The sequence below is a fragment of the Tetrao urogallus genome (assembly GCF_951394365.1).
Source record: "Tetrao urogallus genome assembly, chromosome: 7".
Lineage (NCBI taxonomy): Eukaryota > Metazoa > Chordata > Aves > Galliformes > Phasianidae > Tetrao > Tetrao urogallus.
Genome location: NC_136820.1, coordinates 27,113,808 through 27,257,986, shown reverse-complemented (window position 1 = coordinate 27,257,986; position 144,179 = coordinate 27,113,808). Strand labels below are relative to the sequence as shown.

General features: G+C 39.9%; 4 protein-coding genes across 4 annotated transcripts; 2 read left to right on the top strand and 2 right to left on the bottom strand.

Annotated features, from left to right (window-relative positions):
• Nucleotides 1-23,194: 23,194 nt before the first annotated feature.
• TAC1 (tachykinin precursor 1) lies at nucleotides 23,195-28,177 on the top strand (the record flags this gene model as incomplete). Its single annotated transcript, XM_079538113.1, is given in 7 exon segments — nucleotides 23,195-23,272; nucleotides 23,274-23,291; nucleotides 23,796-23,930; nucleotides 24,008-24,104; nucleotides 24,516-24,539; nucleotides 25,994-26,047; nucleotides 28,128-28,177. Coding segments are annotated over 7 exon segments (456 nt in total).
• A 13,638-nt stretch (nucleotides 28,178-41,815) lies between these two features.
• On the bottom strand, nucleotides 41,816-53,215 carry ASNS (asparagine synthetase (glutamine-hydrolyzing); the record flags this gene model as incomplete). Its single annotated transcript, XM_079538536.1, has 11 exons — nucleotides 41,816-42,025; nucleotides 43,482-43,637; nucleotides 43,881-43,962; nucleotides 44,992-45,092; nucleotides 45,612-45,718; nucleotides 47,324-47,450; nucleotides 48,197-48,324; nucleotides 50,261-50,362; nucleotides 50,475-50,660; nucleotides 51,320-51,557; nucleotides 52,967-53,215. The coding sequence occupies 11 exons, from the start codon at nucleotides 53,213-53,215 to the stop codon at nucleotides 41,816-41,818; spliced, it is 1,686 nt and encodes a 561-aa protein (XP_079394662.1).
• A 16,845-nt stretch (nucleotides 53,216-70,060) lies between these two features.
• Nucleotides 70,061-74,077, top strand: C1GALT1 (core 1 synthase, glycoprotein-N-acetylgalactosamine 3-beta-galactosyltransferase 1; the record flags this gene model as incomplete). Its single annotated transcript, XM_079538724.1, has 3 exons — nucleotides 70,061-70,289; nucleotides 71,754-72,421; nucleotides 73,868-74,077. Exons 1-3 carry the CDS (start codon nucleotides 70,067-70,069, stop codon nucleotides 74,075-74,077), a joined length of 1,101 nt encoding a protein of 366 aa, XP_079394850.1. The 5' UTR covers nucleotides 70,061-70,066.
• Nucleotides 74,078-84,685: 10,608 nt separating this feature from the next.
• COL28A1 (collagen type XXVIII alpha 1 chain) lies at nucleotides 84,686-140,404 on the bottom strand (the record flags this gene model as incomplete). The annotated part of the gene is made up of 33 exons (XM_079538299.1): nucleotides 84,686-84,858; nucleotides 85,297-85,510; nucleotides 87,766-87,953; nucleotides 89,208-89,762; nucleotides 89,936-89,972; nucleotides 90,157-90,192; nucleotides 90,282-90,362; nucleotides 91,905-91,973; nucleotides 96,529-96,597; nucleotides 98,284-98,352; nucleotides 104,391-104,459; nucleotides 105,493-105,561; nucleotides 107,761-107,829; nucleotides 110,332-110,400; nucleotides 111,028-111,099; nucleotides 113,170-113,241; nucleotides 114,338-114,406; nucleotides 115,615-115,683; nucleotides 116,253-116,321; nucleotides 117,427-117,495; nucleotides 118,364-118,432; nucleotides 120,018-120,086; nucleotides 120,698-120,766; nucleotides 131,152-131,205; nucleotides 131,796-131,840; nucleotides 133,667-133,711; nucleotides 134,670-134,696; nucleotides 135,413-135,454; nucleotides 135,960-136,013; nucleotides 137,710-137,766; nucleotides 138,361-138,381; nucleotides 139,185-139,744; nucleotides 140,284-140,404. 33 exons carry the CDS (start codon nucleotides 140,402-140,404, stop codon nucleotides 84,686-84,688), a joined length of 3,420 nt encoding a protein of 1,139 aa, XP_079394425.1.
• Between the last annotated feature and the right edge of the window lie 3,775 nt (nucleotides 140,405-144,179).

Below are 144,179 nucleotides of genomic sequence, written 5' to 3'. Positions count from 1 at the left end.
ACCCAAGGGGACATCTGCAGAAAAGATATTGAAAAAGCTGCAGTTCTGCAGAAAACTATAGTTTAAATCCCACTAATTATTATTGCAAGTATTGATTTATTCTGCAGAAAAACACTGTTAGCAGAAGACAACTCATCTTATCATACCTTTGTTGCCAAAAGTGACGGGAGGAGAAGAGGTATTCAAGCACAGAAAATCAATTTATTTACCAAAAGATTTCCTTCATTAGAAGAGAGGAAATACAGCGAAGAGTCAAATTAATTTTGTCTGGGACAGATGTATTTCACTTTTTTGCTCCTGAAACACAATAGTAAGGGGCCAGGGTTTTCAAGGCAATGAATTTTAAGAAGTCAAAAAGCGCCAGCTCATTAATTAAATAGTAAACAAGGAAAATTAAATGATGTGTTGAAAATAAAGGCAAAAGTAAAAAGATCTTTAATTGTGGGATAAGTTGAAGAACAGCAATTAAGATACTATTTGGAAGAAAACAGGAGAGGTGGCAGAGAACAAATCATTCACCAGGAAAACCTCCCTTATTCATTAAATATTTCATAATTCTTCATTATGAGCAGTTCTTCTTCCTCTTCCCATTTTCTTCTCTATGTGCTCACGGCACTTCGAGACTCCAAGCTTTGGAGTATGGCATTCCCTTTCAGAGCCTCACCTATTAGCTGCAGCATAATGGCTGTACATTCACTCTTTGTACTGTTTGAGTCAGATCCAGCTGGAACAGTGCATGGAGGAGACTGCAACATGGCACTGAGCCATGGTGAGAAGTGGGACCCAAGTGCACAGGACTGCAGGGTCAGCCTGGTGCCTCATTTAATGGATGCACTTAGAAGAGTCAGAATTAATCATTAAATCCAGGAGCCTTTCTCTGGCAATATCAAGGGATGCACTTTGTAGAAGGCACCTTGTTTGCTACTAGATTAAAGAATAATTCTTTTCATTTGCCTCTAATGTTATCTGCTGCCTATGTGCACAGCAATTTTCCAGATGTTCCAAAAATGTTTATTGTTATCCACTACTCACCCCACTACGTTTATATATAATAATTTCACTGACACTTGTAGCTGATGGTACCTGCCTTGGAATAGCCTTCAAAAAATCCTTTGAATGAAAAATAATTTTTGTCCCCACTTCTACTCACCCTGTAGAAAATGTTCCATCGCTCTCCAAGGTTCATCTTTCCCTACGTAAGAAGCAGAGAAGGGGGACATGGTTTAGTGGGGAAATATTGGTGGTAAGTGGAAAGTTGGACTGGATGATCTTGGAGGTCTTTTCCAGCCTTGGTGATTCTACGATTCTATGAAAAGTAACAGCATGAAACAAATCAAACAGAATTTAGGCAGACCCTCAGGTCAAGCAGTAGCTAAAAGAGAGAGAAATATTAATTTGTGGTACAGGGCCACATAGTTCCAAACTTTTGCTTGGGGTTTACATATGTGTTATTAGCATCTACACTTCTAAAGAGTAGGGCAGGGATGTACTACTGGATGCTGTAGCATTGCACCTCACTGAGCCTAGGTCTGAAAAAGCCCATTTGTTCTTCACATTTAAAACTATATGCTTATATTTCTGCTTTCCCTATCTCAATCTTTCTCTTTCTAAGTATTAGGCACTTAGAAAAATATTCATTTTAGTATAATGTTAGTTAGTGTCCCAAAACTGCCTTTATTAAAAAGGAATCTGCTTTCTAAGCCCAAGGAGAAGGATGGGTGGGAGAGTGGATTCTGTTTCATTATCAGTTTGAAAGCAGAAGAATATAAAAAGATGAACATTAGTAGATTCTGCATAATCATCTAATTTTGTGCATATTAATATATAAGCACCAGAAAGTGTTTGGTAGCTTAAACATCATTAAGTTACTGCAGGATATTACAATTTGTGTTACATACCAAAGGGGGCTTCTCTGCAGATTTGAGAGTGTGTGTGGCTGGGAGCTGAACATTGAGCTAAGCTGAAAGACAATGTGCCCTGCAAATTTTTGCATCTCTGTAAGGAGAGGAGCACTGGGTCAGTTGGCTGCTTTTTTCCTCACTGACAACTTCCTCAGCCTCTGCTGAGTTCATGCCAGCACACTTCAGGTCTAATTTGGAAAAGGAATCCTGCCATCCACAGCACCCTTAAAAGACTGCAGATCTCAGTGCTGGGATATGAGAATTCAGCCATTTGAAAAGCAGCAGCTGCATTACTGGGGAGAAACCAGTATAATGGTAACAGTTTTGTGCATGCAATTGATAGCCAAAACTTAACTCCTAGTTGTTCGTTCATCTCAAGGAAAGAAGCAGGAAATTACTCAAGTCACCCAGCAGTAACAGTGCTACAATTGCACTAACTTGACAGTGTTTTCTGAACAGTATAAAGAGAAGATATCTCTTCAAACTCCTGAAAGATAAAAACTTTAGAAGGGTGATATTACGATACAAGACTAAAATCTGCTGCTTAGAGCAACAGAGGTTGCACCAGAGTGATGTTTTTCTGTTTGACTCCTTTTCTGTTCCATGGCTTGTTTTAAAGTATCTTGAATCTAGACAGTATTTTTCCAGGTTTCCATCTATCTTTTAAAAGGCTACAGGTGGGAAATAACAATCCTTTAAATCTAAGTACAGGTTTACAGAATCTGAAAATTACTTTGAAATTTCTGAAATTGTCCGGGATCGTGAACAAATTCCACTTGTGTGCAGCACAGAGAGCCCAGCCTGCAGCTTTGGGTGGAATATAGAGGCTGTAAATACACTCACTTGGTTGGTCTGAAACAGTTAAGGTTTATTATCATGTTGGCCTGCATGTAAGACAGTTCTGAACCACTTTTAGGAGACCAGAAATACATACTGGCAGATATATAGTTGATAATGAAACCTACTGTATCAAAAAGAGTGGGATGCACTGGAACACGGAGGTGGTAGAATGGAAACACCACTGCTTCAGTTTTACTTTGCAAAGAGTCCTTATGCTGCAGCTGAAAACCTTTATTCAATATAAGCTGATTTACAAAGCTAAAAGCAAAGAGAATAGAAGCTATTACCTATGATAACATTAATTCATATCCAATCTTTTATTTTAAGATACTACTTAACCTGAATGGCCACACTGTAACCTAACCTCCCTATCATGATTTAGCACTATGAACTTCTGTTAAGTTAAATAAATCACCTGCAGAGCTGTTTAAATATTAATGAAGTATTGGGAAGAGGCACGGGCTCTGAGCTGTGTTACTTGGCTTGCTGCTATCAATATTAATGAGGTCTTGTGAGCGGTTCCTTTGGTGACAAGTCATGTTACCAGGTGTAAACCTATAAATATTAATGATGCAGACAAGGCAATCTATATGCTTGTGAACTATGCTCTCCTCTAAGCAAGCAGATATATTTCATCCCTCACTGTTTTCATGTGGGCTTATGCAACAGCCTCAGCCTCCACTGTTGCTCCACTGACAGCAGCATGGTGTTTTGACAAACACATCCACCCAATGTGCACAAGGTGGTTCAATTTTGGAGATCTGTACAGAGCCCTCTTTGCCAAGGCCTGTCTCCATCCCACTATCTGTGTTGCATTCCAGGGCCTTCAGATGAGGATGGATCTGACAAAGCTGTGGCAGACCCAGGCACATTTTGTATAAGCAATGCAGATGGTCGCACTTATGTTTAACTTTTCTTGTTCCTCCTCATTGTAAAACTTTGTGTTCAGTTATTCTCAGTTTTCCCAAAGTTTTCTGATATCTCGGTTCCCAGCCCAAAATGTGCCTGGAAAGATATGGCATCACTCCACCAGATCTGTCCTTGTGACACACTGTGCCCTTTGTCCCATAAGGCAGGAGAGGTTTCTCAGAGTTTTCCTTTCCCCACTCAGGCCTATCTTTGCTTGTGCTCAAGGTAAACTGTGGTTTTCCATCTATTATCACAGGATTTGGGGGTGGGAAGGTTGCAAATATTAAGAATACTGCTGTCATGAGCTGGTAATATAAGCACTAATACTCCAAGGTAACTGTGTTGGGAATTTCCTTCAGCTTCTATATTTCTATGACCAGACAAAGCTGAGGGGCTTTCAAAATGCCTGGAAATGGACATCAGTTTCACACTTAATACAGGGTTGAGTTCTTTGTTGTTGTTAGTGCTTTTGTTTTGAGAGGAACAAGTTTCTAAGAAAGAAGTTTGTCCAAGAGAAGTCAGTTTGAGGAAGAGAACTTAATTATGGGAAGGATGATAGTGGGACAGGAATACTGGGGTACTGGATAGTGGGAATAAAAGGAATACTGGGGTGGAAAAAGCACCAAGGTATTGCTGCCTTTGTCAGAAATCAGAAATCAGTTCTTTGAGATTTCAGTTCCCTCGCAAAGCTTCATTCAGGAATCCAGGTTATTTCTACATCTTCAGTAGGGAGCACTAGTTGCAGCTGGATATTTTTATAATTGTCCATGACTTCCTGATATCACTCATATCTTTATTTCAGCCCCATGAAAGCCTACACTTTTTGCAACAAGCAATCACAAAACTACTCTGTTGGTTCTGAAAGTGTCTTTTTCCACGTCTTTCCTCCCCTTTTTAGCTTATGATCATTTTTCAGCATTTCTATTCAAAAGAAGAGGCTTGGGAGAATGACTGTCACTGTTTGTAACTGATAGTACCAATAACATTCTTTCCTCAAATAGAGAAAATGGTGTGAAAAAGAAGCCCAGTAAGACAGTCCTTACTGGGCTTCCTTCTTTCTTCCAGAGTTACAAAGCACAGTGGTAATGGACTCATCAATTTTCCAGAACCTGTTAACAAAATCTATGTTTTTGAGGACTTCTTTTTGATATGTAAGTACAAAACCATCAAGAGTCTCCTGTTTCAAGACACTGCAGAAACTAGCTTGTAACAGTACCTTGATGGTGCTTGAGAAATGTCAGTTCAGCCAGATTTAACTTTCTGAAAAAGACTTTGGATCATAGATGGAAAGTTCTTAGGTTGCATAATATTCTGTAAACTGGGGTTTTAAACCAAGCAAAGTTTATTGGTTTTAAAAGAAGTTCTGTTTCTATGAGGGTAAAACATGGAGTAATCTTGCTCAAAAATTAAGGACTAAAAATGCATTAGTGTTCTGGCTCTCCACGCCTGCTCAAAATAGGCACTGGAGCAGGTTGCCCAGAGAAACTGGGTATCCTGTAAGCTATTCTATCATTCTATAATTCCTAAAACTTAACTAACAAATCTTTTAATTCTCATTTGCTTTTCCATCAAGGCTTAGTTTCTATTGGAATTTCCAGATTATGAGGTTTTCCCATTCCAAATATTACTAGTCTTGTTCTCCTTGTCCTTTTGCTCAGTGGTAGTCACCTCCACATAAATAAATTCATCCTCATAGTGAGGCCTCACAGACATATCTGCTTGCTTCATTCCCTATATTTCAACTCTTCCTTTCAGAGAAACATCTCACCAAGCGTACTTCATCGCTTTAGAACTACACTGCACTGAACAAAGCTATGTTCAGTGGGTATTAAAATACATCGCACAAATTAACTTTCAAGAGTTGAAAAAATTCTTCTAGATTTTATCTAACCTTTATGTTATGCCTAATGTGATTATGGCTAATACAGCTCTCCACATATTATAACCATTAATCATTATTTGCACACTGCTCATTTCTGTGGAGATACAATCTTCTATAAAAGAGAAATAGAAGATAAAAGTGTTTGCATTTTTTAGCATCTATTTACCAATAAAAGAGAGGATTTTTCTCTACCTGACTAGGCAAATTACCCACCAGGCAAGTATGCATATGAACTTCCTACTGCTAAAGTAATTAGTCTAATTCAATTAGGTTGAAACCTGACCTAGGGATGTTCTTATCATTTTATCTGGATGACTAAAACTATTTAGGGAAAATATGAATGACAAATTACTAATATTTTCATTCTTACTAAAATATAAGTCTTTCAGACTTATAAGTTTGTATGTACTTATAAATGCATGCTTACAAGTGTGAGTCCTTCAGGCTAGCTGTAGAAGACCCTTCCCCAGTAATTCTCTTGGATCAAAAGCCTGCTTGCAGAAAGGAAAGTGAAGATGCATAAATGCAGTTAAATGAAAAATAGCACACTATTCTGTGTAGGGCTTCCAGCTGTTCTCATATGCACTATTGATGGTGGCTTATCTTACAAGAGGTATAGACGCGACATGTTCCCAGGATGGTACTTGGACCACAAGCATCCTTCTGAGAAGGCTGATCACCTACTACACTGATCACCTCTCCCAAAGAGTGTAATGGACAATGTGTCACTTAGAAAAGTGGGATTGTATGGGAACTGCTGAGTCACGGCCTGAATCTCTGATTGATCACCTGAAGCAAGCAATGAGTCAGCCAGAGGAGCACAGGTGAAGGCAATTCACCTGTGCTGCTGGAAGGGGTGAAGCCTGGCTCCATCCCTCCTAGACCGATTTAAGCACTAGCTACCAGGAGGGAAGGGTCTCTTCTGAAGATCTGTTCTACTGGAGTTTTTAAGTGAGCCCAGGATAGAGGTAAGCTTTCTATCTATTCTCTTTCTGTTATCATAATCTGCTTTGCCTAAATCTCTTCTTTATTTTGTAATTATGACATCTTAATATTCATTGATTATACAGGGATAAAGCATTTGAGTAGTGAGATGCAAAAATGGATGTCTTCCCTCTAGCGTGTAAGGAAGAGCAGTTACTATCTCTGACTGATGCCTTCTGCAAAATCTTTTTTTTTTTTTCAGTGTGAATAAGTTAGTTTGAAGAAGCTTGTCTTTCGTAAACATCATAAAATATCAATAAACATATGCTACTGTAACAAATGCAATACAAATAGTAAGTAAAATAAATGGAAGGCGTTTTGTGGAAAAAATAACTCCATACCTAAAGCATTGCAGTGGATAGTAGAGAGATCGCAGTCGCCTACAACAGTACTCCAATGGAGAGAAATGGTAGCAACAACACTTATGAACCTTTCCCCTCCCACTAAACTCGCATCTCTGAGATTTTCTGAGCCAAGGGGGTGTCCTTGCAATTTATAGCCTTCACTATATTGGGATTTTTCTCCCAATTGAATGCAATGAGCATGGCTTGTTGTGAACCAAAGAAATGCATTCAGCATCCTGGGAAAGGAGTTCCACAACTCCGGTGTTGTGTGCCTTTTGGAAAACCTTCCTCCTATTATGGCGTCTCATAATGCCCCAGCTTCTTGGACTTGAAAAACTGGTGAATGAACAGGCCATATCCATCTCTGCACAGCATGTCATGACCATCTCCCCTTCAGTCAGCTCACGCAGCCCAAAGGATGATCTGAGCCTCTCCTGCCAACTGTGTGGTGCAGCAAACGTTCTGTGCATGTTTGTTGGGCACCACAGTGCAAAAGGGACATAAAACTATCAGCGAGAGTCAAAAGGAAGGGTACAAAGATGGAGAAGGGTCTGGGGGGAAGATGTATGAGGAGCAGCTGAGGTCCCTGGGTTTGCTCAGAGCAGAGGAGATGTGGGGAAGCCTCATGGCAGCTGCAGCTCCTCACAGCGCTGAGCTCTGCTCTTTGGTGACGGGGCCTGAGGGAACGGCATGGAGCTGTGCCAGGGGAGGGACAGCTGGGGCTTAGGGAAAGGGTCTTCTGCACCAGAGGGTGGTGGAGATGGAATGGGCTGCACAGGGCACTGGTCATGGCACTGAGCTCGCCAGAGTTCTAGAAGCGTGTCTGGAAATGCTCTCTGTTATATGGTCTGATTTTTGGGGTGGTCCTGCATAGAGCCAGGAGCTGGGCTGGGTGGTCCTTGTATGTCCCTTCCAACTCAGGATGTTCTATGATGCTATGAGCAGGTTAAAAGTAGAATTTTGTTCCCTTAAGATCTATATAGTTTTCCATACCCCTACTCTGTGTTTTTTCTCCAATGGTGAGCGGCAGTTTCAGTCTTTTTGTTTTAAAAAGCCAAGTGTTTTTCTGAAGTTTGAGGAAAACCTTTTAGAGGTCAATACATTTGTCATACTTGGTTGGAACTGCAACTACCATACTGAAAAACGCGTGCAGTGAGCTTAAGGACTGACAGACAGCGTGGTGGTAGAAGCCTTGTTTTCTAGGAAGCTAAGCTAAAACCTTCATTGAATTCATCAGTTATTACTCATTCCAAATCACATTTTTCATGTGATCTCTTCTTCTATGAGCAGAAAGGAGTATTAGGGGTGCAAATCCTTTATTCGCTGACAAGATAACAGGCCTGCTAACATAAAAGCATTTTTATTTTACATATGAAAAGTAAGCCTTTTAACCGATTTAATAAGAAAGCATTTATCTTCTTTTTCTTCTATTGTTTTAGTGTTTCAAAAGCTGAGAAATCATGAATTAATTAGAGAATATGTTGGTTAGTAAATTAATTTCCCTGCATATAATTGTATCTCAAAATATCGGTGCTGATCCAAAGAAAATTTGAAATTCTACAGATAAAACATTAATATGGATGGGATAATTAAGTCAAATGAAAAGACTGATTATTTGGCAGTAGCAGAGGCAGAGGAAGGGGAAAAAAGACCTGCCTGACCCCAAACTTAAATCCTCTTGGTGAAACTGGGCCCATCTTTGACCAAAAAAAAAAAAAAAAAAACCTTATGCAGCTTACTATCACATTGTAGGCTATCCTAATAGTGTAACACCATTCTGCATTCATCTTTCCAAACACAATTTGATGGCTTGAACCCAAAAAAGTTTTCTTAATGCCTGTGTGTGCTTCTTCGTTATACTAATACTCCATATCCTTCCTGTTACTCCAGTCAAAGCAAAACAACTCAGTTGCTGTTGGACTGTGTGGAAGCAATTGGTTTTTCTTGTCCTATGGCACAATTCCTGTCAATCAACTCCTGTTTTTGGTTGTGACAGTGTTTAAAAACTTATTTCAGGGAGTGTTTTTCCTTCTCTGCAGTGACTGCAGTTATTGGAGACACGGTGATGATACTGACACCTTTGAAACTGTGTGGCTCAGTATTGCAGAGAAGACATGTTTTAGGAACAGTAAATGCAGCTTTGGACATCAGTTAACTTTCTTCACCAAGTCAGATTATTTAAGATTAAAAAAAAAAAAAAAAAAAAAAAAAAAAAAAAAAAAAAACCCACAAACACAACCTTTAACATATTTTCTGTTTCTACAGTATTGTTCTATAATGTCCTACTGCAGCAAATAAAACAAGGTGCACTTAGCTAACATGGCACGCTGCTTAAAATTTCAAGTATCTTTATTTTTTTAAGTCTTTTACTTACTCTCTACTCAAACAAAACCTTCCTAAAGAGAATATCCACCAGATTCTGTTTGTATGAATGATGGATGGCCCGTGCCACTGCTTTGAAGAAATATAAAAACATCTCTCACGAGACTGCCACAGATAAGGTGTGCTTCTCTTAGATTAAAGGCAGGGTTTCTAACATAATGATGTAAAATATGAATGTATGGAGAAGCATTAGTTTTCTACCAAAAACAAATGGGATATCAGAACTTACTGTTTACTCTGCTATAAATACAATTCGGAGCTTGTTTCTCCTTCCAGAAACTTTGTCGTTCTATTTTGCAAATCTAAGGGTAAATTGGCCAGGCATCAGAGCACTCAGTAAAAGTGGGAATTTGTAATTTTCCTCTTTCAAAAACTGAAGTTGCATTCAGTCTCTGGTGTTTGAATGCCATAGGTAACATTAAGATTCTTAGAGTATGTCCGGAGTGTTTTTCACTAGAAAGCCCTACATATAACTGATCCTGCAATGCAAAAATTTATTATTTTGTTATATCAAAAGATACTGAAATCAGCCCAGCTAAGAAAGTAAAAAGTGTAAATTATCCCTTGGGATTGGATTACAGCTGTGTCATGATTTGTATAGCATTTAATTACAGTAAATGCCTTCACCTAGACAATATCTTTATTATTGGACAGATTTTGGACAGATTCCATATAATTTAGCAAAACCTAGGTCCCATCACGCAAGAGGAATTACAGGGTGATGCAAACAAGTGTATGTTGAGGGTTGTTGGTGGCAGACCTGTGGCATGTCACAGTGTGCATCAGAAGGTGACCCGAAACATAGACCCTGCATTTCTGCAATAGGCATCTCATCCCTCCTGCCTGCATAGGGCCATTCCCACCCTGGAGTGCTGCTGTGCAAAATTAGTTCTAAATGCTCAGTTCTGTGATATTGCCACTGAAAATAAGAGGATGAGAACCGTGCAGGAAATGTGTAGAATGGATCTTGAAGAAAGCAGAGAAGTAATACTGCTCTATGTAATTATAAATATAGTAACTCATTTTTGGAAAGGGAGGGGAAAAAATTATGTATCTGTTATTTTTATATTACCCTACTGCTATATTATATTATTTTCAGACCATCTACAACTCGAATGGAATTACTATGTGATGAATTATACAAATCATGTTTTCTGCTTATGAGCAGAAAAAAAAGTCACTGCAACTGGTTCCCTTCCTAGTTGTACTAGTAGCCTTGGACAAGCCAAGTACATGTCCTTGGACATGAACAAATACAGAACGGCTCTGATCACCAAAGGTACATTTACGTTGCCTAAGCCAACAGCCCAGTGTGCTCCACCTCCTCCTCTGCTTAGGATGCACAGCACTCTGTTTTGAACTGTTTCATGTCCACCATCAATAACCATCTTTCACATAAAAGTAGTTTCATTTAAGAAGAGTTTATTGTATCCAGGAACACTGGAAACTCAGGCTCTGCTTATCTTGTAGAGTCCAGCTACAGATGTTTCTCACCTTGGATCACGGCATCATTTTTGCCCAGCCTTGCATCAGACAGCTCTTCGACCAGACAGTGGCACTGATGACAGGAAAGCATTCACTCTGCTGTCACTATGCTAACAGGAACACGTGGGGCTATAGTTGCAGCTGAGTTAGCAAGAAAAGAGGGAATTAGAGACATATTTCCCAAACTTAATGACCACTGATCTCGTCCTATTCTACCACAGAAGAATTACAAGAGGTTATCCTGTCCAGCCCCTGCTCAGCACTGTAGTTTCTGATCATGGAACCAGTCAAAACTGAAGAAACTCAAAACTTTTCTCCAGGTCCAAAACTCTACTACTTCCTTCACACAATTATTACCTCTCACATGTAAGTCTGAACTGTAGTTCTGCTTTCAGCTTGTAGCCAGTTGTGCTTTACTTGCTTCCTCCTTTTCCTCTATGCCTTGAATATTCTCAAAGGATAGGTCTCCCTTTTGTATTATGGGACTAGTTCAAGTCCTGGTCCTCAGGACTTGCCAGTGATTGAGGACAAGTTTAAGACATGGTTTTATCCATGGGTGGTGTGTGTTTTTTTTTTTTTTTTTTTTTTTTTTTTTTAAACACTTACCAGCACTGTCCTCAAGAAGGCATAAAAGTTTCTTTCAGTCTTCTTCCAGGAAACACTAGGCTTTCTGTATACACAGCTGCATTCGGCTACTTCATGAAGATCTTCATGCTTTATTTCTGTTGCCACCTCCTGGACATCAGTTACAGATCTTTTTCCACAGGTCTCAGTAGTACATGGGTAATATGGCATTTGCTGAAGTCCTTGGAACACAGAAGAACCAGAATTGCTCACACTATCACAGACTCTGTTCTCCACACACAGCTGCAGCATAAAATTACAGGCTCGTCTCTGTTTGAGAGGCGGTAACAGATAATTTTAGGAATTTGACATCAAGGGAACTGAAGTGATGCTTATGCCTTCTCTGGACTGGTAATGTTCTCCCAATCACTGATCCTACAGAAAGGCATGACAAAACTTATACAACTCACTTATTCTGTAAAGCAGGCATAAGAGGTAAAATGCCCTTACAGTCGAAGTAGTGATATCCATGGCAAAATCACTCTATCCCTTAGCTAAATGTGTTTACTGACATTTTTTAGAGAAAAGGTTTTTGCTTACCTGATGCCTTTTATGATGTACACTTAACTATCTGTGTAGAGCTTGGCTGTTCATTAATGAAAGAACTGCAATCTAGTTGCCAAGTCTTTGTTTTCAAAAGTTTGCATAAAAAGTAAGGTACACAGTTTGACTCAGGAAGCAAATGCTGTCACGTTCTCTCTTTCTCAAGCAAAATATCCAGGGGAAAGTATAAAAATGTGGGGAAAATACTAATGTTTAATGAAATGCTTGAAAACGTATGAAAAACAGAATGCATAATGTGTCCTGAGGTAATAGACCTCAGATCTATGAGTAATGTTTTTATCTTTGATGTGTCCAAATATATTTCATATGTTTTTCTTCATTTGAAGCACGAAACTTGGAGTAAGCTGATCAAACTTAGGATAATTGTAACTGGTATTTTTCTGAATTATACATCTGCACATTAATGTGGAAGAATGTGAGTATTTAATGAGTATAAACTATTTTCATTCTAAGATGGGAGTAACCACTCTAGGTTCCCCCCGATGAGGGAATCTGTCTATCGCCTATCTGAGGAAATGTTTAAATCCCTACAATGTCCAAATATCCACAGTCAACACTCTCAAAATGCAAAAACGTCCTCTTCTGGAGATGTCACTTGAATCCTGGCCATGCTCAGAAGCTAGCTGCCTAGGAATTGAAAGAGGTTTGGGCCATACAAATCTCTGCAATTTCATTCCGAATGGGTCCCCAAGGAAGAGTATTAACCTTCACTTAGATGTTGACATATTGCTTATAAACTAAAAATTGGACCCAGAACCAATGTAAAAGGAAAGTTACAGGCTATGGATCAGAAATAGTTCAGAAGAGGTATGGATCCATTTGTGAAGCTTGTGAGTCCTGCAAAGCATAAGATTGCCTTTCTATCTAGTTTTATTGACCTGAGTTTTACCTGAAAATTGCTGCCTTCATCCTTTTATCAACTTAAAAAAATTACTCAGCAATATGCATTGCCTTTTATGTACTGCCCAGTGAATGCACACCAGTTATGGTAGATTCACATGTAAACTACATCTCAGATTACATAAAATGAGCTGTATTTTTCCAGTCATTTTAAATGACTGCAAAAACTCCCCTCAGTCCTGTAGCAGAGTGGTTGTAGATCTTTAGTTTTACAGAAGAGCAAATTACTGATGATATGCCCAACCTTAGGCAGGTTAGCAGAGATCCATGATTTCTTCTGGGGAGAAAGGGACAGGAAGGTGATTGTCCCTCTCTACTCTGTCCTTGTGAGGCCCCATCTGGAGTACTGCATCTTGTACTGAAGTCCCCAGTACAAGAAAGACGGAGAGCTGTTGGAGAGGGTCCAGAGGAGAGACACAGAGATGATCAGAGGGCTGGAGCACCTCCCCTATGAAAATAAGCTGAGGGAGGCTGGAGAAAAGAAGGCTGCAGAGTAACCTAGTTGCAGCCTTTCAGTATCTAAAGGGAGCCTATAAGCAGAAGGGGAGTCATTTTTTTTGAAAGGGTAGATAACAGCAGGACAAAGAGAAATGGTTTTAAGTTTAAGTTCTTTACTGTGAGAGTGGTGAGGTGCTGGAACAGCTGCCCAGAGAGATCGTAGATGCCCTGTCCCTGGAAGTGTTCAAGGCCAGTTTGGATGGGGCCCTGGGCAGCCTGGTCTAGTATTAAATAGGGAGGTTGGTGGCCCTGCATGTGGAAGGGGAGTTGGAGATTCATGATCCTTGAGGTCCCTTCCAACATGAGCCATTCTGTGATTCTATGACACTCACCAATCCTGGGTGGTCTTTTTGATTGTGAGTTGGATGTTTGAATTCCGTTTTCAAGCATTTAGTTCTTCTTGGCTTTAGAGAAGGAGGAACCTGAATTGCATTTCTTCAGGTGCTCAGATAAGCAGCTAATATTAAGTATTGCACTTCTTAGTTTTTAATATACTTAAATTCTAAAAAAAAATTAGTAATTTTGTATGAAAGTGTGAATATTTCTCTAATTGGGAATACATGTGATGCACATGACGTGGTTCTGTTCTTTGGAAGCAAACAGCATGCCACCTGAGCTACATTTTAATAAATAGCCATTCTTTCTTCACATTCTTGGCTGCGAAGGAGCGATACTGCTTGCAGCATGCAGAGCCCATACACCCAGCTACATGTGCAGCTGTGGGAGCAGAAAGCCAGGCAGAATTGCAAGTTGCAGAATGGCAGGTTACATGGGAGCTAGTACAGCTGCAAACTTCTTTATCACTTCTGTTTGATTTCATTATTCTGAATGTCCTGGGAAAATCAGCTTTCTGGGAAACCATTCAGGGAGTTCTTTAATGATTAATATAAACTTCCAGAAAATATTTGCATGCACATTCTACAATGCATCCATGAGAATACAGGCACTGAGACAGAGAACAGACAGTAAGGGCCAGCCCTTAATGAGATAAGTCCTGATGCATTTTCTGGTTAGCTAAAATACAGTAATTTTGCCTTATCTGGATAATGCTATGAGGACAGATAAAAGCCACTTCTTATTGCTGCATGTCACGGAGTTGATCAGATCAATCTATGTCCGTGACAGGGGCGACAGGCCTCTGCCCTCCCCCCTCCATCCCAGTCCCACAAAAAATGGGAAGGAAGGAAGGGAGGAAAAGAGCAGCGCCAACAATCTATGGAGGAAAACTTAGTTTACTATAATATCGGAATACAAGATAACACAATATATACAATTTAATTGAAATTGAGATTAATAAATCAGACAAGATGAGAGAGAGAGAGTTCCTGGGACCGATTCAAACCTGAAAAGCTTGGAACGGCTAGGAAAGCACCTCCAGCACCCACTGCAAGGCAGCAAGAGAGCGCCCCTCCACCCGGAAGGGCCAGATCCCGTGACTGCTGTAATGTACAGGGATAGGTACTTGGAATTGGGGCAGTGACACTTTAATGCCCCGTACACTACATGATGTTTTGATGTGGAGTACTGAAACCCAAAAATAAAAAACAAAAACAGAAAAACATAGAACCATGACATTCCACCCCTTATTCTACATCATTACATCATGCTTAAAATATATACACATATATATACAAACAAACAAAAAATGATTAAAATGCATTACTCACACAGGGCTATATACATATATACATAGAATTAGTAACTGCACTCCCCCGGCATCAAGTTTCCTTGTGGTACACATTGGACATCCCCATTCTTCTGCATTACCCACCAAGTGGATCCTGGGCCCTGGGCCCCGTACACTACATGATGTTTTGATGTGGAATACTGAAACCCAAAAATAAAAAACAAAAGCAGAAAAACATAGAACCATGACACTGCAATCAAGTGAAAGGGAAAAAATTCAGCAGAAAGGGAGATGCCTGCTCATACGCATGCACTGTTTATGGGTAAGGCTTGGTTGAGAGCAGGGGGTCGTAGACCTGGTAGTTGCATTCCTCTACTGTGTGAAACCTGAAAGGATGAAAACTTCAGCTTCTAGCCAAGTGATGACCTGGTTGCATTTGCACTTATGAATACCTAGGAGCTTGATTTTGTCAACTTCTTAGTTTAATAATTCCTTATTTTGCACCTCAAACTTAGTAAAGTCATTTAGTTGAATTGGACTGGAACTGGCAAGACTATGAGTCTGGTGCAGGGATCTCATTTCAGATGAATAAAAGTCTGGGAGCTGTGGACTTTGCCAAACACATGAGTTCTTCCAGATTAATACTGCATTTACTCTTGTCCATTGGTCTCTGGAGGGGGAATGTGAGAGCCAAGTCACTATAGCAAGTGCAATGTGCATACCTGGACAGGAATGGTGAGGAAAATAGCTTATGGAGGGCTTAGGACAACAGCCCAATTCCAGTTTTAAGCCAGAAAGGACTGTTCAGTGGTGTTTTCTGACCTCCAGGATAATGTGTGGTTCCACTGTTTTGAGCCTCATACCTTGGGTTTGCCTGATGTGTATCAGACTTGGATCAGGAGGGGCAACAGCTTGGAAACATGCTTCCAGCAATGTGACAGAAGAGCAGAACAATTCCCAGCTGGTGCCTCAAATACAACTGGGGAAAGTTCTGAATTGAAACCACCTTTTGTGAATATATCAAGTTTTGCAGCCGTTGATACTTGGTCATATTTGAGAAGAAGCCAGTGCCCCGTCAGCTATAAGATGATCATCTGCTCCAAAGTGAAACAGCCCTGAGGGTGAACAATCCCCCTGGGACACACCTTGGGGCTGGGCTCAGCTTCCTTTTCCCTCCCCTCTCTCAGTGCCAACTGTGCTGTAGGAGACCAGCATCCAGTGCCAGGAGGGCCCAGCCACGGGCCGAAAGGCAGAACATGGCATCCCCCTCCTCAGGCCCAGCCATAGATGTATGATCCTCGTGCCCCATCCTCCAGCTCTTTGTGCATACTCTCAGGTCTTTCATCATCAAAAAGAACTCTAAAAGAAAGAGATGCAAATTACCTAAGCGGAAAGCTCATTGTGGCAGTGTCTTGGCATCAGTGGGGTCTGCAGGGAGGGAGAAAACTTCTTTGATTTCCTTGGGCATGGTGGACATCTCCAAGGCTTATTGAAGGGTGGCCTCCCTCCTCCTCTTTCTGCCAATGGAAGCTGAGCTCCCAATTTGTTAAAGTGCTTTCATTACATGTGGCAAGGCTTTAAATTTGCTGAGAAATCAGCATGGCATGAGCGCAAAAGAGCCACAGTGAAGCAATGAAACCAAATAGATGAAATGAACTCACATGCAACATGATGAAAAATTCTCAGGTTTCCATAGCATCCAACAGCAACATGGTCACCTTCCTCCTTAGGAGACACTTGAATTGTAGCACCAATAACCCTTCTTTGGTTAGGCAGCAACTTTTTTAAAACTTCTGCATAATAGACGATGCCCATTTCACACTTTATTTTTCCAGCTGAATGATTTGGTAGGAAGTGGCCTACTTAAAAAGGATGTTGTCGCTAACATGAGCTTAGAACTTCAGAATTTATGAAAAATAAATGTAATGTAAAGTTGAAAACTGGAAGAGAATATGGCCAAGCCATAGAAATACATTTTATTTCCAGTGATTATCAAAGCAGCAAGAAAGAATGTCCTTGCTATTTTCTCTGTTTCTCTACCTTTCTTTTCTCTCTTTCTTTGAGTATCTGAATTTCTTAGATCTCCCACAAATTTCCTCCTTGCGCAATTTCTTTTTCCTTATTTCACTTCTATCTCACCATACACAATGCCACCTTCAAAACCAAGTTCACAGATGTTTGTTCCAGGAATGCCAGATTAATTTTACGAGTTCATAGAACACAGAATCATAAAATCACCCAGTGGATGATCAAGTCCAACTGTCCACTTAGCACCATTAGTTCCCACTAAACCGTGTTCCTCAATACAACATCTAAATGTTTCTTGAACACATCCACCACCTCCCTGGGCAGCCTATTCTAGAACCTGACCATTTTTTCAGAGAATAATTTTTTCCTAACATCCAACCTCAGTCTCTCCTGGCACAACTTGAGGCCATTCCCTCTAGTCCTGTCACTAGTTACAATGGGAGAAGAGGCCAACCCCCACCTCATCACAGCCTCCCTTCAGGTAGTTGTGGAGAGCAATAAGGTTGCTGCATAGACTTTGATACGTGGGTTAAGAATTTAGAAGGAAGTCTTATAAAAATTGTAAAGTAAACAAAAAGCAGGAAAGTCATAAATAAAACCATGGAGGACTTCAAAGGTTTGTGAAGATGTGGTGAAATGTGCTGGCATACCAGGAAGGAAAGAGTGAGACGCACCAAATGCAAACAAGGAAGAAAACAGTGTTATAAATTTGTGAAAGCTGTTTGACATAGCTATTACAAAACTATTAGTTGTAGGAAGATCAGATCGTTTAAATTTTAGCCTTTCATCCTCGTAAATCTTTTTAAAATATGCTGTGTTTCTGAGAAAAAATATTAATATTCACTGGCCATGCAACTACATAAATTATCTTGTTTCTAACAGGAGGCATAGAAGGGACAGACTCATGAGTATTTGATCCCAAGTTGAACAACTATTTCAATGAACCAAAGATTGTACCAGGGATGAGCAGCATTCATTCTCTTCTGCTGTTGCAATGAACACTGGAAGCTGTGGGGATCAGCAGGACTCAATTCCAAATAAGCCAGGTACTCAGCGTGATGATGACAGGTTCTGCTGGCAAAATCAGGTAGTCACTTGGGTGTTGGAAAAGGATTGGTTTTGATGACCCATCTGCAAAATTGCTTCAGACCAAGACCAGTTTTGCAGAGCTCTCTGAGAGAAGATTGTTCTTCCTGCAGAAAAGCTTTACTGAAGGTGTGCCGGGGCTAGATTAAAAACTGACTTTTTATTTTCAACTGCTGAAGAAGTAGGCTTAAACCTTCCCTTTCTCCTCACAGGTCACTGTGAAGCAGTTTTCATGTAAGCTTGGACAATCAAAGCAAAAAGCCTTAGAGTGAGAGCTCCAGACTCAGAAGGTTTCATTTGTATCAAATAAACTGATTTATAAATATACTTGTAATCTAATAAGCATTCAGGAGACAAACAGAGTCTCTGTTTGCTACAGAACAAAGCGATGTCAGCAGTTTTCTACCGAGAGTGATGAACTTGGTTAATTTAAGCATCTGCTCCTTGGCTGCTCTATGTCCTTTGCATTGTGATGGGAATTCACACTTCAGCTTCTCTGGTTGTGTTCAGACCTCTGATGCTTATAATATGCCTGAGCATCCAGAAGTAGTTTGTGCCACATCTCGTGTTATGGTAAATGTGGAAAAAAAGCACACTTAGATTCATGGTTTATAGAGAAAGATGTTGTCTTTGTGAAATGAATGCCATTCTGTACTTGCTTGTTAAAATGTGTTGTTAGAATGGCATTTACTTGTTGGCTTAATGAACAAAAACCAGCAAACATCATGTCTTCCATGCTCCTAATCAAAACTGTTGGGAGAATGATGGTAAGGCATGTCAGAGGAGCTGCAAGTCCAGATCTTATTTTTTTCCTTCAGACTGAATGAAAACAGATGTAGGAATGCTTCCATTCTGGCAGTTGCTCAGCCCTGTCATCAATAGAGGAGCAGGCATCCATGGGCAGTTGGACAGCCACCTTCCTATTCCCTCTCACCAGCTGCCCCACAGCTCCTGCTGTGCTCCATGCAGAGGTGGCTTTGCTGCTCTCCCTCTGATCTCCAGATGGCTGAGAAATGTTTTTTCTCTTCCAAGAACACACACACTCTCTCTCATAAGGAGCTCAGCAGAACTGCATTTATTCCTTTCTCAGTTGATCATCTATTGAGCTACTAGGTTAGGAGACAGCTTTGAAATCATGTACATGGTGTATTTACAGTCAGTATCTTAACACCCTGCCATTTACTTATTTCAGCTGGTCCAATCCGTTTACCTGACATAGCATGGACAATGTGGGCCTTGGATCGGAGTTAATGAAGCTCTCTAGGTAAGAAGCAATTGACACTGATGGCTTGGTAGGGCAGAGAGCAGAGATAGGAGTGCGAAAGACCACAGGGACCAGGAGAGTGGGAACACTATTGCCTTTTCTTTTCAGAATTAGAACAAAAGACCAATATTGGCATTTTCAGCTCTTGCCAGGTGATTACATATAAGATCAGCTTTTCTTCCTTCTGTGCCTGCCCAGAAAAAGGCATTCTGTGGCACAGAGATCTCACAGCTCCACTTTACCTGTCTGTGAACACAGTGTAATTGGCCCTGTATTGTTTGATTTCACAAGCAGTAGAATTTCTCACTCTCTTCATGGATGAAGAGAGACAGAGATGCATAATTACCACATATGCTTTGCATGCATTAGTACATTCAGGCATATGCTGTGGAAATGTAAGCCTTCATTAAAAGAAAACAAGCCAACAAAATTGTCATGTGAAATTTAAGTACAGGCAAAAGTAATTCACTGAGCTGGCTATAGATGCTTAGAAAATCAGACTGTTGTGAGCTCTGCTGATTTTTCCAATGCCACTTTGATGCTTTGCCAATAAATAATCTTGTAGTGTCAAAATCCATCACTACGTTACAAAGACACTGCATCCCGTGATCAAAATCATTCTGTTTCCCCTGGAGACTTACATCTATGAAAAATTTAAGAGGTCATCAGTCACGGTCTCTTTCCAATATGTAGAAAGTTACAGCTCTGGGTAAGAATGTTTCTGTTCTTGTCACAACAGAAATCAGTCTGATCTATTCAGAAATCTGCATCACTACGCTTAGGTAGAATGCATCTCATCCCTTGTTTTTGAAGTTGTATAAAATAGCTGTTCTATGGCTCACTCTGTTACTTTCAGACGTCTCATAAAGGGATGAAAAGAGATGTCAATACAAACGAGACTTACGCTCCAGGTTTAAGTATCTAGCACATTATTATATTGCATAAAAACTTGGGAGAACAATGTCAGATGCATTCATTTTGGCTCAAGTGCTCTGAAATTTTATGTCCTTGAACAATTCAGATTTGCATTATGCTCAAAATCTTTCATGGCTACATTTAATTCGCTATTTTCCCAGTGCACATTAGCTGTTTGTTAATGGAAAAGAATCACTTGATAATAGAGCAGCAGCTATTGTGTCTTATCATTAACTATGGGACTTTTTACTGGAAACCAAATCATCATCATAAAATTCAAATAAACATTTCACAAAGATCATCGTGGAGGATGTATTATATTAAACCCATCTGAAAAGAAATTCTCTGAGGTGTGTTTCATAGGCACTTGCTTCCCAATTTTTTCCATTAGTGTCGAGATTCAAGCCACAGCAAGAGCCTTTAAGCTGGTTCCTCAGCTCAATTAGGGAAATGTCTGGATAATAACTCCAATGGTGCCTTTCTCTGTGACTTCCATGGGAAATTTTGACCACTCTTTGGCTTATCACAAGTCTAATGATCTCCTGATTAATGAACAGAAGTCTTTGTGTTGGCTGATAGATATCTCACAGTCTAAGTGCACCAGAGGATGGGATCTGTGCAGTGAGGATGGAGTGGACATTCAATGCAGATGCCTTGTGCCCGTGCACAATCTCACATACTTATTTGCAATATAAAATATAAATATTAACTCACTAATATTGTGAGAAGACATTTGCTTTTGTTTCTGTTGCAGAAGCAGGGTTTTTTTTTTGCAGACTTGAGGACATTTTACTATGTTCTGAGGCACACATATAGGGCAGGGAGCAGGTAGCAGCTCCAGCTGCTCCGAAGTTGAGATGTGGCCCTTCCTGCCCTACCTCCTACTGCCCCTTCATGAGTAAAATCAACTCAGAAACTCTCTCTAGGAATCAGTTTTCCTCATTAGACATGAAATATGCTCACTTTCTGAAAAGCCCATAGTGTAGTGTCCAGGTACTGCAGGTCAAAGAAAGATTAAGCAGTCAATCTGTTTTAGAAACAGAAAGAGAAAAGTGAGCTTGCCCTATTAGTCATTTCTCCACCCCCACCCAAACTATCAGATAAGTCTGATATAAAGTGCTTGAATTCATTACCATTTCCGAAGAATAGAGGATACTGAAACACATTCCTTTCAATTTTCCATCTCTTGCTGTCTCTGACGAAGGAAAATCCTTGTAATTTCATAGGTGAAGCTATAGTTACATCCATTCTGATGAACCATTGGATTACAGAACAGACAGAACTTGCCAGTTCAAACATATTATACTGATCATACATAGCTCAGACTCCTGGCTGATAGAACTTTAGATGAAGCCGGGAGCTCTGCTACTTCTGTAAAACATGAAGTTTTCAAAAAGACTGTAGATGTGGCACTGAGGGACATGGGTCAGTGGACATGGTGGATGGTTGGACACAATGATCTTGGTGGGCTTTTACAACTTCAGTGATTCTGTGACACTCGCAGGATCGCCAGGCCTAGTGTGATATACCTGGCCTCTTGGTCTGTGGTCATTACGTTAAACAGAAACAGCATAAGGAAAGAACAAAACAAAACAATTTTCCATCAATGCTTTTCAAAGTTCACCTAATAAAGAGAACACTGCAAAGCTGCAACAAGAGAACCTGATAGTTTGGGTTCCTCAGAGTTGCTGAAGTGTCATTTTAGTCACTTGATAATGAGCAGAAGGATGAGCACTCACATTGCCCATGCTGGGTGTGCCATCAGAGGTGCCCAGTAGGGGCCTGGGGTGCATATGGTCCCTGGTCTGCTCCAGGCCTCCCAGTTCAGACAGAATATTGGGAAAAATTTCTTCTGAGAAAGAGTATAGAGGCAGTGGAACAAGATGCCCAGGGAGGTGGTGGAGTCATCATCCCCAGGGATGTTTAACAACCACACAGATGTGGCACTGAGGGACATGATTAGTGGGCATGGTGGAGATGGGCTGGAGTTGGACAGGATGATGTTTGTGGTCTTTTCCAACCTTAATGATTCTATGACTATATGTTCCTCAGCCACTGCATTGGGCAGCCCCTGTTGGCTATGGAGGAGCTGCATCCTTCCTCCCTGATGTGCTGAATCCTGGGGGCACCCCCAGTGTTGGGAAGAGGCTAATGCCAGGCTGCGTTTGGGGAAATACTTCAGGAACTGGGGAGTGTTTCTGTCGAACAAGGAGGCCTGGAGTTAGTCACACCTTTATTTAACAGATGAAGTGCTGGGTCCCCAGTTGGCCCCACAGTTACCTCCCAATTAATTGTCCTTGAAGAGGAGGTTTAGCACCTCAGCGGAGCACCTTGCAGCAAGCAGAGGGACAGTACCAGGGAGCTGATTTCAGCACCCGAGAAACGTTTTCTTGCTCAGAAGCGCTGTAAGCTCCAAACAGCACAGAGCGCCCGATGCTGTGCTATGGGATGGCCGCAGGCAGGGAGCCCGTCCTGGGGAGGCAGGGAAAGCGTTTGTCCCATCGGAGCAGCCAGAACCTGCGCAACTGCTCCGTTGCCCGCATCCCCGCCGCGCCGGTGGCAGCCCGGACCTGCACTGGGGTGGCCGCGGAGATCCGCGCGTCCCATCACTGCCCGCCCTCCTTCAGCGGAGGTGAGGAGCTGTTCTCCCGTCGGAACGGGCTGAGGGGGAAGAGAAAAGCGGTGGTGCCCTCTCCCTACACCCTCCCCCTACACCCGCTCCCTGTGCCCGCAGTCTGTGTCCGCTCCCTATATCCCCTGCTCCGACCGGTCGGGGGGAGCGGCCCCGGGCAGCCCCGGGAGGCGCGGCGGGAGCTGGGGGCGGGGGCTGCCGGCCGGGGCGGGGGCTGGCGCGGGGCTGGGATGATAAAAGCGGGGGTAATTGCATTTAGGCAAATGAGGCAGTCTCGGCCCTCCCCGTCGCCAGGTCTATAAAGTGCGGAGCGCTTCCGCGGGCGGCCAATGCGCGGCGAGCAGCGCTCGGCTCCCGCTGCGAACGGTGCGTGTCCGTCTGTCCGTCCGTCCGTTCGTCTGTCAGTGTGTGCCTGAAGGCGTAAGAGTGCGTGTCTGTGTGCTTGTGGGGGTACGTGCTTGTGGACTTCTGTGGGTGTATGTCTGTATGATGTGTCGGGCTGTATAGGAGAAAGAGTGCCTGCGTGTCTTGTGCGTTCACACCTGTGTGCTGCATGCGCAAGCCTGGCTAAGGGTGTATTTGGTGGTGTGTGTGAGCATCCCTGGACAGAGTGCGTGTGGAGAGCTGTGTGTGTGCAGCTTGTGTGTCACGGGTGAGCTTATAACTAGACCTACATGTACATGGCTATGTGTGCATAAATGTGAGGGTGTATTCAGATGCACAAACATCTGTATGTGAAGGTGTGTGCCCATGTAGCTCTGTGCTTTGGTCTGAGGATGGGTGCACCTTGGTGTGTGTCTGCATGCTGTGGTGCCCAGCTGCAGGGTTTATGCACACCCAGGGCAGCAGGCGTGTGTCTGTGTGTGTGATCTGTCCCTGAATGTGTAGGTGTGCAGGTTACCCTGCAGGCACTTACCCTGCACCCCACAGGACATCAAGGCGGCCATGAGGCTCCCGCTGGCTTTCACCGTGCTGCTGCTGGCCTCTGCACAGGCACTGGCTGATGAGATGGCAGCTCCCGATGACCTCAGCTACTGGGCAGACTGGGCCGATGGTGAGCAGAAGGTGAGTGCTGAGGCTGAGGGCTGGGTGAGTGCTGGGGGTGCTGGGACTGTGCTGAGTGCCGTGCTGTCACCCCACAGGAGGAGCTGCCGCTTCCTCTGGAGCACTTTCTGCAGAGGATGGCAAGGAGACCCCGGCCCCAGCAGTTCTTCGGCCTCATGGGCAAGCGGGATGCGGGTGAGCCAGACAAGGGCACCCCTGCATGCTGTGCCAGCATCCATCCGCACCCCAAAGAGGTCCCCTTCCCTTCTCACTTTGTTTTTCTCCAGAGTTTTTTTGTTGCTTGTTCAAGCTTAGTATAAGATAAACCCCCAGTCAGAAAGGAACGGGTTTCAGGCTAAACTGCTGAGTACACACAGTAAGGAGTATGTTGGCATCAGATTTTGTTGTCTCTTCAAAGAGAAATGCAATTGTAAACATCACCTTAATTTTCCTTATGTCTCTGGAGCGTGCTTGGTGTCATTTCTGTATTTGGTGCTTTAAAATAATGCAGTAACATCGTATATGTTTGCCTGTTTGTGGTCTTTTTTTTTTTTTTTTTTTAAATTACTCTTCCCTTTTTTTTCCTTTCCTTTCTCCTCCAACCAGGATATGGCCAGATCTCCCACAAAAGTAAGTTAAAAAATGTAAATATTTTAAATACTCATGTGAAGATGCTCTGATGGAGAACTGCATGTTTCAAGTTGCAGGTGTGGCTGAGTTTAGCTGAGGAATGGCAGCACCAGAGGTGGATCACTGCTCCACCCCACGGTCATGTCTCAAACCTGTACTCAATATGAGTCGCCACTCGCTGGGAGATCTCAATCCACATTAAAGTGAGGATGCTGCAGCTCTTAATTTCTCAGGGGGCTCTGTAAACCTTTCTTAGAAGCGAGGCAGGCTTGCTGCCAGGTTCAGAGAGCAACAATTAAGACAGCAAACTCTGGAAGATTAGAATTGTGAATTCCCAAATCCCTGAGCATGATTCCAGGGATAAGTGAGATGCCGTGAGGTGCTCCCTGTGCTGTCTGGGTTTCAGTCAGCCCTACTGACAGCAGGACTGGCTGCTGATCTGCCCTACAAACAGGAGCAGCCAACAGAAGCAGTGTGCATTCCTTGCTTTGTGCCTGTGCCACACTGAGTGGGAGGTGGTGTCAGCAGTGTGCTGTATCCTGCTTGTGCACAAGGACAGGTGTATTCTCTATCTAAAGATGCTTAAATAGGATCTGAAGACCTAATCAGCTTAAAAATTATTTTCTTACTTTGTGAGACCTCCTCTGCCCACACAGAGGTCAATAAGTTCTCTGTTCATCACTGGATTTTGTCACTGGAAGACCAATTACAGAGTCAAACATCCTGCTGGCTAAAGTAAAAAAAAACCTGCAGCCTTCTGAAGCTGCTTCAGCACCTGCGAGGTCTGAAATTGTTCCTCTGGGCCTGTAGATGAAGTAGCCAGGCAAAATTCTTCCCAAAGAGAAATCTCTGTTTGCCTCAGAAGTCAGCTTAGAGAAAGAAGAATGGCTCCTTTTCCATCCTTACCTGAACTACAGCTGTTGCCACATCTGATACGTGCCAGAGGCCAAAAGCTGGAGTAATTTATCCTCTACAAATCCAGTGGCTTGAGGAGTGCTCAGTGGAACAGGAAGGTAATAAATATTCCACAAATAGAGCCTGGCTGTCTGACTTAGACACGGCCAGACAGCATCGCACTGGTTCCATCTCTAGTAAGGCTCTGCCTGGTTGGTGAGGAGGGTTTAACACCTACAGGTAGAGTAGGTGTATCATACAGATGAAAGCTCTGCCAGGACGCTGCCTTTGACAAGACCGACAAAACTGTATCGGGAAATGAGTAAGAATCAGTTACTGGTTGTTGCTTTTCTGTCATATTTAAACAAAGAAAAGAAGTAACGCATCTCAATCTGAGTCAGTAACCAATATTTGTTCTCCGTGCTCTGAGAGTGGCATGAAAAATGAGTATGTGAGATGAATGATTTTGAAGTCTGTGTCTTCTTTCCTTGTAGAATGCATTGTCTTAAGAACCCTCCTATTTAAAATGTATTAAAACACCCCCAAATATATTTTTTCAGGGCATAAAACAGACTCCTTTGTTGGACTTATGGGCAAAAGATCTTTAAGTTCTGGTACGTATGTGACTGAATCAGTAATACACAGCTGCTTAACTCTGTTGCCCCTGTTCTCACCCATGGGCTGGTAGAAGAGAGCTCTCTGAGAAGGGACTGGGGCTTTCTGAATCCGCATGTGTCAGGGTGCCCCTGGCCCTGCTTTCTGGTGTGGCTGGACCTGCTGCTGGCTGCCACCAAGCTGGTGAATTAAGGTGATGGTCCCCAGGGCGCTTCCCTCACTCCCCTGTCCTTTCCAGTGTGTGTTCTTGTCTTCAAGGTGCTATGACAAGGAAGCGACATTTCACTGATGCATCAGGGAAAAAAAAATCAGAGGCTGAAAACATGAACCTATTTCAACTTGCACTTCAATTCCAGGTCTCCCAGATAAAGGGATATTCTCTTTGTCTCTGCAGATTACTCTTGCTCAGATTTGGAGCAGGAGGTGAAAGAGCAGAGCTTTGCAATTGGCAGCATCTAACTCTGCAGGTGTAGCTGTTAAACATTCTGGGTTTTAATTTTACCCACAAAATGGAAAAAGCTACAAACAAACACTTAAATCCCTGAATAAATGCTGTGAATTTCTACTATTTTCCCATAGCCTTCCTCCCTTACATGCATGAGCCTGTAGGTGATTCTGGGCTGCCAGAAGCTCCAGCTCTGCTGTGGGGCTGCGATGAAAAAATCATAAAGCCACAAATGCTTTAAATAAAGCCATCATGAGCCATAAAGCATCAGTTAATTCCCTAGTATAGGAATTTTTAAAAAAAAAGAATGAAAAAAAACCCCAAGCCCTAATGCCCATTTCATGTCTCTGAAATAGTTTCCTCTGTTTTGTTAAATGGATGATAAAAGTTAAATTACTAGCTGACACCTTTATATTATGTGGATACATGCTGTGATCTATATTCTGCAATTATGATTGTCAGGAACTTTTATTTTCAATTAATCCCCGTTCAGACTAGTAATATTGCTCTCTGCATCATCTTGCAAATTGCTATGTATCATGAATAATTTCGTACAATTTTATCTGCGGTGGCAATAGCTATTAAATACATAATACCTGTAAATATCTCTGCTATCATAAAAGTAAATAGCCTGGAAGTAACAAATGGGGTTTTGTAATCCCAATGGAATCATTTGTGTGAGTATAAGGATGCAGTATACAGCAAATGTTTGAAAACGGCAAAGATTTGATTGCTTTGATTTCAAAATTTCTGGCATAGTTGGAGTACTGTGCTGTGGTATTTAAGTATTTATCTGTAACAAAGGGAAATAATGAGGTTTTACCCTGCTGAGCTGTGGCTGACGTGAAAAACCACACCTCACTGTGATGGTGACACTCAGAAGTGGCAGCTCCTGCAGCACATCGTGCTGAATGCCCCCAGGCTTGCAGGGTGCTCATGCACGCCAGGCTTGCGCTCTGCAGTGCTTCCTTGGGGTCACAGCAGAGGTGACCAGCTCTGCCTGCTGAGGTCAGGCCCTGCCCAGAAGTGCTCTGCAGAGCTCCCTCATGTTAGAGCAGCAAGGAGGAAAGCTCTCCCACCACTGCTGAGTGCTGTTTTTGACTGGACTGCTATAGGTGGCAGTTGCCCATGGGGTGCTCTGGGTTTAGCCTAGCTTCTGCTGCAGCCTTCGGTACAAGTTATGGCTGTGCGTACGGGCTGGAGGCAAGGAAGGTTTATGCTGGGAACAGGAGGTGGGAATGTCAGTGCAGAAAGTCTTAGATTCAGGCATTGATTTCAGTGCTCAAGTCCCCTCTTCATAATGAAATACTCGAAGATGAAAAGGTTCTGAGCTAAGAGTACTTCAGGCAGCTCATAGATGAGAAGCAAAAGGCACAGACCCTCAGCATCCTGAAGGATTACATGTTCTGAGGGGCAGAACCAAATTAAGCAGCTGGGGGCTGTGCCAGGACCCCACATCTCTGTTAGCAGCAGCCTCTGAGCAGCTCTGTGGGGCAGGAGCATCACTGGGAGGTGGGGAACCTTGGAGTTCTCATGGAGCTGCAGCCTCCCTGCTCCCTGCCTGCAGGTGCCATGTGGGCTGTGGGATTATGTGTGGCTGTTCAATGTGTCTCATGCTTTTCTGCTTCTTGCAGGGTCCTCTGAAAGGAGCATAGCACAGAATTACGAGCGAAGGCGTAAATGATACATTCCCGCGCGTTATTTATTAAACTTTATTTGTTCCAATGGCCAATGCGGTGTAATATAAACCGACCACTGTATGGAATAATTATTTATTTAACAATACTAAATGGTTTTGCGTTGTTTGGTTTTTGTTTTTGTTTTTTTGAGTTAGACATTCAATAAGATGATTATTTTTCATGTAGTGGCAGCGACACATGTTGCATAGGAGCATTGGGTCCTGGAAGGACATCTCCTTCAGGACCAGTGACCTTGGTGACGTCTCACAACAAAGCACATTGTTCAATATGACCTGTAGAGTTATGTTCACCAATCAGAGGTTCTTTTATTCATCAAAAGTGAGTCTGTATCAGCTTCACAACCATGCAGAACAGAGCTGATGTACAGTCTAGTGCCTCGATTTGTTTTCATGGTTTATAATGTACTGTAATTTCTGTATCAAAATATATTTGTATCATTGCAGCATGTTTTACGTTTTCTGACTACATATCTATATATTTTAAAAAGGTGGGAGGGGTAAGGTTTGAATGTGAATCCGAAGTCTTCATTTCGTAGCCTGGAATTTTATGATAGTAACATTTTAAATAAACTCTGCTCTGGGGATTTTGCAACATACTTCCTTTGGTGATAGTGATGGCGTTATTTCCAGAATGAGACACAGATCCAAGAAACTGATCTCAGACTAGAATGCACTGCAGCATAATGACTTCCTTTTGCAGGAAGGCTGTGGGCCTCCTCCTGTAGGGCTGGTGAAAGCTTTGGGGGATTTGCTACTGGAGGCAGCAGCTCTGGGTCACTCAAGGTGCCACCCCTATGGAATCCAAAGTCTGCGCTGGCTGAGTGAGAAGGGCCCACTGTGTCCTCCAGTTCATTTGCTGGATTTCATCCACTATTGTCTGTTATTTGAAAGCCAAGCTTTTAATAAATTGTAGCCCTCTGATTCACAATAAAAACACCTGTTGACTTGGACCAATGCAATGTAAGAGAAAAACATGTGGGTATAATTACCTTTTTAATTAAAATGTCTGGTTACTATATTTCCAGACAGTCCCAAAATGCTACATTCACCTCACCAGCTGCCAAAGCATCTGGAGATCTATTTTTTTTCCATCTGCTAAAAGCTATCATTCTCTGTTGCCTTCATTCAAGCCTTCATTGTAGACCAACCAGCAGTAAAAACATAGTCTATACAAGCTGAATTTCAAAATAAGCAGTACAAAAGGATTAACTAGTTGTTGTTTTCCATTTTTGAAGTGAACTCAGCAAAATCAATTTTCAAGTTTATCTGAGACATTCCCACAGCTGTACCTATTAACAGCGCTGATGGACATAGGCCCTTCCTTCTGCTGTATATTGATGAGATTCCCCCAGAGCCTCCTCTTCCCCAGACTGAACAGTCCCTGCTCTCTCAGCCTCTCCTCACAGCACAGATGTTCCAGTCGCTCCATCATGTTGGTGAGCCATCCTCAGACTCTGCAGTGCCCAGGTCTCTCCTGCACTGAGGAGCCCAGAACTGGACCCAGCATTGCAGGTGTGGTCTCACTGACACTCAGTGAGGGGCTGTGTTGGCTCCCGCTGAGCTCAGTGAGCAGGGGAAGCTGTGCTGAGCTGCAAGCACTGCTGAGGGAGCACAGCCATATGCACGTGTGCGCTGAGTAATGCTCAGTGAAGGAGGAAGAACAAATAGCCCCAGACAGCAGGGAGGGTGAGTCTCATACATGTGGAGGGCAGCACAGGTGTTAGTTAACAGCATCCAGCAGAGGTAAGGCCTGAATCTTCTGGTGGAACCATTTTCCCTGGAAGGAAAAGCTGACCCTTCAGCTTCACAAACCCTCCTGTTATATGGATCCCTGCAGAATGCTTATCGACATTTGAAACAGCTTGTCTTCATTTCTGATAGCATAATAAAGCAAGGTTTGAGCTAATTCTCGTTTTGAACAAGAAAACTGGCATTGATGTCTATGCTTGCACAGAAACACATTCCCAGGTACAAATAAAACAACCACACAACATAAGACAGGGACAGAAACACTCCACCTAACTCCGCCAGCAGCAAAAAAATGGGTAGCATTTCAGGGCAGTTTCCCCAGATTGAGAAGGAGCATTTGGGAGCATGTTTGGAGCAGCAGCCCATCCCTGCAGTGTGCAGGGAGGACATGCTTCACTTCAGTGATGCTCTGGAGGATGAGAAAGAGGAGGAGGGGAAGATTCCTGTTTCCCTCCGGTGTTCTGCCCGTGCTCATCTCACTCCCATCAGGGTCCTCCTGATGCTACAAGGCAAAAGTGCAAATTCACAGCCTAATTCTTATGCCTTTATTCCTGCTTTTATTAGAAACAATATAGTTTATGCGTTATTGAGAGCTAAAACTTCAGACGTACTTTTTAATCACTTGTCTTAATCTCCCTTGTGAGGCAGTTCTCTCCCTTAGCTTTTAAATACTTTTACGTGACAGACAGCATTGTAGCCCCAGGCCACCTGCGTGTTCAGCCCCACAACTCAACTGCAAGTTCTGGGAGGGTTTCACTGAGCCCCCACTGCTCTGTCACTTCCAGCCACATCCATGACACAGGCAGAGCCGTTCCTGTTTGTAACAGCCTGACATCATCGGTGAAGCTACAGTATGGCATCAATCAGTGAAATGGGAGCAAGCTTTTAGAAAAAAAATATTGAAAATCTGTCTAGGAAGTCAGCACAGAAAGCAATCCCAGAGTGATGCTGGTAATTGTCCCACAGGGGAGGTGCTGCAGGCAGTTTGACATTGCAGGCACCTTCAAAGCACTCTGCCTCCTTTTTGCTTCTATTTTCCCCCAGAAATACATCGTACACATGCTTTATGGCTGGTGGCTGCTCACTTGCTGCCCACCAGCGCAACTTTGTGTCCCGTATCCCAGTTCCTTCTGGCTCCCCCATATTTGCTGGTTCTGAACCGGGAAGCAGCTCCTCACTTCCATCATCACAGTTATTTAAGGCATAGAGTAAAACCTAAATGATTAATGTTGCAACAAGTTAACACTTGGCTGAAGTAAGACCCTATCGGCAATCCCCATGGAGGCTATAGTTGGTAATGTCTCTCTCACACACAAATGCACTCCCCTCCCAGGCAGGGGATGCTGAACCCACACTCTCAGCAGCCTGCCTTGAAACGTGACCCAGAAGACAGTCAGCTCCATCCATCACCACCACTGCTCTGCTGTATTGAGGCTGTTTTCCCACTGTGCAGACGTGGCAAAATTCACTGCAGAAGACTGCCAGGGGTCTGCCCCTGCCTGCAGCTCACACCAGGGTAGCTTGGGTCTCGCAACACTTGCCCACCCAGCTGCCACTAGCGAGTCCTTTGTTGCTGTCCTGTAAGGCTGCTGGCTTTCAGTACAGTCCTAAGCAAAAGAAGAGGAAGAATCTGGAAATGTCTGAGCGGAGTGATCCCTGCAGAGGAGCCCAGTCCCCAGATATTGTTAGGTGGAGCAGAGTAGCACCAAGAGTTGTTTTTTAAATTATTCATGTGATTCTTAAAAATGCTGTTTTTTCCAGACTAAGCCAATAAGAGCTCCTTCAGAGCTACCAAGAACCATTATCTATATGAAGACTTTGTCCCTGTATGTACCTAAACTATAGCTCAGATAACTGCTTCAGCATAAAGAGAACTGTGCAAGTCCCTCTGCGAACTTTGTTATAGACCAAATTTTCCTGAGCTATTCCCATAGCCACAATATTGTAGACTTTGTTAATGAACATTGCCAGTATGCTAGGACAGGAGCATACAGCAGCTCTTTCCCCAGGGCGTTGCCACACTACTCTGCCAGGATGCAGCTGCCTGTGGGACTGCACACAGTGTGGTGTCCTCTTGCTATCTACAGAATGGTGCACTTCCCCTTATAAGAAACAGTTGATACCTGAAGGGTAGGTTTGTGTTTGTTTTTGTTTTGCTGTCAGCAAGTGTACAGAGTGCTCGAATCTATCTACATCCTTCAGGGACACTATGTAGACCCTCTTCACATTACTCTCAGTGTTTCTGCAAGAGCACAGACTGAGACATTTGTCAACAGGAGGGGCATCTGGAATCTGTGGAATTCACAGAACCACAGAATCGCAGAATCACAGGGGTTGGAAGGGTCCTCAAGTGATCATCATGTCCAACCTCCCTGCTAAACAGTTACCCTACAACAGGTTGCATAGGCGGGCGTCCAGATAGGTCTTGAATACCTCCACTGAAGGAGACTCCATAGCCTCTCTGGGCAGCCTGTTCCAGTGCTGCATCACCCTTACTGGAAAGAAGTTCTTCTTTATGATCTTCCTGTGTTCAGGCTTTAGGCCATTACTCCTTGTCTTGTAGTTACACACCACCAAGGAGAGCCTCAGCCATTTCTCTCTCACCTCCTTTTAGATATTTATGAAGATATTGATATTTATTTCATAGAATCACAGGATGGTTGGGTTGGAAGGGTTTTAAGATCATCTAGTTCCTACCCTTTACCTACAGGCAGGGACACCTCCCTATGGATCAGGTTGCTCAGAGCCCCATCCAGCCTGGCCTTGCATGCTTCCAGGGAGGAGGCATTCACAACCTCTCAGGGCAACCTGTTGCAGTGTCTCACCACCTTCACAGTAAAGAATTTCTTCCTACATGCCCTTACAAAAAGTCCCTCCCCAGCTTTTCTGTAGGCCCCCTTCAGGCCACTATAAGGTCCCCCTGGAGCCTTCTCTTTTCCAGGATGAAGAGCCCCAGGTCTCTCAGCCTGTCCCTGTGGGGTAGGTGCTCCCAAAAGGCACAAGCACAGTGTAGAAAAGTACTACAATTCAAGCAACATCCTCCAGAAGAAAACCTTGCTTGGATAAGACATTCCTTTGTTGCTGAAGGAACAAACACATACAACAGGGCTACATTAAGACTTCATTTCAAAGCAGAAGTTAAACATTGAACCTCTCTGATAACAGATTTTCTGAGTGAAAAATGGGCTATAGTTATACCTTTTCAGTTATATGATGGGCACAACTGCAAAATTAAGTTTTCAGGATGATAAAAAAGCAATATTTTAAGAAACATTTTGCATATACCTGCAGTTATTTAAAGGTGAAACATTTTGCTTATGCACTTAGCTGTTTTTTTAATTGCTCACAGGATGTACCCATGCACTTGAGATTATGTTAATAGCTGTACATCATGCAGCTGAGGAAATTATGTTGCTTGCTGTTTCATTTTTCTTACAGCTTTTGTTTGTGAGACGCATCAAACGGTGCAATACTGGGACTCCACGCAGAAAAAGAGCTGCTGTTTGTTCTCATTAAGGCCTGCAGGGCAGCCCATGCTCAGTCCTCCCTGTGCTGTGCTCCCAGCTGCAGCCCAAGCAGCCTTGGGCCCCGGCACCTGCTGCATGTCCTGGTGCTGCAGCAGGTGCTGCTTGGGGTGGGCTGGTTTGAAGGAAATCACCTGGAAAGGAAGACATCAGCATAAATGATTTCCCTTTAAAGTGCACACTTCTGTTCGGTGCTGAGAGCTCACCAAGAGTTTATTTGCTTATCTTTTTCAATTGTTTTCTAAGGAAAGTTTTGTTTTATCATCGTTGCTGGGATTGCTGCGTGTAAAGCACACAGCTACCTGTGCTGCAAGAGGATGATTTATTGCACTGAATATGAAATATGAATATCTCATCCACCACTTACCAGTACAATGGCTAAATGAATATGGGCTGGAGCACTTTCCAGCTCAGACAATGTATGTTTGTTAGCAAAAGAAAAAATAATAAAGTAGAAACAATAATAACATTTTTCTTCTGTCCCTCTCAAGCCAATTGAATTTGCTCTGCTTCCCAGATTGAAGTGTTTGTGTTGAACAGCAACCAACAAGCCCATTACATATTACAAACCATATTAGAGAAAGTCAGCTTGAACTATAACATTGATACATTATTAGTACATTTCAAAGATATTTATTTAATGGTAGCAGATTTTATGGTGAATTACGTAGCCAAGATAGAAACTTTCATATTTTCCTTTGCCAAGCAAAACAGATGTTTCAAAGCTTTTAATGCTAATTCTTACAAAGCTTGTCCAAGAGGCTCCTCGAGAAAGGTGCCCAAAGCCAACACAGTGCTGACACATCTCACTTTCTCTGATGTTTTTGACATGTAGCGGGGTCATAGGATTATATGAGATTCCCAAACTTTGTGCTGTACAAGAAATGAAGTTTACAGGCAACACATTAAGAAAATAAAATATTAAAATGGCTCAGAAAGGAGAATATTTCCATTATAACAGAAATAGGATGTTTCAGTGAGTCTTATAAAATTTCATGAGTTTCACCACATTAGTTTGGAGGAGCTTATAAACAGAACGGACATCACCTGTTTACATGGCCTGATAGTGATAGGACCACCCCTGTGCCCATGGCACAGGGTTAGAACTGGATGATCTTCAAGGTACCTTCCAACCCAAGCCATTCTATGATTCTATGTAAAATATGTCTATCTATCTTTCGTTGGTGCAAAGAGCATTTTTAAGATTTTCTCAGCAGGACTTTTGATTTGAGCTTTCAACCTTTTGGTCAACTCTTAGAATTGTGCAGTGAAAGTTTTCACTTCCTGACACAGAAAATACGTGCAGAAGCTGCCATGGAGTATCACTTCCTTAATCTTTATTAATATTTGGCTATTAACTCACGTGGTGATGCTAAGAAACAAGAGGGAATTTATTTCTATTTGTACTAGAGATTCAGCAGTTTTACCTGAATGGGATATTTCGGTGATCTGAAACTCAGAGCATGCAAGCTTTTTGGTTATCCAAAAAAATGAAGAAAAAAAAAAGCATATTAAAACAATTTAAATTGTATCACAAAATACTGTATTGAGAAGAACTACACAAGTTCTTTCTGAAAGGAAACCACGAGCAGGGCCCAGTAGCACCATCCAGCAGCCAGAATCCCCTCTTTCATGCAGCTTTCACTGACAGAGATAACCGTGTTCCAAAACACAGGGAGAGAAGTGAGCTCAGGCGTTCAGAGCAGCAAGGTGACCACAGTGCTTTCACACTTCTACACCGTTTACACACACCTCAAGAGATACAACAGCCTCAATACTCCCAAACACACACTTTAAGCATTTGACCCAGCTGACCATTTGGCCACCGCTGTAGTATTTAAGGGTGATTATGGCACAGTCCTAAAGTTCAATACTTTTTCAAAGCCCTGCTCCACTGAAGTGCCCATGAATCTGTTTTTGCCTCTGCTGAGCAAAGAAGATCAAAAGTTATAATGGAACAAAAAACAGCCCCTGATTGTTTGCAACATTATTTCAGGTAATGTAATTGAATATAATGAGTGATACCTCCTGTACTTTGGTTTTGATATTGATTCCTTCAGATTTGTCTAAAATAGAAACGATTAAACAAGCAAATAACGATCCTGAGATTTAGATTAAAGATAAACCTTAAACAAGAAGCACATTCCATAGAGTATCCTGAATGGAGCCATCCATTTTGGCCTGTCAAGTAATGGCGTGGCTTCAGAGGCAATTACATTCGCTATTTACCTATCTTTCTCCCCGTGTTTGAAGTAAAAACAGTGTGTTACCTTGCTCCACTTTTTGCTTAGCCTTGCACACCAAGATATCTCTTCATCCACTGAACTGCAGCTTACGGGGAACAGAAGTGGGAGAAGCTGTGGAGCTGCCGAGCACAAAACCACTCCATCTCCTGTCCTGCAAGCACCACGTGCCAGGCATCACCTGGAATGTGCTCTGTGGCTCTTGGGACTTAGCAGAGGTGAGACAGGAACTCAAAGGCCAAATGTAAATATTGTTCTATTGTCAGCAGCCTGATAATAACAATATTTATCTTAAATATGTGCTGGTTGCCCATCACCTGTTCCTTACCCAGTTGTTAAAAACTGCTGATGTCCCTGTAATACCAACTTTCTGTGAAATAATCTGTAGTAAAGTATTGTGTCTGAAGACAGAAGAAAGTTTTGTTCCACTGTGACACCAGGCTTCCTACCATCCCAGCTGCAGAGCTGCTCTTTGGCACTTCAAAATTAGCAATGAGAAATCAGCTGGGAGCCAGAGAGCTGCAACTATTAAGGGCAGCTTTTATCCACCGGGATAATATAGCATCTTTCATTCCCTCCAAGGAACTGTGACAGAGCCAAGTCATCACTGGAAAGTATTTGCATATTAAAATTGTTTCATTATCTCATAAAAGTCTCTAATCAGTCATTGGTGTGCTAAGAGAAGAAGAACGTTAACCAAAAGGAAGAGGAAATAAATGCAAATACATCTTCACAATCCCAAGCAGCAAAAGACTACAAAAATATCAGGTAGATTTGGGACAAAAAGTAATGACAAAAATAATAAAAATACGATTTTGACCATGATAAAAGGAAATACACCATAGTAATTGATTCTTTCGTAGGCTACCTCAGTAAGACATTTATACAGAGGACACACTTCTACAGAGAGTCAGCCACTGCATTTATCTTCTTTTTCTATTTCAAGCTGGGGCAGTAAGCCATGCTTAATTTTAAACATGACAGAAGGGCTGTCTGACAGCTCCAGCTGTTTCAGCTTGTGCTCTTCTGCACCACAGCAGAAGTATCTGAGCAAAACTCGACATGAATCACCCTGAGCTGTTTTGAAATCATTTAATTCTTTAACAGATAAGGAGGTATGATTTAAAAATAAATAAATCATGCTGAGGGATTTGAACAAAATTTCTGTAGCCTGGCATCCATCACAAGTCATATTTGGAAAATACAGGGAGACAAGGGAAAAAAAAAACAACTACAACACACCAAAGAGACACCTCTAGACCTACCAGCACCATTGGTGGCTTCTCCCTGTGGAAGGCTGTAGGTTTCTGGGAGCACAGGTATGGCTCCATCCCCTTTCTCACCCCTCACCTACATGAGCTTCTGACTTTTGCCCTCATGACATTCACCTTACAATTGCACACTGCCCACGTATACTCAAACTATCTTCCTCCCAGACCAGGTCCTACAGGCCCTCACTCGAATGAGTAATACTGCTGGAAGTATTTCAATCCACAACTACCCTGGCCTGACCAGATCTGAGCTGGTGGCTCTGCCTGGGCTCACTGGCACCATGGCATGACCCTCTCAGCCACATGACCTTCCTGATGCCCCAAAGGGCAGCAAACATTCAGTAGGGACACAGATGTCCAGGAGCATCTCCTGGCACACAGCATCAAAATATGGCCTCAATCTCATGGCTATGCTGCACAATTACACTTAAAAGAGACAGGAAGCCTGCTTCGCTTCCCCCCCAAAACATATTTAAGTTCTAGATCCCCATTTTTCTCCTGCAGAGGAGAAAAAATAATAACAAAAATTCCACCTTCCTGCTGAAAACTCCAAACCAAGATCATTGTATCAAAGGGAGCATATGCAGCCAGAAGTGAAGAAAACGTGGATCCCAGCTGGCCATTCCTGAACTTACCTCCACAGCATCTTCAGAAGGCAGAGAAATGAAACGGCTCTGCTAAAGAGGGGAGAGGGGCTGAATTGCTTTTTGCAGCTCATCGGGGAGGTTTATGTTGGAGTGAGGAGCTGAGCACAAGTTTCCCATCCCCTTAGAAAATGAGAAGTTCAAAACCTGTGCTGATAGCAGCACCTCACTGTGCCTCGCAGAACGACATGTGAGGCATTATTTCAGAAAATGGAGCTGGGTATCACTCCAAAATGCACACATCTCATATCTCAATGAGCTTTGAGTTGGTAATGCACCTTTTGCATGAGTAACTCATCCACTGCCAAGATAGGCAACTCTACCACCACCTAAACCAGATTCTGCACTAAAAATTCATACTGATTTATGGCCCATGAAGCTCTAAATTCCTAGACACTGGCTCTGTGTGGAGTCCTCTGTGTCAGCAGACTTTTTAGCTGCGGGCAGTGAAGAAAAAAATCCTTTTTGCAATTCAGAAAAGACCAGGAAGGGCAGACTGCTCAAAGCTGGGATTCCTGCACATTCCTGAAATACACCGCAAGGAATCCGAACATCTGCAGAGGACAGTCCATCATCTGCCCAGGTAACAGCAACCTGTTCACCCACCGTGCAGCTCCCCTATGCTTCCTCACCTACCTGATTTAAGCTGGAGGAAACAATCACATCATCTTCCTGCCCTGTCCTCAGAGGCTGCCATAAGAGTTACAATTAGCATCAATTAGGATAATCATTCTATTTGCATTTTTAAGCTATTATTAGCAAGCCGTCAGTCAGCCAATAATTTGCATCACTACCCCCCTCCTTTTTGTGCTAAAATAATAATGGTTTTAATCAAAAGCAATTTGTATCAATATATGTTTTGCCCCAGGTGTTAAGAGCAGTCTTCAAGAGCGGTGGCGAGAGATGTTAAATAACACCATTTATTAATATAGATGACTACTGATAGCTTTGGAAGTAGCAGAAATGGGGGCTGCTCTTTTTGCAGGCAGCTTCTTAGCAGGACTCCCGGGCACACAGAGGGTCACACACTGCATGAACACCTATGCTCCTTATATTAACAATCACAAGAATGGTGTGGAGGGGTAGACCTCAGAATAAAACCAACGTTTCCCATTCCCCAGCCCAGTGCTACCTTACACATTCCTTAGAACTAGCATTATCTACTTGTTTCAACTCACACTTCTGATTTGTAATATCATAACTGGTTTTAAATTACTTTAAAACGCAATAATGAGTGCACTCAGTGCATTTAGCTCTGAGCTGCCTTCTCACCTGCAGCACCAGCATAATAAGGTCTGCGCGGTATCTCGCAAGTTTAATTAAACCTTTCCTTTCTATTATTTTTGCTCCTATTCTAATCTAATGCTTAATAAAAAATCCCATCAACAAGCGCATGTGAAAAACCGAGCTCCGGACACAAAGCCGAACGGGACAACAGCGGCTTTCAGGATCACGAGCGGGCTGCTCGCGTCGCCGGGCTGCCAGCGGCTGCCCTCTGCCGGCCGGGAAGGGCCGAGAAGGAATTCTGCCTGCCCTGCAGCACAGCGGTGCTCCGCCCTGCCCAGACGCAGGCTTCTTCATAGAGAAAAGTGGTCCCTGCTTGCTGATTCCTAATCGGCTATAATAATGTGTGAACATAGTCCTGATTATTTTTTCCCCCAAATTAAATGTAGAAAGAAAAGGAGGTGAGCGCAGAAAGACAAAAAGTAAAACTTTTCGGAGAAGAGAAAGCTCCCAGAAGACCTCCTTGTGGCCTTCCAATACTAGAAGGGAGCACAGAAACAGGAGAATGGCTGTTCATGAGGATGGATAGTGATGGGACAAGGGGGAATGGTTTTAACTGAGACAGGGGAGGTTTGGGTTAGATATTAGGAGGAATTTTCACTCAGAGGGTGGTGAGGCACTGGAACAGGTTGCCCAAGGAGGTTGTGGATGCCCCATTCCTGAAGGCATTCAAGGCCTGGATGTGGCTCTGAGCAGCCTGGTCTGGTGGTTGGTGACCCTGCACATAGCAGGGTGTTGAAACTTGACGATCTTTGAAGTCCTTTTCAACCCAGGCCATTCTGTGAATCTATGAAAACCACTAAGAAGGGTGTTGCACGCTGGATCTCCATCCCACTCTCCAAGCTACAAGTCCATCTTCAGCCACCTGGCCAACCACATGTGGCTGTTGTCTTAAATCAGAAAAAAAACACAAAGAAACAAAAACAAAAAACCCCAAAAAACTACACGGCTTCACAGAAGTCATAAAGGCTGTAGAATTCATGCCTATATATGGGGAATGAATTAATAGGTTTTTACTCCTGAGACCCCTACTATATATGCCCTTAATGAGAACAAGGCACACAAACAAGGCCTTCCTCCTCAGGACTCCAGAAAATAGCTATAATAATTAGGATCACCAGTATAGGATCTTGCCTTACTAAGTAAATGCCCAACGCACTGTGAACTAAAAAGAATTATGGTAGTTTTTCTTAAATATCTGACTCTTCCACAAGACTACTTATTTCTCCTACAGCCTACCACCTGCTTGTTGCTCTTCCTTATCTCACAAGTGAACAACATTGCAGCAGAATGTGCATTAGAGTGATGAGAGAACATGTGCTGCACCTATTTTTTTACTGCAGGCATTTTCATACCAGCTGAGCCTTGGAAAGTTCACAGTAACAGATCTTATCTTTACACAGCAGAAGCCAATCAATACACTCTATACTCCTTGCCCAAGTCAAAATATACTTTAGTGCTTAAAAAAAAAAAAAAAGAATCCAAGGCAAACATATGACCCTTATGTAAATAGGTCTGCAGGAACGTATTATCTTACTCATGGCATGTTGATAACAAGTACGTGCAAGGCCACTTCTAGTAAAGCTGGAGAGTTCCTGAGCTCCACAGTACGGAGTGATTTCTGGATCAAAGAGGCAAATTCAGAAATTCAAAGAGATTCAATGGATTAGGAGGGGTGAAAAAAGTAATGGACAATCAATCACCTTATGAAATTTTTTTTTTTTTAATACCAGAATTGCTTATGGTTTCGGTTTCCCTGTCAAAAGGGATGTTAAACTAGACTACTGCCTAGCACAATGATAGTCAAGTCAGTCTGTAGTGCTCATACTTTTGTTTCAAGTTACCTCTAAAAAAGCCCCTGTTCCTACATAATTATTAAAAACTTGTCCTGAGTAAAAAAAAAAAATTTTTTTTTTTTTTGGTAGAGCATTAAAAATTCTTATGCTTTATGAAATCTTTCTTCTTTTCTTTTCCTTTTTCCATTTTCTTAAGCAAGGTCCCTAATCCCATTGTCTTCAAAGGTGCTTTGTCCGACGACCTATGGCTGAGGGCTGACTCACCACACAGTCGATGACACGCAGCTGAGCAGCAACGGTCTACCTTTCCATCTCACAGTAACTGAAAAAATGCTTGAAATGTTTAGTCATAGTAAAATAGTCATAGTAACTTCCATCAGACTGACACAAATCACCCCGTTAACGCTCTATTTTCAAGAATAATAAATACATTTAAAAATTGAAGCCCCTGAGTTAGAAACAAAGACACAACTCAGCTTCTCTTTGATAATAGTCACAGCTAACCTCAGACAGGTATTTAAAAGATTCAAAAGGGACAACTTGTGGCTTTACGCTAACAAGATTCCCATTAGTTTCATTTAAGTATGATCCAGCACCACCACCATTATCAACCCTAGTAAGCACCTCTGCATAGCTATGTATTCTTTTCAAAACTAGACCAAGGTTCTCATGAATTACTTGAAAGACATTCAGAACAGAGTAATACATCCAAACCCCACACTGAGGCATACAGATCTCTGAACAGCTCAGGTGAACTTGCCTTATTCTCACAGGACCAACAACAGTTTGCGTCACTTTGCCTTGAGTCCTCAATGCAGAGTTCACAATAAAATATGTTAGATGACTGCGAGGCAAATCAATACATTTGAGACCATCACATAAGGAATCAAAGTTTTCCATAAAGTATTTTCCCATGAATTTCAAAATTTTGGTACAGCAGGATGAATTTTGTAGTAGAATAACTACAGAAAGCTCTTATTTTCAATAGTATTTTCAAAATCTATCTCAAAGACCACTTAAGCTCTAGATTTGCATATTTATTTTTTCTTTTAAAAGGAGAGCGCATGCAAATTGCTTGCAGCACTTGTATTTAGGATTGATTCTGTCAACAGCTACTCTTGAGTAGCTGACTTGTAATGTTTCAGTGTGCGAGCAGAAGGATCAGTTGCTTTAACCCATCTTGGCATCCAGTAGTGGGGCAGCCAGCTGCTTCGCCCTGGGTAGTGCTTCTCAAAGATCTGACGGTAGTAGTAACTTTCTTTTGTTCTAGGAGGATTGAAAGGATATTTCTCCGCTGCCTTTTCCAGCAGAAGGTCATCAACCTGTAGAAACAGCAGAACTCACATTAGGCCACTTTCTAATTTATGCAAGCTGATTTGCTCAAAGTCAGACATGAGAATTCACCACAAGTGGCCTATAAGTTTTTTTTTAAAAAAAAACCTTTAAACCTATTCTAAAGGCAGGCAGAGGTTTCTCACAAGTGAATTTTTGTCACAGGCTCCTTTCCATCTTTATGGATACATAACCAAATGTCCAGCTCTGTTAATGTTTCTCTCTGCGTTACATGAGATTATATACAGTATCCTTTTGTTATTATGCTCAAGAAATCCCTTTTTTCTTATCCTTCTCTTTGCTGTGAATCAACTTGCACAACTTGAAGCAGACTTCCTCCATGTAAATGGCATCCTATTCTTTTCTGCTCATAATGAGCTGTTCACTCTGCTTGTATAACTGGGCTCCTAGCATCAGGAGACCTGGGATACAGAGGCAGAAGACACTTTTAGCTGCTGACGTGGCTAAGAAAGGAAGGAAGAAAACTTGCACCAGTTGACAATTTCTAAAGCAGCTTCCCCTCAACATGCTGTGTAATTCCCCACAGCCATGAAATAAAATTGCCTCTACTACACCAATACAGGCTCAGTAGAGGCAGCACAACACTAAGAACTGCTTTCTTCCCTGTGGATAAAGTAGAGAAGGACACACACAGTTGGTAGTAAGACAGACAAGTGCCCATCCATAAGCCCAACTACACATATTTCTGTGTAACAGAGCTCTGGAGTTATTCTCAGTGATTAACTACCTCTATGCACCAGAGACTACCCTTTGTCTGAAGTCAGAATGCTGCAAGTCTTCAGTGGTCACTGGTGCATAGAGAGGCATTAAAAAGCAAAAGGGCTCAGGTGGGCATAACTACAAAAAAAAAAAACAAATGAAATGAACAAGAAAGGATATTAGAGTAATTATACTGTTACTCCGCTACAGAGTAAGTTCATGCAAGTGTTTTCAACTGAAGCAGCTGCTTTACTTATAGCCCAGAAATTGTGTTTGCCAACACAGAACCTAATTTGCAATCCAGATAACTTAAATGATGCTCATTTCCTTACAGTCATTTCTGCCAGACCCTAGCATTTCTTTGTACCTATGACTTCAAATGTCTTTAAGCAACTCCCATCCCAGCCCCATCTCTGAAGTCATTTAAGGCCAAGCTGGATGGGGCCCTGGGCAGCCTGACCTAGTGGGAAGTGACCCTGCCCACAGCAGTAGGGTTGGAACAAGATAATTTTTAAGGTCCCTTCCAACCCAGGCCACTCTACAATTCTGTGAACTTGGAAGGCTACTGATTAAAACTTTTCTTGCTCCTCCACCATGAAACTCAAGTTACTATCACATCTAGATTTATTCTCCCAACTAAGAACATGATCTGTTTCTTCTCTGGCAGTAATATCTCAATGTAACTAAATGTGAAAGAGTAAAATCCCAAATACTGTGGTACTATACCTGTTGATCAATATAGTCCTGAAGAATAGAAAACCAGGATTTCTTTACTGATGCTATACCATCACTGAAAGCTTCTTTGGGTCTCCAGAGTATTTCTTTGGGAAGCAAGTTGGAATCTTCAAAGGACTGTCTTAAAAGGTATTTTTCGATTCCATTCTGTTTGCAGAACGAACAATGCCATGAGTTTCAGGAACTGCAGTACAAAGATTTAAATGCTTGACTAAGAAATATTTCCTTTCAAAAGATCTGGCCAGAAAAGAGTACCCAGTAGCCCAATATTCCAGCAAAATATTTAAAATCATATTTGGTCACATGGAATTCAGCAATTCAATCATGCTTAGAACACATAGCTGTTAATTTGTTAGGTCTGCATTTGGGTTCAACCCTAGTTTTACACACCTTTGGGATTCGCAGTTCTGCTGGTAGAGATAAATAGTAAGAAGTAAAGCGATGATCCAAAAATGGGACTCTTAGCTCAAGACTAATTGGGGAGAAAAACAGAAGAGATACTGAATTAATCCAACACACGAGACACTTATGAAATCCTTAACAGTTAAACTGTCCTTGTCTTTCACATCAGCACAAGATTTTCTGCTTTTACTTGGGAGAAATTTCACTTGTATTCATGACTAACTCATGACTAATTCATGACTAACTCCATTTAATTCATCAATTTAGAGAGTTAAGTTTATTGTCTGAGTGGATTAACTACAGATTTCAGATGACTTATGATGCCATCTGCCGGACAGCTTCTGGTACAATGCATTTACAAACTACAGTCCTGCAGGATTTGCAACATCTGTTGTTTCACATAAACAAAAATACATTGAAAAATCTGTTTGCTTCCAGAGAACTACCAAGAACCTGCAAGCTGCTGACTGGGATTTGCATCAGTATTTGTAAAGACGTCACAGAATCAAGCAAAGATTTCTGAAATCCACATTTGTTTGTATTTTCAGAAAACAGTGAAAGAGAGCCTGTAGAGACACCATGCAGCTGTTGCCTACTTCTCCTGTAGCATATGCAGGCTATGTCAGTAGCAGATATACAGATACAAAGTCTTTCTGCTCATACTCTCTTACAGATGACATGGCTTTTAAGGACACTTGAAAGCAATAAATAAAATTAGAGTAATGGAGGCAACAAATAAAATTACAGTAACTGTGTCTTGGGTAGGAAAAACTGCTCTCAGTGCTTTCCCTCAAGAGACATTAAGCTTCCCAACTTCAAAGGCAAATGGAGATGCTATGCTAGATACAGAGTTCAAGCAGAGTACAGACTGCATTCAGTTTGTTACTACTGCTCTTAAGACTGATGTTCTTCTCAGAGTAGTTTAGATCCAGACAATAATGAAGTTATCATGTGTCACAGTATTCTGAACCATTCAGAAGTTCAACCAGCAACAAGTGAACAAGTAATTGTTACAGTCTTCTCAATGGCAAAGGAACTTGTATTATCTTGTTAAGCTCTTCTATCAGGTGTATTCAGCATCCAAGAGACCACACCTTACCCATGTGCTGCAGTAGTTCTGTCTGCACGAAGTACATCAAACAGGTAGAGCTCCTTCAGAAGCCTCTCGCTCTCTTCTGCAGCCTCCTCAGGAGATGGTGCCTGTAACCAGACGTGTATGTAGCATGCAGATCTAATACAGCTGCAGTAAGGGAACCATTACTCACTGTCCTACATTTGTGTGTGCAAGCGACAGCTGACAAAAACTTGTCAACTTGCACACTAAGATTCCCAGATACCTATTTATAGAAATAAGCAATCTCTCCTCAAGTACAAAACAAGGTGTAAGACCAATGCATGCCTTTGCAAATACATCATTATAAACTGGAAGCATACAGAACTCCTAATTTTAACCATATTCATTTTCAAGAGCTTAAGTAGGATTCACACGATCTCAGAACTAGCAAAGAATACACACAAGAAGTAAGAGTCTGAGTGAGTTTGAAAAAGTCACTTTTCCATGAGTCCCTTGGATTTTATGCCCCCTCAGGCATTAGTCTTAACAAGTATACAGCTGCGACAATTCTCAAACTTCACACCTTGAGATCTCAGTAGAGATTTTCTGTTTAAGGGGAGAACTTTTGTTTAAGAAGTCCAAGGGCCTGCTGGAAATATACTTACCTTATGGAAATATATATATCCTTGAGTCAACTCATCTGATCCTTCTCCCGAAAAAATGACCACACTGTCTGTTTTCTTGCGTATATATTTGGAGACAAGATACATACCTTAAAAGAAGTATAAAGTTATTAAAATACAGCTATATATGTTATACACAGTTGATACAGTTTTAATTTAGTATCTTAGAAGTTTCTTGCCTACAATAATTTCTTCTGTAGCAGAGAACTGCAGTGCACTAACACTACACCTTGTTGTTGTTTAAAGCCAACCATCACCAGCCACACAAACCAAATGCTGCAGATACATCTAAAATGTGTACTTATAGTTTGCACTCAAAATATGCAAGATGTATGTGTTAGTCACCCTGGGAATGCTGGAAGATTCTCATGGGAACAAACACAGAAGTTCTTCTAACTCAATTAAAAATGAAGCATGTTTAATCTCAGCAGAGTCCTGAAAAAAACCTTCTGGACTTAAATCTTTTTTTTTTAAAAAAAAAAAAAAAAAAAAGAAGTATTTATTAATCAGAGTTACGTCCTTCCCCCATTAAATCTTTCCAAACAATATGCTTTTGTAACAGAAGTATTAAACAGGACGAGGGGAAATGGCCTGAAGTTGTGCCAGGGGAAGTTTAGGTTGGATACCAGGAAGCACTTCTTTACAGAAAAGGTGATTAAGCACTGGAATGGGCTCCCCAGGGAGGTGGTTGAGACACCATCCCTGGATGTGTTTAAGATCCATTTGGATGTGGTGCTCAGGAATATGATTTAGCAGAGGGTTGTTAGAGTTAGGCTAGTGTGGGTAGATTGTGGCTGGACTCTATGATCTTGAAGGTTTTTTCCAACCTGAGTAATTCCATGATTCTATGAAAAGGACCTATTTTACTATATTTCTTAACAGGAAATAATCACAAAATAAGGATAGCAGATGAAAAGTTGGCTTTATTTTTTAAACAAACATTTTCAGTATTTCACACTACAAAATCCTAGCCTCATGTAAAGTTCCATTCAAGGACCTAAGTTTTCAAACCTGTTTTATCTTTTTGGCTTATTAACTTGTTTACAAAGCTATAGGCTGATGTAAGTGTAACTGGGTAAAATGCCATAGCTCGCATTAGGCAGAAGGCCACACTAGATTAGGGTTTTTCATTCTTATCATGTTGGTAACCATTTTTTAAGGACCTGCTGGTGACTTCTGCCATTTCTCAGAATCAAGCATACATTAGGAGAAGTCTACCTGACTTCAGTGTGCATGTATTGCTAGAGGGTGATAAGAAATACTTCACTTTAGTATTAAGATTATGCAAGAAACGTGGCAACCATAACTGTTTCTCTATGGTAACATTCAATGCCTCAAACACTATTCCTCAAATACAGGTTATGCCTCACATAACCTGCACATTTTCCCTCTTCTTCTAAGGTTCATACTTATCAGAATGGAAAACCTAGACCCATAGATCAAATATTTGTTTTTTATATCGTGTTCCTTTTTCATCACAAAGTTTCAGGAATAGCTTTTGGCAATATCTTATAGTCAGTGACTTTGAAACTAATAACCAGTTTGGCCTCAATCCAACGTCACATTTGAGAGCTGGGGGCAAGAACTCGGGAGTTTCTGTTCCCAAACTCTACAGCAGTTAATGATGAAAACAGAGTTTTGCATAAAATGTTATTAAAGCAATACAAAGTGAGTATTGCTATTAAAAATCTTACCAATTGAAGCTCTTACTGTTGTTATATCGTAGGTTTCCAAAGAAAAGATGACCTCCTCTACTGCCTGAATTCCCTCTTCAGAATTAAATATTACTTCATGATGTTCACTGCCTATATGAGCTGCCACCTGTTGGTAAGAAGTCACAATAATGTATTAATACATTTTTAAACACACCCTCTGAAAGCATCAGCTCCCTTTTGCTATAAGCAGTGAGAATTACAGGACTTAAGGACAAGAAAACACAACGCCGTAGCAGCCACTCCTACTTGCAGTGGTGCTCTGTCAAAGGGAACACTCCTCCCAACTGCACTGTGCTCAATTCTGACTGCAGAACATCCACATCTACTTGCCCAAAGCCTAACAGAATCTGCAGAGGATTTAAATACTCTGGAATTTACTCAGAAGAAAAAAGACAGCTCAAAAGTTAGGACAGCTGGATACCCAAAGGGAACCTCAGATACCCAACCATTTGTACAAGGCTCTTAATTCAAGATGCTGACAATGAACTTGAAGTATTTAGCTTGCATATAAATGCCATTAGCAGAGGAACAATGACATGGTGACTGACCATAAAACTCAGAAGTTTTAAGAGACTGAGACCATTCTGAGGTACTGTTTCCTTTAGTAACAATAAAGTCCATCACAAAAGTCTTCCAAAAAAAAGAAGGGAAAATAGTTATGGCTCAAATCCTCTTTTTGTAGCAATTAATTAAACATCAAATGTTGTACTAAATGATTCACAGCAAACTGATTTACATCTTCAGATTTTAATCAGTACCAAAATCAATACCGTACCATGAAGTTAGCACAATTAATATGCAGTCTCTAATACTCAACAACTCAGAACGACCTGGAAACAATATTTATTATACCTTTCTGGCAGCCAGTAAATCAGGACTGTTTTCCATCCCAATTGCAAAGGTTTGTAGTGGATATTTTATGTTCATTTCTTTCATCAGTTTCAGAAGAACAGCTGCAACCAAGCTGGAATCTAAGCCTCCTTTTAAAAACAAAACAAACAACAAAATGCCAAATTATTTCGTTAGATGACTGACTGTTTTTTGTTTCCCTCTAAGGGCACTAAGTCTAGATAGCAGAATTTCACATGCAGGTTTCATTTTTAAGCAAAGTGAATCTAAAGCACATCTGTAAAGCTGCACATTTACCTCTGCTTAACATTGTACCACTAGAGATGCCCCTTCTCAACCCAGCTACACTAGGCTCTACTCTTCATTTCAAAATTGCTCTCCATCATCTTCTACATACGTTACTTTACTAAAAAAACTAAGGAAAAAAAAAATTTGAGGTGCTGTTTGAATAAACCAAAACAAAGCAAAAACATTTTGTTTGACCTACAACAGAATGGTCAGTGTAAGAATTCCACGTCTCCCTGATCATTTTTTCAAAAGCATGCTTAACATTTTGAGTGAAATTCATTTTTGAATCTATTTCAGAGTGAAAAGGCTCACTAGCAGCATTCTTACTTTTCTTCCCCTTACTTTTTCCATTAGAAGAGTATGGATGCATTTGAACAGTTTGAAAAACAAACAAACAACAAAATACCAAGAGACATCCTAAGGCTCTTCTATTTACTCTGAGTAGCTAGTTCTACTGCTCCTTGTCTACTTCTACTTGTCGCTCTCCCTTTTATTTGCTATACTGAGCAAAGCACAGTCCCATACTCTGCAGTTCTAGCAGAGAACAATATGTTCTTCTGCTTGTTTCCTACACTTTGTACCTAGTTTTTCAGCTGAGTGCACTAGCAAACATTCCCACTCTGATTGTCCTCTGTGGGAACCCTTTCCTGCAAAAATTTCCCTATGGAAATTACATGAATTACATGCAAAGTGAGAGGAAAGACAGAGAACACAGAAATCAAACTGAGTGCTTGAGACTGAAAATCAGGGAATCACTGTTTCCACAGTGAAGCTGAGTTCCAATCCCTTTGTGATTGGAAGAGCAAGCAACTCTGTGATGCTCCAGGTATACTCAAAATTGTGAAGCAAGGAGATACTGTGGTAACTTATCAGTACAGGACTTGAGTTTTACCACTGATATGCAGTGTACATGTGGACCTGAGGAGTCAACTGTCCTCTAAATTGAAAAGTCCATTTCAAAAACAAATTTCAGATATTTACTGAGGCTGAGATATTCCAGCTCTGCATGCCTCCATGTTTCATTTCCCTCCCTCCTTCTTTCTATCATGTCACAGTAAAGAAATGCTTCAACAGAATCTCCTGGTCAGTTCTCTCTCATTCAGATGCACACTTGCTAGGATAGGTGAAAAATGAGTGTAACTGCCTATGTTCAGTGCATGAATAAACAGTGTTACCAGAACTCTACCCAGAAGTACAAAGTGCTACAAAAACACAGTGAATAAGATGTGAGTCCCATGGCTACAAAGCCTTACCTCTGCAAGACTGAACTACCACATCACTCTGTCAGAGAACAACTTCTTGTACCACAAGCTACTACCTCACCTGAAAAAGAGTGTACTAAATAATTTTGGTCCAGAAATTCCCTTGTAATTTGGTAAACAAAGGGCAGTTTGTGATGTAGGCTAAGTCAAAGAATACGACAGGTAAGGATTTCAGTCCCATTTGCTATCTGAAACAGTCCTCTTTTTTATGTTTCAGAGTATATTTGGTGATTTTGCAATAAAACCATCTTTTTCTCTTCTTAGTTGAAAATGGTTATTTCTTCAATAAGACAACATCCCAGCCTAGAGTAAACTTAACAAGCATACGACTTTCAACATATCTGTAAACTAGAAAACTTCATCACAGACCATTAAGGTCTCTTAACTAAGAAAGCAAATGGAAGATTCAGATCCCTTCAGGCACATCACAGCAGAACAGTCAGTATTTTTCTTCTAACTGGTCGATGATGGCTGAGAAGTGAGAGAAGACAGAATCACTGCAATTTGTGCTATTTACCTGACAAAAGACAACCAATCCTTCTGTGAGCCATCAAACGCTTTCTAACAGCATTTTCAAACAGAACACGGATGTTGCTCTTCACTGTTTCAAGATCAAAGCCTGATCAGGAGAAAGAAGACAAAACCAAAAGAAAAGCATAATTTCATAACCAAATTATGATTTTATTCCCACTTTTTCATCAGAATTAATAGGAAATGCTTCGCTGTACTACCTGAAGGCAGATTTTCCACTGTATCACAAGCAGCATGGAGTGGTTCATCTTTATAGCTATGAAACTTTACTACTTCCACTGACGCAACCTTGCCAGAGGGCTTCAAATCCAGCACTTCATAATGACCCGGAAGAAATGGTTCCACTTTAGGAAATAAGGATGTTGAATGCTTTAAGTTGATTAGTCCTATAAATAAAACAGGAGGAAAACAAAATAAAATAGAGAGATAGTTCAACCTGGATTTTCTAAGGTATACCTCACTCGACTTCAGATTTGTTTATGCAAGTGTTGACACTAAGAGAGTTACTCACAAAGAAATAGATAAATAATACTGAAAGTGTTCATAACAAAGGAAAAAAACCCTCATCATATAACATTAGCATCCATTAAAAAATTATCCAAAGCTACAGAAAATTTCAGTGGGGTTTTAAAATTCTTGGCTTTTACAGATTGTAAATTCCAGTGGCATTATTTCCCACTGAATTGCAGGAATAAATTCTAATATCATTTAGTGAAGCATAAATCTAGCTTAGCTCTTTAGACTACATTCAACTTTGGGTAACTGAAATACCTTGGGCACAATACTAATACTGTTTTAGAACACAAAGAGCTATAAAATCAAAGTTATTTTAGGGATTTTAAGGACAATTAAACATTTTCAAGAGTTAGCATCTGGTGTTGGTTTTTTCTGTTTGTTTTGAATGAGGCACAGATTTCATACTACTAAACATTACTTCTTTATTACTGAACTAATAGTTCACTTTCTCTTCATACTTAGAAGAGACTAAAAAAGCGTGCCTCCAATAACAATACTTAATACTAGATGCTCAATACAACTGTTTTACCTTTTGCCTCAGAACAGACACCCAAAAATCCATCATCAGTCAGCACCTTAAACAGTGGTCTGACTCCATAGGTGTCTCTTGCAAGAAACACTTTTCTGTTTGCTGTGTCCAGAAGGATGAAAGCAAATACACCATCCAGCATGGATGCTGTTTGTTCTATCCCTCCTCTGTTGTAAAGATGAAGGATAACCTCACCATCCACCAGCGTTTGATACTCAAATCCAAACTGCTTCTGCAACTAAGAAAAGAAACACACAAATAAACAGTTGCAAATACTGATTAACAATTGAAAAAAAAAAAAAAAAACAAAAAAGAAGAAGAAAATTTACTAAAGAAAACAAAGGTTTTTGTTTTGTAAAATAGAGCACAAAGTTTCACAAACATTTCCATCAAAGAAGGAAATTACACTTATGTACTCAAAATATCATCCAGGATCATCTCAGAGCCAACACAGATTAATTCTGCAAACTCAAGCAATGTGCATTATGGCCTATTTTCAGGGAAGCACTTCTGTTAGGAGAAATAAAATTGCAGACACACAATCCTGGCTTTAAGAAGCACATCTTCCAAAGAGAAAAGGCAGAAGGAGGCAGCCACTGGTTATGAAAATTCCACTCAAAATAGGACCAGAAACAGAAGACAGCTGCATTAAGATCAAGCATAGTTAATGTTCTCCTGGTGCTGCTTCTAGAGGCCTTTCAACAACTTCTGGACACCTGGGGGAAGATGGGGGATGGTGGGAGTTTCAGTAAAACACCTGAAAGTAAAGAAGCCCCATATAATCAATGTTTTTGCATTTTAACTTAAGTTCTTTGATTTTAATTGCTATTCATGAGACAAAGATTTGGCTCAAATTGATTAATTATTAAAATAAAATTAAAATTAAAATTAAAATTGCCCTAAATAAGATGGCTGTTTCACCAATGATTCTTTCATAGGTAAGAAACAAAAAGAAAAAAAAAGGAAAAAAAAAAGGGATTCTTTATAAAAAAAGAAGGCCCTTAACCAAGGTAGGGAAAACAACCAAACAAGTTCCTGCTGACAGAACATCAAGTTTTACATAATTACATTCCCCTTAGGTTTCAGTGACATGAACTGTGAGTGATTCTTAGTCCTTACAGCAACAGAAAAAAACACAGTGCAAAACAAAATTAATATTAGTCTGCTGATACAATACCCTTTACAATACACCAATTGCCCTGGTGTATGTACATCTTACCTTTCAAAAAGCCAGATACTTAATAGATGGAATGTTAGCCCCCTTCCTATTTAGCCAAATTCCCAATGACATCGCTGACAGTAGCTTGACTTCAAAACTTCTATGTGTTAGAAATACAAGACACTTCAGATTATTCATATATTTCTGATACTACCATGCTCAATTTCAGATCCATTTTAAGCATTTAGTTGCAGCACGATTCAGAATCAGTCAAAAACTGTAAGCTGCTTTATAGTCTAATTTTGGATTATCTGAATCACTTCCCTTTACAAGCAACACATCTCAGCACTGGCACACAAAGTTCAGCAGCAGTATACAGACCATATGGACAATGCTCTCAGGCACAGGATATGGTTTTGGGCAGACCTGCATGGAGCCCCACTGACTCGACGATATTTGAGCTCAGCATATTCGAACCATACCCTTACCTGTTTAAAATTGTAGATTTCTCCATTGTAACACAGCCACAGATAAGGGAACTTCTTCACTCGGATCGGCTGCATGCCATACAGCTGGTCAACAACCGCAAGGCGGTGGAAACCAAAACAGCAGTTGGTGAATCCATTGACATTCTCAAAACGAAATGCATCAGGACCTCTATGAGCTATCTTCATGGCACTCAGACACTGCACAGAAAGGCATTCATCGCTTCCAAACAAGGCCCAGATGCCACACATCGTGAAGCTGCTGAGTTACCTAGAAATGGAAAACACATTCAGTCAGAACACAGAATCACCTAGGTTGAAGGAAACGTTATAGAGCACAAAGTCCAATCACCTACCTGACCTATATGCAGGACATGACAACTGGAAATTGTGGATACAACATGTTGATAAATAAAAAAAGTAGGGTATCAATTGCTGGACCATGAAAAGAACTAATGAAGAGAGCAGCAGACCTTATTAACACAAGGTAAAACACAGCATGCAGATATGATAAGCCTTTGTCCAGCTCAAGAAATTCAGTTTAAACTTATCCTCGGGTGGTTTTTCATACAGTTCCAAGCTGGGTATCAGGCAAGATCTGTTGAAGTAACATCACACCAACAGACGCTTTCTGTTCTTTCACATGAGAGCTGTTCTTCTGCCACCAAAGGTACCAAGGGCAGCTTCACAGCTAGGAACAGAGCTAATCCCAGCACTTCTCCTTGTATTTAGTTACGGACGGGCTGTTTGCTCAGTTATGCTATATGGGAAATCAATTTTCCCGTACTCTCCGCCAGAAGCACCGTGCAGAGCCAGCCCTTCCTAGGGGCGAGCATCCCTCCCCAGCCCCGCTGCCGGTGTCCAGGCAGGGCGCTGAGGCCATGCAGGGAACGGGGTGTCGGTCGCTGGGAAGGCACGGGGAAGCCGTAGGACGGCCGAACCCTGTCAGGAGCGCTGCTGTAAGCAGCAGGGCAGAGATGGGCGTTCGGCCCCACCACGCGCCTTCAGAAGGCTCGCCCATCACCTCCAACCCACCGGCCGGACCAGAGCAGGTGGAGCAGGCAGCAGCAGCAGCAGGGAAATAAGCGGTACCTCCCCCATGCCGTGCATCGGGCTGCCCCTCCCCCCAGGGTCTTCTGCTCTTCCAAACGGCGAGAAACACGCGACAGCCCGCCCCTCAGCCCGCTGCAGGCGATCACTACCGACCTCACAGCACACCAGGACCTCGGGTTCCCCCCCCGGTAGCGGGCCTTGGCCGCCCCTTCCTCCGCGGCCTCATGCAGCCCCCGCGCGGCCGAGGAACGGCGGCTGGCGATGGCCCGGAAGGTGCGGCGGGGCGGCCCTGCAGCAAGCCGGCTCCCACGCCCGCCCGAGCTCCTACCCGTGCCGGCCGCCTGCAGGGAGCGCCGCCGTCCACGATGCGCCGAGCAGAGAAAGAAGCGGCCGCGGCCGTGTCCGCTGCCAGGCGGCGAGCGGTAGCCGAGCTCCTCCCCTGCCGCCTGCTGAAAGCTGCGGGCAGGTTTCATCATACGGAGCCCGCCCCTGGCGCGGGCAGGCCGAGGCTGGCTCGTTGCGGCAGCCCCGATGGAGGAGGGCTGCCCCTTGGGGCCGGGGGTTTGGTGCGCGCCGGCCCTATCGGGGTGTTTTAAGGAAAAACGCGAACTTCTAGGCGATGTGGGACTCCTTAGGTTCACGGGGTGGTTTGTAAGGGTGATCTGTAGCCATCAGAACTCGTCCACGGGGCTGCCTTGTGTTCAGTTTGGGGCCCCTCGCTGCAAGAAAGACGTGCAGGTCCTGGAGTGTGTGCAGGGAATGGCAGTGGAGCTGTGAGGGGTCTGGAGCACAAATCTGATGGGGAGCGGCTGAGGGAGCTGGGGTTGTTCAGACTGGAGAAAAGGAGGCTCAGGGGAGACCTCATCACCCTCTACAACTTGCCTGAAAGGAGGTTGTGGCGAGGTGGGAGTCAGCCTCCCAGGTAACAGCGATAGGATGAGAGGGAATGTCTTCATGTTGTGGCATGGGAGGTTCGGGCCGAGTATGAGGAAAAAAAATCTCAGAAAGAGTGGTGAGGCACTGGCACAGGCTAACCAGGGAGGATCGCATCCCCATCCCTGGAGGTGCTCAAGCAATGTTAAGATGTGGCACTGAGGGATATGGTCAGTGGGCATGGGTTGGTGGGTGGACTAGGTGATCTTAGAGATCTTTTCCAACCATAATGACGATTCTTAGAGCTGTGTTACTTTGTTTGGAAAAGAGAGCATTTACAAGGCTGCACAGTACTGCAGCCTTGTAAATGATACCTACTGATCAGGAGCGTTTACTGAGGAGCTTGCCTTGGGAAACTTACGTATGCTATAGGTAAAGGGATTTTGATGCCTGTGTGAACTTCATTAATGGGCAGTTTTGCCTTTTTCCCTTAGAAAATGCTGAAGTGAATAAATTCTGCTGAGAAAACTAGAAAGAGAAGCGCTAAATATAAACCTTTATTCTCCACGCATACTTCAAGAAAGTCATTAGTAGTCACTTGCAGTGCCGCTTCATCATTTGCTTTAGCTGACTTGGTTTGAAACTTCAGTACTGTGCATAAAGTTCTTCAGATCATGAAGAACTCTATACAAAGTTACTTTTTCAGATTTTAGTAAGCATGCTGCTGTACTGTATGCATGAGAAGTGCCTCCCATGCTGATCATGAATAGAGGTAGAAAGCTGCTGCTCAGCACAGCCTTGCTTACACCTACTGACGCTAAAGATTGGACCTGGGAGAGGTGCAGCTTTGGGCAGCTGTGCAGGTGCCAGATGGACAGTTCTCAGCAGCTTTGCACAGCGTGGGCAAGGACAGTGAAAGTGTGAGCCTTGGCACATCAGTCACCGCCCACAGCACGAGAGCACTGGTTCTGCTGGGGAGCACCTCATGCAGCCTCCTGTTGGTTTGTTGTTGTTGTTTTTTCTTTCTTTCTTTCTTCTTTTTTTATTCCGGAGATCTAAATGTTAGAAATTACATTTTGAAAATGTACAATAACAGGTAAACACTGCATTAATGTAGGGTTGTTGTTTGTGTGGTTTTTGTTGCTGTTGTTTGCTTTTTTTGTCAGGGTCTTTTGTTAATAGCTTTTCACTACCTCTTTTCCTTCTTTTCTACCTGCAAAGAAAAGATCTCTGGAAGAGCCTGTATTTTATGGGTAATTCCTGGTTCATAATGGGGTCTCATACAGTGTTTTATAATAGTGAATACAAAAGTATTTGGAAAAATGAGAATATTGTCATAAAAAGCCAGAGCGGGGAGGTGAGAAGCAAATTGCAGGAAGAAATATTGGACAAGCACAGTCAGCAAAGCTGCCCAATTCCTCATTAATGTCTGTGCCCCTGGGGCACACTGGGTAACAGCCACTTATTTATCCTACCTTTTATTACCCTTCTTAAAAATTGGAGCAAATGGCCACATTTGAATGTGTCTTGCTTGTTTCATCCTCCATTTTAATGAAGTTTATGTTGTTAAATGTAGGACTAATGGGAGAAATACCAGACGTAATATATTTTCAGACGTTTGCAATTTCACTAGTCACTAACTGCAACAGCACAGGTGATAACTGATATGTCTCTGTCCTTTTCTAGCCTTTTCTCTGCTATTGTCAAGTCGCTCTTTACAGTCCTTTTACATTAAATGCAGTCCTTTTACATTAAATGTTGAGAAGAAAAGCAGCTTTGCTCTTCTCAGCCATCTTTCAGTGCCCTGCAGACACTGCTAATGGGCAATAGTTTCTCCAAAGCATTGTCTTCTTGATGACTTCCCTGAAGCAACTTTCGGCAGTATTCCAGCTTTCCTATTTCTATATGCCAAGATCACAGCCTTCTTTGTAAACTCTTTGCAAGCAGACTCAGACCTATATTTGTTCTTATTCTGATGCCTGACTGGTGTTTAACGGCGGACATTCTCTGCAGATATCAACTTGAGATCAGTCCCCTTAGAAATGGGCCTGAATCGTGGATGCTGGTTGGGAGGAAACCCCCAACCCAAAGAACTGTTACATATGCTTTTTTAACAACTTGCAAAACAAGACAGAAAAATTAGTTTTCTGATGCTAATTGTATAACATAAAGCAGAATAATTCTCTTGAGTTTTTAGTCATGCTGATAGAACTAGTTTAAATCCTGGTTCTTTTTCATACGGTACAAAAGATCAGGTGTCAGCTGAACTAGGCTTTAACAGCTGCAGTCAGTGTAGTTTCGGTGTAGCAGGATTAACAGCAAATTGCAATCTTCAGTTCATTTTTTTGCTGTGCAGCACCCATTGTGACATTTTGCCCAATTCGGTAGATGTTTTATTACAAACAAGATCCTATTCATCTCGAATACAACTAAATTCCACTGTAGGAGCCATGGCTAGCTGGTGTAATTTTGTAACAGCAAAACCTGTGTTTGACCATATATAACAGTCTTAAAACTCATTGGAATGTATTTTTGATATGGAATTACTTGACTTGGTTCTAACAAAGTCATTTTCACACACATCAGTGGTGCAAGTTTAGTCTTGTAAAGCATTGTATTTCGTGTTCCTAAATAGAATTAAGATCAGAGGGGGAAGAATGGCAATTAGTGAATACTGCCTTTTTTTAGAGAAGGTAAAATCATTATTTGGTTTATAAAGGGCTGAGACACTGAGCCAGTCTAAAACATAAGGATGCAGCAGCAGTTTCCCATCACTAGATAGTGCTATTGCCTCAAGATGAGAAATCGTCTTGCTTTTAGTATTGTAGCTACCAGCAATAGAGGTGAGGAACAAATGCAGCAAAGGTCTTCAGTGAAAGAAATAGACGGGCAAATGCACTGTAGAAAATGCAGTGTAGAAAATAAATAACTGCAGTAACGCTTACACTAAGCCAAATATTTTCTTTAAATGAAAATATAATAGCGAAAGTCATTTGTTTCCAGTTATCTCACATATGTGCATGCTGAAATACAGCTTACTGCATAGTCAGTATGTGGTGCCTTCTTTCTAATCTGTTAAATCAAATAGTAGCAAACCCTTCAAATGGTTGCTTTCTTTCTTTATTATAGCTATTTACTCTGCTGCTTTTTTTTTTTTTTTTTTTTCTTTTTTTTCCCTCTAGGAATTAGTTCTGAATGCTACACAGAGGTAATTTTTGTTACTGGTGTTATACAAATAGTAACACGGCATGTCTCTCCTCCCTGTTCTTCCATAGCTAGGAACTCTTAACAACAGACTTTGTAAAAATGTTTCTTTACACGTTAAGAAAAGAGAACATGAAGGAAAGACAATTCTTCCTATTTAAAAGAGAAAACAACCAACAAGAGATGGAAAAATCAAGAGAAGAAAACTATTTCTAAAGGAACTCAAAATGCAGTATCAGTTCAAAAGGAGTAAAGAATTGAACAATTAATGGTTGGAAAGTAGGGAACTTTGTTCTGCATGCTAATTTGTACCTCATTTCTCATCACAGATATTTCAGATAATAATGCATTTCTACTAATGCAAAAGCTTGATTTCCAATATTAATTCCAATATTTTTATTAAGCTTTCTGTGTTATTCTGTTTTCTAAGGAAAAATAAGGAAATGTGAATGAACTAAAATCTTCTGTCAGCTCTCACCCTAGCACAAATATGCGATACTGATGCTTGGATCTCTGGCAGCCACCCACGGAACCTTTTTGCTTTTGCCAGGAACGGCTATGAGACAGGCAAACAAAAGAACGTACCCACAAGTGTTGGCTACTCTTCAAGCCATTCTGAAATTCACCTCTTTTGGTTGGGACATTTGATGTATCATTTCTGTAGGATTTGACAGAGAAAGTATTTGCACTGGCTACCTATTAACTTGCACGTAAATGTAGAATAAATGGAAATTTACTTATCTGTACAGAAATATATCAGTAACAAGAATAAAAAGAGATGCATTTTTCTTAAGTGCCAAAGTTGGTTTATCAAGGCCATTTCAACAAACACAGCAGGGCCAGAAAGTACATTTTGTTATGGCAGCCTAACTAATTATTAGCACACCTGTCAGTGTGATTTATGTCCATACTGAGTAGCATTCCTTGAGAAAATCTCTGGGCATGGGTTACAGAATAATACCTGCCAAGAGCTACCTCTATAGAGCACCGTGGATGAGACTGAGGTTTCATTCCATCCACCCGAGGGAATCCCAGCAGACTTCATAACCTTTCAGTGCTCCTGCATGCCTTCCCATCACATACCATGGTACTGAAGGTGAATACCATTTTCTCAGTTTAGTGATAAGTGATAAGTAAACATCATTCTGGCGGGCTGCATTGGCTTATTTTGACTGAAAAAAGTCATAAAGTAGTTACAGCTCCTAGCTCTGACTCATGTAGGTGTAGCCCAAGGCATTCTGAAGTGGGCTTTGGGTGCCTAAGCAGGACGGAAACATCGTGGGGAATGCTTTTCTTGTAGAACATTCAGGATGGGAGCATATTGCAACTTGTCTGACATTTACAATCAAAATATAAAGATATTTAACATTCTTTAATTTTTGTAATGAGCAAATTGCCTTTCCCTCACGTTCTTTAAAATGCTCTTTAAAATATCAGCAAGATGCAGAAATTATTCTTCAAGTCTGCCACTCAAAGTGCATCATTCAAATTTTTGGCACACGCTGGACACTGTGGATTGTTTTAAGTTAATTATTTGTTTAAAGCACATCTAATCAGCATGGATAGCAATGCAGAGATCATACACTGTTTAAAGGCAGACAGTATTTCTAACTTTACAGATCAGTGAGGTGTATTATTGCATGGCAATTCCATTGTTTGTGCAAGAAATACAGCAAATGAAGTTCCTTATCATAATAGGAGGTCAGACTTAAAGCCACCAGGTGTTTCTTTGGGCAAAAGAAGAAGGGAGTAATAAACTTAAGCACAGATAACCCCTTTCTTTATTGTTTTATAATCCACTTTTCTCAAATAGATGACAGTAAATTAGTTTTACAAGTCTGTAAAACTAATGCACCGTATGGATTACGTGGACCTAACAACAAATAAGTGTGTGATTTCCCAAGTCAAGCAGGTGGAGGTCATTGTGACAAATTGAAACTGTTTGCTTTCCTGAAGGCCTTTGTTTCACTCTCAGATTTAGCATAGGCATAAATTATATGTGTACTTCAGCTAGTCCAGTTTGCCTGCAACTACAATTTGTGGGTTCACATGGTCACAAAGAGTGAATAGTAAGTTCTGTAGAGAAGAATGATCTCACTGAGTCTGAAAGACAAGAGGATTTATTTTATAAATAATATTAAGCAAATAAAACATAATATTTAATATGGTCATCTCTTTAACAAAAAATGAATGGAGAACAAAAAAAAGTAGCTTGCAGATAAAAAATATGGAAATTACTCATCCATATATGTTTCCATGGTCTTTGATGATGATTCATAAAAATACTGGCATAAATTAATTCAAGATAGAACCATTTATAATTGAACAAATCATCAAGAAAAAAAAAAAAACTATGTAAAATTTGGCCTATTAAAGCTGGTTCCTTGCCAGACATTAATATGTAGAAAATAGGTTGCAGAAAGAAATTACAGTTCTGCCTTAGATATCTAACTAAATATGTATTCAGTCATTGACTTGTTGAATCACAACATTTTGTCTTCTACATTTCTGTCTTAACTAATTTCTCTTAACTACAAGGCTGTTCCTAAAGCAATTCTCCTACTTTATAATGCTGGCCCACGACCTCAGAGATGGATGTTGGTGATATGACATAGAAGTTGAACCTTCTCACTAATATTCCTTCACATTTTGTTGTCAGCAGAAGGGCAGTCTGACAAAATGGTGTCTAACGTGGAAGTGTGTATGAAGCGAAGGGGTGGAACTGAATTCCCACACGTGGATAAAATATCTCCCATTGATATTCATTGATGTTTGCTGAATGTTTATGGAGAGCAAACAGTGGATTTTGGCACAGTGAGGTGGTGGGTGGTGCATTTCAGCAGTGGAGACATCAATATGAAAGACAAGCCATGTTCCAGACAGCCTTGCAGTCACACCACAAAACTAAGAGTATCTCAATCAGATAGTCCATGTGAATCAATGGATTTTGACCAGGGAGCTACGTACAGAGCTGAATATTGGCTTCAACACATTGGAAATGGAGGCGGCCACATTGGAATATCCCAAAGTTTGTACCAGGTGGGTCCCACGAATGCTCACACAGGGAAAGAAAGAACACCACACGCAAGTTTGCCAGGACCTACTGAGCCAACATGAGGTTGAAGGTGACATGTAGGCTCTTTTTCATCACTGGCAAAAACACGTTGGTAATGGTAGTAACTACACAGAAAAAAAGCAGTGTTCTGGGGGTTTTGTTTGCTTTTTTTAATAGCAGAGAAGTTGCTCTATCAGATAGTGTTACTGCACTCTTTATCTGTTGCAGCTTCCATGGAAATAACAAAAGAGGCATTACTTTTGGAACAACCTGCACAGACACCTGTATTCTCAGACTGCTGCACAGAGAGATGCAGAGTTACGCAGCTGATGTGTATCTGTTCGGATAGATACTTACTCTTAAGCACTCCCCAAAGAGCTCAGTAGCGAAGATGCCCAGCCAGGGAGCTCCTGAAAACTACCCAGAGATGTGCAAAGTGACAGAGGGCCTCTTAACCTGCCTTTGCCCTGTCACCTTTTGGAAGCTTGCAGGAAATGATCCTGTGTTTACCTAGATAGGGAAAGTCCTCACCCTTTCCTCATTTCTTGCATAATGCCATGAAGTAGCTAATCTCCTTGTAAATCAAATTACTTCACATCATTTTCCCTCTCATTCATTCTCAGCCACGTTTATCCCAGCATGCAAGAAAGGAAGTTGTGTGAATCTAATAACACTGAGATATTCCCATGGTTCCAATATGTTCCCCATCACTGCGGGTTTTATCAGGAGCAGAGGACAAAGCAGCAGCACACATATAAGAAAGGGATGGTGGTGAAGCTCCAGGTGTGCTCCCCTTTCCCTCCCAGATGGAGGGAATGGCTTTTCCCTCACACAGCCACCAAGCATCACGCTGCTATGTAGCTCAACAGAAGGTTTGTAGAGGTGTTTGCTGCCGCTGCACATGCAAGGTATCTCCTTAGAAGAAACAGATCCCTTTGTGTTCTGTAACTCACCAATATCTGAGAGCGATAAGACTGCTTCTGTGTGTGATATGCAAATCTCTGCATGTAGTGTTAATAGCTGTTATGCAGTGGCCAACGCCCTGCCATTTGTTGAAGCAAACACTGTGCACAGCAATATTAATAATCAGTCCATACCTGACCTTTGTTAAATTACAGCTCATTCCACCTTTGTTCTTTGAAATTCTCCTTTCAAACCAGCTTAGGAATAAGATAACTCAGTAAACAAATCAGTGTGAAAAAGTGTAGCAGCTCATGCATGCATACGTGATACACATAGGCCACGATCCCTGGCAGTAGCACTCCCACGATGCAAACCAGACTTTCGGGTTTGCCAAGCAAGATACAGTCTCGCATTCAACTCCATGATATTTAATACCTGTAATATGAGACATTTTGAAAACTTTACCTATTTCGAAATGTTAAGGCACACATGGACATGGGTGGACAGAACTGCAATCAGAATCTGGAGTAGTAAAAAAGGAAAAAAAAAAAAAAAGGAGGAAATGAGGAGACAAAGACACCTCTACCTCATCTGCTGCCTTTGCCAATTCCATTGCCTTTGTTATATGTAGGCCAGTCCAAAAATAACACCTCTTGTTTATTTCTATGCAAACTACAACAGATACAAAGAGCACAATCGCACTGATAGCGCAACTTCTCAGCTACAAAGCACTATTTTTCAACAGAGTCACAGCCATCAGCTGTGCATTTTCGGCAGTGATAAACATGAGCCTGCATGCTGCGATCACAGCCACCTTCATGGCGGTCCTGAACATGGTTTATCTTTCACATTGCCCTCACCACTGCTGGAATGCAGCACCAACCACCTCACTGTGCTCACATCCATCCTCAGGGCTCCACAAACGTTCGGCAAACATCAGTGAATACTGGTGGGCAGCACTTTTATCACATGGAGGAATTGAATTCCATGCCTTTGCTTCACGTGCGCTTCCACTTTAGATGTTCTGCCCCTCTGCTGCCATCTGTTGCATGGCAACAAAACGTAGTGGAACATTGGTGGGAAGGTTCAATTCCACTGCCAGACTGACATTCACCTCTTATGTCACGGGCCAACATAATAGGAACCAGTACTTTCAGAGCAGCCCTTGTAGTTTACAGCTGTATTTATTAATGCCCAACACTCAAACTCTCCCATCAAGTGTGCTCACCTCACCTTTGCCCCTGCTGTGATGGAACTGCTCAGGGAAATCCTGTTCACTTCTGGTCATCGTTTCGAGGACACAGTAAGGAGCAGAATGAGGCAGGACTGGAAATATGACAGGAGCTTCTGCAGCCAACAGAGAAGCCTCATCTCGTGCTGCCGTGCCAGTGACTCATTAGGAGAAGAGCCGAGGGAAGGGCACAACTGGGGCCAGACGGTTTCAGAGGGCGAGCACACATCGACCTGCAGGAGGGCAAAGCCGCAGTTCGAGCTGAACCCCACTGACGGGAGCTGCACCCGCACTCTTTGCAGCACTATAATCCCAATCTACAGAACCCCATTAACTTCCTGCTACCTGCCAAACGCTTCCTTGGTCACACTGTAACGCCAACCACCTAAATCCGCAGTTCGTCATCATACTTAACCGCATTTTCCCAGGAAAGATATCCAGAACGCAACGTCACCGGCGCTGGGAAGGCAGGCGGCGTTTGCACTGGGCGATAAGGAGCGATTGCGGAGTGCTCGGTCTCCTAGCAACCGTGCAGCCGCCTCATGGCAATTCGGCAGCGCGGAGGCTCCGGGCCGGCAGCACCGTGGAGGCGAGGGGCTGCGAGCGGCGGTAGGAAGGTAAGCGGCCCACGAAGGACCGCGCTGTCGGGGGGGGACGTGCGCGGAGGGAAGCATGCTTAAGAACTCGCGAGCGCTGCGGGGAGCGGACGCCCTCAGCTGCCTCGCCGCTCTCCCAGCACGGCGCGCGGCTCGTCCCGCACAGCCGCCGACGCAGCGCGGGTGTCCTGCAGCGCCGGGAGCAGCCGGACGGGACGGCCGTGGAAGCACCGGAGGCGCGCATTACGGCGCCCCCCACAGACGGCGGCCATCGGCGGATAGCATCCGCCAGGGATTAAATGCGCGTGCCCCGGATGGCCACGCCCTCCCCGGCGCTCGCCGCCCAATCAGCGCACGGCGGGGCGTGGCGGGCCCCGCCCTCGGCGGGGTGCGCGGCGCGGGGTGACGCGCAGGGCGGAGGGATGGTGGCGGCGCGGCCGTGTGCGCGGCGCGCGGCCAACGGCTGCTTGGGGGTCGCGCGGCGGAGCGCGCGCCGGGTCCCCGCCGGCCGCTGAGGTGAGGGGAGCGTGGCGAGGGGGGGCCGAGGGCCGGCGGAGGGCGGCGAGGGGGCCGCCGGCAGCGTCGGGCCGCGTGGGAAGGAAGACGCCGGGAGGGGCCGCGCGGGGGAGCACCGGCCGAGGGGACGGCGGGCGTCCGCCGGGAGCGGAGGGGCCCCGCGGGCGGAGAGGAGACGCTCGGCAGGCCGCGCTCGGCAGCGGCCGCGCGGAGGGGAGGTACGGCGGCGAGACGGGGCCCGGGGCCGGCCTGCGGGGCGCGGCGCGGCCGGGGGCTGACCTGTTGCTGCGAGGGCTGCCGGAGCCGGCGGCCCTTCGTGCCGCATGTGCGGCTGCGGCCGGTTCCGTGCCGCCGTGAGCCGCCTGCAGCGGGCACCGCTACGCCTGACTGTGGGAGCGGCCGAGCGGTTCCGGCCGGGAAGGGTCCTCTCCTAAGAAGTGCTTACGCCGGTAGAATGTTAAACGATGGTTTTGAAAGCGGAGAACGTCATCTGCGCTTGGCTGACAGGGAAGCTTCCCGGCCCTCGGTGCAGCATTTGTGGATGTACAGCTTCGTGCCAGGAGCGCCGATGTGTGCGCAGAGCTTCTAGAAACAGCGGTTCCTACTGAGCAGAAAGCCTTCACTGGCATGTACAGCTAACTGTGCCTTCTGTGCTTTGCCTCTAAGTACCTTGTTGCATCGCTTGACTGTTCCAGGCACGGTGTAGAAGCCATCGATTCCATTGCCAATGGTGCAGCCTGCAGAGGACACTGGAAGTTGGACTCAATGCTCCTTATGGGTCCCTTCCAATGCAGGATATGCTGTGATTCTCTGGCCTGTGCCTTCTGCTTTGTGCTGGGGCCTCGCTGCTTCCTGCTCTCTCCATCAGTAAGGGGACGCAGGGAAGAGTCAGCTGTGTGTGTACCATGTTTTACATGATTAATTTGTGAAATCTTGAGCAAAAGAGGATGGAATGATAGTGGGATGAAAGGTGCAAGAGTTCTGGATCTCTGCTGTTTTCTGCATAACATATTCTCTAAGTTTCAAAACCACTGATTGATTTTTGACTGTTGAACGTGTTTCCTCTTGAAACAACATTAGATGGTTTTATGTTCTGCATTTAATTCAAAGTGTTAATTATAAGGTGTTCATCATAAGCAGCTAGCAGAGTGAGGGCAATATTTCAGGCTGTGGTAAGAGGCTCATCACCAGGAATGCAAAGGAGCGCAGAGGCACGACAGTAGTGGTGGTGGAACCATGGGGGAACCATGAATCTCATTAGAGGAATTAGAGATTAGTGTTTGTGTCCTGTCACAGGACAGCCATCGGCCCCATTGCCCAGGGTGTGACACACAGCATGTCAACAGGCTTTCTGGAACAGCTTACAGGGTTGAGAGGGGTAACTGCCAGCAGAGCATGGGTTGTCTTATGGGATGCAGGAGAGGAGCATCTTGTGATTGTATAGAGCTTCTCACAGATGCTTAAGGGAGGGACCAGAGGAGGGGAGCAAGGTGGTTTGCAGAGCAACAATTATGGGAAAATAGATGGAAAAGAGGATAAAAAGGCCCAGTCAAGTGCAAACAAACACTGGTCAGCATGTTTGTCTGGTCGTATCCTATGCTGGATTTCTGCAGCCTGTTCCTTTTTCTCATTAAGCTCCATATATAACTATTCTCCTGGAAGAGAGGACTCTATTCATATGTGCATATTGAAGTCTCAGTGCCAGCAACAGGAATGATACTGTAAGCTGTAGGGACCTCTGTGACTGATGAGAGAGAGAGAGGGAGAGAGAGAGAGTCTAGGTGCCACCAGCTGGGTTGGTGACCTGGAGAGAGCAGAGTACATGTGTGTTGGCAGGTCTGCCACTGTATGGTTGCTCGTGAGCATTGGGCTGGGCTGGCTGGTGAGTAGGACAGTGGGCCCGGGGCCAAGTATGAGTGCAACTGGGTGTGGGCATAGTGCTAGTGAGATGAGGGGATATTTGAGCTGGCAGTGAGAGAGATCAGAAGAGAATATGAGGTTTGAAAATTGTTTTAGAGGCTCAATGGTGCCTCACGTGTGTGAGAGAGGTGACTGGATACAAAGGCTGTCTGGGTACTGGATAGGTGGAGCATCTGGGGCCATTCAGTGAGGAATCTGTGGTGCACCCATGGGGAGCTGGCACTGTGAATCATGATGAGATCTGAACCAGGAATGGGAGGGGGTCTGTGGGGAGACCAGCAGTTCCTGGTTAGATCGAGTCCCTGTAGAGATCCGCGTTGTGCGTATGCTCGTATTTCACACTAACAGACCTTTGTCTTGGCCAGGCAACAGCGTGAGGTGTTGTGCATGTGTGCTGTACAGCCTCGGCTTTGCTGCTGCTGGTGCCTGGAACAAGAAGCTGCAGCAGCCTCGGGCTGCCGTGGCCGGCAGCACCCAGCAGGTGAAAGTTACTGCAAGTTGAGGATGCAGGAATCTTTGGTTCTGAAAACATAAATTTGAAGCCAAACCAATGACTGCTAAGTTGTCATAGAGTTTTAAAACACTTGTCGTTTTGGCTGATGTGAATAAGGCTACTTACATGAGTGTGTAAGTAGATAAAGAGATTTATTTAAGCTGTCATGATGTAGTAATGGAGCACAAGTGTAAGCTTATCGTTACAGGGCTTTTTTCCTTTCCTTTTAAATTGCATCTCTTTTTGAAGTCAAAAGAAGTGAAGATAGAAGTAGGAATAAAAATGGGAATCTTTTAGTGTCCTGTGTTCTGCACTTGCCTTTTCCTTCTACTTGTATCTCACCCCTGAATAAATCCCTTTTTGGAAAAGAGTGGTAACAAGGAAGTGGGAGTGGGAGTGTTTGTCATCATAAGAACTGCTGTCACTTTCAGTAACTGCTGCTGGCAAGTTAAAAGGCACCGCATGTGTCAAATAGCAACATACTGTTAAAGAACAGAAGTACTGTCCTGTGTGCTGCTGGAGTTCATGAGCATATGGGGATGTATGTGTGTATGTCCAGTTTGTTGATATGAAATGAAGTCGTGAGCAGATTATTTCCAATTGAAAACTGTATAATAATAATGGTAATATTAAACAGCGAAACAACTTTTTTCTAGTAGAAACTGCTGCAGCTACTTTGTGTGCATCCATGGGTTGTTTTTCCTCCTTTTAAATATGCTGAAGGAAGGCATTGTTTTATCCTGGCACTCTCCCTTTGCTCATTTCCAGTTCTGAGCTGACCTTTGTGGTGATACGTGGGACAAGTTAAAGCACAAAAAGATATCTTTAGTGCAGTGAGTGCTTTTCAGAGTCACTGGCTGCTTGTGCGTCTGGGCTTTCCCTTAAATTGTGGCCAGGGTAGGGTTGGGCACCTCATTTAAGTTTTTGGGTTTTCTGTCCAAGTTTATGGCATATAAGACACAGAAATAAAGCTAGGCACATTACATATGACAATATATGATTAAAAACTGTATGTTCTGCTTGTTCATGTTAAAGAACTCCTTTACAGCCTGGTACAGCCTTTTGACCTCTTAGTTTTTCTTCCGTGCTTTAAGTTGCGTTTCCAGATCTGTTTCATTTTCCTGGCAGTGTGGAAAGGAGGCCTTGTCACATGCTGCAGCTTCTCCCCCCTCAGCTGAGCCAGGTGGCTTCTGGAGGCCCCAGCCCCATGGCTACACCTGCCTTCTGTCCTCTGCTTTTTGATCCAAGGACGTCAAAGGGGCAGGAAGCCAGTGTTTGGAGTGGGTGTTGCTGTGTGGTGATTCATGCAGCTTGCTTGGGGCTGGCACTTTGCAAAAGGCTCTTCATAGCCAGCAGGGAGGTGGATGCAGGCTGGATGGGTTGTGCTGGTGGCGGCAGATCTTTGATGCTGATCTCTAGAAGGCATTCAGCCTTTGATGAAGATCGATACCTTTGCTTAGAAGCAGCTGTGTGCGTGGGGCCTTGATGAGACGTGGCAGCATCAGCTTATGATTTGTGGTCGTCGTGGTGTTTTTCTTTACTGATGTTTGCTGTTGTAATAACGTAGATCAAATATGTTACAGACAGCAGAATACCAACTTGAAATATCATTTTTGCTGTAACACTGACAAGTATCCAACAAGCTTTTTAGAGGAATGTCCCACCTTAATAATGTGCAGAACAGAGGTGTCATTTTGGGACTGACCTACTGTGTTAGGAAAGCGACAGCTGGAGGTGAATTCAAAGCAACATCATTAGCACGGCATAAGGATATTGAGAGGAGATTTTTTATTGTAGCCACGTTCACCGCAGTGTCATGGAGCACTGCAATATTTCTGTTCCCTAACAGTTTCTCCCTTTACTGCTGTCTGTTTGCCTCAGACACACCTTTGCAGTCTGGGCGCTGTGCATTCTGAGATCTCTTGCCCAAGCTCTTCTGTACACCAGTGTTGGTTTTTCCTTCTGCTCTGTAGAGATGTTGATGTCACAGGGAGGCTGAAGGGTTTTGCAATAGAATGTCTGAGCGCTTGCTTCCGCCTGCCTTATCCCTGGTGGCAGCTGGTTGTGTAGGAAGTACTGCTCATTTTAAAGTCAGTCCTCTTGCTCTGTGCATTCTCTAACCTTTTTTTTGGCTCCCAACTTACTAAATGGGGTTCTGCCTCATGATGTGAAGAATGATGCTAATGGAGGGAATGCCAACAGCTCCTTTGTAAGGTTGGCTTGACTCCGGTATGTGCTTAACTGTCTGTGTTTCTGTGGCTTAGTCATGAATTATTTGAACACATCTCAACTCCTTTCAAATCTCTCAGGCCTCCATGGCCTGGAGTTGCCCACAGGTGCTTAATAGATGTAAATTCACCATTGTTTTAGATGTATAAAGTTCATTTTACATAGATGTAGGTCTTTCTTTAAAGTTCTTACAATGCTAAGCCAAGTCCTTTTCTTTTTGAGAAGCACAGGTGTGGCCAAAGATTAGGTTTACATGACTGGAATACATGTTTTTTGACATGTAGGAGTGGCTTTGAGGCTGACGTGCTTTGTTCTCCTCTTCTTCCAAATGCCTTCTAAAAGGGAGTGTTTCTTTACTGAAATTCTGATGTTCTCTCACTTTTCTTCTGGAAGTCTGTCCTCAGTACTTCTAAAAGTGAAAGGAAGATGCCCTACTTTGAGATCAGAGTAGATTGACTTTTATAAGTCTTGAATGTCTGCTTGTATTTGGCATCTGTTTAAGAATTCCTATGATATTCCAATTGCTGGAGTTCATCTCACGCCCGCACGGTGTCTCAACCTGTACGTTGCCTTGGATCATCTCTTAGTTTTGTAAGACAGGCATTACCTTTTTAAGCACAGTTTTCTTAAGGCCAAGAGAAGTGAACATGTATTACCATTTTATATTTAAGATATTGCACTTTAAAGTATTCTTGTATAAATGTTCTATCAGTATGGTTAAAGAAGTGCTTTCTGTGTGCACAGGCACTCTTGTATATTCAGCTTGTCCTTTATAATTGTAAGCTAAGTAGTACACAGTCGGGTTTGGCCCTAAATATGTCTGTACATTTTCTGTAACCAGTTGCATTGCTTCTGTACTTAAACTCCCATGCAAGCACAGGGGTTCTGGATCAGAGTTAGATTTGAGATTTCTTCTTTAAGGTATTTTGTCCTTGATTTCTTGTTGTATGTTAGATTTGAGTTATGTGTTAAGCTGCTTTACCCTTAATGTATTTTCCACTTGTTTTTGACAGCGTGTTACCTTCAGGAAATGGCCTCTTCTAAGTCTTTGATGAACCTTCTGACCTTCAGTTTTGGATCTGCAATAGGATTTTTTCTATGCTATCTCCTGTTTAGCATGATACTAGAAGAACAGGTTGAGATCCAACCTCGTATTCTTCACAATGATCCACATGGTCAACACTCAGAAGATACTGATAACAATCAGCTGCAAGGACAAATGAATTTCAATGCGGACTCTGGACAGCATAGAGGTATTTTGTTACACCTGATTTATTATATAATAAGTACCCTTTCATGCACCACAAACTGCCAAGTATTTGTATGAATCGTTTTCTTTCTGTTTGCCAGTGTTCAGGTTACATCTAAGTAACTTTGTTCTCTTGAGGTCTACTGCAAGGTGATTTTCTTTGCTTACATCACATTCGTGATTTTTGCATTTTCCCTTTGGAACCTTTGCTAGGCAGATATATTTGTTAGCATTGAAGATGAGATTGAATTGTTTTTCAGCTTTAAGGAGATAGTTCTGGACCATTTCTAACATCTGATCTAATTCTCAGATAACCCTAAAAGGAAAAAAATAGGATGGGTGCCTCACTGGGCCCTCTTTGCCTTCCTGATCCACAGTCCACAAGACTAATTGCTGTTCTCAGCTAGAAACAGAGAAAGTCTGTTGCACTTTGATTATTCTTTTTTAAGAAGGCAGACCCTTCTGATATTTCAGGCACACTTTTATATTTGACCCATCTTATCATGAGTTCATTCTCAGTCCTAAATACAGATAGTATCTGAACTGGGGCAGTTTAGATAAGAAAAATTGCCTGCACTATAACGCATTTATTCCACAAGGCATTAATAAGTAATTTATAATCTAAAGGTACTTAAACTGCAAGCTTTGTAAGTGAAGTTTGTGAGTGTTTTGCTTGTAGTTGTAGAAAACTGTTGCAAAGAAAACTGTTTTTGATAAGGTTAAACAGTAATATTTTAGGACCAGTGGTACTAATCTCACCAACCATGGAATGTTCTTTTACATGAGTTAACATCACTGTATGTGTCAAGTGAAAATTTCTTTGAGGGGAAACAAATGCTTTGGCACCTTGGAAAATGTTATATTCCACATCTGTTGTTTGGCACATTAATACTGGGTTCGTTCTATCTTAATACCACTGATAATTTACAAGTAAGATTTAACTTGATTTTATGATTTTTCTGCCCTACCATCTGCATTTCCCTTCAGAAACAGATTGGTATGTTAGAATTGTTTATTAGGTTTTGTTAGTTAACAAAAAATGATATAACAAAGATAAGAAGTTCTTAGATCTTTTTTTTTTTCAGTTGCTGTGTACTTTGTGAATGGTATAAATATATATTTTTAACTGGAATTAATCTTGTAATGCCACAAAGAGGATGGCTTCTCACGGTTTTTATGTGTTAAACCGTTCTGAAGTCGCAATGAAAAGATACCCATTTTGATCCAGCTCTTATGCTTCTCTTCATCCTGTGAAGTCAAAGTAACTTTGAGAATTTTAGTTTCTTGGTTTGGGGAGTTTATTTTCTTCTGAAACTTAATATTAATTTCATTTGAAAACAAAGACCTCCTGTGTCCCTCTGCACGTATTTCCTGAATTAGAAGCAGAGTGTCTGGGGAGGGCTTGCTCTCCTGTATGTATCAGTGCTCAGCCAAATCTGATGTTTGGGAATTTTCCTCTCTTTTTCAGATGAGAATAAAAATGTTGCAGATGGACTCTATCAGAAGGTGAAAATACTTTGTTGGGTCATGACTGGACCTCAAAATCTGGAGAAGAAAGCCAGACATGTTAAAGCCACCTGGGCCCAACGTTGCAATAAAATACTTTTTATGAGCTCTGAGGAAAATAAAGACTTCCCAACAGTGGGCCTAGAAACCAAAGAAGGCAGGGACCAACTTTACTGGAAGACTATAAAAGCTTTTCAGTATGTTTATGACCATTATTTTGATGATGCTGATTGGTTCATGAAAGCGGATGATGATACGTATGTTATATTGGACAATTTAAGGTGGCTTCTTTCAAAGTACAGTCCTGAACAGCCGATATACTTTGGAAGAAGGTTTAAGCCTTATGTGAAACAGGGCTACATGAGTGGAGGAGCGGGGTATGTTCTGAGCAAAGAAGCTCTGAAAAGATTTGTGACTGCTTTTAAAACCAACAAATGCTCTCATAGTTCCTCTATTGAAGACTTAGCACTAGGAAAGTGCATGGAGATAATTAATGTAGAAGCAGGAGATTCCAGGGATACAAGTGGTAGGGAAACATTTCATCCCTTTGTTCCAGAACATCTCTTAATCAGAGGATACCTACCAAAAACATTCTGGTACTGGAATTACAATTATTACCCTGCTGTAGAGGTAAGTCTTTAGGAATGTGGCATATGTTCCATGACGTATGTCTTACTGTGATACAGTGTTTGAGTTGACAGTTGAATGGCAGCTAAATGTATTTTAGAAAGGAAAATTTTGTTGTGACGTTGTTGGATACACCTGTGTTAAATACCATAGCCATCAGCTAAAACTGATGCTAAGAGATAAATGTTCTGGAGGAGCTACTCAATCTTGAATTGCTATTACTGTTTTCCTGTGTTTGGTGGACAGCAAGAAATGATGAAATCTTCTTAAGAGAACTTGTCTGGTGTCAGCACTACTATGTTCCTTGCAAAGTTACCTGCAAAGTTCCTGTTCTGTTTTGTACCCTTGTATCTCAGACTGCTGTGCAATAGGAAGCGAGTCCTGTGAGGTTCATTACAAAGCAGTGTTTTAAAAAATAATGATTGTTTCTTAGGTTTTCATCATCGGCCAGTACCCCCAGCTATTCAATCTTTTTGTCCCTCACCTTATATTAGTAATGGATGTTGCCTTGACCCAGGTGCAAGACCTTGCACTTGGATTTGTTGAACCTCATGATGTTCAGCTGGGCCCACTGCTCAGCCTGTCTAGATCCCTCTGGATGGCACCCCATCCCTCAGGTGTGTTGACCTCACCCCACAGCTGGAGTGGGGTGATTTGCTTGAGTGTGCACTCGATCCCACTGTTGATGTCACTGTTGAAGACATTAAAGGGTATCAACCCCAGCACTGATCCATGAGGACACCTAATTTTGGCTGACTTCTCTTAAATTAAGTTTCCAACTTGAGTATTTGTTTTGCTCAGCCATTTTTCATTTAGATTTTTGCATATCTTTGTATATCATATACTCAGTCACAGGGTGGCAGGGCGTTGTCCTGAGATCAGCACTAATAAGGAGTTTCCAAGTTTGAAAATGCCTAAATAAAAGGCAGTGTCTCTGCAAGCTGCTTGCTGCTGCCTGATTCATTTTTATGAAGTATGTAAAATGATGATGTTTGATGCTCCGTCCCTGGAGGTGTTCAAGGCCAGGCTGGATGGGGCTTTGGGCAGCCTGGTCTGGTATTAAATGTGGAGGTTGGTGGCCCTGCTTGTGGCAGGGGGGTTGGAGATTCATGATCCTTGAGGTCCCTTCCAACCTGGGCCATTCTGTGATTCTGTAAAAGCAAAGAATGGCCTCTGGCATTAAGTGCAGGCAGCAAGTTTCTTCACTGGCTTGATTACAGAGGCCAGAGACTATCTATCCATTTCTGTCTTAGGAAAGATGCTTTGGCAAATCTGCCTGATTGATCCAATTTGCTTGCCTAATGCTAAGCTTCGAAATAAATACATGAATGACGAAAGGGATTTTTTCCCAGGAAGTCAAATGTGTGTTTGAATTCTTCCTCCAGTATCTTTAATCCGTGGCATGCTCTGGAATTCTTGCTGATGATTTTGACTTGTTTTGTATTTTAGGGCCCTGGATGCTGCTCTGACCTTGCGGTTTCATTTCACTATGTTGATTCCATGACAATGTATCACTTGGAGTACTTGGTTTACCATCTCCGTCCATATGGGTATTCGTATCGGTACAATCCTGATTCGGCAAAGAGCCTGGGGGAGCAGAACAAAAATGAAGCACTAGAGGATAATCCAAAGCTAAAGCAAAAGACTTCTGAGAATTAATTGGACTTTGAAGGAAACTGAAAGAAGGCAGTACGGTGATTAAGAGTCTTCTCAAACTCCTGCATGAAGCTTGTGGACTAGGATTATCCATTGCGATTCTTACGTTGGCAGTACTACCAGTCAGTGCCTGTGCACAAAAGAGTCCAGCGTAGGCTCTGGCTGATTGGGATAGTGTGACATTGCAGCCCTACTCACAAAGATATTGGGCCCTAGAGCTGTGGGACAGGAGGAGGTTCTGGTACGCTGGTTCCTAGAAGAACTCAGATTTAAAAGCATAGTGGACAGACTCAAAGATAATTATACAGTGGTTTTTTTTTTCCCTTCCAATTGTTCTGTTATGTGAGTTCTTATACTAGAAATCTGATGTAAAGGGAATGCTTCATGATGGTTTTCTCCAGTATTTTCAGTATTCTGAAGTTACTGCGCGCACGTTGCCCTATAAAGAAGTAAGAAGGGTAAAAAATAGAGCCTCAAATCTGCTTTGCCTTAATGACAGACTGGTTGGTAAGAACAGAGACACACCTCAGTGATTAATGTCTGAATTATTTCAGAAATTAAATTCACTGCTAGGAATTATTTACAGTTTTTTACTGTAAATCTTTATTGTACAGAACAACATGAAGTTAGATCACTACTGTCTTAGGGAGAAATCCAGGGATAGTTATTATTGTTCAGATTACTGAGGTGATGTGAGGAGACTATGTTTGTCCATGGCTTTTTTTAATTTTATTTTAATCAAGTTGCCATTTGGCTAAATAAATTCATCTCAGAACTTGTGAGCTAAAGATGTTTTTTCATATGAAAGCTCTTCTCCTCCATTACATTTCCTCTGTAAAACAGAACGGATAGTATGTTAGCCAAGTTGTGGTGGCATGTAATAATTTGGATTCATCCAGTGTTAATTAGTTCATTGCTATTCAGTTTCCCCATTTCTGTACTTTGAGATTGTGACATTACCTTATTCACGGGATTTTACAGGTACAAACACATGCTGTTTTAAAACAGGAACAAAGCTCATTTGTCTGCTTGGCTTAGAGAACTTCATTTCCCTTTTCTGAACTCTTCCTCCATTCTTAAAGTTTCTTGTTGCTTTATTCAGAAGGAAGTGATAGATGATCGCTGTGTCACTCTTGTGAAGCTGAAGTATTTGGTTATTCAGGTAACCCAGCCTGAATGCAGGTATCTTTCAAGTGCATTAATCTCTCCACTACTTTATGAGCATCTCTGCCTCGTAAGTGAAAACACTTTCTTGGTGTGGAACAAAACGGTTTTAATTACCGAAGAGTTTTCAGAAGTCGAGTCTGTGTTTTACATACACAACACAACACTTTGTGGTTTTCACTTCTTCGAATTCAGTTAATAGAGCAGTTCAGGGGATGGGGTTAAGCCTGACATGCCTTTATTCCACACTTGAACAAAATTTCTTTTTAGCATTTTTCGCCTTCATCATATTGATGAATTTGGACATAACCTGATTACCTCCAGTCACTGCTTTGGAAAGGGCACATACCGATAGCAGACAGCCTTATTTACTGCTGCTGTCCTTCAGGTTCCTGGAGAGGACGTTAGCATATAGTACTGGAATTTGTGTTTTCCAAAGATAGTTCTCGCACAGATTGGGGTTCTGTCTGTGGTCCAGTAGTGAGGTCGTGACTGCTTTTCTGATCATTACTCTGCAGCATAATGGCAATTACTGAAATACTGTTTGTCATGTCTGCCTGAATATAGGTTAGGTTCATATGTTAAACCTGTTGATCTTTCATGAGGAAGATTCTCCAAAATACTGAAAGAGATGAGCTTTATTTTATGTTAACTGACTTAAGTAGAAAATCATAACCGTATTTGTTTAGAAAAAGGAAAAAGCCTCCAGTTTGCTGTAGTCAGAGGGGTGCTGTAGTCAGAGAGAGAATGCCTGATAGCTTCTTTTAGTTGGATGCTTCCTTCTGTCAGCTAAACGTTTATCCCACGTGCCTCGCGAACACTAAGATAGTGAAATCCATACGCTGTTGATAACTCTGGTGGCATTGTTCAAACCTGCAATTAGAGGTTCTGGAATACATCAGGAAATTGTAGAATGAAATCAAGATCCCAGCGTTAATCTCTTTGCCTTTCCTCTGGGGCAGTTCTGATGGTTGCCTGTTCCCCAGCTGTGGTTGGTGGGCTTAGCAGAGCAGGGCAGGGCCTCGGGTGGAATGGAGAAATAAAGAAGTGAGCAGCACATATCTGCAAGGCCGAGAACTTACTGCTCGTGACAAGTAGGCGGCCTATCTGGAGAAGTAAGAGCAGCCTTCTCTTCCAATGCTCATTCTTGCTTTGTTTTAAAGTGTTCTGCTCCCACACCTCTGATATTATTTCTTTTGCCTTTCTGGCAATGCTGCAAAGAAATCCAAATTTTTTTTTCCTGTCAGTATCCAAATTGAAAAAATATTGATTTTACATTCTAATAGAAGGCTGTTGCTCTCTGCTAAATTGTAATGTAGCAATGAGCCTATACCTCCTGAAGTGAGCAGTTTGCATCTCATTCTTCAACAGCTGAAGCAGACGAGATTGGAATTTGAGCAGTTAGTGTAATTTTCACATGCCATCTTACAGAACCATTAACAGTTTATTATTTCACTCTCGGGTCTTCGTGCTTTGACAAAGTATTGAGTATTTCTGTAGCCCCAGCAGGCTTCTTCATGGGAGGATTCAGAAGCACAGAGTCTCTTTGGCTCTTTAGATTATTGCATGCTCTCTCTCTCTCTCTTGCTCTCAGATCTCTTAATCAAAATTAGAAACTTCCATTGGTATGGTTGGTTGTAATTAAAATGGTGCATCTAACATTTATGAACTAGTTTTCTTGGAATTAGGAAGCAGCAGGCTTTTCTTAAACAGTTGTTTGCCCCTGGATATGGGAATGTTCCTTAGCATAAGACAGTAACGTATTAACCCTGCAGTGTGTTTTAGCTCAGAAGAAATGAGAGTGCCAAGCAGAGTTCCTAATTGGAGGACAGTGTTAAATTTGGCTTGCAGAAAAAAAACAAATTTAATCTTTAACTTTGAGTTCATTTGTGCAGCCTGTGTTGGACTTAGTGAAGGGGTTAGACTGTGTGCTGTTAGCACAGTGTCTCATCTTGTGGGAGGTCTCTTCCCAATGTCTTTTGCCTGTAAGGACACTGTCCTTGTTTTGCTCTGATGGGGTTATGTATTAAAATCACTTTTTCTTTACATATGACTGTTCTGTTTCCAGAGTGTGCATTTCAGTGAGTACCTGGCACACCTGTAGTGCACAGTTTGCCATCCGAGAAGGGCTTTTATCTTCGTATGACTAAGAAAGATGTGGGTTATTTCTCTGATGTCCTGCTGCTGCTGCTAATAGTGCACAGGCAGATGGACATAGACCTTTCAGTGTGGCACAACGTGGGAAGGCTGCTTTGTCCTTTGTCCTTTTTCTGACAAGAAAAACTTCTGTGAGATTCCAAAGGTGTAATTTGTTTCAGTTTACCATACTGTATTTAAAATACTCCAGAAATGTTGTTAATACTCTTAAAAAATAAAATGAATATTGCTGCTGGACAGTATATTCCACTAAAAACCTGTGAATGTTTCATTTTGCAGTTATAGGCTGTTGTGTCCCTACTGACGGGTGTAAATTGGTGACTTGTCTGGACTGATCACCGTAAGATTTGTTTCTGAAATACCTTCTTTGAAGTGCCTTTGACCAATTTTTAGCATCAAAATTAAGTTCAGAATTGAATAAATGAAATAAGTTATCTCCATACACTGTGTGTCTGTCTTCATTTGCCCGCCCTGTATGCTGGTAGTGTGGCAGCACAGTGGAGTGCAATAAGAATATTCTCTTTCCTTGTGTGTTCGTTAGTTTTGGTGGTTGCAGGAAAGGTGGAAAGCTTGCTGAGTTCTCTGTTATGCATGCTACTAGCAAGTAGCAAGCTACACAGAAAACTTTATTTAAAGAAAATGTTAAATTAATTACAGGTGCTAGCACCAGATCCACATAGCCAGACTGCTGTTCCTTCATTGTGCTGATTTTCACTGTCTCCATGTTATTATAGCATCCTGAGTGAACTGACTGTAGCTGATGCTCAGAGATAAAGCAACATTGTTCCAAATGCACCACATTTGACAGGAAATACCACTTATAGAAAGCTTCACAGGCTCAGGGAAATTTCCTACACTGCTTTTCTGTGCGCTGATGTGAGTTTAAAAGGAATTTAAGTCAATATTTTCCATCCAGGGACTGAAGGCTCTCTGATTGCAGGGTGGATGCACTTGTGCATTGCTGGTTCCAACGCACTGCAAAATGGTCTGCAGCCTTCCCTCCTTTTTGAGAGTTTTTTGCCTTTATGAGGCCCTCCTTTGGGTTCTACAAATGTTGTGGTGTGGTGAGTAACTTCTTTTGACAACTGTGAAAGGAATCAGAAAGTCAGAGCCCTGAAGTGAATATTTTCATTGTTGCACTTAGGAAATAACATAGACATGGAAAAGCAGCTGGATCATGAGAAATTATTTCTAGGCATTAGGGTGGTATTTGGTGTCATTTATAAAGAAAAGGTGAATACTCACATCAGAAATGTAGGCTGAGCTCTGTGCTTTTCCAGCTTTCTAGTACATGTGTATATACGTGTATATATATTCCTGCAACCCTAGCCACCTTTCTTTGGCTTATTTGGTTCCAGCTGAAGCCTTGGGTGCTGGAGCCTGCAGCGGTGCTGAGCCAAACTCCAATGTTCCAGTTCCACCTGGAGCTTCTCTGATGTGTCATACTGCTCTTGGGATGAAAAAGTTGATTCTTTTGCACATTCAAGGTATTGCCTTCTCTTTGAGAGGCTCATGCCAGAACCTGGCTTGTCATTTTCACGCTTCAGGTGTCTGCGGCTCACTTCAGGTCTGGATGCAAAAGGTCATACATGAGGTTAGTAATCTACAAACTGTGTTGAAATCAGCCTGCCTAAATGAGCCACTACCAAAGCAAGAGTCAACCTGAGGGTTATAGATTAAGGAGATCTGAGTAGATTGAGACGTGAGTTTCTCAGGAATGTTTGTTAAAACACAAAGTTGGTTTGAACAGCTGCTTATCTCCTGACATTTAGACTACAGCTTTGCTTGAGGAAGTAAGCGTTTGCAGGATACAGTTCTTAGTTTTACAGACCTGCCTATGGCCTTTGTGAGCCCATCCCTTTGGCATCCTGAAATCCACAGGGCTGGTTGGTTCCTTTGAATCTCTGTTCTGTCTCCCAGCAACTCCGTGCCCTCTTGGTTTGTCCTCTCATAGGATGAAGTGCTCACTCGCTGAAAGGAGAGGAACATTGTCACTAACTTCACTCATACGCAAACCTGGTTGGTGTGTCCTGCTCTGTTCCACCCCCAGTATTCAATGTTCCCAGCAGCTGTGAATTCTTCATAGTCTCATGTCAAGGTTCTTCTTCCCCTCAGCTGACCGAAAGAACTTCGAACTTCATCTGTTTTGATACCCTGCACCTTTAAAACCTTATTCTATGATTTATTCCATTGGTTATTGCACTTGAGTTTTTAATGAGCAATCGTCTGAACATCACACTGTTAGGTGTCGTCAGCTCCTCCCTTCCTGGAGACAGAGAGCACGACATGGAAGATAAAAATTAACTGGGGGGAAACCCTGGATGCTCAGTAGAAATCAAAACTAACAGATGTCTGTGCAGTTGCAGTTGTGGTGTTGTTTTAATGAATAACTGTTGTCTCCAAACTCCCTACAGCTGTAGTCCAGCACCCTGCAGAGAAAACCAGACCTGGAGATCTGATGTTTTTCCAGCACAGAACAGCACTTGACCAGCACCAGTAGCTCCAGCATTTATCACTGCGAACAGCAACTGCCACGTGTTCCATCATAGATTCTTGTGAGATTGAGAGACTTTGCTTACAGCTTGCTAACTTGTTCTATGCTATTGAGTGACATGAAGGACTGCTGCACAAAGAATGCTGTAGACATAAAGTGTTGGCCAAGGGCTGCGTTCTGAACCTCATGGTGCAACAGGAGGGTTTCCCCCAGCAGTTCTGTCTGTCCCAGTTCAGTACATAATCAAGTGAGCTTATATCACCAGTCTGGTATAACCTTTGTTAAATCCTTACCTTACAGCAATGAAACCTTGCTGCTTCTTTCATATGAGAGTGTTATATGATCTCATCCACAACACATAACTAAAATCAATTTATAAATTGGAGGCAGAGCTCTCCTGTTCAGCAGCTGGTAGACGTTCAGTGTGAATAACGAAGTCTTTCTTCCCTTTTGCCAGAGTTACCACATTTTTAGCAGACAACAGGCAGTGTCTGTTTACCCAGACATTTGTTGTGGAGCATTTGTTGCCCCACTAGTTGCAGGCATCCTGCTTTCAGAGCTGCTCTGTAGCAGCTATGTTGGGGTTTATGGCCTTTATCTTTGTCAGCTTCCAAAGCTACATTTCATGCAATGTGTTCAGACTAATGCAAGTGTTATTCACAGTCTCTAAAAGCAGAAGTTGTCTCACCAAACTTAGATCTGAATGTTTACAAATTTAAGACAATCCTGATGAGAGAGAATCTCCTGCATCAGCTCTATCTTCTTGCTTTAAAGCCATCACTACGAAAACAGCATTCAGTCTTACTAGCATCTCCTCAGCGAGCTTAAGGAAAGAAAAAAGGAGTACAAGTCACGTGGGTGTCCCATGCTGATAAATTCACCACCATCTACAATCCCACAGCACTTTGTCAGCATTGCAGGGAATATGTTGGCACCTGCAGGTTTTCCTTCTCCCAGGTGCTGCTCAGCTGTGCAGCCATCTCCTCTCCCTTCAGTTACTGGTAGAGCTGAGCCGTGCCTGCCTCCTTGCTCACAGCTCCCGTGTTGCTTTTCATGTCCCCCTTTCCTTCCAGAGGAGCAGGATATCCTGGCAGGAGTTCTGCCCACCATTCTGACTGGTACTGTGCAAACTCTGGCTTTTATGACCCATTCTGTAGAAGGGTGGTGAGATGAGTATGCTTTGTCTCAGTGTTAAAATACATTACTTCCTTCCCTTGGGAAGTTCCCTTCTGTGTCATATATACATGGCTTTTTTACTGCTGTTATAGGTTGTTTGCCTTTCTCCTTTCAGTTATATATCCCTGTTAATGTACAATTGGTTTTAAGGGCATAAATCCCTCTGTGCTCCTCAGTAACTGTTCCCACTGACTGCTGAACTCGGATCAGGTTTTGTTGCTGTGCAGAGGGTAACAGCTACTGGCACGGGCCTGCTGGTTACGAAAGTTGCTTACCTCTGACAAAGAGTAGGCAGCTGCTATTAAAAACTCCATAGCATTATTATGGGCAAGAATATGATCCAAGCCAATTTTTGTGCATGAAAGCTCTGAAGTGTTTTCATACAGACCTGTGCCATATGTAAGTCCACAGCTTAACAATTCCTATGTGATTCTTAAAGAACAGGAAACAAATACACGAGGAGGGAAGCACTTTCCCTTGATGTTCAGTTCAGCATCATACAGAGATTTAGCATTTAATCACTGTTTCATAAATACATCTGGTCCATGTTAGAGGGAAGAAGCAAACTGGATGAAGAAGGCACAGTTAAAGAAATGCAGTATCCAGAGTCTTTTCTCCAAGGCCCATGGAGGATGATGCCCAAACAAACACGTGGCACCCTATGACCTGGGCAGTGCTGTTTAAACAGATTCACCTCTTGTTCATTTGGGGGCATCATTTATTCCTCTGTTTGAGCCTCATGAAAAAATGCTGGTATTTATGAAAGGCGATGTGGTTATGGAATGCAATGCAATGTTTCTTTTTTCTTGTCATTTTGTGCTAATCTTGTTATTAAAAAGGTTTGCACTGCTTATCTGTTTTAGTATTTCATAAATTGCTTTTGTCATCAAACTAAACTGAATTCTGGATACTGGATTTGAGACATAGCCAAGAGAAAAGTCTCTCGGTATCTCCTCCAAGTTTGAAAGTATGTTGATACTGCACTTCAGTACTATTTTAAGTTTTGAATCCACCTTTTCAGCCAATTTGAAACCTTCTTGTTCTTTCATTTCCTCACACTTTGTGTTTATTCCCATCTTGCTGAATTCATTTGGACATCTGTTCACTATTAAATTCTCCAGCACATAGATATAGTTGGGTGATATTGCACAAGCTGTATTTCTGAGCAGGAACTCAATCCTTCCATGATCTTTTCACATCACTAGTAGGAAGTTTACTAGCTTGAAACCTTTCGTCTGACTTGCTGATTATTCCCAGCCCTGTACATAGCTGGATATCACAAGAGACAATCCTTTGCAGTATATTTTGAAGCTATTTACTTTTCTGATTAAAAAAAAAAAAACAACAACAAACAACCAGGCCCATTGAAGTTGCATTCTTCTATAGCACTGAATCCCTTCATTTTCAGGCTTCTACAGAGTATGTAGCACAACGTATTGTCCTTGTGTTCCAGTGCTTCTTTTCCAGCCAAGATTAATCGTGGCTTCATGGTTGTTTTTCTTCTTGGAGTGACCATCATATTTCATTCTGAGTATAAAAACAGTGGCATCTTTGGAGGCTGCCATCAGTTTTTTAGTTTCTAATTTGAAACTCACTAACAAAGCTAATTTTTTTTTTGAAAAAAGTATTTAATTCTCCTAAAATCCAAGCACTTCATTTCATAGAATAAGGTTAGTGCCTCGTTTGCTATAAAGAAGTCCATTTTGCATGGTATATGCTATCTTTTGGGCACCTGAGGAAAAAAAATGTGCAAGCATTGCTTAAACGTATTAAGATCTGTTCAGACTGCATATACAGATAATAGGTTTTCTTGTCTACAAAGGAATAAGAATGCCAGACTCTTTATCAGATGTTGCTTTCCGTTTTAATTACAGGCTCATAATTCTCAGTTTTAATGATAATTCATTAGGATTATTGCTAAAAGTAGAAAGAATGTACGTAAACATTTATATGCATTTTTCAGTTCTTTTCCTTTTTTACTTAATAGCATATATCTGAGTGAAATACATATATATTTAAACACAGAGACCCTGAGAAACTGAAATTTGCTTACTTGCCATAAAGGACACGAAGAATCCTGGTTTTAATGTAATTTCAAATGAAAGTCCCACCCTTGTAAGTGAAAAGATTATACTGGTGTTAATATAAATGTGCTTTAATGGGAAAACCCTCCCCTCTAATTAATTTTGCTGTGGCATTTACATTCAGAAGAGGTAGTCTAATTAGTGAAAATCTTAAATTATGACACTAAATGCTGTCATAAGAGTGCTAATGTCAGAGCTACTTACTCTTGTTTAAAACTAGAGCACATTTTTTCCTTCCAAGAGAATAAGACCTCTGCCATTAAATGCCGTGTGAACACTTCCAGCATTTTAATCCTAAAAATCAAATCTTATCCTTGCCACATTAGTATTATCAAATTACTATGAGTTTGAAGGGAAAAGGTACGTTCCCATGCATGTGTATGTGTAATAAAGTTATTGTTATGATGTTACAGATAACATATGCTGTGCAGGAATCTAATGAATGTGAATTCCACATGTGGAGTGGCGAAAGCAGTGGAGCATGGTGGCAATATATTCATGTTCACACATCATTTTAGGTTCTTCTCAGCCACTTCTTCCTTAATACACATGAACTTCTTGCTTTAAAAACTCCAAATGGCAGTAATTTCTAGAGGAATGAGGAATTGATTAGTTTTCTTGGAGCATTCAGAAAGAAATATGCTATAGTTCAACAGATTTTTCCTGTACTGAAAGATGAAATAGAACTTAATACAGTGTACTGGGGAGGAGCTAAATGTTTTTTGTAAAGGAAATTATGCACTATGGATAAGCAAGCTCTTTGAAGACCATCACTCAATGAGTATGTGGGCCTAAGGCAGTGAGTAAGTCTGTCTGGATTTCTAAAAGATAAAGTCTCTCACCAAAGGAAAATTATATTGGATTAAGAGGAAAAATCTTCTGATTTATAAACAGTGAAAAGGAAAGGGAATAAATGGCTGCTGGAAAGAAGGCACTGGAAGATGCATGCTACAATGGTCTGTCCTACTCGAAATGATCATAAGTGATCTAGTGAAGGGAGTAAAAAGTGAGATGACCAAGTCTGTGACAATACTGTCTTTCTCTAGAGTAGAAAAGGAAAGGGTTGACTGCAAGAAATTGCAGAAGAACATTGTGATGTTGACAGAATAAGGTGTGAGTGGAAAAGGAAAAGTGAGTTTTGAAGAGTGTAAAATTGTACATATAAGAAAAATGATCCCAAATCCACGTATAAAATGATGGCTTTTCAGCTAATTCCTAAAATGAGGCCTTGGAATTTTGATCTGTGAATATGTCACCTTAATTCTCAGTAATAGTAAAGAAAACCCAACAAACTCAAATACAACATGAGAAACTGTAAGATAAGGAGTAAAAAGCAAAGTAGACAACTACTGTGTCACTGTATAAATTCATGACTACGAAGTGCAATTCTGCTCCCACCATCTCAGAAAGGAGTAAAACCTGATCAAAGGTGTAAATAATACGTATGCACAGTATTGGAGACAATTAAGTATTATATCTTTTTAGCCTGGAAAAGAAGTGCTTGAAGGAGAAGAACCCGATGGAGAGAAAACTTACTTATTCATCAACGCAGGTTCCTTGACATTCTTCTTGTGTTTCAAATCTATTGTTGGTACCATTACAACCTCCATACCAGAACTGGCCACAAGAATTGGCATTCTTGTCATAATACCATTTCACCACATAGTTCCGGCAATCACCTGGTTTCATAGGTTCCAAGCACCTGGGATCTGAAAGCATATCTTTAAAAGTTAACTTGGATTCTGGTATCAATTACATTACCCTATCCCTCCATTATTTTTTTAGAGCATCTTTTTTTTTTTCTTCCTCATAATGCCTGGAATATATACACATCTCAGATTTGTAGCCAAATTCCATTTCAGTTAATGAGATATACGAATAGATCTAAACAAACACATGACTGGTTTGGAATCAGGCTACCCAAATTCTGATGCAAGACTCAAATGGGCATTTAAATACTTAAGCACAATCAATACACAAGGGCTGTTGTCTAGGTTTGAAACTCTGAGTAAGGTGGCTGCAGCCAAAACACCCAGAAAAACAAAAGATGATAAAATCCAGTAACTATATGAAGGTGGGAGTAGGGATTTTTGGTTGGTTGATTTTGGTACAGATCTGCTACCCAATATTCAGACAACAGTACGTACCTTTTTGAGGTTTTGCTACCTGTGATCGCTGTGCTGTTGCGTGGCGATCTTTAGCAGCGGTAATATTGAGCAGAGGGTTGACAACTGGACTCTGACGTCTGATTTCATCTATGTTGGAAAATGGAGGGAATCTCGATTCTCTGAGAACAGAGATCACCGTGTGATCCTGAGCAGATGGCAGCAGCTCGGTATACCTGGTCTGTGGTGGGCTACGCTGCAAAAGGAGTCAAAATCTGTTAACATTCTGTCAGAGCTCAAGTGTGAAGAGAAAAAGAATGAGAGAATTATAAAGGACAGTAATTGTATTTTGTACACACATTACTTCCCAATAATGGCGGGTGGGTTCAGACCTTGTTCTAGTGATTTCTCAGTAAGGGACCATGATTTTAACAAATGCATTTTCTGGTGCTGACAGCTAAATGAGAAGATAAAGTAATTCTTTCCATTTAGTCACTAAGCTGAATTAGTTCCATTGCCGTAAAATTTCAGCCAGTGCTTATTTGTAATATAAACTAAAAAAGCAAGGAACTATGAGGTAAGTCTCTGCTTTCAGATGTCTATTACACTTGCTGGTAAAGAGCTGAAATCAAGTCTGTCAAAGAAAGGGAAATGGTAGGCAAGAGGAACAGGATACTTGTTATGTTACTGATAGAAAAACACATTCATCAAAGATGATCCAAAGATCTTTCTAAATGTGGAATCCCTTGAATGCAGCAAAAATATGCAAATCTTGTGTTGAGGAAATCACATCCCAATCCAACAAGATTGTCTCCAGAGATGCATACTTGCTGTCTTAAATCAAGTGAAAAATCACTCTTTTTCCTGTTTCTGGCTGCCTAACATCCACTTGCTTATTATCAGAACTGTAGGGTTTTCCTTGACCAAAATGTTCAGAAGGTAACAGACCTCTTCAGGTGAAGATTATTATCTAAAAATGTGCCTCTCTAGTGTTTTACTATATTCAAGAAGCTCTGCATGTTTCTTAGTAAAGTATGGTAGAAATGACTGCATTTATCCATACATCTCATAATCTACTGAAACCAGGAAGGAAGAAACTCGATACTATATTTAACATCTTCCCATTTACAGGACTGTACTGACGTGTCACTCAGTTTAAGAAAACTCCTTTTAGCCACTGGTACTTTGAAACCCAAAGTCTAACTGAAATGTGAATAGACAGTTCATCCAATCCTTTGCATGTTGCATTTCACAGATGTACAAAAAGATAATGTTTATTGTGATGGTAATTAAATTATTAAGATTCAGCTATAACTAACCAAAGCCAATCAGATCCAAGCATATGAGCATCTATCTAATTAGTTAGAACTATTCATATTTGTGATTCTTATAATAAAATATATAAATGTCAGCATCTATAATACCAGATTGACATTTATTTTCCCTATTATTTTCCTTAATGATGCAGGTACAAAGCTGATCCTCTGTGTCACACAGATCTATATGGAGGTATTACAGGGCCCAAACCTAAATCACTTAGACTGTATCTGTCATTCAGGGAAATGAGACTGAACTTTGAAAGTGAAGTTGATTTATGTAATTACCAATCATATTACATACACAATGATCAAAGGGTTAGTATTGGCTAATAATGGAGGAGTTCACTGACTTCACCATATATCAGTAATATTTATATACAGCATTCAATTCACTTAATGTTTAAATGTTGGTACAGTGGCCTACAATATCCATTCCACACAGCTACGGAGGATCATACAGAAAATATTTCAAAATTTATTTCAGCACATTATGGAGGCAAGCATCTGTTCCATGTTTATCATCAGCTATTTTCAGGCAAAGCAATTAAAACACTCTAGAGTGTTTGTGCTGAAGTACTGTAAAGGTGACAAATGTCCTTCTCTGATTCTAAGACAGCGACTGAAAAATACCAAAGACCTATTAAGAGAATTAACTTGATGCACACCTGCAGAAAATATTTATCTATTGCACTAAAAAACCACCTGTCCTCTCTGTCTGTACAACAACTCCATGTCGGAGAATGGACGAACACAGGACAGAAGAAATTAAAACTGGAGAATGAAGAGTAATGTGAGCAAGGAGTCCTGGAAACACAGTCCAAGCAAAGCTGAAAGCTTAATGATACTTACAGGGTATCACCAGGAGAAGCAACTTTGCACTGACAGTTGCATAAATAAATGCCTTGCACACTACCTGCCTGCATAGGTGCGCATCTGAAATATTTCCAATTCACTTTGAAAATGAATCAGAAATACAAAAATACAGATTTATTGCAACAGTGACACAGTATTACTTCTTTTTTTTTTTTTTTGTAAACTATTTTAAACAAGTTCACTCTAACTTTAAAAGTTCTCTTCAGATTTTTTTTTTTGAGATATTACCCATGTATTAAGAGATTGGTAAATGGTGTAATAAATAACACATGAATGTCAACAAAGAGCTACACCTTTTAAAAAACATTCAGTAACTTACTGAGTAACTGATTCCTTCTTTATGGGGCACTGAAGTCTCTGAAATTGTCACTCGAGTCAACTGAGTGTTAGTAACTTCATTAGGCAATTCAGGTTCTGGACTTGGAGGTGGCAATAGAACATTTTCTTTTCTACTGTAAATTTCAGACACATTATCACAGATTTTTGTGATGAGTTTATCTGCAAGAGCTGAAAACATCAACAAATGATGAAATTTATTAAGACTAATAAAGAAAAGTCACAATGATTCTCCACAAGCTTTTAGTGCAGAATTAACCACAACTTATAATGACAGTGACTTGTGAAAGACTGTTTTCTGAAGTTATACCAAAACTCAGATTGGAATGAATAAAATAATGCACTCTCAGAACTAACAGATTTTAAATACCTCTAGTTCTTTTTTGGAAACAACAGATAAAAACACCAAAACTCATTTGAAGCATAAATTATAGCCCAACAGTCTAGAGAGAAAAACAGGACGATGGAAAGAATGTGTTTATGTGTAAAAAGTAAGAAGATAAATTGAGTTACAGATCCTATTTCTTCTCACAAAAAAAAAAACATATATATATATATATATATATATATATATACACATCTATATATATATATTCAGTGACTGGGAATACTTGAATGCAAGAGCCAGAACTAGAGCTGTAATTTTAATCCTAGCTGGCACCAGAACATTAGTGCAGATTCTGTTCTCATCATTAATGCCTTAAACGCATTAACTTAAGCCCATCCACAGGCTCAGTGTAGCAAAATGAGTTTATGCTCAGGATAAATATAGTTTATAGGGTTAGACTGCAGTTAGTTGAAACCAATGTTTGTTTCTTCCACTGGTTATTATAGGTTTCCTCTGTCTTTTATCTCTGATTCCAGATATGGCCACAGGATTTTTCAAGTCTGTTTGAAATAAATAATGCAGAATAAAGCAGACCTCATCCCCTTGTTGATATTCCTTCACCACCCTAGAATCAGGATGAAAGCCTAGAATTTTCCTATGACTTTTAGAAGAAAATGAGTGTATATAAAAGATGGTGAAGGGACTGCCAGAGAGACAAATCACTTAAAACAGCCATATATGAAAGAGACAGAGATGGTGTGCCAAGATGGAAGGAAATTCTTTTGGGGTTGAATCTGTGGCTCTACACACTGTGTAAGGGAAAGCTGATGGAAGCTCTCAGCAAAGAGGAGCGCCCCAAAGAAGGCCTCAACTCTGAAAATCATTGTTTGTTGGTTTTCATTGTTTCTACAAGAGGTAAAAGTTTGCCAAATGTTTCATTTGGCCAAAGAGCAAGGGACACTGAAAACCAATCTGTGTCCAAAAGACAGGCATCAGCTGCCATTCACTGAGCATGTATGGACTGCCTTGCCTTGTTTGGGGAAGGCCAAACACTTTTATTTGCTATTTCAAATATTCTCCTACATAGTTTCTTTTACCTGAGAGTGTCTTGAAGTCCTCTATCGGGTAAAAATGGTCTTCATCAGGGTCTGTTGCAATGAGATGCATTTCTTTCAGGAAATCACCATAATGAGAATCAGTTTCTTGAGCAATTCCAATGACAAATATCTCAATATTTGCAGCATGTGCTTCCCTTACTACCGTATCCAGGTGCACTTCGTCACGAGCGTCTGCTTGTCCATCTGTTACTACCACAGCAACTTTTCTTACTGCTGGGCGTGCTGCCTGAAATAGGTTAATGGCTTTTTTAATGGCAGAAGCTGTGTACGTGCCTTCTCCTAAGTAGAGCATTTTATCAACAGCAGATTTCAGAGATTCTTTGGTTGTGTATTTCTCTAGAGAAGATACCAACTCCACTTTATGGCTGAAGTTGATAACGCCAATGCGAGTTTTAGCGTGGTTGGCTGAAACCTCGTCAATGACTGTTTTCATAAATGTTTTGGTAATGATGAAGTTGTCTGGTCCGACACTTTCTGAACTGTCAATGACAAATATAAGTTCCAGCGGTGTTATTCTACATCTGGTACCGCAACCTGGAAGAATAACCATTGCAGATATTTTGTGAGAAACCACTTTCCAATTATATAAATGAATTGAACTCAAATAACAGATTTACAGTCACACAAACATGAAGAGGAAATATCCATTCAAGCAACATAAATTCAGTTTTAGAGCTATTTTTTTTTTCCCATACTGGAATGCTTACCACATATCTCATTGATAAGTCTTATGACCTCTTCTCTCTGAAAAAAATAAAAAAAATATTAATTAATCCACTGTGTGTTTTAAGAATGCTGAAATTTATCAACTTATTTACCTACACCAATGCAGGGAATACAGTGCCCCTATATCAGCCTTGTTTAATATCACATAAACACATTCCAAAATAAATTTCTAACATTTAAATTAATTCATATACATACTTACTGAAAGACCCGGTTCACCTTTTGTTCCCCAAGCTCCCTGAAAATGTGTAGAGTGACATAGTTAACAAAATCCAAGTTCATCACGTTTCTGCTGTGTAAAATGAAGTAATGTACAATGTCTTTTACCTTTGGTCCTGGAGGTCCTGGGTCTCCCATCTCTCCTTTGGCACCTTTTCTTCCTGGATCACCTTTATCTCCGTAGTCTCCCTAATTTAAAGCAGTCACATTAAACCCAATCCACAACTCCAGTTTTGCTGGTAGTAAGAGCTGGAATTATAGCTCAACTAGTTTTTAAGATTAAATTTCTGAGCTTTATCCTGTGGCTGATTTACTTAAGCAGAGCATCTTAGAGAAAGAAAGTACTGTCAACATAAATACCTTCAAGAAATTTTTATCAGTAAAGAGTGAAGATAAATTTATGCTGATTAGGAAATTATATAATTTTTAGTCTTCTTTGATTTTCTTGAATTCTAAACTGGCCCATGTTAATGCAAATCTATGGAGAGACTTAACTGCTTGAAATATGCCAACATATTGAAACTCACATCAGCTTTGTGCAGAACCCACATGAAATACTGTAAGCTTGCCCAGAAAAGAGATACCTGGATTGTTACATACATTGGAAAATACATAGTTACGTCATCAGAAACAAATTCTTCATTTTTTTTAATTTGAGTGAACAGATCTGAAGAAGATCTGAACCCCTAGAAGAGAAGGTGTTCAACCTTACTGCATTTCAGCTACTGCAGGTATGAAATACACTATGGAAAGGATTCTGGATCTTAATTAGAAATGTCTTCAAAAAGATGATTGTGCATGACAGTTTTTTTTTCTTCTCTCTGGGATTTACTGATCACCTAATATTTCACGTGAAATTTCAGGAGTTCTGTGAGGGGAATGCCCATTTCAATATTATTACTCATTGCTACCCAGACAGTGGAATCATTTAGATACCATTCCCTGTTGCAGCATTTGCCAGTATGATAGCTATCAATTCTGTGGAACCCTTTTGACTCCCTGAGTCTTATTCTGATCTTATTCAAACCTGAAAATTGCATAGCTCCTCCACAGTGTTAAGTAAATCTCCACTACATAAGCTCTTGGAAAACACTTGCTGGTCTATTTTCACAAAATCAGAATATCCAGCTAATAGTACGACTTTGCATTATTTGTCTGTGAATTTTATCTAACCTCATCAAAATTAATGTCAGCACAAGAAACAGCAAATACAATCTACTGATGCTAGATGACGGTGATGCTAGTATTCTCATGCACACAAATATGCTAAAAACAGATCTGTTTGGTTTTTGATACATTCAGTAGAAAATAGGTAAATAAAATTCCTACTGAACTAAACTTTTTTTTATGACAAGTCTGTTTTTTAATAACAAACAGCAAAATTGAGAATTTGGAGAGATTTTTGGTCAAAGCCTGGCAAATAAACAGACATTTTGATTTTATAATAGCTAAAAACTATATGAATATAGCAGAATGCATGTTTTTACTAGTATTTCCTCCTGCTAACAGGTAAGAGCTCGTTCCATATATTACTTCAGAGCCTGATCTTAGTGATGGTTAAGATTTTCACAGATTCCAAAGCTGACAATAAGTGGTAAGCACTTGTCTTGCCAACTGTATGAGGCAGTTTTTTGCTTTTTTGCTTTGCTTTTTATCTATCTTCAAAGATCTGTCACATTAAATCAACAATAAAGAAAATAAAACCTTTCTTTCCTTATTGCAAGGATTTACCTTTGGTCCAGGAATGCCAACTCCTATTGACCCCTTTGGCCCATGTAAACCTGGATTTCCTTTTTCTCCCTAAACAGAATATGAAAAGTAAGTTTAATGAAAAATAAAGGTAGAATCCATGCTGTGTCTATTCAGTTTATGACATCCTGCATCATAGAGAAAGCCAGATACTTGTATTAGGAAATGAAACGTGTAATTTTCAAGATAGAATTGCTCTGAATCTGAAGAAATGAAGAAATAAACAATTGAGTATGAATCATAATGTACTTTGATAAAGTATACAATGAAGACTACGTTCCTGTTTAATTAAACACAATATTGACGTTACGCTGACATGAATGAAAGACAAAAGTAGTGAGTTTCACACAATGAGGTTCAGTTATTCATCCAGCCTACAAGTGGAAATACAAAGTCCAACTCAAAGGTTCTCTAGGCACACACACCTAGGATCTCTTCAGGGTTGACTTAATTTTTCTGATTTTAAGTAAATGAGGTCTCTGTTTTTCACAATGTGGAGAGAACACATTTCTGCTGAGACTTCAGATGACAGGATCAACCTGGCTACAAAGTGCAAATTTGTTTTGAAAGGATTGTTTTGTATGTCCTGCTGTGCAAACAGAGACTTGAAAAGCATGTTCACAGTAGCAGGATGAGGACATAGCACACTGAAAACCACAGCTGTCATAAAGTAAGTACAGAAAATCCTTCACAGCATATGGGTTCCAGAAACTGTTCTGTTCTCTTTAACAGGGTAAATAATCTTTTCAGATAAAATACTGTATACGTTTTAAGCACAGTTAGAGACATTTAGATTCCCCGATACAAAAAAACTTCCCCAAAATTCACATTTGTAGCATAACAGCAATGCCCTGTGCAAATATTAGAAACAGCTCTAGGGAATATCAGTGAGATCACCTATTGCCTGCAGTAAACCTAGCTTAGGCATATCTGCATAGACCAGTACAAGTCTAGTGAGTTACATTTTTCAGTCAAGAGCTCAGACTGTCTCACACATCCCATACTCCTACTAGGATAGGTAAAGTGGCTGAAGTGGCTATTCTGCTCATAGTGGACAGAGAAATACACAATTTTCAAGACTCCAGTCTTCACAGTAGGTATACTAGTGCTTTTGGTGAACTGGTGGACTGATCATTTCTGCTGGACTGGATAAGAGAATTACAGATTTCTTCAGGTGGAGAAGCAGCTATGTGATGCACAACCAAGTCAGACAATTTCTCTTCCCATGATTGGCTCTCTTGAGCTGAAAGTTCACATGGAGTCAGACAGTGAGATGCACCTTCCTATAAGAGGCAGTATACTAGGAGTCAAAGTCAGCGGGTGCTTTTTTTTCCTGTTCAAATCCCAGATTTCACTGAGAACCTGCTGAAATGGGAGCCTCTGACTGCACACAGGTGAGCTGTGGTTTTGCCCTGTACTAGGCAAAGGCACCTACCACACTGCAACACATCTTCACCAAAGGCACTGCCTGAAGAGCCCTGCCCTGTGGGAGCCTCTCAGATCCACTAGACCCAACAGAGGGAGCTCAAAACCTCTGCTCCTTGTCAGGACTACATACCACTGACCTGCTAATCATTAACTTCTTGCCTCTGGAAAAAGAACAACTCTCCCATTTCCGCACTCCACAATTTCTTACAGCTAGAAAGAACAGGCACTGTTAAGTAGACGTTGGATACTTGAAAAGAAACTGCAGCAATGCACTAGGAAAAACCTAATGCACTAGGAAAAAGAATGGGTTTTCCTACAAATAGGAAATATTAATAAGGCAGTGGAATGCACAAAGGAGTTTATTGGCATTCTTAAATGCTCAGTGAGTATTTAATTAACTTAAAGCTACTTTTCAGCAGGATTGTACTTCATAGGTCTTCTATATAGGTCATTAATGCAAATGACTTTTAAACACAGCGAAGTAGCATGCCAGCCTGTTTCAATGCTTGCTGTCCAGCACTGGGAAAGACTGCTCTTCCTAATCAGTCATGATAGAACTGCCTGATTAACTTCTTTACAGATTTGTAGAGCACAAACACATGAACCAGAATTAGAATCTGCTTTGTTTTCCAGTAGTCTGTCATTAACAATAAATGTCAGATCTAAGAAAACTATAGATTTATTGAAGTCCTTTGACAGTTTGCCAGTTAGGATGGCATTTAGGCAACAAAATCGAAACAGATCTACTTTTCTAAAAAAATCAAGCCTATGCAGCTGACATTAATCACAGACACACGTGAATTTTATCCTTCAAATGTCAACTGCAGAACCAAATCCTGCTTCCTCTACTTGTGTAATCGATCATCAACATAAAGGATTTGTAATAGATACCATAAGAAAATATTTAGTAACTAAGCAAGAAGTATATTGCAAAAATTTTTAATTATTTGTCATTGTAACAGCTTGGTGTATGTACAAAGTTAAACTCAAAAGTGACCACCAGTCTTATCCTAAAAATTAAAGCAGTATTCATCTAAAGAAGGACCCATAAATCCTTGACCATAATATCCTGGTAGATCACTGATCAATAAGTAGACTTTTATGTTAAAATGCCATTCTCAGAGTGCAGACCTGAGAATGTCTAGACTGTGGTTTTGAAAGGAAACCAAGCACACACACAAGAAAAGACCAATGGATGCTGATATTAACGTAATTAACGTAACCCATCTCATTTTTGACATTCCATTCTGACCGTTTGCCCACAGAACTCCATGTATATCTAAGAATACACTTGGAGTAATATTGATAGTTCAAAACCGAGGAGTATAGTAGCTTTAAGCTGATGAAGAACGGCCATAAAATATGAAGCTTGTGATGTTTGTGAGGAGACAAAAAGACAGATGTGAGAGATTGACATTCAACAAGCGAGGAATGGAGGAAACGGGTACTGATAGATATTATTCATAGCAGTGCCATTACTACCATCCAAACCTCTGTGTGTCTGCATACCTGCGTATCTACCTATTACCCACTAAAAATATTTTGACTTTTATTTTTCTTCAGGAAGAGAAAAAATACACAGTGATCAATATACCTATTCCTGCATTAAATTGAGTCATGAAATGTTTCTGCTCAGAATGGGAATTGTGCTTTTATAACTAACCTCTGTAACTATGAAATTAACAAAGAAATATTCCAAGTATTAGATTCTGGGAACACAACAAAAATGTCTATTAAAGCCAGGTAGAAACAGTTTTCCTATACAATAAAGCACATAGAGATGGCAGAAACATTTCTGCTTTCTTCAAGAATAGTGAAAATAGGCTTCTGAAATTCAGCAAAGGATGGAAGAAGTTACCTACATTATTGCATTAGAATACCTATTATCTTTATGGACACTGATAATCATTAAAATAGAAGAAAGGTGCAGATAGATCAAAACCAAAGGTTCAGAGAGTCAGATGACTCTAACCAGAGACAGATCTTTGTCTAGGAGTCTTGAAATGTGATAAATCAGAATCTTTGAAGAGAGTTATATAATAATGAGAAAAGATGAGAAAAGGGAGAATGTGGTAAAGTATGTTCTTATAAAACACTTCACAGTGAAGAAGGAAAGTGCTCTCTGCTTGTATAAAAAGGAAATGATTAACATTACTATGGAAGACATTGAAGCTGGAGTTGGAGTAAGTACTGATGAAAACAAAGTCAGGAATAATGCTTTCCTGGTTAAGCTTGCATGAAATAATTTCACCCCGAATGAAAGAAAGATTATCCTATGAAACATTTGGTGGCAACATAAACTTATTTATTCATTTATTTATTTAAGCAAGCCCATCACTATTTTGCAATGAAAACCAATTTTGCCAACAAATTCCATGGTGGCTTTAGTTTCTACAGCCCACTGTGGTATGCGGTATAGTGAGACATCTGTCTTAACCCAACTGAAATAGTGCACTGCTTATCAAATTACTGGTGATTTAAAACTTTAGAGTTGCAGAGTGGAGCTCAACTCCTGATCCAGGAAAATATTCAATCACATGCTCAACTTTAAACATTGATTTCAGAGAAATAGGAGAAATATATTTTTTTCTCCACTAGAGCCTTCAGTTTTAGCAATTTGTTTCCACACATTTATGACGAGGCATTTCATTAAATTTCAACAGTGAGAATGTGTTACCATGTTTGCCTTTCTCCTTGTAAGGAGGCATGTTTTGATATGACTGGAACTAGGCTAGTAATGACGTGAGTAAGAATACGTTGGACATTGCCTAATTTCTTTTATGTTCTTATAGTTACGTGTTGTTTGTCTTGTTCTGGATAAATACAGTAGCTCTCTGTTACTGTCTTTACATAAGGGCCTCAAAAGCAAACTCCAGATGTTTTCTTTGGACAGTGCTCTAAGTCTAACAAGTCCATGAAACGTGACAAGGATGAGAGAGGTTAAATATATCTGTAGCAATAAGAATAATAGGAGAGCAGTCAGGTGTCAACGGTAATGAAAGTCAACAGCTAAAGTAAATTTTACATACTTTATGAATGATTTACAAAGAATATTTGCAAGAGTTCAGTGACTCAGTGGCAAACAGAATATACAGAGGAAGAAAAAATAAAAAGATGAATCTTCCCAGCAAAGAGATATAAAAAGAAACTGGAAACATACTATATTAAACTGGATTACCTTATCTCCCTGTATGCTGATGCCAGGAGGACCAGGGGGACCAGGCATTCCGTTCTGTCCCATAACACCCTATTAGAGTCAGTGTGACAAAAAAATGTAGGATTAGGAGATAAATTCTATTTCTGGTAACACTAAAGAAGTCATTTCAAATTCACTGCAAGGACAAGCAAAACCTTTTTGAAGACACTAGTTCCGATCCTTCTGTGGTTTATGGTTTCACACGGTAGGTTTCAGTAGTTATACTTAGCAAACTCTCAGGAAAGTAAAGAAACAATTAAGCAGAAAACAATTAAAGAATAAAATAAGCCCATGAAACAGTGTGATTATTTTCCCATTCCTTTCCTGGGTAGAAACCAACAGAAGCCAACTTTATCCAACTGCTCTGTGCAATCACTACACACAGAGGCAAGCAGTAGAACAATAAAGCTAGACACGCTAGCTCTTACACACTGCATAGGCATGTATTTCAAGCCACGGTCTCTAGGAGCATCACTCATTCAGAAAATCTTAAGTGGCAACAGCCAAAGCAACACCTGCTGATTTTTGTGGCTACAGTAGAAAACAGGTAAAGTCTTCCTATGGATCCGTAGACAAAATTTTGCCACACACTTTCACAGAACCTCTTGTAAAAACTACTGTTAAGCTACATTTATATCAGCAGGGGTTCACACTAAACATTGTTCTAAAAATCTTATCTCAAGAACTGGATGATACAAGATGGTCCTCAGCCCTGAAAACAAAATATCATTTTCACATAGAGAATATGTTTTTCATTCTTGAAGGCTTTGGGCTGAGCACTATATATTGTCACACATTTTGTTGGCTTTGAGACCCAGCCTAAACCGATTCTTACCAAAATTACTCGTTCTAAACTGACTGGCTATATGATTTACTGAGGTACTGAAATTGCTATAGCTTTCACAAAGCAATGCAAAGTCATATGTACATCCTGAGAAAACTTTCATGCCCTATTGTTCACTGCATTTCTGTATCAGGTTGGTAATAACATTTCTCTATTCAGACGCCTATTTATTCAAAACAGCCGTGGAGACTTCTGTTATTGTATCTGCTAAAGAAATTACAGAAACAGTTACAAAGACATACACGTTTTAACTTAAGTAAAAGTGGAGAAATATATATAGAAATCCTATGTTTTCTCCATTGACTTTGTAAAAATAATGAATAGATACATTCATGATACAGAAATACGGGCATGAACTGAGTTATCTTTCTTAGCAGCAGTTTTTTCCTTTTTGAATTATCATTCATTTTAGTGGAGGAAATTAAAATTTGTCCAGATGTTGCACGCTGGCTCCTTATAGAATTAATGTTTTGGCTTTATGTTTCTTTCCTAATGGTTTTACAAATGAAGCCAACAGGATTCAATTTCAGTGAGCAAAAAAAGCAAACATAAAATCCAAATTTAACATATTTTCACCCACAGAAGAATATCTTGGAAATATAATAGATGCAAAAGGAATAAATGTGTCATTTAACTCAATTATTAGCTCTGTGTAATCTAAAGCTGTGATCTCATAAATTTTAGCTGCAAATGCAGTTTTCAGGCAGTACTCCTTCCTAATCCAGGCAGCAGAAACGTACAGTCAATCCCCATGCTTGAAAGCTTGATTTCTCCTGCAGTTGCACCAACATGAATCAGTAACTGAAGGAGCTATTCTGGTGTCAGAGAGATTAGAGAGTCTGGCAGCCAGCATTACAAAAAAGTAGGAAGCTTCAAGATGATGTAGTACCAACCTTAGGACCAACCACTCCGATTCCCATCGGTCCTGGGGGCCCACGATAGCCTTTCAGTCCACGTTCTCCCTGAAAGCAGTCATAATAACATCAGTAATTTACCACTTACTAACTAGTACACTTTTCATACACTCAAAAAGCAGTTGTTCAAACAACCAAGCAAAAATAAAAGAAAGCAAATAAATGCTACAGACATTTGCTTTATAGGTTAAAAAAAAGAGGTCAATTTATACTTTTTTTTCTCAGTTAACAGTGAGGAAAAAAACAGAAGGGCTCATCCCCTAATAAGCTAGCAAACCCAGGGTGGCAGCTGGCAGGCCAGTGGGAATGTGAGCAGTTCTGAGTACCATGCTGCCCTGCCTGCTGCAGACAAGCTCAGTGGAAGGAGATGGGGGCCAGAGTACTTTGCTGGTAGGGGCAAGGCACAGCGACATGAAAGGCAGCTTTTTCCCCACAGTCTGTAACAGTACAAATGAATAGGCACACATCCAGCATATTTTCATTAGAAAACTCTCATCTCTTCAAAAAGAAAAACAAACAACTGTTAAGTTACAGGCACAGAAAATTCTGAACCAAGAGCAAATGCTCTTAAATTATATCTGTGCAGACAAATGCAAAAGGTAGAAATGTTCTGATAAACTATCACTCATCCAATATACTAACAACAGTGTCATGAACAGATGGTATCTCTTGACAAAATAAAACTTTTCTTTGATGAAAGTCTTCATTCTATTTGCTTTCACACTAGGAAAAACACTTCAAATTGATATGCCTGCAGAGGGAGCAGTCCAACCAGAAGAAAACTGCATGTACACATCACACTGATCACACATGACACTTCATTTGTGATAGGTGAAAAAAAAGAACATACTGTACTGATTCAAAAGGAAGGAAACGAGTACAGAACCTCTTACTGACTTCTTTTACTTTCCATGAACATTTGTGCAGTTTTCAGATCTTACTGACTGCTTTTTAGGTTAAATGCTTGAAATTCAATCTCCAGTGACAGATCACACCAATCTGTGTGTTTTGTATATGGCTATGAAACTCCCATGCTAAGTTCTGGGATGTGCTATTTATGTTAATTCATTAAGGCCTTAGTTCCATTTTGATGGATTTGGAGAGGTGGTAAACCTGAATCCAAAGACCAAAGCTTAGATTAAGCTTATAATGCTTTCCTTCTTGATGTAATATTTGGCTACTGGATTGATTTTCATTTCCTCTTTCTTCCAAAGCACTGGACAGTGGCCAGCTTGAGCCAACATGTAGGCATGGTACACGGCACTCTTGGCTTCAAATTGATGTGTCAAGCTCGGAGTCTGAGAGTTATGCTGTTTGCCAGATTAGTCAGGAGAGAATTTCTCCCTCAGATTTGATCAGAGGAGGGTTGGTTTGTTGGTTTGGTCTGGTCTGGTTTGGAAAAGGGAGCTGAAGAAAGGGCTATTTCTTTTTCTTTCTTTTTTTTTTTTTTTATGGATGAGAGGTGTTCTTCCTCTGATGATCTGACACTTTTCTATCACACCTTCCCTGCTAATTCAAGAACAAAGACACTGGCAGTGTCCTTGACATTTTATTTTGTTTTGTGGCAGTTTCTATCTGTAAACATTTAAAGATTACAAACCTAAGCACTTAAAGATTGTAGCACTTAAATCTGACACACAGTGCTGGCAGGTGTCCCTCTACGGTGAGAGGAATGGTAGATATTCCCGATCTTTTAAAACCTCTGTAGTTTATCAGTTCCTCCTGCAAAGCATTTCCCCACCATTCGCTTGAGATTGTCGTATTACTAGCGAATAGTATGAGATTAGGCAAATGTAGCCACCTTCCTTTTAAATTTCATCTGTTATCAAGAGACAAATTATTGATTCTCAGTGTCCTTGTATGAAACAATCCCAAGTAGATGAATCAAAGAGGAGCCAAAGTTTTCCCTTCTCAAGCTTCTGAAACCTGCCAGATGTGTGTCAAAGCTATGAGGAAGTTATACTGACAGTGCTTTTCAATACACACTGTTTTTAAGAGATTCTGGGCTGCTGTGGACAAGGAAGCAATCAGTAAGCCATTGTGAAGGGAAGGTACTGAGCAAATAAACAATTTGCAGTGTTCTATTTTGCTGCAGTTGCAACCTACTCTAAAATCAGCCCTGACAAAAAAAAAGCACAAGTATGTCTTGAAGTTTTGTCTCTCTTTCTCCCACGAGTAATACATTCTTACATGGGGTCAATGCAGGTGAAGGATCAAATTTTAGCCTCACATGCTTAGTTAATACCAGATGCCTCACTGAAAAGCTCTTTTGTAGAGTTTTATAGCAATTATCAAAGTTTTTGTACTTCTTGGCTTAGAGAAAAAGACTTTCATTTTGCTTTATAAGTTGCAAAAGGGAGCAGGTTTTTTTTCCTAAGGTGTGACACTAAGCTGTTCTCCAGGAAATTCATTTCAAAAAGGATTAGTGCTGCTCTTTGATGAGCTCTAATTTATTTCCTGCACTGTGCTTGTAGACAAGCTAAGTCACCATTGGTGAACTAGAAAAACACCACAGAAACAAGAAATAAAAAGCTGAGTCAAGACTACTAAGACACTAAGCCATGTGGTGCAGTTAATACAGCAGAAGGAAGGGACGCCATAGAAAGGGACCTGGACAAACTAGAGTTGTGGATACACGTGAACATATTGAGATTCAATAAGATCATATGCCAGGTGTTGCAAGATGTTGAGTTGAGATAATCCCTGATACATGCACAGACTGGGAGAAGAACTCACTGAGAGCAGCTCTGATGAGAAAAGACCTGGGGGTCCTGGGGGATTAAAAGCTTGACATGAACTAACAGTGTGCTTGCAGCCCAGAAAGCCAGCAGTGTCCTGGGCTGCAGCTAAAGAGGGAAGGCCAGCAGGGGGAGGGAGGTGACTATTCCCCTCTACTTTGTCCTCATGAGGATTCACCTGGAGTACTATGGCCAGGCCTGGGCCCCCCAGCACAAGAAAAACATGGAGCTGTCAGAGAGGGTCAAAAGAAGGACCACAAAGATGATTAGAGGGGTGGAGCACCTCTCTTATGAAGAGACTGAAGGATCTGGCCTTGTTCAGCCTGCAGAGGAGAAAGCTCCAGGAAGATCTCATTACGGCCTTACAGTACTTAAAGAGAGCTTATAAATAGGAAGCAGACTGTCTTTTTACACAGTCTGATGGTGATAGGACAAGGGGAAATAGTTTTAAACTAAAAGAGGGGAGATTTAGATCAGATGTTAGTAAGCAACTTTTTACTCAGAAGGTGTGGAACAGGTAGCCCAGAGAAGCTGTGGGTGCCCCATCCCTGGAGGTTTTCAAGGTCCAGTTGGATGGGGCCCTGGGCAGCCTGATCTGTGGGTGGCAATCCTGCCCATGGCAGAGGGATTGAAAACATCTTTAAGATGATCTTTAAGGTCTCTTCCAACTCAAGCCTCTCCATGCTTCTGTGACAATAAAAGTACAGGACTCCAAAACTTATTTCTTATCATTCAATCAAGAAAGCTCACTAAATGACCTAATGCTCACATGAAAAATAAATTTTGACCTCCAAGGATATGTATCTCATTTACTCTAAGACTTATAGTGGTACTGAAACACACAATAGACACTGCAGCAATCTCTTCAGTGAGAGCTTGTTGATATAAGCATTTAAGAAAAAAGACCTTGCATCTCTACCTTTCTCATTTTAGTTCAAGTAGAGTTGCCTTAAGCCACAGAAGTTATTAACATTGCAAATGGATCCATCCCAAATGTTCATGCTGTGCTAAGGATTTTAATAATCCTCCTGTTATGTGATTACTGAGAATGAAACTTTCTTTATGCTTGGTGCTGTGCTCTTACTCTTGAATGTCTGTAACCCATCTCCCATTCGGCAATATTGCTTATGTGTATATTTTTTATTTTACTCTGACATTATCTGCCTCTGTTTAAATGCTATAGAAAATAGCGTGCTGCCCAGATTGAATGCATTCCACATGTTCCAATTTTGTTTTCATATAAATTTGACCTCTAATCTATAAAATTTCTATCTTGCAGTGTGCACATATGTGAGCCTTTTCTGAGAGCAGGGAGAACAGAGCGTGATTCAGCTGAATGGAACATTCGTATGTAATGATACTCAAAGGAATTTCAAATTGACTAGTGAGTAAATTTATGAATCTCAGTTATGAAATAAATGCTCTTTTCACATTCTGAGATTGTTGGCATTATTATTATTATTGGTTTTTTTTTTTTTTTTTTAACATGTAAAGGATGAGAGATAGCCAGTGATCATCCATTTTATGAACTAATTTCTGGAGGGATTTTCACTGTTCAGGTGAATTATTTTCCCCTGTGAAACATTTGCTTCCAGGAAATTCTGTAGAGATTAAAGATTTCAAACTTTGTTTGAACAAACAGAAAGACAAAATAGAAGGGTGAACAACTGTTTGTGTTATTTGATTCTTTTTTTCACTGTACTTTCCAGTGATGTAAAAATTCTCCTTTGGGAAATTCCACTGCAATTATTGTGGTGGTTTTGTTTCACTTAAAAGCAAGAAAACAAACAAACAAAAATTTTAATTTTAAAATTAAAAAATTTTAATTGCATTTTGGATTTGTTTAACTCAAATTTCCTTACATTAAATCCCTATATTCCCAATTAAATTTTGTTTTAAATTTCTTGGTTTTTTTTAATATTTCAGCCATGGTCATCTTAGTGAGAGATCACCTTGTCTGATTACCTGACATGACCTTCCAATTTATTTTTCTGGAGGAAATACTACTCTCCAGAATTATATATTTAGGAATCAAGGGGGAATTCTAGATGTAAAGTTGTCCCTAGACATTTTGCAGCCTTAAGTTATATTTTTATGTAATAACTGCTTTAATATTCTTCTGCAATATTTTAGGGTTTAAATGAAATGTTATTCTACAGTAACAAGAAAAAATATCTTGTAAGACTGTATTATATCAAGTGTAAAACCTTTATTTGGAAAAAAAACCCTCACATAAAATACCTAATTAGTTTAGTGCTATCTGTTTTCTGCAAGTCTATACTGACTGCCACAAATGAAATTACGTTCTTTAGTCTTGGCATGTGCCAGATTCTGTATTACTCCGGGTGGAATGTCTTGTATCAGTAAGTGTGAACAGAAGCACAAATCCCAGTGTTCCGGGTCCCTATCATCAGACTATTGGTAATCCTACGGATGAATGGCCTTCAGTTTTTCCTTCATTGTGGATTTGTTTTTAAGACATTATTGTTATTGTTTATTTTTGATGGGAACTTTCACGCTCTGAGAACTGAAGTTAAAAGTTCTGTTGGGAAAAAAAAAAAAAGGTAATGCTTATTTTGCTTTCTACTACAACATGCTCTGTGTTTCCTATTTCACACGTAATAAGGAAATCATTAATTAAACCACTCTGCAGGACACCATAAAGCAATTTATAATATGATTTTAGCCATAATTTTCTTTTTTTCTGAGTTTTTATAACATAGTAGCTACAATGTGACTTTTTAGACCAATTATACACTGCGTGGAGCTTTGTAACACTACAGCTATTTTGTGTTTTATGATAAAGCAAACAAATAAACTCAGAACTGTTTCAGTGTTGAATTTCTAATCTCTTTATTGTTTCCTTTTGTTTGTGTGTTCATTTTTTGCTATCAAGTTTTTCCTATAAAGTGTTATTCATTTTCAGGTAAGATCTATAGTCTTCTCTGGGGAATCAACAACTAGGAATTTCAAAAATATATCACTGTTTCACCTGTAATCACTATTTCCCCTTATTTGTTCAGAGTCCTGCCCTTTTCTTTGCCAGAAGAAAGAAAGTGAGTAATTACTAAGCAATATTCTGCCTGCATTGGATTCTGACTTCCATATGGAAATTCCAGCACATAAAAACACTCTGATTTTTGGGTGTATGGAAAATCTGAAGATATAAAGCAAGAACTGGTTTGCATCTAACAAGGTAGAAAAATCTTTTGCAAGCTTTTCTTTGAATCGAAAAGCAAAGCGGGAGATGAAATTTCAGCTTTTTGTCATCGTAATGCACTCTGTAGAGAGATATTTGTCTATACTGTCTACTAGCCAGATAGATGCATGTACAACCATTGCACGTGCCTTTGGTCCAGGATCTCCCATACTGCTTGGGCCTTCTGGTCCTGGAGGGCCTGCTGGTCCTGGAGGTCCCTGGTACAAGAAGAATATAGCATGTCATTAGTTGTCCTAAGGAAATAGTAGATATGTTCTGCAATAAAGAAGAGAATTTCAGCAGTATTATTAATCTCTCTGTTTCTGTTGTTCTCAAATTTGCAGTATTTCTATTGTGTACTGAGCAACAGCTCAATCCTTCACAACCCCTTCAGCTGCACGTCATACTGCTGAAGCATCCCTACCCTCCCTTTCAGCATTCAGAGGACAGATGTCTTTGCTCTATCAAAGCTACTTAGACTTAGCGACATAACTGTCGTTCATATCTGCTTGTAGTTTACAGAACTGATCTTTACAGGTCATGAGGTAGGCAAAGTTGGCCTAAGAATGGGAAAGACACAAGCTACCACCTGCAGATATTTCAAAGATATGTATTCATATGGCAGGGAGAAACACAGACAGTTTTTTCTCACAGCATTTGGAGATAGGAGTCCTGTAATAACCATAATTTAAGGAATACTATTGCTGAGTAAAACTCTTCTTATTGTTTGGTCTCTAATAGAAATGCAGCATGCACACATACATAAAGCTAAGTTTTCCATCCTGTAACTGGGTAGAATATAATCAGCAGCTTTAGTTTTATTAATGAATGGCTTGGCCAAGCAGATATTTTCTCTTGAAGAGAAAATAAGGAAGAAAGAAAAAAAAAGGAAGAGAGGAAGGAACTCAAAGCAATAATAATATTACATAGATAATGTAAACTTATTACATAATGTGAATACATATGAGCAGCCATGAAGACTTCAATGAAATTACATAAAAACTCTTTCATGATGCTGAAACAAAAGCAGTTCAGTCCATGCCCAGTTCTGATTGTAGATCTAGTATCCAGGACAGGAAAGGGCTTCATACCAAATCTGAGGTATTTAAAATTGGTGAAGGATAAAAGAGAAGTTTAGTTACACTTAACTGTCTAATATAGAGCATACAAAGTAATTTTTGTTTTTGTATAACACTAAATACAGAATGTAATTATAAGCAATAAACAGTAAAGAATTAAACTTATACTTACAGCTTCACCTTTGTGGCCTTCACCTTTTTCTCCAGGGGGTCCAGGTAGTCCACGTGGTCCTGGGGTACCCTAAATACAAAGTAATAAATCAGGCACTGTGCATGTAACCAGATCGTTGTAATGTAACACACTTAAAGGCCTCCACCAGGACTTAGAGTCATTTGTGAGAATGCTTTGGCTGTGACCATTCAACCAATTCTTTATCCACTGAATTGTCCACCCTTTAAATCCATATCTCTCCAATTTAGAGATAGCAGTGTCACATGGGATTGTGTCAAAGTACACGTAGATGTCATTAGTCACCCTTCCATTGTTCCCAGAAGCAGTCACTCCATCGTAGGAAGGCCAACAGATTGGTCAGGTGTGATCTACCCTTAATGAAGCCATGCTGGCTATCTCACATCACCTCCTCTTCTTGCACGTGCCTTAACATATCTGCTCTATTATCTTCCCAGGCACAGACATGAGGCTTACTGGCCTGCCGTTTGTCAACTCTTCCTTTCTCTCTTTCTTTAGAATTGAAGTGATGATTCTCTTTTTCCAGTCACCAGGGATTTTACCTGACAGCCATGATTTTTTAAATATGATGGAGAATGGTTCACATCAGCCAGTTTCTTCAGGACCCTGGGATGCATGTCATCTGACTCCATAGACTTGCACACGTTGTCTCATAGGGTGGTCTCTGTCTTGCTCTTCTCTTAAAGTGGAAAGGATTTTGTTCCCCTAGCCCCCACCTGGAGGTTCAGGTACATGATAAATGTGGAAGGCCTGACTGCCACTAAGGCAAAAAACTTGAGTACCTCAGTACCTCAGTCTTCTCCACGTTCATTAAGGTCAGTTCTTTATTCTCATTTATCACAAAATAAAACTTAAAACTACAAAGTATCTCTCAAGGTACATTGGCAGTTTGCACTAAAGTTGTTCCTATGTGACTGCCAAAACAATTGGAATTCCTTGTTAATACTTGTAAGTCACACACTCACCCCACATCTAAGCATGGCACGCATACAGCCACACAGGGGACACTGCACATCCCCTCACACAGTACTAGAGTACCAAGAAAGGAAAATGGACTCTACTGTAGATTGATGGAAGGTTAGTTCATAGAATCATAGAAACTTAGAATCATTAAGTTTGGAAAAGACCACTAAGATCATCATCTAGTCCAACTGACAACTTATCACCACCATGCCTGCTAAACCATCAGCTAAACCACATGTCCCTCAGTGCCAAATTTACATACTTCTTGAATGCCTCTGGGGATGATGATTCCACCACTTCCCTGGGCAGCCTGTTCCAATGCCTCACCAGTCTTTCTGAGAAGAAATTTTTCCTAATATCCAATTTGAACCTCCACTGGCACAACTTAAGGCCACTACCCCTCATCCTACCACCTTGGAGAAGAGATCAACTCTCACCTTGCTTCAACCTCCTTCCAGTTAGCTGTTGGAGAGTAATTAAGTTTTTCCCTGAGCCTCCTCTTCCCCATACAATCCCACTGCCCTCAGTTGCTCCGTGTAAGACTTGTGTTCCAGACCCTTCAATACCTTCACTCCCCTTCTCTGGACACACCCCAGGGCCTCAATTAAAATAATAAAATATGAGTTCATCTCTATTTTTATTTTCAATTCCAGCATAGTAAGAAACCTGCCAAACAGATTTTCATTTAATTTTAGCAAACCACTGTAAACACCAAACACACATTAACACAATCTCTTCTTTAATAACTGGGGTTCTGTCAGGTAGTTAGATTTGCCATTAGTAACATAACATAAATCATAAATCTACTGCCAAATCTGCTATAAGAGATAGCTCTTTAGCCCAAATTATGCAGTTGTTTGTGTGTTGTTTTACTTTTAAAGTCTGCATCAGAAATACAATAGAGATGGCTACAATATAGCATGTCTATGATTACTGCTTCTCACAGCACAATTTTGTGGTATCTGGATAATACAATCCCAGTGACTCAAGGTGAGTCAGTGTACTTGCAACAAGGCAGGTGACGTTGTCACGGATGACATACTGAATTAATTCACTGACGCTACTTGTTTTAAAGTTATTTCCTGAAGGAGTGCTGTAAAGACAGTTACTCTGTTGCTCCTAAAAATAAATGAAAAGAAAAAGGAATATAGACATAAATGTGCCCATAGCTTTCACTTTCGTAGACATCACCGGGCATAAAAATGTTGCTCAGGCAGTTTCTGCACTTGCACAGGAGCTTTGCGCATGTCTCAGATTTGCTTTCCAACTTTGTCTCAAAATTCCTACCTGTGGACCCGGTTTTGAATCTCCAGGACGTCCATCCTCTCCTGGTGGCCCAGTACGTCCTGGATCTCCCTATTTAAAAAGAAATAAAACCAAAGACAATTATTAATATTTGAGGTTTTACAGAAAAGAACAAGTATTCCATTCCTTATGACACTGACATGACAATTGCTGAGCTAGGTAGTATGAAATCAATACTTCAACAGGAAGTTACTACTACCACAAGCTAGCACAGGCTGGTGTAAGGCTGATGTAACCTTGTTCCTGCCAGAGCACAGTGGATAGCAAAGAAATTAAAAGTGATGGCAAAGACAGGGGGTATTTAGAAAGGCTAAATATGCAATTGCATATGGCACAGCATTTCAAAGTTGCAAACTCCACAGGCTGAATTTTATGAAGACCCAGGAAGAAACTTGAGTTTTTCTTCAGATATTACCCAGGGTAATTTTAGCCCTGCCAGTGACTTTCCTGGAAAGCAAAGAGGCTTAGATTTCACTTTTCTCATGCTAACTCTTGGACTTTGTCTGATGTTCAATTTATGGCAACAGATTTTTTACTTTACTTTAAGCATCATGAAAGGAAAAATTCAGTTTCCAGTGAAACTTTTGCTATTTTTTAAAAGTACTGAGAAAGTCAGTGTTTCAGGACATTCACTGGGGAATGCAGATCAAAGGTTCTGCCAAAACCATGTAGTAACTGCAACCATGAGAAAGGAATCTGAAGTAAAAACTGCTATCTAATGTTACTGTCTCCATATTAGTAACAGCATAATGGCTGTCTAGGGAAATGAACATCTAATCCCCAAACGTGGGTGTAGCTCAGAACAAATAAATTTCCAAATACACAACCACAGCTGTTCAGGAGTTAGATGTAGATCTACTATTACATTAAATACTTAGAGATATACTAAGAAGACCTCAGACCATGACAACTCCTGGGACTGCAAAGGATGCCATTTCCCTTGCCTAATAAATTTATGCCTGGCTTCACTACTTCAGATACCAGGATATTCCAAGAACATGAATGCTAGCAAAACATTGTATTTTCCACAATGAAGAGAGAATACAGACCTGTACAGTCTGTTATATTTTTGAGCAGTTGGCAGAAACACAAGAGAATTTTGTTTAAACAAAAAAATTATTATGGAACTAAATCGGCAAAGATTTTTCTATATTCTAAAAACCAACTTGCACTTTATAAATACTCAAACTACTTATACTGATCTACTAGTTTCTGCACATAAAAGCCTGATATAAAATCTAGTAAAGTCTGAAAACTCCTACAGGCTCCAGTGAATTTTTATTGTGGCTCTTCTGCTATGAAGGTGCAATGAACTGTACCAAACTGATCAAATTAGAGTGGAAAGGGCAGTAAAATCTACAAAGTTATTATTTTCAGCAAGACTGTCATACAAATGACTTACTGGTCCATTTAAAAAATATCACATTAAAATGAAGAAAATGGCATTATGTCCAGAAGGCTGACAGGTGTTACAGCATGTCACTTATATTTTCTTTACATAAAGTTTTGCAAATTATTATGACTTTAATCTAAAATAAGAGCTATGAGCAGCTCACACTCCTTTCTTTCTTCTCAATAGTCGCATTTTTACTACAGCTGTACCTTGATCTTGTTCTGTCTTTCCTACCTCGTCTGTACACAAACCAGCTCAAACCACAACCTAGCGCTCTGTGATGTCCTGTTGCCAGGCTGTTAAGTACACTGAATATACAATACCTACGTGTGCATGTGTGTAGGTGCAAATATATACTGAAGGGAGAAGAAAACTGGGGATGAAATGTCTTCAGAGTCATTGAATTTGTGATTACTATACCAAAGCTGAAGAGCATCAATTAATGCTGAACTTAATATTATAAAAACAGCCACTATTTTATTTATAAAATAAAAATGGGAATTTATGAATATTCAAATGTTTTCAAAACCTTCAAAGTTAGTTTTACTGTTGATAAATCAGCATATTTTCCTCAGAAGGACAAGTCCCATCCAATTCAAGTACATTTTTTCTGTAGATAAAATGAAGGGGATATAGCTCTAGTTATCTGGTATATAGTCTTTCATTTAAAGCACTGCACACAGTCCAGTTATTCTCTTGAAAATGACATGCAAAGATACACACAGAAATATTCACTTCCAAAAAGTCTTCTAGTTCAGCATATAACTCGTGGAAGTACACAAAGACACCTTCCTGCAGGGGCTCACTGCTGTATTCAAGAAATCTTTAGACTTTCCAAGAAAAAAATGCTTAAGAAAATGAGAAATAAGAGGAGATGAAAGTGATTAATTTAAAAGTAGGGACCAATACTTTTTTTTTTTTTTATGAATGGCTTTAAGAAGCAATAACACCCACTAAGCCCAATACCATGTTAAATGGCCACAAAACTATGTTACTTTTTGGTGCTTCTCAGTACTCTTGACCTCTAAAATGCACTCAGCTTTATTACTACAAAAAAGAAATTTTAACTTCTTTAATTTACGTTCCTTCACCTTTGACAGAAATGTGCACTAAAAAATATCCAGTCGCTGGTCTCCAGCAGATGCATACTAGATAATCACCTTTGGTCCAGGAGGCCCCCGAACAGATGATCCAGCAACACCAGGTGGCCCTCTCTCTCCTGGTTCACCCTATTATAAAATAGCATAATTCTCATTTAAACAGTATAATTTTCTGCACAAGTAACAATTTTTAAAAAATATTTTCAAAACTTTATGTTATAAGAACATCTATAAAACTTTACATAGAAATTGACAATATTTGGGAAAAAAACATAAATCAACTTACAGCTCTCATGGAAGGTGGTCCAATTTTCAAGCTTTAAATATTGGTTTAACTTTATATTTAATTTTTTTAAAACAGTAATTAATTTTTTGTGTCTGGCATACTAAGCCAGAATAATAACCAGAACGCTGGTATTTTTTCAATTTACTTACCATTATACTTAATACACACAAAATACTCTGATAGAAAGCTAATGTTTCCAAGACAAAATTTGCAAAATGTTTATTATTAGAATTACTCTGGCAATTTTAATTCAGCTTCCCAGTGCTCAAGCATAACTATAAAGTTTATAATTACATTTTCCTGTTCTTTCTCTTCTCAGGACTCTCACGTCATTTAGTACAAACAGAACAAACAATAGGATTGTTTTGGCTTTTTAAAGCAAGGTACACTTGAGAAATTTATATGTTAAATATATCCTATGAATTTTTGTATGAAATACAAAGTGAAGGGTTGCTCTGAAAGAAGCTTACTTTTGCTCCAGATATGCCTTTTTCTCCTTTAAGACCCTTCTCTCCATGGGATCCTTTTTCTCCTGGGTCACCCTGAAGAAAGCAAAGCTTTGGTTTAAATTAAAGCAAAATTTCATTCACAGCTGAATGATGCCCATAATTAGAAATTTAGATGCTTCATTCAATCTGAAATCCCATTCAGTTTTTAGAATCTGCTCCAAATGTCTTAAATTTAACTAGATAAGGGATAAAAACATTTGTTTACTCATAATCTTTCCAATCTTTTAATTTCATATTTAGACATCTAAACAGTCACATCATTTACCTTAGTTCCTTCTCTTTCCATATCAGCATGCTGAGACAGTCATAAAATGGCTTAGGTTCCACACATTACATTAGGTTTAGGAAAATTATATAGGAAAATTTTGATTTTTTTGCATAATATCAACCGAATTAGTGTATTAGAACAACTGCAGGTAATTCAGAAAATGAAAATTAGATTAAAATGAAGTTTAAGCATTCATCTTTGATTTGAGGTCTTGATGGACGTGGTAGTTCAGAGTCTGCTGTTGTTCAGCATCCCCGAGGTCCCGTTTCTGCAAGACATCTTCCCACTGGCATAAAACTGCCAGAACATCTCTGTGCCCACTGTTCACAACAGACATCAAACTGTTCTTTGCACTGTCCTGAGTACACAAGTTAGTTGCTCAGTGCTAACATTTTAAGTTATAATGAATTATGACAATGAAGGTGATTATATCAAGATGATCATGGGAATAATGAATGTGAAAGAAAAATTCAGCATCGTCAAGTACAAAAGCTAAATGTAACTTTAACTCAACCTTTAATCTCAATTCAGTTGTATCTTCCTGATACACCAAGAGCTTCATTTCAAAGAACTTTAATAGTAGGTGATTTCTATTCATTTTTTTTTTCCAAAGTAACAACACAAATGCACATATCTTTCCATAGTGGAATGTTGGTATTTGCACTGCCCTTGCAGCTGAAAAAACATGAAGGTGCATCCTTAATAGGAGTTAACTACAGCTATTCGGACATCTTCTGATTAAAGATTTATAGTTAAAAAATATTACACTGAATAATAGAATCATAGAATGGCCTGGATTGAAAAGGCCTGCTATGTGCAGGGTCACCAACCACTAGACCAGGCTGCCCAGGGCCACATCCAACCTGGCCTTGTGAGGCACCCACAACCTCCTTGGGCAACCTGTTAACCTGTTCCAGTGCATCACCACCCTCTGTGTGAAAAACTTCCTCCTAATATCTGACCTAAATCTGCCTTATCTTAGTTAAGATAGGACAAGGGGGGAAACCACTATCCACCCTTGTAAACAGTCGTACCCTCTCCTGTTTATACACTCCCTTCAAATATTGGAAGGTCACAGTGAGGTCTCCCCAGAGTCACATTCAGTTCATCAGTTCAATATGTTAGTAAGGTGCTACCCTTGTATAAAGCTGCACAGCAGCAGACTTTGAAGGCCCCTGGATTGTCAGCAGCCATTCAACAACTAGCCAAAGCAATGAGTTTTGCTCACTCAGCGCCTTACTCTCTTTCGATGAAGTAAAATTAAAATCCTCCTCCTTGCTCTAAATTGACTGTATTGGTCACTTTGATTTGCTGCCCTCTAAACTTTTTTCCACCATACTGAATTTGTTAACCTTTCTTGTAACATGCCTGAGATTTTCTTAAAGTCTCAGAATTTCCCTTGGAAACAAGGAGCTTTGGTTTTGGATCTCTGTGGCAGTTTAGATACCGTGCTGGAAGACTTCAGCCACAGCTCACAATTCTTCTAGATATTGCAGGCTACATCAATTTAGCCTGATTTCTTTGTGTCAGGAAAAATCTGAACAAACTTTAAGACACAAGACACTATCTGTTGTGAAGACTGTGAAAATTAGTGGAAGTCAACAGCCCATAAAAGGCAGGACTGCTGAAACAGCCGCATATTCAGATGACAGTCACTGTAAACAAAATTTGCTGGAAACATCTCAACTATCACCCTCCTGTACTACACAAATCTATTGGCACATGCTATCCCCCAGGATGAACTGCTCGTTATTAAATATCTGAAAAGTACTGAAGGCTGAGTTTGGTCTTCTTTCATCTAAGGCTTTTATATGCAGGAAAACACATTTTCTTACCCTTTTGCCTGGATCCCCAGGGATTCCCTGAATTCCTTTCTCTCCCGGGACTCCTGATGGACCTGTATCTCCCTTAGAGAAGAATAAATAATAGTATCTGTATACATCAATAAATTATTTCATTCTGTAAAGTGGTTCTAACAGTGTGTTAGAATGTTAACTCATTAGATACATTATTTTTACTCAGGTAAAGGTTGTTATTCCCAGTAAGTCAAATATTCTATAGATCCCAAAAGATAAGTATTCTGAAGTTCTCTTAAAGCCTACATCTTAAGCCTTGGTTTTGTGTTAAATAAATTTACATTTATTCAGCAAGTAAAAACAGGGATGAAATTTGATTGTTATTCTGTGTACAATGCTAACAAAATAAAAAAGCAATTTTCTTGCAAAGTCAAACACTGTGGACTGAAGGATTGCTCAGTCTAAAATGCCTGTGTAAACTAATCATTTTTCCTGTGAATTTGTATTATAATCTTTGGTTTATCTGAATATATTGCATTGCATGAGTTGGATGATGCTCACAGACTGGTTTGTTCCATAAATGAAAGTGGGAATTGAAGACTGCCTCGCTTGTTGTATAAACTGGTCTAGGCATTGCTTCTAAGACAGGCCTTGCTACAAAGAGTTGAAAATATCTATAGGAACCAGTCCTGTCCAGTGCTTCTTCCATGAAAAAAATCACCAAACTCAAAATACCCATGACACTTCACCCAATTTTGGGGAAATTCCTATTTAAATGGCAAGGTTCTTGTACACAGCTTTTGTAATGGCAGTTGAAGTCAAAGCCGTAAGCGCTTACCATCTTTTCAAACATGAAAGCAGTGTGAGCACCGCCATCAGATAAGACCAAATTGTTTCCAATCACTGTGGAGGAATAGAGGCAGCGGCAGCATTTCTAACAGGCCACAGAGGTATCTCACTAGCTTAGAGAAGATGGGAACAAGCTCTTTCTGTTATGGCTGCAGTAATGGTGTTAGGAGCATGGGAGCCTTAGAAGGACATTTTGATTCTAAAGGGTAAAAATTTGAAATGACAGGAATATCTAGATCTCATAGATTTGATTTGATTTTAGTTAATTAACAGAAACAAAATCTTCTACTTTATTTATCAGTAACATGGGAAAAAAAAAACAGAATTCACTGTAAGAAACAGTTGAAAACAGGCTCACTTTTAACCCTCGTTCTCCAACTGCTGGGAGTCCTGGTTCTCCTTTTTGTCCACGTTCACCCTGTTCACCCTAATAACAAAAAACACTTCTGTTTGTATTACTTAAATAACTTGTTTGCACATAGAAATGGTCAAATTTTCAGTCAAGTCATTTTTGACTGAAATATTCTTTTCTGTCAAAATTCCAGTAACTTGTAGGACTGCATCTATTTTATTCAGCCATGCACTGTGGAAAAAGTCTAAGTAAATAATTCCAACTTCCTTCTTCTTGTTCTAATTCATTTAAGTGCACTGTTTTTTCTATTTTATATTCATATATCAAAGACTCTGCTTTCACTGAAAGAAAGATAATTCCATATAAAGAAAAATCAGAACTTCTGTTTAAGAGAAAGTTTTGCCCTTGTGATTCTTCTTTCCAGTAGTATAAAACTAGTTATTTCTAAAGAAATAGGAATTTAATTTTCCAGTTACGTTTTTCAGATTGGTTTTCACAGTAAAGAAAATGCTTTCATATTTAATGTTTCAGAACTACCTATTTTTCCCTACATTATTATTAAACATTGTTGCTGTGACTGCTACTTATGTGCCACAGTAATGTCCAGATGAACATGACTGTACTTGCTGCTTTTGCTGGAGTGACGACTGATTCTTTTGTAAATCAAGGTGATTAAGAAGCATACATCCACTTCATAATTTATCAGTTCATTCCATTAGCTCTCCTGAATATTTTGCCAAATTCCCTTTTTCCTCTCACGCAGCTCTTACCTGATACTAGACATTGCTAGAGGCTTGGACTTTGGAAGCAGTAATTCTTTACCCTATTTTCTCGTATGGTGCACGGTTGCCTACTATATTTAAGCTCTTTTCTCTCTCCTAGTGTTTCTACCTTTGGTTTTGGTTCTCTCTCATGGTCACCGTGGAAGGCTGAAGGATAGACAAGCCTAACAAGTCTCCAAACTGTAACTGGTTTACAGATAAGTAGCTTACTAAAATTATATAAATGTAATATGTATGCAGAATTAAATTCATTTGATAGAAACACGTCTGAAAGACACTTTGTTTATAAATTTGTGTTCACCTAGAACATAAAATCCACTTAGAAAACATGAGTGTTTTTTTCCTTTAAAGATTCAAAAGTGAATTGCTATTTTCAATGAACAGTTCTCCAGTGAACTTTTTCACCTCACAAAGCACAATCTTGAAAATCTGGCACAGATACACTGCTTGTTGCTTCTTGCTAGTGAAGGATATTTTTTAAAATAATGTATTAATTATTACCTTTGGACCCTGAAAACCAAAACCTTTAGATCCTTTTGGCCCAGGATTTCCTTTTGGACCTTGTATACCCTGTAAAACAAAAATGCATTATTTTCTTCTATATTTGAAATTAACCATGAGTCTATCAGCTTACAATTATATTATTTCATCACTGTCATTTTTCTGTGGATTTTACAGCCTCACCCAAGTGTAATGATCACAGTTACTCTTTAGGGAGAAAGCAAATGGGAAGCATCTCAGTATCTGCATGTAAGATCTGATTCACTGGTACAGTACGTGGTAAGCATGAACTTTAATCAACTTTTCTAAAAACAAAACAAAAACCAAAAACACAAAGCAAAATATCTTTGGACATTTCTGTTATTCTGCATCCACCTATTCAAGGCTGTGTTCAAGTTTCAACAGAGCTTGAAATTCAGAACCAGTGGACTTCAGGGGCAGCTCTGTGTTCAGTCGTGGCTGGGTCTCTATGAAAAGACTGGATGAAATGCAGGAACAGATCATACAATATATATCTAGGCTGTTTATGGGTTTCCTCTGACTAAAGAATGAAACAGACAAATACATGATTCAGCTCATGCCAGCTGTCTCTGGCATATTTGCAGCTCGGTGTCTGTCTGTCCCTCATTCAAACTTACCTGGCTTCCTGGATTACCGAATCCTGGTGGTCCTGGTGGGCCGTGTGGTCCTACCTGGCCTTGTTCGCCCTATACAAAAAGTATTCCAGAGTGCTAAATTGCAATAAACCATGTTAGCTGATTAACATGCTTAAATTAATCACAGAGTAGTAGTTCCTCAAGCTGAATTATTTTGAATTGCGCTGCTTCTTTTTGAGAGAAATAAGAATTTTGAGTAGAATCATAGAATGGCTTGGGTTGGAAGGGATCCCAAGAATCATCAAGTTCCAACCCCCTGCCACAATACCTTAAAGTCTGCTTATGGCAATTGATTTAATGAAATTTCTTCATTCCTTCAAACACTATCTCATTTATAATAGACAGTGAAGGCTAGAAGAATCAGTAGCTTATATTTGCAGACAGATTAACTTGAAGGATTATCTTGCATTGAAATATACAGCTTCTTGCACAACACTCAGAAGAAAAGCTTGTGACCATGAAGAGGACAGTTAGAGAATATTTTGGAAAAATCTTTGTCAAGTGGTATTACACAGGTTTTCTACAGCACTTAAGGAGAGAACGGAGGAATTATGGTGGGGAGGTACTGGGAGGGTATGGGTACTGGGAGTGGCACACACCCACAAAAATATCCAGGATGTGTGACCCCAGTCCCTAGAAAACAATAATTCATTTCACTTACACCAGAAGATCTTAATTACTGAAATTGTTCCAGTACTTGCTACCCTGGCCATCACTGCATTTTTGTGATCCTGAGAACCAAAAAGCTAACACATTTCAGAAGCCAGAGTGTTTCTTTATCTGTCTCAGGTCCATTAGACTATACGACTGAAAGCGTGTTCAATATTTTTAAAATATTCAAATGACATTTTATACAACATTTTGGAAATAAATTTATGCGGAACAAAAAAAGCCTGTTTCTTCCCTGATACTCTGTACTGCACAGAATACAGTGCTTGGTACTTGCAGTTAACATTATGAGACTCATTTATTGATACTGATAAGCACAGACTACGAAGCTGCATTGAATGTATAAAGTAGTTCCTGAGATTCCAGGATTCACTCAGATTCCTAAGATTCACACAACTGTTGTGAAGTTTTGTAAATAATTCATCTTTTAATTTAATATGTATATAACTAACAATAAATATGATTAGGAAAATATTCAGTCCCTCACCTTGTTACCTTTTATTGATTGACCTGGCAGTCCCTTTGGACCAACTTTGCCTTCAGAGCCTTTTTCACCCTAGAAATATGAAAAAGTTTGGAACTGTACTAAGGAATTTATAAAGAACATCCAAGACAAACTGATCAGCACAATGTGGATAATGAGAAAAAAAGTTTTCCTTTGCAAACAAACAAGAAAAACAGTCAATGGAATTACTAGTTTTACAGAAAAGCAATTCAATTATAGTTCATAATTCCATCTGCATTCATTGTGTTGTTGAATAGAGCTTCAAAAGGAGAAAACTAAACTCTGGGAAATGGAGAGGCACATTTTGAGAATGTGAAAATAAGTTCATTTTATCAGTAAATAGAGTGGCTCAGAACCTTCCAGTGCAAGGAAATGGCTAACATTGTTTCCATGAAAGGAAGAAAAATCTGCTTTATTTAGTAGTTCAAGGCTCTAGAGAATCTTGAAGTCACTCAAGGATTCTGATGAGAAGCCCGGTCACAATTTTACCATAAGTCTTTGCTTGTTTCTATTTATTTTTAAAAAAAGAATGTTTACATGTATTATCAAGTGCCATTAATGAGGTAACTGTCCACAGAGACTCATATAACCCATTTTTTAGTTTCTGAAAATGGTATGACAGAAAGAAAACAGTTCTTGAATATTTTCTTCCAATAGAGAACATAGATAATCTTTCAGAAGACAATGGTAACAAAAATAAGATATCTTATTGAACACATAAGTAAGACAAACACTGACTTCTTGAGAGGAACAGTACAGATCTTTTGTAATTATCTTGATAGTTTTGAACTAGGAGGGATATTCAGAAAGCACAATGATTCAGAAGACTGAGATGGAAAACCAATTCTCTGAAATAGCTTAGACTTTACAGCAGATTTGTTCCACAGTGTTTAAAAAGAAATAAATTCCATAGAACTACCTTTTGGCCTTGAATACCTTCTCCTTGTTCACCTTTCTCACCTGGCAGACCAACAGGGCCACGTGGTCCCTGTAAGAAAAGAAAAAGAATTAAATGACATCAGCATTTCATTTCTTACTGACTTTTCCTCTAACTGCTAATATAGCTCCTCGCAACTCTTACAACACAGATAGCTAGCAACAGTTCCACAACAGCTGGCTGAGTCCAGGTGATTAAAACAAATTGTAATAAACCATAATTGGAGGATTTCGATTAGAAGCTAGTGCTGAAATGCCGTGAACATAATTAATGTTTAAAGATGGTATCTTTAAAACGCAAGTGTAACTCTGGAATAAATTACAGTAATGATATTTACTGCTGTAAAATTTATTTCCTATAATTTTGTGTACCTGAAATGATGTCAGTCACTAATTTGAACACATTTTTTTTCCATGCAAAATGACTGGCTTAACATACATACTCAGAGAACGTCAATTTTGTTTTAAATAAATACTAATTATTTTTTATTATGGTTTTCATTTTATTTTTTTTTTATTATGGTAAATTTCTGTTCTTCCAGAAAAATCAGCTCTTTTATTATTTTAAAGATACTGAAGAGTTTCTAAGGATGATGTTGGTTAAATTAAAATGTTCCCACTTTTTTGTGTGTGGGGGAAAAAGTCTTTCACTATCAGTAGGGGAAACTCAAAACTAATATTAGAATGACTTCTAACAGCTATTTACATGGTGTGGTTTCTTAATTAACAATCTTTTTGTGATTTTTAATGGAATAAGAGAACTATATATTCTCTTATATATATATATATAAGAGAATATATATATATATTACATACTCTATATATGTATGTATATATTACATATATACATACTATGACCTATATATATTACTATATATATATATATATATATATATATATACACTACATACTCTATATTACATACTCTATATATGTATCTATATGTAATATATATTACATACTCTATATATTACATACTCTGGGCTATATATTACATACTCTGACCAACAGGAAGAAAAAGTCTCCAGCAAGCACTTATTAACAATGAAGAAAGAGTGCAATCCTTTGCTAAAAACTGAAAATACCTTCCAAGGAGGCTATTAGAAAAAGAGAACTGTTTCTCACAGCTACAAAAAGCTTGCTAAAGGTAACTTGCTCTAACTTGGGAGTTAAAAATATAAGTAAAAGTATATCATTTTGGAGCTTTGTACTTTATGCAAATCACATTACAGATAAAAGTTGCAAAATACCTCAGCTCCTGAATTTTCACCTTCTTACAATAATATTTCAGACTATTTTTAAATATATTCTCATCTCAGAAAAGTAGGAGTACACCTATTAACATACAATTCCATGTCTGTCCGCAAGCTGAATACTGTAATGTTGCTCACAGGGACCAAATAATTTTTTATTTCACCAGAACACATTTGGACATGGCTTAATTCTACTACTCTGGTAAACCACACAAAATTACTGTTGCAATATTGGGCTGGCATAGCCAAAAAACTCCTGTTGCTCTAGGTTAATGCAGAGGGGTTTATGGAATCAGTACAGCAGCTGCTGTTGATCACTAAGGCTTACTAAAACTTACTAAGGCTTACTTATTTTCACTTCCAATACACATATCAATGACTTACTGTTATTCCTGGCTCACCAATTCCAGCAGGCCCTGGAGGTCCAATTCTACCTTCTAAACCCTGAGAACCCTTGTGAAAAATAATTAGAAAGTTCAATTTTAGTTCAGTTTGATGCTTCTGAAAAGAGAAACTTTTATACGTAGATGACTTAAACATGTCATCAGAAAGGCCTGAAATCAAACATCTCTTGAAGTAAAACAAATAATATAAAACAAACAAATAAGATAAATTAGAAGCATTTGAAAACACATTTCAGTTAACACTTGGAATCCAAGATTGTATTTCAGCCCTCATGCCAACAGCAGAGTGTAGAAGAATACTGGTTCATTGGTGAAAACACAGTATGACAAATCTGTCCCTTGGTTGTATATTTCAGTAATTGAGATGTATTTCTATGTTTTGAACTATGTTTACTCATTAGTGTTTGACTCTCACATATTCAGTCCTCATTTAAATGATATTATGTCTGACATATTTCAGCACAATCATAATGAAAACTTAGGGTTGAGCAAAAGGCAAGCCAGTTGCCTCATTCCTATGCAAACATGCAAACCTATCAATATTATACAAGTTTTATATTTAGACCAAAAGAACTTGAGTTTGATAAAGTGAGCACTTTCACCCAAAAATGTCTGTACATTGTTAGCACCTCAATGGATGTGTGTATAATTGAGACTTACCTTGGGTCCTGGCTCTCCAATGCCAGGGACTCCTGGAGGACCATATGGACCTATAGGACCTTGTTCTCCCTAGAAAAAAAAACATGGAAGGAGACTCCTAATGCAATAGTCTCTTTTCTTGATCAAATTCCCCCACATTACCTGTCCACTCCAATGTTTAGGGCTATAGAAATATGTATCTTAAGTTAAAAAATTAAATCTTTTAGAGTGGAATGTTTAGGTTAGTAGCAAGGTCAGCATCCCAGCAATAAACGTTGCTGCAGTAGATAATGATATTAAAAACCATTTGAAATATATTTGTTTCCATTATGTCTTTGTTTCTGACTTTATTCAGTAATTTGGTATGTGTTTCCTTTGCACCTTTCATTCCCAGAGAGACGTTCATTTGGAAATCAACCCACATTTATGTTTTAAACGAAGAACTAATTTTTTTTTCACCTCATAACTGTTGTTCTTAGTGCTATCTTTGAAGCAGCTCCTAATTCTCTTGTAGGTTTAATAAATTTCAAAGAAATCCATCGTATCTTCTACAGAAAACAAGCTTCAGATCTCCTCAAAACTGACACTTGGAGATACAAGCAGGGGTCAGGCAGGTACAGTCCTTTGAAGGTCTGATCTTCATTGCCTGGAGTGCCAGCCACAGACTGATGCTACAAATGCCAGTCCTGACGCAATGTTGGATACATTCTGGAATCACTGCCTCAAAATGTTATTAAGATCCAGTTTAACCTAAGTAATTCTCAGATTAAAACTTCATGTAGCTAATGTAGTAATAATGATTTCCAATCACTTACAACTTAAAGTACTTAGAAGTTCTCCAAGACAGAATGAACTCAGTTAGTCAATAACAAATATACATTCTCCTTCCATGCACTTCACACAGATTACAACCACTGTGTTGAACGGGCTCCACACTGCTCTGTTTAGAAATTCCAGTAAAACTGATAGGATAACTGCACATTAATTTGTCCCAGGACCCTGGTACAACAAGGAACCTTGAGCATGATCTCACTGGGCTTACGTGTGTTTAAATACAACTGTTTCCAGTATATAGGAAGGCTAAACACTCAGTATCTACAATTTCTTTGAAGATTAAGGCTCAGCTGGAAATTCAAGTATTACAGTTAGTGAAAACTAATGCAATCTGTGATGTTATAGGCACAAAGAACTCCAAAATTATTTTATCTCAACTAAAGAATAACATGCCCCAAATGCATTTTCATTTTATTTCTAGAAAGTTCATAAAATGAAGATCTACAAATTCAAAGACAACTTAGAATTCCTTATAAATAGGATAGTCTGGAATAGTTATTAAACGATATGATAATTTGAAAAATAGCAAAGAAATTTAATGCTAATTCAAAAGAGCACACTTTCTTAATTTAGTAAGTTAATACAGCATCAAAAAAATAATTCTTATCAGGTAGATAAAAATCAGAGAAAGCTGGTACAACTTTGAAAACATATGTAACCCAGAGAGTTGAGAAACTAATAGGATTTCACCAACATCCTTCAACTTCCACCATCATCAACTTCCACCCTCATCAACATCCACCAACTGCTTCAGTGTGCATTCTATGCACGTAGATCTTGCCAAAATATAGGACATAGCAAACAAGTTTAATGTATTTCTTGATACAGCTTCTGTCTGGATTAAATAACTGTATTTATTTTCATGAAGGCTTTGGACCAGAATCCCAAGTCAGTACATATCCAGATTATCATAAACGATGCATTTCTTTACTGATATAACAAAAATTAGAATCAGAGAATCAGAGAATAACTGAGTTGAAAGAGATCCACAAGGATCATTGAGTCTATCTCCTGCCTTCACACAAGACTACCCAGAATCCAAACCCAATGTCTGAGAGCGTTGTCCAAGTGCTTCTTGAACTCCAGCAGCTTGGTGACGTGAACACTGCCCTGTGCAGCCCATTCCATGCCCACTGCCCTCTGGTGCAGACCCTTTCCCTATTCCCTAACCCCCAGCTGCCCCTCCCCTGACACAACTCCATGCCGTTCCCTCAGGCCCTGCCACTGTCGCCACAGAGCAGAGCTCAGTGCATACCAAACAAAGTGAACTCAACAACTTCTCATACATCTTTCTCTCTAGACTCTTCACCATCTTTAACCTCCTCCTTTGAATACTCTTGAACAGTTTTATGCTCTTTTTATATTGCAGTGCCCAAAACTGCTCTCAGTGCTTGACGTGAGGGCACAGCAGAGAAGAGTGGGACAAACTCTCCCAGCTGGCACTGCTGGGTCTGATGCACCCCCAGGTTACGGTTGACCTGTTTTGTTCATAGCTGTTTTGTTTTTTCTCCTCAAAAGGCCCATCTTCTGGACATCCAGTTCCTCCATGGAATTAATTTGGAATTGAACATAATGTCCTTGTAAATTCAGCTGATTAAAACCAATTTTATTATTTCCTATCAGCAGGAAATTTAAAGAAGGCCAAGAATAATACAACTAAAGCTAGTACCGGTCTCCACTTTAATTCTGTTTTCAAACTCTATTTTAAGAACTGCTGTCCTTTAAGTGAACAGTTAGCTGAATCTTTAGGAAATAATATACACAAAAAGCCACATTTTCAGAAGTTAATTAGAAACCTCCTTTTCAATTCCAAAAGGAGTAATTTTGTCTACCGAATTTCGTTACTGTTGGCAGGTCACAATGACTCAAGTATTAATGCAAGTTCAGCTTCTGAGTGTGCATCAGTTTGTACAGGTGCAGAACAGTACCAGCTGCCTCAGCACTGTAGCAGGGCACACCCAGAGCCCCATGGTGTGCTCCACTTTCAGGATAAAAGCATCCCTACGAGATGTGGCAGACTGGAAAACTAACACAACATAAATAGCTGACTACTGCTGTCTCCCCACTTTCTGAGCCTGCATCAGAAGACTACTGAAGTCAGTGCATTTTGATTCAACAAGCTTTGCGCAAGTCAGCTTCTTTATAGGGATGGGGAAGCCCAGAAGGTAACACAGCAATGGCCTTGGCTTCTCTCTCCTCCATTATCCACTGTTACTGAGAATCTCTCCCAGTCCTTTTAGTATTCTGCAAGACTTGCTTAAAACGAGCTAGTGTGACAACCATTCGTCCCACTAAATTCACATGCTGACAGGATGAGCTGTCTTTGACAGCTGCTGGAATGGGATCCCAGCTCTGGCCTCCAGCCTGAGAAGCTGTAGGCTCTGCCAGGGATCACATCCTCAAGAGATGCCATCTCACCCTGCTACTGCTAGAAATGGTACACACACACACTGACAAGCCAGCTGTAGCTGCTGCTGAGCTTGGTGCTTGTTTATCCCAAGGGCACAGCCGCATATTCATATTTTGCCATGGTTCTTCCCTCCTGTGCTCTCTCCCCATCCGTCCCTCTCACACACTCACTACAGAGATCTGAGTTGGCAGCCATGGACAGGCTAAGCACAGTGGCTCCTTCTGTCAAAGCTAAACCTGAAATCATGCAGGAACTTGTTTCATTCTGAAAAATTTTGTTTGGTAAGTACAGGCTCCTTTCTGAGCCGAAACAATAAACCGTGTCCCTTTGTTCTGTTTGGAAAGAGCTTCATATCTGTTTATAACAGCTTCCAAAGAGAACTTTCCAAAGACATCTGAGGAATGCTTCCAATTACAAATCATTGGTTCCTTCCCAAATTCACCCATGTGTTAGAACTATGTTAATATTTGTGCTGTCTTAATGGGAGTCCAAGTGAAGTTAGTAATTTTCCAAATACTCAGTTAAACTTTTTACTCTTTGATAAAGGAGAATGCCTGAAGATGACTGGAAAAGAAAAATAATCTTTCCCAGGAGGGAAGCAAAATTGGAAACTTAAACTATTTCTATCTAAACTATTTCTAAATATCTAAACTATTTCTAAAGACAGTGTATTTCAAGCTTCATATTACTAATAATATGAATTACTAATAAGACTGGTGTTAATCTTCTGCAGTCATGGTGCTACAGGTAATATGAAATGTATTAAAACAATTAATTGCTGTCAGAGATATTACTGACATTCAGAGGTAAAATTCTGCTTTCCAAAATAGCCTCCTTGTAGTTACCTTTTTTTTTGTTGAGCACTACTCAAATTCTACCTTCCTTCTCTGTTGGGATTTTTTTTCAAGATGCATTTAATATCAACTAGAGCAACAGAAAGAAAAATTTCATCTGAGCTTAACATTTTAACATTAAAACTAGACAATTTTGGGAATATAATTAAAAGTCTAACCCTTAGCAAAGAGATTTTTATGATTAGTGCTGCTATAAACAACTTCTTTACTTTTAAGACAGCAAGTACACACTGCAAGGAACAGAAAGAGTGTATTTCAGAGCCCTTAATACTATAATGTCTGAATGACAACAATTAAACTAAAAAGAAAAATAAGCTTTCAAATTTAATGATTTTCCTTTCAAAGTAAACAGTAGAAACAGCAATGTAAGCAAATACAGATATTTAACAGATATTACTGATATTTTACATTTCTAAGCTAGCTGTGCTACATTGTAACTATGTTACTGTATCAGGAAACTGTATTTTTCTGTCTCCTGGGAAGGATGTAACTTGCCAGATAAGCAAGGAAAGAATCTGTAAGTCATGAGAGAAGGAGCAGGAATAGTTTATTCTGGGACACATTTTCAGGAAAAAATGCAATAATGGATTTTGCATAAAAGTATTGCCCCAAGATATTTTTGAGGAAATAACTAATGGAATATCTACATTCAAACTTAACTGTTTCATTCCTCAGAAGTTTGAATACGCATCAGTTCTCATATTAAATGGTAGTTGAGGATCCTACTACGCATATGAAATTTTCCAGAGTGGCTTTCACTTTAACAGTGGCTTTTAAAGAATGTTGTCTGTCTTTCCAGTAAGGAATATCTCTCAGTTCCTGGAAATGTGTTTGTTTCTTTTCAGTAGCTCGTCTAAGAGTTTAAACGAGCAACCCCAATGTTATTTCTGAAATGAGAGCCATAAGAACACCTTGTAAGTGGCTATCTCAGCCACACAGGTCACATCCACTCCTTGATTTTATGCCCCAATTTTATAACGTGTAACCAAATCTGTTTGTGAATTGTCAACTTTTTTTTTTTTTTTTTGAATATTCAGTCCCTCCCTGATTTTCACAGTTGCCTTGAATACAAACAGTTACAGAACCTTATTTGTGCCACTGTACAGACATGCATTTTTAGGTTAAAAATTAGTTAAACAATTATTTTTGAGTAAATTAATGAAAAACTTGATAACAGGCATATGCATTTTGCAAATTCATTTCTGTAACACCAAGAATACTATGCAAAAGTGTATCTGTACATCTTACATTGCTGATCCTGATGAGGTACTTTCATTTTGCAAAAAAGCAGTAAAAGCTTAGAACTGAGAGTTCTGCTAAAGCAACATATGACATTAAAATTATTTATTAATTTAATGGCATTAAATTCATTCTTGGAACTCCCTTGTTTTCTAGAAAAATAAGGTGATTCTGTTTCCTTTTTAGAAAGGAAACCAAGATGCATGACATATTCCATGTTAAAATATTCACATTTTACCCTATAACCTTTTTTTTACTGCTTTTGAAAGGCACAGGTGTCTTCTATTAAGACCATAACCACATAGTATCAGTAGTAATAAATAAAAAATATATATATATATCAAATGCAGTAGTCAGGATGCTATTTTCCTGTATTAGCCAATGCAGTTAAGTGCTACGTGGAACATAAGTAACTAAATCACACAAAACAGGCTACTAGAAATGTTGGAAGAGAGATGAGATTCGATTTGGATAGTGTTTCTGAGCACTACAGCTTACAGCAGAGTACATCACATTCACAGAGCAAGTAGATGTTTTGTTTCCATCAGCAGAAAACATTAACTTTACCTACTGTGTCCCTTTACGAAAGCCTGTGCCTTCCTGTAATCAGCTCAATGTGATCTTTGAGAAGCACACCTTACAAAAGCAATTACTACTGATTTAATCAAGATACCATTTATTAATAAGCCATCTAACCTTCTGCTGTCAATCCAGGCAAGAATACAGGATATTACTAAAGCAGATACAAGCAGAGGTTTCTTCTTTGCTGACTTTCTATTTATTTCTCTTTCTTGTATTTTTAATCTTATAATCTTTCTTTTGGTGAGACAGTAGGGTTTTTTTTTGTTTGGTTGGTTGCTTTTTTTGTTTGAGAAATAATAGTTTTGTGTCATCCAGCAAAAAACATATCACAGGCTAGGGAACACAAAAATCTGAGTTTCTTATTCTGAGAACAAGAGTCAAATGTCTTCACAACAGATGGAGTGTTATAAACTGAAGCTCTACAATCTTAATTAATCAATTTGGTGTGTTAACTTTGAAAGAACTACTGAAGTTTTTTTTCCTCTGGGTCTTTTGTAATTTTCTTTACATGTTCTATACCTAGATGAGATGTACAGTATGCTTTGATGTATGTTTTTATTTCTTGTTACAATGCAGATAATATGTTGCAGTTGATGAAGCTGAAGTATGCCTTAAAGTGAATGACTCTCATCAGCCTTCTAAGAAGATACATTAAGTACAGCTGTGAAGAGTATTTTTTCCTGGTATTCTAAATTAGTATGAGGGACAAGACAATATAGACTTTGGCTGCAACAATTAAACATCTTTCTAGTGAAACACTGCCAACAGAAAACAGAAAGTAAACCAGATACCAAATAGAATTATCCTGGTCATTTTCTCAGGACACGCCTGGAGAACACAACCATGATGATTGTTTCAGAAGATCGGAGACAAAAAGTGAAACTGGTCAGTTTCCAACTCCTACCTATGAGCAAAATGCCTTCTCTGTTTGTTTTATTCTAAAATGATGATGTTTTTTTGCTGAGTGGCAGATTTTCTGCTAATGTACAAGTTCAACACTTGGTTAAACAGAAATGTATTTAGTCAGAGAGATTAATACTAATATAAGTAAAAAATGAGTTAATTATTTTTATTCTTATAGACATTGAGTTTAAATTTGTCATTTTAGACACTTTGGCATCTTTATGGAAAAAGTTGATTTGGTAATAAAGCTATTCAGCTATGTTTGAGATGTAATAACTGCAGAAATCCAAATAGAGAAAGCTTTTTAAAAATTTCCTTAATAGCAAAAAGAGTTTTTAGTTAATGCCTGCATTCTGTCAGGATAAATGTTCTTCAGTATGTTCCTACCTTCCTTCTTGAAAAGAAGCCAAAAGTAAGATGACATTGTTTGCTTTTATAAAAAAGAGATTATTAAAGTGAAGGGCCGATTTTGAAGTGCCACAGAAAGACTTCAGAGATTAAGGGTATGATTCAACTCTATATGAATACTCCTAAACTTAGATGTCTACTTGGAAGCAGGCTGTAAATTGGAAAGCAGGAATCCAAGCAGTGGGATTTGAAGATCTATTCAACTGTTCACCAACAATATGATAGAGCAGAATCAGATTGTGCAAGCAGTAAGAACTGCGTACTGAAAAGATTAGCCAGTATATTAAGAGAGAATAAAAAATGCAAATGAATAACAGAAGGAAATAAGGATGAAACTTCTTTCAAGTAATTTCTTGAACGTAGGTTTTGGATCCCATATTATGTTGCTTCGGACATGTCAAACTCAAGCAGACAAGTTAAAGTTGCAGTACTGTCAGTCCTCTCCTGCCGGCAGCTGCCAGAGCCAGCAGCATCTGGGCAGCACACAGACAACAGTGTCTCCAGCTGTGTCTGCCATCAGGCACTGCAAAGCAGGGAAGGGGTCTGGCACTGCTTAAGGAGGCTGGAGATGGACTGCAGATACGTGAGTGATCTGCAGACTTCACACAAGAGACCCAAAACATCTGTAGGCTGAGCTTGATCTGGAGTTTGTATCGCGAGGAGCTGAATCGCCCCTTTCAAAGCTCAACACGGCCCACCAACAATGAACATAAATGTTCAGTAGTGGTGTTCTGTTTTGTGTCATATTGAACTGCCTTCATCTCTGTCAAATCAGCAAAGTCAGATCAGTAAGAAGAGCATAAGAATTAGCATGGAAAGGCCATGGCTACAAGGAAGTGCACCAATAGCCTTATTTCTTTTACCCATGGCAACTATATATAACTGCTACTTCTCAGATACATTGTACTATGTGTCATGAAAACTAATTTTGAAAAAGCAACTGACCAATCTTTCTGCAAGGACAGAAAATATTGGAAAGTTCGCTATGTGTCTGAACCAAAAAAGACCTTGACCTTTAGTAGCTGAATGGGTGTTTATTAAGCTATAAACAACTACTGATTATCTGTACTGATCACTAAAAATTTTTTCACTCATTTGAAATAATTGAAATCTGCAATGCCAAAAGTTGACCTTGGCACTAGGTAGAGATAAGAGCGAAACTAAACATACATATGTTTTGTTTTGTTTTTCTCTATTATTTAGCTTTAAGTATAATGACTTGTGTATTAATTAGACTTCTCTGACAGTGTTTTTATTTTCATGGATGTCTGATCCTGGAAAAGCCTTGTCTATTAACCACAGCCAGAAGGTTGCTGAGTTGGAGGCTGACAAACAAGGAAACCTTCTTTTTCATAGTGAAAATCTGCAGCAAAGTGAAACAAAAGACCACAAATACGGAACCCAGGTAGGTGAATCATAGAGAGTGAGCTGCATGTATTTTACAGACAGGTAAGCATACGACGAGATTTTCAGGACAACAAACATACAACAAATACAATTTAGTATTTAACTAAGGTATCCAGTAGTATATTATCCTGGACTCATCAATGTGAAATGACAAATTAAAAAATTACTGTCATTTGCTCTGCTAAATTAAAGAGAGGCTTGACTTTTCCACCACATGGATGAATAGCTTCTTTCAGATCCACTGCCTTCTTTCTTTCCTCACTTCAGAAATATTCTGTACCAAATCTCCTAATCAAGCATTTTGTAAAAAGATGAAGAAACAAGAAGAAAGAAAAAGCACTTGTCAGAAGAAGAAAATCATGGTTAATGCCAGTATTCCAGACCTTTTACCATAAATACTTCCTACATCTGAGTTTATTTCTGTGGATCTTCAAATTAACTTGTTGCCTAAGAAACAAAATATGAATGCTGCATCTTTGTCAAATCGCTCTATGTGAATTTTGTTGCCTGTGGTAAAATATATTTGTCATTAGACTCTACATTTTCAAACTGATAAATAAAAGATCTTTCTGTACTGAATGATGTTAATAGCCGCCCCATGGGCAGGACAACTGTATTTAATTACATAATGCAATTTGCAAAAGGTTTGCAAATCAGAAGACTGCCTACATTAATTAGATATCCAATTGTTTTTGCTTCACAAGCTGTAGTCAATACCTCCACATGGTCTATTTTCAGTGTAACTAACCTTACATCCCTACTAATTTTAAAGTTCTCCTGAGCTTTTTTCCAGTATATAAGCAATACAAAAAAATGACTTTGAAAGCTCATTCTTAAGATTTTATAATTATGATCTAAAAATTCATTTTTTAAAATTCATTTAAATTTTTTTTTATTATTATTTTTAGATGCTCCTTGTGCATCTACTACTGTGCATCAACTAGATGAAGTATATTATGTATATTATGAGGTATATTGAGGCAAAAAGCACAGATACAGGTTGGGCAGAGAACGGCTTGAGAGCAGCCCTGAGGAGGATTTGGGAGTGCTTATTGATGAAAGATTCAACATAAGTCATGTGCGCCTGCAGCCCAGAAGGCCAACCATATCCTGGGTAGCATCAAGAGAAGTGTGACCAGCAGGCCAAAGGAGGCGATTCTGCCCTTCTACACTGCTCTTGTGGGATCCAGCCTGGAGAACTGTGTCCAGTTGTGGGGCCCCCAACACAAGAAGGACATGGAGCTGTTGGACCAGGTCCAAAGGAGGTCCTCAAAGATGATCAGTGGGCTGGAGCATCTCCCTTATGGGAATAGGCTGAGACAGATGGGGCTCTTCAGACTAGAGAAGACTCTGGGGAAACCTTATAGTGGCCTTCCAGTACCTGAAGGGGGTCTACAGAAAAGCTGGAGAGGGACTTTTTATAGGGGCATGTAGCAACAGGAGGAGGGGGAATGGTTTTAATGTGGAACAGGGTAGATTCAGACTAGATATTAGGAAGAAGTTCTTTATTGTGAGGGTGGTGAGACACTGGAACAGGTTGCCCAGTGAGGTTGTGAATGTCCCCTTCCTGGAAGCATTCAAGGCCAGGCTGGATGGGGCTCTGAGCAACCTGGTCTAGTGAGAGGTGTCCCTGCCTGTAGCAGGGGGGTCAGAACCAGATGATCTTGAGGCTCTCTTCCAACTCAAAAAACTATGATTCTATAATATTATTGCTATGCAAGGAACACTACTAAAACTATTACTGATAAAAAAAGGATAGTACAGTATTAAGATTCCACACAGACTTCCTGTATCCTCTCTTCTTATATAAAATCTACGCATATAAAACCACATCTTACCTTGTTTCCTTGAATGCCTTTCAGGCCTGGCTCACCTGGAGGTCCACTGATGCCCTATACAAAAGTCAAAGAATAGAATGAGTTTTCTTTGGAGGTGCATATAATTTTTCTCTTGAGTTTGGTCTGAACTGCATACAGTAAAATGTAGCATAATGCAAAGCTCTGAAGGACAAGCAACTTCTGCCTCATATCCTGCTAAGTGCCCAGCATACCAATACCGTACTCTTAATATTCAATAAGCAGTGCTGGCAGAAAAGGTATTTTACTACCCCATATAAATTTCATCTTTTTTATCTAAAGCTTTCCTTTTGTCTCCTGTTCCTGACTTCAGATCTGAATAATTTTCATATTATTTCTTCTGCCCAAGAAAATAAAATAAGCCACCACTCCCCACACTTTAGCTCTGTTTGTAAAAATCAGTTCTTCTAAATCACTCTCTAGCTGATGAGCTGAGATTAATTTTAATTCCCTGACATTACTATAACAGTTGTTGACATTACTATAGCTGTTGTGTCCCCTCACACAATGAAATTGTTAATGGCTCTGTAGGAGCAATGACATATGAGCAGGCCACTTGGAGACAGGTTAGAAACTTACAGAAAATAATGTTTTTTCTTCTATTTGGTATTTTTTACTTCCCTTACCTGAGGTCCCCGAGGTCCTCTAGGGCCAAAAGGACCTTCCAAACCCTATGGAAAGAGAAATTTCAATTATCATATTAAGAAGAAATTGCGATTACCAAATTCAAAACAAACTACAGCATATCTCCGTTCAAGTATTTTCTAGTAAGTCTGTTCATTCTTCACAGTACTGCTGTTTTCCTTCTGTACTCAGTAACTGTTAATTCAATTTTCAATATATGGCTAAAATACTTCTCTTTTAGAACAAACATTGTGGATGGCTACTTAATATCATGAATGACTATTTGGTTAATTGGTTGTTCTTTGCCATTGGTCCTGAAATTCAAGTTCAAGTCATATGTCAGATACGGAATTCTTAGAAAACATTATGGTGCTAATACCAGAATAACTTCAGCTAATTAGTCTCAGTAGCTCAAACTGTAGGAAGGTAGAATCACACTAATAGTTTGCAAAAATCATGTTAAGATGCCATATTTTATTATTCCATTAGCTCTTATTTCTCCATGGAAAGAGTCCTTATCAGAAACTGCTAGTGCAGATTGCTCACAAATCTTTCACAAATTCTTTGCAGTTCAAAACTCCATTTTGCAATATTGAAGTTATTCTTTGCCATATCTGCTCTGTTTCTGATGATTTTGTTCAGCAGAGATTACTTTCATTAAAAAAAAATATATAATAATTTACCTTTCAGAATGTGAAGCTGGGAATCATGGAAATGGAAATTTACTCCACTAAATACATCAATTCTTGATCCTCTACAGATGTCAAATTTCCTTTCATCGCTGTCCTCAACAGAAACGAATCAAGAACATTTCCAGCAACACTGACATATGGTTTCTACATCTATTTGGCTGATTCGATTATGTTCTATGCCAGCTTCTCAACAACTGCCTTTGATTTTAGTAGGCACTTCACATAACCTCAGGCTATTTCTTACATATTGCATGGATAAAGAAGCTAAGAAGTAATGACTTCTTTTTATTCCTCAGAGAGTTGCCACTCTTTCACATTCTTTAATGGTATGTCAGTCTTTTCTGGCTCAGTTGCTGGCAGTTTCTTAAAAGATACACATGATCTTTTATTTTTTATTTTAATACTCCTTTTTATTTGTGACAAATACTTCTGCATTAAATATTTCCTAATTTCTGTACCTGTAATTCATCACTACAGAGCACATGACTGAAATCACAAACATTTCAATTTGATCTTTGACAGAGATAAGCATAATGCAGATGTTAAATTGAAGAAATGTTTTGACTGAATGATCACCTGTACTGTAGCTGGTATCTAATCATAAATGAGCAGTTTACCTGAGCCCAACATATACAATTATCTCTACCAGGACTGCACTGTCCTTTCATCTTTCAGATTATAAAATCCAGATGAAAACCACATACAACTGTATGACTTTTACACTTCAGATTAAAAGAAGAGGAACAGATAGATGTGTGAGTACATATCAGCACAGATGGGCTAGCGGACGTCTTCTTTAAGTTGTTAAAGAACTTAACAGGTTAAGGTTGTATAAGAACCTGTTTCCACTGTAATATAACTTCATATATTTGAGTTAGAATGTATATTTTAAAAAATTCTGATTAATCCTGTTACAACACCACAGTCTTTTGTAAACAGCACCTGGCATCAGTTAGGATAGCCTTCAAATTGAGTATTCAATTACTTTTCTTCTGCAAAATGGAAAAAAGAATAAAGTGAACTGGGTGCTTGTTTCTATGAATAATATTTTTACAGCAAATAAATATCTAATACCAGAGAATTAAAAGAGGGTCAATTTTTACAGTAATCTGTACAAGCTTTTTTACAAATAGGCCCTGTATTTTTCAGTGTGCAGCAGTTGAAATAAAAGCTGTACTTACTCTTTCCCCTTTTACTCCTGGGGATCCACATTCTCCTCTTTCACCCTTTATAAGAAATCAATATGTTAAGATCTAAACAAGATGTCTTGATTACATTAGATGCACTTAAAACTGTGCAAGCAGTGCAATAGCAGAAGAGGCTCAGCAGATTTTGAGGACTTGAGAGCTGCAGCATTAGGCACGATCTGCAGAAGATATGGTGGGCCCTACTCAGAATGCATACTTTTTGTCTCTGAAAACACCTACAAAATATGCAACCTATATAGTAAGAGGATAACATATTTAATATCTTGAAAGTTTTGTCGTATTTTTCCACTTTGCTGTGCTGCCTCCAAAGATCCTGTTTCTCTCTATATTCCAGTTTCATTATTGTGATGTCCACTGTTTTTCAGAATAATAATTGTGAGATTGTATAAACAAAATGAAGAATTACTAGAGAAAATTGGATAATCTCTGTTTCTTTAGTGGTTATGATGGCCAAGTTAGTCTATTTCAGCTCTAGAATCTGACAAGATCCTGAATAATACTTTTTTTTTTTTCTTTTTTTTTCCCCTCTCTGTTTGAAGAGCCTCCCTTGGGATTTGTTTTGGGCGAGCACTAACTGTGTCAAATAATAGTTAGTTTAAGTCAGCTTCCTTCTGTCAAGTTTTTTAAAAGCCAATTAATTACAAATCTACTTGTGTTTGCAACACATAATTTCAAATTCTTTCTATTTAACCTGTATTCAGCACTCACCTTTCTTCTTTCCAGCAGCTTTTTCACAGGTCTTTGGCATTTTTTAAAAATATTTAGATTATATTTTTTATCTTGTACTTTTTTGTTTTTTATTCCAACAAACAAGTCTGCCAACTCACATAAATTACGTACATTTTTGCTTTACTTTTAGGGATTGCTCTGGGAGCTCTCATGACAAACAGGCAAGACAGGCTCTTCTTTCCGTTCTTTCACTCATCAATGAGTGATAATTTATTTTTACCGCTCATCCATTCTATAAAAATCTTACCTTCTCACCCTTATAGCCAGGAGCTCCCTGTTTGAAAACAAAAAAAGAAAAAAAGAAAGAATGGAAAAGGGAGGGGAGGATCATAAAAGAAAATGCAAAGGCAAACACGCTGTAAATTTGCACAGGAAACAAAACCAGTAGCTAATTATGATTAAGATTTCTCTGGTATCATTTAATTTGTAATTATCTCCAAATTTAGAAATGTGCATTATGTGGTTATGATATTGCTGTAAATATGTCAATCAGATTGCCTGACTTTTAGCAGATATACATTACGTTTAAACAAGATTTTTAAATTGAATTGATCTTATGTGTGGAGTAATGTTAATTTTTCTACTTGGAATGAACAAGAATTCAAGCTAAGAAATACTAGATTTCAGAATTCATTGTAGAACTACTTAAATGTTGTTAGCGATGACATCTTCAACTCTGTCTTCTCAGAAGTACAATGCAGGTCAATACAAAATCATGTAGCCTCAAAAGTTTGTTTTGTCAGTGGCAATCCCAACTCTACACTTATGCACACGAGTAGAATTAAGCAATTTTTAATGTGTTCATCTCAGCACAGATGCTTCTCTAAGCCAGAGTCTAGCTTAGGTGCTCTAAATAATTAAATAAATTGGATTTGTGAAAAAATGGAAAAGGTATTTTCAATTCAGTGGAAATAAACTTGGATATCCTTAGGATCTGGAAGATAATCTGAAAAAAAACAAATATGAGTTAGCCCTGTAGTACTCACGTACCTCTTCACCTTTTTCTCCATGGTCTCCTTTTTGAGAGTCACCCTGTTGGAATCAAAGGAACATAACTGAAATAGGCATTGTTCTTTTATTTCTTACTACTACAGTAGAACCTAGAACACTATTCAAGGACTAAAAATTGCCTTTTCTATTTAGAAATATCAGCACTTCCTCACACAATTATGAACACAATATTCTCAAAAATTAATATAGAAAGCTCAACTACTGTTATTAAATGACAGAAACCTCAATCATTAGAGCAAACTGCTCCATACAAGAGATTTGTCTGTTGTTAGAAAGTTCTGTGGAGCTCAACAAGCCATCAGACAGATCCAGAGATCTCTGCTGCTAGAGAAACAATTGAATGACTAGCAGTTTTAACACAGTCTTCTTTTAACAGCTGACTATTAAAGCAGCTAACTGTAAACGTCTCATAGCAAAAGTCAGTTTTTAAACCACACTTTAACATATCTCCTTTGCTATTTTTACCTCTATAGTTTGGACAAAAATAGATAGAAATGTGCCTATATTTTTTAAAAACTCTCTCAACCTTGTTTCCTTTTGGTCCTGGTTCACCTCTTTCCCCTTTGTCTCCAGCATCACCCTGAAATAAAGCAGGAGAATGTTAATACAGTGGTCAGGATAAAATTTCCAGTTCCTTGGAGGCTACAAATTTGGTGCTGGCAAAATTATTTTGGAATAAGCCAAATTCATTGGCTTATTAAAGGGATAAATTCACACAGAATCAGGTATGGCACACGTGACACAACTTCCATACATTTAGAATCATAGAATATTCCAAGTTGGAAGGAATCCATAAGGATCATCTAGTCCAACTCCTGGCTCCACAGAGGACCACAAAAAAAAAAAAAAAAAAAAAAAAAAAAAAAAAAAAAAAAAAAAAAAAAAAAAAAAAAAAAATCAAACTCTATGCCTGAGAGCACTGCCCAAATGCTATTGAACTCTGGTTCTTGGGACCATGCCCACCACCCTCTGGTGCAGATCCTTTCCCTGACCCCCAGCTGCCCCTCACACAGATCCATGCTGTACCCTCGGGCCCTGCTGCTGTCACACAGAGCAGAGCTCAGCGCTGCCCTTTCACTCCCTTGAGGAGCTGCAGCCGCCATGAGGGCTCCCCTCAGCTCCTCTTCTCTGGGCTCAGCAAAAACCAAGTGAACTCAATCACTCCTCATATGTCTTCTTTTCTAAACCCTTCACCATCTCTGTACCCCTCCTTTGGACATTCTCTAATAGTTTCACGTCCTTTTTGTGCTTTGGTGCCCCAAACTTCACACAGTACTTGATGTGAGGCCACAGTGCAGCGGAGAGCAGGACGATCACTTTCCTTACCTGGTGGCAGCGCTGGACCTGATACCCCCAGGGTATGGTTGGCCCTTTTGGCTGCCAGGGCACACTGCTGGCTGACATACAACTTGCTGTTAAACAAGACCCCCAGATTCCTTTCTCTGGGGCTGTTGTCCAGTGTCTCATCCCCTGTCTACATAGCAAGGGCTGCCCCATCCTAGGTGCACAATTTGGCACTTGCTCTTGTTAGTCTTTGGGTGGTTGGTGATTGCCCAGCTCTTTAATTAGCCCAGATCTCACTGTAAGGCCTCCCCACCCTCGACAGAGTTAGTATCATCGTCAAACTTGTTCAGAGCAACTTCTAGTCCTACATTGAAGTTATTTACAAAAATATTAAAGAGAAGTGGCCCTAAAATGAAGCCCTTAAGTGTTTGATCAGTTGCTCTTTGTGTAGAGAGAAAGGCAAAACCCTTCATATGTACCTTGTCTGTCTCTGGGAGAGCTATTAAAGATACAAAAACGTTCAGAGGTCACACACTCTGTTCTTTGCCTGGGCCAAGAAGCTGTTATGTTCTGAAGTGTTACAAGAGAGTGGTAGAGGAAGAGTTTTAGAACTTTCTTCACATAAGCCAGCATTTTCTGGTAGAAATAAATCTTTGTCTAACAGACCTTTGCTTCCATATTGCAGGTTTCTAGGATAACTTTTTGAGTTTCAAAATAATGCACCTTTTTAACCGTGGTGTTTATCTAGTAATATAAAGATATGTCCATGACAGCATGTGAGTACAGACATCTTTTTGTTTGAGCTCTGAAAATGGCAGCAGCCTTTCCAGAGATGTCAGTGACATACTATGATACCCCACTTCTGTTTTACCATGTATGCACAGAAAATACCTTGATTTATAAACACATTAACCAATTATAATATAGTGCAACACTGATCACAATGATTAAAATGCAAATTCTCAAAGTTTTTCACATGAATGCATACTTACAGGATCACCTTTGTCTCCTTTTATTCCCATTTCACAGACACAGTTCTTCTGCATACACTAAAGGGTTATTAGAAACATTATGTAAACATTTTCAAATGTATTATTTCAGATTTCTTAAGTAAAAACTCTGCTTTTGCCTGCTGACATGAGAAAACATTAGAAAACATAAAATACATGGTATATTAATAAATATTTCTTTTAGAATCAACATTACAGTTCAGTATAGCCTAACCAAAATCAGTTATTTGAATTCCAAACTTCATTTATAACACAAATCAGTTACTGATGTAATTACAAATATTTAAAGCTGCATATACACACTGTAAAGTACTGTGAAACTTTATGTTTTTTGGGTAATTCTGACATTGCTGTTTTTTTTTTTTTTTTTTAGTGAGACAACTAATGAACTTTCACATACTGTAGTGTTTCTATTCTGATTCAGAAGGAAAAGTTTTTTATGCTACCAATGCTACCAAATGGAAGTTGAAGATTTATCAGGAAGAGGGTGGAAGAAGCTATACACAGGAAAGGAAGGGTGATTCATTCTGCAACGCTGTTGCTTTACAAGAGAAACAGATATCAGGAGGAAAAGATACCATCTAGCATTAATAAGAGTAACCAAGAGTAAGAGGAGTAAAACTCAAAACCTACTTTCTTCCGAAGTAAGGCTTCCTGTAGGAAAAACAAAACAAAACAAAACAAAATGTATTATTTCTGCATAGAACTCATTTACCAGTGTACTAATTTAAATATTTTCCCTCTCTGGTTTACAGAATTCCCAAGGTAAATGAAAAAGAATATGAACACCTTCATCTGTCACCATTGGTAAGAACACTAGTCTATGAAACTAGTCACATTGAAACGATTCTTCTCTATGAGAAGGGGGGGTGCTCCACATGCCCTATAATGACCAGAAAGTAACTAGACAAGTAAAGAGACAATACTAAAAATCAAAGGTAAGAAGGGGAATATGAAAGATTGAGGAAAGGCCTTACTGTGGAAGCTTTTGCTAAAATAATACATAGAGGAAGGTCTCAATGTTTTATCAGTGTTACGCATGATAGCACCAGTAAACTGTTAAAGTTTTACCATATGCTCAGAGACACACTCCTTGTGCTGGGGAATACCCTGTCCCTTCACTGCTGTGCTATCCTTATTCAAGCACACAAATCCTTGGAAAGTGGCTGGAAAGAAGCAGCCAACTTGATCCTGACTCTTGGTTTACCACAGAGACATGAATTACAAAAATACTCCTTGCAACAGCACCATTCCCTGAGATCTCTTCGATGAATTTTTGATTTGCAAATACATCAATTCATACGGGCAAAATATACACCTGTAACGGGAGAAATATTTTAGAAGTGTCTCTTGTACCTCACTGCAAATCTCTGCACTGCCTTCAGGACTAACCTGACAAAGTTAAAGGAAATTGGCCATGGATAGATGTGGGACCATATTACATCAGCGTTACTCACCAATTCCAGTGCTACATCAACTATCAGGTTCTCATCATCCAGGCATAAGACATGTTTAAAGGATGAATCACCAGATATCAAGCGCAATTTTTCTTCCTTTACATTTTTCTTGGAAAGGCCGATGGTAAAAAAGTGTATTCCAAGACTCCTTGCAGCAGTGGCTATGGCCTGGACATCTGGGCTGTTTGGATGATCGACACCATCAGTCATCAGAAAAGCCACTTTTATACTTCTCTCCCGACCTTCATTTTGGAACAGCTGAGTGGCATTGGAAATTGCATAATAGGAGTAGGTGCCTTGGCCAATGTAGACCAGAGCCCTGATTTTCTCTTTAAAATTCTGCACATTTTTCCATGCAAAAAAAGGATGATCAATGTTGACTGTGCTGCTGAACTGCATGCCTGCTAGTTTGACGTTGTACTTCTGAGATTTAACTGGCTTCATCTGGAAAATGTTGTCAGTTAAGCTTAGAACAAAATTCTTCTGTAAACCAAACAACTGATTTTTGGCACTCTCAGAACTGTCCACGATAAAGACTATATCAACGAGACACAAATCACCTGCAGGGGAACAAGGAAGTTAAATCTATGAATGATGGGCACATTTACATTACAGATTCTCTGCAACAATCCCAATCTTCAAACCATTCCCCCAAAATTCCTGTCTTTTCAGTATTGTTCTGAAGAGAATTTCATTGTGAATGCCAATAAATTCTATTAAAGTCCAGTATTTAAATTTAATTTACTTTAATTTATATCAGAATTATTAAAGACAATCTGCAGACAAACACTTTCAAAGTAAGTTCTTAATGGGATTGGTTCAGAATTTTAATTGGTTTTGCACACAAACTACAAATTTTCCACGTGCAATTTCAAAATGAAAAATAGGTGCCTTATCATTTAAAAGAGAAACATTGAAATGTCGATTGAAATAATAGGGCAAATTGTAATGCCTAGCCAAGAAAATGCAGGACACAGCTCACCATTTGTGGTTATCAGTAATCAAAATAAATTACATTTATGAATGTATTCATATTTATTCTTAAAACATGAGGACACATGCAGTATGGTCAACTCAGATATTTAGGAAAAGGTTTCACCTTCATCACTTTGCACAACAGAATAAGACTTTTTCCCTTTCTTTTTATCTTGTCCTTCTGCTATCTGTTTTGTTGCCACAGCCAGAAGAAGAAAGCAAAAGAAAGAATGTTTTTTCCTCATAATGACGTTTATCCCAAATTAGATGACTTTTGCTTCCTGTTAAAAGAAAAAAATAATCTGTGAACACTTCATGAGTAAATACAAATAAGCAAACAGAGATATTTACAGACAGAATACACGTTTGTGGGAAGCACAATTCTAGAGGCAACTTCTTAAAAACACTTATAAAAAGTAATCACATCACGTAGGTGGTTTAAGCATAGCAGCCAGTGCAATCCCAACTGGAGCTCCAGTTTATATTAGAATGTGTTCTGTTAGAGGAGATTTATGGGTAGAACACAGTGCCCACTTTTCAGTTTTAAAAACATCAGTGTTATCTTTAACTTCCAGTTGAAATTACAACAAAGTAAGGTAAAAGAAATTGCCATTAATTCATGTTGCTCTCAACATATTTTGCTATTAATATATTTGTATTAAAATAGCAGAGGTATTACGGAAAATAAAAATACAAATAATTTCTAGAAATGTTTAATTGTTAGGAATAAATAGATCTAAGCACTTTAGGATACAAATATATTACCCACAGCTGGAGAACTAGCATGAATGACTTATAAAAAAACCAACGGCTTAGCAGTGAAATTTAGTACATGAGTGTGTCATTAATGTACATTATTATAACAGAATGTGTGCAATGTTGTCTGAAAAGACAGTAGTCTATTATGACAGCATATACTAAAAAAGTGAATATTGCAATATTTAAGACAGTGACTTAACATAGTTCTAGAGAAAACTGTACTCCATTAAAAATAAATTTTTAAAAGCCTTTAATTCACAGTAATTTGAAATACCATTAATAATGGTAACCAATAATATCTCAAATTTAACTATTCTTCCTAAGCACTACCTCCCACTCCATCAAGCAGTTACATCTATAGAATCTATTAGTGTCATTTTCTACAGGTACAAAAGTCTCTTACCTTCAAAGGCATTCAAAGGGCAAACTGGGGATAGAATGAGCTGTCAGCATAGAAAACATCCAGTAGGTTTACACAGTATGGAAAAACAAAGAAAACTGCAAATAAATAGCCCATCCACTTGTAAATGACTCTATCTTGCCTCAAGATCTTTTATGGTCCATTATTTCTGGTCAGTTGGCCAAAATTTAAATGAAAACACTCAGGCATTTTGCCAGTGCTGAGTGGGAGACCAAGCCACTCTGTTAAAGGGACAGAGTCAGCCCAGGAGCACAAATACTTTCCGTTTTTACACAGCTGAACTTTCACACTAAAATACTTGCTCCTAAACAATTTACATCTTTACCTATCAACCCTGTCAGCCACACCTCTTTAGCTTCTCCAAGCAGCAGTGGCCACACAAGAGATGTGACATTAGCATAGCATCCCTTACAGCCTGAGCTCAGGCTTGAAGAGGAGAACTTGGGTGCACTGCAGTAAAGAGAAATACTGGGAGGACTGAAGTTACCACTGAGTGTCTGGGAGTAAAGAGGATGTACAACCCAAAGGAAACTAGCATTTGTTTCATTGTTTCACAAGCAAATTGCAAGGCACATATAAATCTGGATGCAATATTATTTTCTCCTTGAAAGAAAATAGTTGTGATCAGGGAGGGAAAGAAATAATATGTTCAAGAGAATTTGAAAATTCAGATTACCTTCAGATTCTGCAATATGAATGCATTTAAATGCCTAAAAGGCCAAAATAGGAGGCATTACTTACAGAGCTGCCCTTGTATATTTTAAATTGGCAAATGTATATACAGATGATGACAAGTTCTAAATCCCTTTGGGCATAACTTTCACACAAAACAGGTTTAACCTCTTTGAAAGCATAGGCACTTAATCCCTAGTGTGCCATAGCAGCTCACTGTATCCACTGCAGCTACTGACATTTTGCTCTCCACCTCTCAGAGCTCCCTTACCAGGGCAGATAACCCCTCCAGATTGAAATAGGGGATAATAAGACTTTGGTCAATAAACTTCACATTATCGTTCATGATCTGAGAGAACGTGGATACTGTCTGATATTTGAGTTACAGCAACTCAAACGGCACAGTAAAGAAACAGAACGAGGTGACAAAGACGAGAGAGATTCTGGATGAAGGGAGATGAGAAAGTGACAATTCTTTCACTTGGATAGCCACAACTGAATGTGAGTATGATACAGATCTACAAAAGCAAGAAAGAAGGTGACTACTGTATAGTACAGGAATATAATATGTCAAAAGACGTTTTGATTCTGCTTGATCAATGATATCAATCAGATTTGAATGCCTTAAATATTCATTTTTTTTTCCCCCCAGTATGTCCTTCACACAGTAAGAATGACAACATTCCCTTGAATACACTGTAGATTTTTTACATCCTGTTAGGAAACAGAGCAATTTGATGCAATTTGAAGTACACACTTTAAGCCTAATGCCTGAGGTATATTAGGTCAGTGACATTCTTATTCATGCTTCATGTAACATATAGTCTTCAAAAATAAGACTGCAATATACCAAGCAAATGATCATTTAGCTGCTGAGTTAAATTGTGTGTAACATATAAAATAAAGAGGTATTATTTATGCTGTCTAAATTCTGCCCTCTGGTGTATCTACATGATTATGCACTGCAATAAGTTTGGGCGTCTTATTCAGCCTTTAATCAGGGCACAATTAGCAAACAAAACTACTGTAAAACACAGGGGCCACAAGAAGTTTTAACTTGTGATTGCAATGGCAGACATCCAGCAAGCAGGAGCAAACAACCACAAAAAAAAAAAAAAAAAAAAAAAAAAAAAAAAAAAAAAAAAATCACAGCCTTATATCCCCTATTGACTGACACCAAGAATTCCTCCCATTTCCTTGTTGATTGAGTACTCCAGGTTCACAACCTACCCGACACTTGCTGTTGTTTTTACAGCTTGATCCCATCAACCTTGGACCTCTCTCTCATTCTTGCCTCATAAATTATTACCTCCTGCTTATTGTGTTTGTCCCATCCATTTCCCCAATCTTGACAGCTGAGCCTCTCACTCTCTGCTCATCTGTTTGTCTAGGAGTACCCTAACTCGTATATGAGGTTGGGAAAAAACCCCACAATTTTAACTTTCACAGCTCCAAGGACACACTGCTGGCTCATACCCCACTGCCATGCCTATTATTTTCGGTAGGGCTCTGCTCTATCCTAACATTCCCCAGATTGTACTGATAGTGCAGGTTGCCACAACACAGGTGTAAGACTTGCACTGGGATTTGATGAACATCATGATGTTCACCTGGGCCTGCTGCTCAGCCTGTTTAGGTCTCTGAATGGCATCCCATCCATCAGGCATGTCAGCTGTACCACACAGCTTGGTGTTGACAGGGAACAGTGAACAGTTTTTTCACATAATAACACTTTCTCACAGTGGGTATAAACTGAAGGACAGAATGCTTGTGTAAATGAAAGCTCAAGAACAAGAACGTGGGAGCTGAAGGAATTTGGTGTCAAGTAAAGATAAGAAAGCAGAAAGATAAGACATCAAAATAGATGTCTCAGCTCAGCACAACACAGTTGGTTTACCTCTCATTAAAAGTTAGAAGTTGACAGTGAGGATGACTACTAGCCTTCATCCAAAGACCACGAGATGGAGCTCAGAGACGCTCTACATTTTAGGACGCATGCTCGGGGAAGTTGGACAGGATTTACTCACATGTTGCTGTCACTGAGATACTCAGAAAACAGAGCTAGAACAGCCCGCGCCAGCAGCAGAGGCGCGCAGCGCACCCACCTCCATTGGGGGGGGGGGGGGCGCTGTGGTGCCGCTGCGTGACGTCACCACACCAATCACCAG